Consider the following 136,414-nt stretch of genomic DNA (forward strand, 5'->3'; position numbering starts at 1 on the left):
GAGATAAACTAAGAAAAACGCTTTAAATGAAAGGAAATTTAAATGTAAAGGAAATGCATTGGGGCACCTGGGTGGCTTGGTCGGGTAAGCATCTGACTCCGTTTCAGCTCAGCTCACGATCTCAGGGTTGCGAGATCGAGCCCCGCGTTGGGCTCCGTGCTTGGCGGAGATCTGCTTGAAGATTCTCTCCCTCTCCCCCTCCTCCCACTCGTGCTCTCTATCTCTCAAATGAATAAATAAATCTTTTTTTTTTTAAATAAAGGAAACTGCATTGTGCCTAATGAATATGTTGTTATATTACTAGAAGTGGCTCTTGGGTCGTGGTGAAGTTTGTATAGCCATGCGAGTGTACTTAATGCCACTGAACTGTACACTTAAAAATGGTTAGAAGGGGGCGCCTGGGTGGCTCAGTTGGTTAAGCGTCTGCCTTCGGCTCAGGTCATGATCCTGGGGTCCTGGGATCAAGCCCCGCATGGGGCTCCCTGCTCCTCGGGAAGCCTGCTTCTCCCTCTCCCACTCCTCCTGCTTGTGTTCCTGCTCTCGCTAACTCTCTCTCTCTGTCAAATAAATACATAAAATCTTGGGGCGCCTGGGTGGCTCAGTTGGTTAAGCGACTGCCTTCGGCTCAGGTCATGATCCTGGAGTCCCGGGATCGAGTCCCGCATTGGGCTCCCTGCTTGGCAGGGAGTCTGCTTCTCCCTCTGACCCTCTTCCCTCTCGTGCTCTCTGTCTCTCATTCTCTCTCTCTCAAATAAATAAATAAAATCTTTAAAAAAAATGGTTAGAAGGGTAAATTTTATGATATGCGTATTTTACTATAGTAAAACAATTTTTTAAATGACTCTTGACACTTGTCTGCAGGGTCTGAGGTGCCCCATTTCTTGGGTATGTGGGCATATAGTGAAGCAAGAACATGGAGGCCCCTCACCTTGTTTATGCTCAGGCCTCCAAGAAAATATGGAAAAAATTAGGTTGGTGACATGGATATTGTCATCACAGCCCAACGATTACCTCAGTTTCCTCCTTCCTAGATCAGTGGTGTGTGTTCTTGTCTGCAGTAGTTTCTTTTCAAAAAGTTGAGGAGGCAGGGATTGGCAACCAGCAAGTCAGAATATATAAATTGAAATCAGTGACTCTCAACTCTTCTGTCCATGACTGTCTGTCTAATCATCTCGATATCGAAGCAAAAATCAAAAGACTTAAAATTTCAACTGTTAACAAATTTTGGATAACTAATTGAGTCCCTACAAGGCCCAGGAGGGAATGAACTAGACTGATTGGAATGCAATCGCTTTTCTTTTCTCTTCCCACTCCCTAAAAAGAGTCTAGGGCCAGAGCCAAGGCTGGCTGCCAGGGTCAAAGAAGGGCGGAGAGGGGTCCAATCGAATCCCCAATCCAGACCACCTGGCCTGTGGGTCAGGTATAACCACTTAATAAAGAAGCAACAAAAGCAACAAACAAAAGAATATGCGTGTTCTGGGGATTTTTGTTTCGTGGATAGTATTTGTCTTGGACTAATGTCCTCTGGTGCAAGTCTAGATCAATGGGAAGGGTATGCCACAGTTGGCTGGAAGGAGCTCTAATCCTAGGCTTTCTTAGAGGTATTTACAGGGTCAAACTTGCTTAGCAGATTAGTAGACACAGGTCTGTGGAATAGGCCTTCAGGTGGGAGCTGAGATTCAGGAAGGTAGAAAGCATTTGGCAAACAAGGCTGTCCTTACCCTGTGGTGGGTGAGGACTGGCTCCCCCAAGTCCTGTTGCAGGGGAGGGCCACCTCCCCTGGCACAGAGGACTGTGGACATCATTCATTTTGATACAAATCCTCACACACATATCTCAAGATGGAAGCAAGAAACTGGTTAAAGCAAGTGAATTAATAATGATCCTTGCAGATTGCAAGAAGAGTTTAACAAGCTTGAGGTTCACATTTCCCTTGTTAATTATTCATCTCCCCCCCTTTTTTTTTAAGATTTTATTTATTTATTTGACAGACAGAGACACAGCAAGAGAGGGAACACAAGCAGGGGGAGTGGGAGAGGAAGAAGCAGGCCTCCCACGGAGCAGGGAGCCCCATGCAGGGCTTGATCCCAGGACCCCGGGATCATGACCTGAGCCGAAGGCAGACGCTTAATGACTGAGCCACGCAGGCATCTCCCTTTTTAGAAAGAGCTAAGACTGCGGGAGCCTAGGATCGATACTTTACAAATGATACAAGCTGAAGCCCTTGAGACCCCTCTGTTCATTCTCAGCACAGCCCCCTGGATGCCTCCAGCAACTCATCCATTTATGCCAGGCCGGGCCTGGGTGCAGACGGGAGAACGAGCCTCTCAAGCGAGACCTTCCTGGGTTTGTGTGCTGACTTTGCCATTTATCAGCTCTTTGACACTGAACTGTTTGCTTCCCTGTACAATATGTCTAATAATTTATAGCCATCATACAGATGTTGTAAACTTGGGTAGCAATGGCAGTAAATACTTACTGACAACTGTTGAAGGCCCAGGCACTACTCTTAAGTGCTCCATCTGTTCTCTCTCTTATAATTCTGCTCAGGTTGGAATTCCAAAGCTGGGTGGGGTCTGAAGATTGGTATTTTTTTCAACATTCCCAGTTAGTTCTCAGATCAGTCATATTGAGAACCGTGGTTGTGTATTCATGTGTAGACATTGACTAACAGCTTAGTTTAAATTTATTGCTCTTCCATCCACATTGTTCATTTCAAATTCCCTAGGGAAGGGAGACTAGTGTGTTTCAGCAGAAAAATCCTTGTGTTTGGTCCAACAGGATTGAGTTTGAATCTGCGTATGTGTTTGAGCCTCAGTTTCCTCATCCATAACACGGGAGACTAATCCCCCGCACTGTGAGGTGAATTAGAGATAATCCAGTTAAGGGTACAGCATACAGGAATTGTATTATTGCCAGTGTTTTGGTTCTAAAATGTGCAAGATGTGAAAGCAAAAGGACAGAAAGCCCTTAAAAACATTCAAACAGGAAACAGGGGCAGAGGGTGGGGAGGAGTTAGAGGTTGAGGAAAAGCTGGGGAGGGCCTGGGAGACAAATCTGCATGTTACCACGACTCCAGGCTCAGTGATGGAGGAAGCACTGGTTACTACTAAACCTAAGAGCACAGCCTAAGGCAAACAGTGTTGTTACCCCTACTTAGGACTGGGCCAGACCCACCTGTTTTCTTGTGCAGGATCTCCCATTTCAGCTAGAGGCCCATTTGGACCCTAGAAGAGCCCCTGCCATATGAACCCATGGGTGGTGTGTGTGTGTGTGTAGGGGCGGGTGGTGGTGCATGTCATCAGTGCTGAGGTTTGAGAACAGAGGACAATTCCTCTCCCCAGACCCCTTTCAAAGGAGAATGGCATTTTACTAGCCACAGGCAGTCTTTAAGTTACAGGGGTTTGAAAATTACAGGGGTTATTAATATTAAGTGTAGTCAGTATAAATGCTTTCTGATAAAGCATGTCCAGCTTCCAGGTGTGGGGGGGGGGCGGGGGCGGGGAGCTTTTCTCTTCCCTCCTAGGTTCTTTGGCCGGTTTAATAATTAAATTGACAAAAGACAGAGTAACAAGAGAATAATAAAGTTAATTTCATATGTATAAGAGCTCATAGAAATATCAGACTCAAAGAAATGACTGAAGCAGTCAGCTTTTTTTTTTTTAAAGATTTATTTATTTATTAGGGGGGAGGCAGTGCGGGCACATGCGCACACGCATGTGCGAGCAAATGGGGGGAGGGGCAGAGGGAGCTGGAGAGAATCTCAAGCAGACTCCCCACTGAGCCCGATGCGGGGCTCCGTCCGATGACCCTGAGATAGAGCCCCACGAGGCGCTCCCTGCTCAGCAGAGAGCCTGCTTCTCCCTCTCCTCCCTATCATGCTCTCGGTCACTATCTCTGACTCTCTCTCTCAAATAAATAAATAAAATCTTAAAAAAAAAAGAGAGAGAGAGAGAGACTTACCCGACTAAACCAACCAGGCACCCCCAAGCAGGCAGCTTTTGTATCTTTTAGACAAATAATAAATTTGTGAAAAGTTGACAAGAGAAAAAGTTTGGGCTTGGGGTAGTAAATTAGTGAGGAAGCAACAAGGTTTGCTTACACAGTCTTCTCAGCTCTAACTTCCCATCTCTGGTTGTAAGGATGTCTCTCTACCTCCTGCTAAGGGAGGGTAGCTTTCACATCAGAGATTTATTTTCTGCTTTCAGGAGGAAAAGGAGGTTCCAACTGTCCTTCTTGCACTGGTTATTTCTCAAGAAACTCTAATTAAAAATAATTCATATGCAAAGTGGTATATTTTGGGGTGGCATACTCTGCCCCCCCTCACTAACCAGTTAGTTTACATGTTGACAAATTGCCAAAGTCCCTCTTCTGAATGGTTGGAAATTGGACACCTGTTCCTTTAAGAAACATTTCTTGTTCGAGTGAGTCATCTCTGTCCTCTCACTTTAGGAATCAAATTTATTTTCTAGATCTTTCTGTTGAGGAATTTTCTTCCTTGCTTGCTGAAGACCAGATTCTGCTCTTGTCTCTTGGGATTTTTTTTTTTTAAAGCCCTGCTGAATTCGCTACTAAATTCTGAATGTGGAGAACAAGAAGTGAATCCGCTGAGGGAGGCAGAAAGTGGAGTTATCGAAAGTAAAAGAAAACTTCTTCCTGGAGGTGTTTCTATCCCCACCCTCCTTCAAGGGACTTCTCTCTGGTTGGGTGGACAGGATTTAAGAGTCTGGGTGAAATTGGGCAGTTCAGGGGTCTTGGCCCCGGGCACTCTGTGATGTCACTGGGACAGGGTGGAGCAGGTGAGTGCCTGGTGCAGAATGGCTTCTGAATACCATGTTTCCGGGACTCACTCAGTGGGCAGAGTGGGGACACCTCAGGATCCTGCCAGGGCCCCACATCTCTGAGTGGGCTTTCTCTCTGCACCACAGCAGAGGGCCTTGCTACATTTTAACTCTGAGGGATCTCCAATACTCTGCTACATTTCTCTTCTTAGTGTCTCCCCTGCTGCTTCAAATACAGACACAGTGTCTCTCTCCCACCCAATCAGTTTGGAGATTCCAGCAGACATCCTTTACCTACTTCATTGGTTTTCTTTCCCATTTGGGCAGAGGGTTGAGTTAATCTCTCAGATGCCGCCCACCGCCTCATTGGCACTTTCTTCCATCTCCTCCCCCCCCACTTCCTACCCCCCCCCCGCCCCCCCCCCCCCCCCCCGCTGCCTCCCAAAAGACAGCTCTCTAAATCTTTTGATAACTATCCCTGAATTGATCTGTATCTTTGCAAAATGTATCGTTGTTTTGTGTGAACACACTATTTTTTTAACTATGAGCTGGAACAAGTAAGTAATTTCTCTGTGCTTCTGTTTCCTCAGCATCATATGGAATTCGTACTACCTCATGAGGTGGTCCTGAGGATTTAATGAGATAATATACGTTAACCTCTTGCAACAGTGACTGGCGCTACGAAATTCTCAGTAAGTACTTGCAATTATTACTATTTATTAGTATTATTTAGATTGTATTTTGCTCATTCTGCTTCTTTTTTTTTTAAGGGAGCACTCTGGCACTTGAAGTTCTATGTTTTGCCAGGTCCCACTTTCTAAGCCCTATGGGGTATTACATGCTGGACAGTCTTCACAATCCTCTATAAGGACGACATAAGAACTTGCCCACCAATCCTTGGTCTGATCCCACTTGCAAACCTTCACCAATCTGTTGGGTAGAAAGTGGGTATCATGTTGCTTTATTTTGCATTTCTCAGATTATTAAAGTGTCTGAGCATCACCTCGTACACTTTGGCTTTGTAAGCAAGTCCCTGTCAATGAACTCCATGTTCAGACCCATTGTCTCTTTACAGGCTTTCTTCTTCTCGTCGATTTGTAGGAACTGTTTGGAGGTCATAGATATTGCTCCTCCCGTGGTAGGTTCTGGGAACACAGACATGAAAGATGTGCTCCTGCCCTTGTGAAGCTCCAGCCCAGCACAGGAACTGGTCACAAAACAGTGGAATGAATGCTTGGGGCGATGCTCAGGAAGAACATCAGGGAATCCCTCCTGGGTTAGGATTTAACTCCTTGTGTTGCTGTGTTCTCACTCAGACTTGATGGGCAGAATGAAGTGGGAGTGAAGGGCATCGATAGTACTTTACTTGGCCCTCTACAGGTGAAGAGGCACTTCCAGACACCTTTAATGCTCTCAGCTCTAAGGTGGGTCTCAGCCTTCTGAGAGCTTATATTCTATTTGGGGAAAGAAAAAAGACAATTTCAAAGAAGAGCAGTGTTTGATTTTTTTTCTTTCTACTTTGAACATCAGAAAACATTTCAGTTGATTCACAGCAAAAAGGCTGGGCTAAGTGTGTTTTGTGCAGTTATGTCTCCAGGGCCCAGACCATGCTGAGGACCCTAGGATTTGTTTGTCTCTTTGGTAAGGTCATCTGGGCCTTTCAGGAGAAAGGGCTTTGATTCTAGAGTTTTCCAGGCTGCTGAGGGTAGGATATGGTGGGCTCAGGGCCACCATATTCTAGTGTAGATGGGAAACCATGAGAGTTAGCTTAGCAGACCCTCTGAGAGCCATGATGAGGACCCCACAGTTTTCAGATCTCTCAGAAGTGCTCAATCAATATTACTGAATGAAAACATTCAAGTCTTCATAATGAACCCAGAAAAATCTGTAAATTTCTGAAATACGGAACGAAGAGGCTATTACCATCCAGTCCAACTTCCTCATTTTGGAATGTGGTAAAAGAGGCCCCAAAGGCAAAATGACCCATCCAAAGTCACACAGCCAGAGCCAAAGCTCAGGTGGCCCAGTCCCCCCGCCCCGCCCCCTGCCCCAAACACCCTGTCCCCTGTTCCTCTGGATTCTTGCATTCTGGGAAGAGGTGGCTGCTCAGGCGCAAGCCGGCCTTACTCAGCCTAAATGAGTCAGTCGTTTCGTAAACAGGAAGTAGAGCGAGCGGTGCCTATTCTTCCTCAGCCCTTCACTCTTGTTTCAGTCGTGGCCCTTCTCTCTTGTTTTAGTCGCTTTGGGAGAAAACAGGCCTGTGAAGAAGCTGCTGCCACTGTGAGGGTCCCAGGATTGGCTTCTTTGGTAAGGTTGGTTGGGCCTCCTGGGAGAAAGACCTTTGATTCTAGAATTTTCTAGGCTGCTGAGGGTGGAAAAACCGTAAGAATTAGTAGTCCCTCTGAGAGCCATGGCGAGAGCCCCATAGATTCCAGAGCTTAAGGCCCTCTCCAGCTTAGGTGAGGTTTTTCTGGAATGCTCCAAGTATGACTGTTTGTACAGAGACCTTATCCTTAATTGAATCGTGGCCTAAGCAGGGGTAGAGTTGGGACTCTGGAAGGCGGTGACACTATCTAAATCTGGGCTCCGGCACATACCACTCTGATTCGTCAGGTTCTGTGGGGTCACTCTCTCTGCCGTAGTGGATTTATTAAGAATTCCTGGTTTTGTGTTTTGGGAGTATTTTTGTCTTTCAAAAATTTTTTTATATTTTAATCTTTGAAAATATTATGATTACATGTCCTTTTTTTTTGGTTAAATTCCTTCGCTGGCTTCCAGCTGCAAGCAGAATAAAATCTAAATCTTTGCAGGGCCTGTCGTTGAAACCCTCTAGGGAGATGCTCAAATCCGAGCCTGACACCTCTCCTGCGAGCTTATTTCTAAACTGATTTTTCACAATGGTAACATGAAGACGATAATACCAATTTCTTCAGAGACTGGTAGTAAAATAAGTCAAAAAGATATTTTTACATTTACATAGATATAAACACCTGTATATCATAATACAAACATTTATTTACATCAAATACTTTGGGGCATAAATTTATTATTAAAAATATTAAAGATACTTATTGTATAGTACAAATCTATTTATATAGAGTTATGATTTAACAGATATCATATAACTGAAAGTAAAAGAAAACTTCCTGGTGGTATCGCATCCCCATCTCTTTCTTCTGCCTTGTATGCATTATATATGAAAATATTCAAATTTATATCTTTTATGTATGTATATGAACACATTATATATATGTATTTACACACACACACACACACGAATATAAGTGGAAGGAAACCACTAAGTGTAACAAAAGAGTTACTTCTAAATGATGAGTTTCTAAGTGATTTTTCTTTTTTTTTATACTTTTCTGTACTTTCTCTAAGGAATAAGTGTGACTTTTACTATTTTAGGATCAGAAAAATACAACCATAAATGCTCTTTTATTTATTTTTTAAGATTTTATTTATTTATTTGAGAGAGAGACACAGTAAGAGAGGGAACACAAGCAGGGGGAGTGGGAGAGGGAGAAGCAGGCTTCCCGCGGAGCAGGGAGCCTGATGCGGGGCTTGATCCCAGGACCCTGGGATCATGATCTGAGCCGAAGGCAGACGCTTAACGACTGAGCCACCCAGGCGCCCCAATAAATGCTCTTTTAAAAATATTACTGTAACAAAGTTTCTAGCCCATGATCTTATGCAGTAAACCTCGGTGCCATAAAACAAGAACCATCCTACGGTCCGTGTACCCATGGATCTCAGTGCCCAGAGGTGGCCCTTTGTCAAAGGTATAAAATTCTGTTGCAGCTAATTGCTTTCCAGGCACTATGACTAGAGAGGTGTGTGACGTAAACAAACCAAGACTGAATATTATGTCATAGTGTGTCCTGTAAAACCTGGACCAGAAAGAGGCCTTGCCAACATTTTCCCTACTAACTCTCCATTTTCATGTGATGCAGAAGTCATTTAGAAAGCATTTTCTAATTACTGCAAAGATAATAAAATGAATGAGATGAGGCAGCTACAGAGGACAGGAGCCAAGTGCCAATCATGTTATAACCAAACTCATATCATCCTGGCCTTGGATTGTATTATTATTGTTGTTGTTATTATTATTATTATTATATACTGTCAGAAAATGCTATTAAATATGTAACAAAAGACTTAAAGAAGGTTTATTCCTTTGGGCTCAGTAATTACTACTTCTAGGAAATTATTCTAAGAAAATAATCAGAGGTGTACATGGAGATTTACATCTTAAGATCTTATTCTAAATATAAGCAGAAAACTGGTTACATACATTATGGTCCAATCCTATGATTTCATACTTTACAAATTTTAAAATCTGTGCTGTAGAAGAAAAAAGTGATGGTATCAAGATGTACTTACAATATTACCGGTGAAAATTCCACTTATACCTCAGAAATGTGGTATGATAAAATATGAGGGAAAAAAAATATATAAAATGCTTGGTAGGAAAGATAGTAAAATATTATTAGGTGATTATCTTTGGATGGTAGAATTACAGGTATTTTTATTTTCCTTTTTATCTTGTCTGTACTTTCTAAAATGAATACAATAAGCGTTGTTATCAGAAAAAAATATCGAGGGAAAAAGATTCCGCTTTCGTTTGACAATCATTTAATTCTGTAAAAGGAGATTTTAACAGAGGTTAGAACTGATTTAAAATTTTAAGGACGTTGGAGCTAATGGTGCTAAACAGGGCTGGGCCTAGTTTAGATCCTTTCCTCCTTATGAATGAAAATGGGTCTTTAAGTAATGATTTTTGGGGCGCCTGTGTGGCTCAGTTGGTTAAGCATCTGCCTTCGGCTCAGGTCACGGTCCCAGGCTCCTGGGATCGAGCCCGGGATCGAGCCCCGCATCGGGCCCCCTGCTAGGTGGGGAGCCTGCTTCTCCCTCTGCCTCTCCCACTGCTTGTGCTCTCCTGCTCTCTGTCTTTGTCAAATAAATGAATGGAATTTTTGAAAAAAAAAAAAAAAGTAGTGATTTTCATCTACATATAAGTCCGCATAGAATAAGTAATACATGCACCTCCTAAAAATTTAAGCGGCAAGCCTGACTTTTCTGCCGCCCCGGCGTCCACTCCATCACCGGGCTTTTAGTTCCTCTCCTCCCACGCAATCACTGAAACAGCTTCCTGTGTGTTGGTTCTGTTCAAAGATCTTCTGTAAATACACAAATCCACGCACCACTTCATAAGACCTTGTATAGATCACACAAATCCAATCATGGTGGTCTTCCTATTCTTTTTAAATATCTGAGTAAGGTTTCATTGAACTTCTGATACCGATAAGGAGTGGTTTCTGCCCCTTTGTTCTGCCGAGCAACACTGCCATGAGCAGCCCTGTACCTGTTTTTAAGTACAGCGCGTTTAAGCTAATGTTGGAGAAACTCGTGGAAGTTAAATTGTGGGGTCATTTTATATTTTGACCAATAGGGGCCAAATTACCCACCTACCTATTTTTTTTCCCACCATCTCAAAACACTGGGTATTGCAAGTTTTGTGCTTCACCAATTTGGTAGTTGAAAAATGGTCTTTTGTAATTTCAGTTTGCCTTTTTTTTTTTTTTTTTGGTGAATGAAGTTGAACATCTTTTCAAATGTTTAAAACCATTGGTTTTAAAAAATAAAGCCACTGGTACTTACTTTTCTCTGAACTGTGTACTTACGATGTTTACCTGTTTATGCATTGGATCGTTGGTCTTTATCCTTTTTTTAAAAAAATGACTTTAAGAAAATCAGTCCTTTTTCCCCCAAGTGCAAGATTTATTTATTTTTAAATTTTGTCTGGCTTATTTTGACAGATTATTTTAGTTATTATTTAAGGACATTTATCAACCTTTCTGTAATGGCTTCCAGGTTTTCTGTTGTACTTAGAAAGGTTCTTTACCACTGCATGATTATTTTAAACAATTCTCCAATGTTTCTTTCCTTAGTATTTTAATTTTCAGGTTTGAGGCTTTGATCCATCTGCAGCTTATTTTAATGTGAAGAGTTCAGTTATGATCCATTTCAGTTTGTTCTAGAAGTCTGCCCAATTGTTCTAACAGCACGTGTGGAAAAAGCCACCTCAATGTCGATAGCCCTTTTTGTAGGTGTGTTCAGTTTGGTTATTTTTCATTGTTAACTTCTAATTAACATGTTAATTTCTAATTTCATCGTTAACTTCTAAAAGAGAATATGGACTGTACTATTTGTGCTCTTTGGAAATCTCGTATTAAGATTTTCTTTGTGGACAATTTTTGTGACTATTTGGTATGTGTTTGAAAGGACGTGTATTTGCTACTGGGAGGAAACGCAGAGTTTTCACTTGGGCCACTTCAATCTTCCAGTCTCTTCTACTAGATTTCTATTTTCGAGAATGGTGTGTGGAAGTTTCCTGCTATTTTGGGGGCAAATAGGTTCTCTGAGTTCTCTTAAGTTCTTTTTTAAAGTTTAAGTTCATCTAATACTTTCTTTTCTTTTAAGAACACAAGTGTAAGGGCACCTGGGGAGCTCAGTCGGTTAAGCGACCGACTCTTGATACCTGCTCAGGTCTCGATCTCAGGGTCGTGAGTTTAAGGTCCCCGTTGGGCTACATGCTGGGTGCTGGGTGTGGAGCCTACTTAAAAAACAAAATGAAACAGGGGCGCCTGGGTGGCTCAGTCCTTAAGCGTCTGCCTTTGGCTCAGGTCATGATCCCGGGATCCTGGGATCAAGCCCCACATCGAGCTCCCTGCTCGGCGGGAAGCCTGCTTCTCCCTCTCCCACTCTCCCTGCTTGTATTCCTGCTCTCGCTATCTCTGTCTCTGTCAAATAAATAAAATCTTTAATAAATAAATAAATAAATAAATAAATAAATAAATAAATAAATAAAATTAAAAAAAACCGAAACAAAACAAAACACAAATGTGGTTGTGTTGCTTGCTCCTCTGATCTGGTCTCCTTTCCTGGTTAATGTGCCCATGGTATGTCATTTCCTGTTCCAAAGATTGTCATTTCTTGCCTCCTCCTTCATTCACTCTCTTACACAACCTTAAGCCCAAGAACACACTCAAGTATTTTAACAGTAGTTCCATTTACCTGAGAATATGTGCATACATTCTTCTTATCATATTACAGGGAAAGAGCAATTCTCTTTCCTCACTCCTTCACCCCCAAATTCTAGTTTTCTCCTTCATTCCCCAGAAGAAACTTTTGAATTTGTTAAGTCTCTTCCCAGAACCCTGTTACCTTTTTATTTTCTGCTTTTGCATATGTATCTGTAACCACTGAAAATCTCATTGTATTGCTTTGAGTATTTTTTAAAAAGTAGATGTATTTTTTTATATTGCAACTGCTTTTTCTATGTTTTTTTTACTGTCATAATAACATGACTTGGATAGCTATCGTTTTTATTTCAGAAGATGGAGGGCATTTTCTTAACTGCTGCACAATATTCTGTAGTGTGACTATACCTTAGTTTATTTAGCCATTTCTATGTTGATGGACATTAGGGATGTTTCCAGTTGTTCAGGGTTACACATTGTGTTGTGGTGACAGTCCGTGCACATATCCTGTTGAGTACACGTGTTTTTTTTTTTTCTTTTCTTTCTATGGAACACTACATCAAAAACTAAACACGTGTGTTTCTAGGGAGTGTGATTTAGGGAATGAACTTGCTAGTTTGTCCCCTTATAGGTCCAGTAGGTTTTGTTTGCTACATTTTGAACATATGCTGTTAGGTGCTAGCCACATATTTAAGATGTCTTTTCTAAATAAAAGTATTTTCGTGATAATTGATTGCTTTGTGAAAGATTTAGGCTCTGCAGGCTTTGGGAATCCAGTGCAAAGTGTATCTGTCCAAAACACTTTCTTCTAGTTTTCAGAGTCAAGAAAGCTTGTCTAAATAATGATGTAAATTCTAGATTAAAAGGGAGAAAAAGGGTTTTGCCCCATAATTCCAATTCTAAGAGAGAAATAATCAGAGATATGCACAGGATATGTGAAAAAGCTTTGCAATACAATATTATTTTTAAGAGTAAAGAAATTGAAAATTCCTTAAACTAAATTTTGCTATATCTGCATGCTGGAGATCAAGAAACATTAAAAATATGCCAAAGAAGAATATTTAATGGTGGGGTGAATATTCATTCTAAATATTAAGTGGGGAAAAAAAATAGGTGTATACACTTGGATAAGCAGCCTGATTCTGATTTTTATATAAATGTATCTTTTTTTTTTAAAGATTTTATTTATTTATTTGAGACAGAGAGAATGAGAGAGACAGAGAGCACATGAGAGGGGGGAGGGTCAGAGGGAGAAGCAGGCTCCCCACCAAGCAGGGGAGCCCGATGCGGGACTCGATCCCGGGACTCCAGGATCATGACCTGAGCCGAAGGCAGTCGCTCAACCAACTGAGCCACCCAGGCGCCCTTTATATAAATGTATCTTTGCGTGTATGTCTGATGTATGATATCTTGTGTGCATGTGTGTGTGTGTGTGTGTGTATGATAATGATAATTGTGACCATTTTATAATTTACTATATTCTCAATTTTCACTCACACAAAAATACTGCTTGTACAATCAGAGTGGGTGCGGGGAGAGGGAAGGTGTTTTTAAAGGAAAAACTAAAAATTTCCTAGTCTTTCACGGTACTTTATAAAAAGATTAAAACTTGGGGCGCCTGGGGGGCTCAGTCGTTAAGCGTCTGCCTTCGGCTCAGGTCGTGATCCCAGGGTCCTGGGATCGAGCCCCGCATCGGGCTCCCCGCTCGGCCAGGAGCCTGCTTCTCCCTCTCCCACTCCCCCTGCTTGTGTTCCCTCTCTAGCTGTCTCTCTCTCTCTGTCAAATAAATAAAATAAAATCTTAAAAAAAAAAAAAGATTAAAACTTAACCTTATTGTGCAAATAAAAAATATTTCTATTTTATTTAATTAATTAATTAATTTTTAGAGAGAGAGTGGTAGTTGGGAGGAGCAGAGGGAGAGGGAAAGAGAGAAGCTTAAGCAGGCTCCATGCCCAGTGCAGAGTCCTATGCAGGGCTCGATCTCATGACCCTGAGATCATGACCTGAGCTGAAATCAAGAGTCAAATGCTTAACCCACTGAGCCACCCAGGAGCCCCCCAAATACTTCTATTTTAACATCAGATATAGGAAATACATGGGTCCTGGTTCACTTAATCATTATTTCAAGTGATAGAATCAGGATTTGTGTTTTCATCCAAGAATGTTAGTGCAGGGAGCTTAAGGACCCAGGAACTCATCCACTTTGCTTCCGGGAGGAAAGAGGTACAAACAGGTTAAGGTCATTTGAGGTTAAGGAAAGTGCCCAGGAGCACAGAGTCTGTGGGATCAAGGAAATGGTGGAGGTGGACAGGAAGTTAAAGGTTTTCTAGTTCAAGTTTCTCAAACTGCAGCCCTCCGGGACCACCTCCTAAGGTATGGGAACATCTGAGTAAGGAGTCAACCAAGAGTTCTTCAACTTTACAGAGTTTGAAAAACACTACTTCCCAACGAGTTTTCCACTGGGGAAACGGGAAACCAGGAGGGTGAGGAAAGTACTCAAGTGCCCAGTTCCTGTTGGGTCCCCACAGCCAGGATCTGTTTCCTTCTTTTGGGTTAACCCTCATTTGTTCATTAATTGCTGACCATCACTGCACATGCCTTACAGGACTTAGTCAAACACTTTAGGGGGTGGGTGTTCTGATCCCCATGTTACAGAGGGAGCACCTAACTCTCAGAGGACCTGAGCTGCCTAGGCCTGGGGCCAGTGCCCCAGACAGCTTCTATCTAAGTTTTGTCAGACCCTAACGCCGCTTACTCTGAACCACTGCACTTTCCCCCTCCCCGACAGTCAGCTGCAGGTGGCTTCCTGTCACTTCCTGCCGTTTATGATGATACTGCGGCTGTCTTATGAGCTGGGTCCCACACCTGCTCCTCTGAAGAATCCAGTACAAACCCTGCTCTGAGGGCTTGTTTTATCACCAACATGGGCCTATCAGAGCAGGGAGGAGGAGGGGTGACTCAGGGGCTCACGGGAGGAGGACCCCCAGATTCTGGGCTGTTTGCGTGAAGGTTGTCCGGGGTTTCCACAAACACTGCCCTCTCCTTTTCTATCTGCTCAAACATGTGTGTGAGAAAATATCACGTCATCTGATTTGGAGACTGTTTGAAATGGAAGGCTGACAAAGTTGACCTGGTTTCATTTCTGCATTGGAAGGCTGACAAAGTTGACTTGGTTTCATTTCCAGCTGTGGGTCCTTGGTCGGTTGTGGGGGCTGATCCCGAGGCCTTTGGGGGACAGCACTGCATCATGTTTTCCTAGCACCATTGTTTCAGTCAGACGCCATCACTTCTCCAGCCTCCAGCCCTTCCAGTCTATCCTCCACACTTTTTTTTTTTTTGATTTGATTTATTTGAGAAAGAGAGAGCGTGAGAGAGTGCATGAGTAGGGAGAGGGGCAGAAGGAGAAGCAGACTCCCCGAAGAGCAGGAAGCCCGACCAGGACCCTGAGATCGTGACTTGAGCCAATGGCAGATGCTTAACCCACTGAGCCACCCAGGCGCCCCTACCTGCCACACTTGAAATGTTAATCCCAAACTGGATGACATTACAGTCCTTTCTTAGTTCCCCATCACCTCTGGGACAAAACCTGAGCCCTTTCCCCCACAGTACGAGGCGCTTTGTAATGGTTCCAGGCCATGGCTTCATCCCTTTTCCCACCATTCCTCTTCCCAGACACTTCGTGGTTACTTGTTTGAGCTCCTTGTGGTTGCTTGAATTGACTTGAACATTATCGCCTCCATCTTTTGCATAAATTATTTCCTGCAAGAATTGTCCTTTCCCACCTCCTTCCCAAAGATGCCTTCCCTCCAGGAAGCCCTTCTCCCTGGTTGACTTAGGGTTCCTTCCTCTATATTCCTACGGTGCCCTGGTCACAACTCTCTGACTATTGGCTAATTTGTGTATCTACCTTCCAAAATAGTGAGCTAGTTGAGAGCAGAAACGTGTCCTGTTTGTTTTTTTCTTCCCTGTGTCCTCAGTAAAATGTCTATAGTAGATAACAGCACTTAATGACGGAACTGGTAAATGGTACTTCTCTTCCTCATCTGAACATAATATTGTATTTTGACCTAGGCTACGACGACACTCTCCTGATACTTGACCAACATGAATTTCAGCAAATGCCTCTATAATATTGGAGAGCAGCTGGACAGTGATGAGCTGGCCTCCCTCAAATTCCTTAGCATGGACTACATCCCACAGAAAAAGCAGGAACCCATCAAGGATCCCTTGATGTTATTCCAGAGACTCCAGGAAAAGAGAATGTTGGAGGAAAGCAACCTGTCCTTCTTGAAGGAGCTGCTTTTCCGAATTAATAGACTGGATCTGCTGGTCACCTACCTGGACACCAGCAAAGAGGAGATGGAGCAGGAACTTCAGATACCAGGCAGAGCCCAGATCTCTGCCTACAGGTAGGGACAGCCTCCACAGTGCAGGCACTGGGAGCTGCGGGTGCAATGGACACATCTTCGTGGGTAGGGCTGATTGCGGGTGTCTGTGTCGTATGACTTTGGAAGTTCCTCGAAGATGTCCCACCAGGGCCAGATTAAGGAATTTAGAGATCTTATATATAATTCAGAAAAAAAGTTAAACCATAAAATAAAAAATTTGTTTCCAAAGTGAAATAGGACCTGTAGGTATGCTGATATTAAAACAGCCATCTTCTGAATTGTCTCTCTCCCCGTTCTGTCTCCTCTTCTGTTTGCCTCTGCTCTGTTGATGTCCACGTCCTGTGCTTACTTTGCCCATTACTGGATAAAGCATCCCTGCTGCTTGTCCGAAATCCCCCTCCCACCTGCATGTGGTTGACTGTGGACGTTCTCAGTGGGGTTCTAGGCTTTTACTCCACCCTGAAAGACTTGCTTCATAAGGTTCTCCAATGGGGGCTGTCTGCTGCCCATCATGCTGGGCCGGCCAGGCTGGGCCCCACAAAGACTGCCGAGCCCCTGTGTGGACAGTGGCGACCTCAGTCGTCTGTCCAGCCTCTGCCTTGCAGCTGGGCCTCTCCCTGCCTGTGGGGGAGCGGGACCCAGGGCTGATAACAAGCCATGTTCTCTTACGTCTTCACGAGTCGGTAACAGACTTGTGTGTGAGTGTGTGTGTGCAAAATGGTGATTTTATTAAAACACGGGCAGAAAGAGCAGCACTGGGGTTGTGAGGGATGACTGATTATATAGGTAACAGACTTTAAAAACAGGCACACATTACCAACTTCTGTCTTTCAACATGCCCTATTACCAGATGCTCCTCAGCGTTATTTTTAGCTTCCCTTCTGAAAACTTCTACTCCAGCCTTAGCTGTGATGCATTTCACGGCCTCTTCTCTCTTGTTAGTAATGATGGCGAGTGTGATGGTACGTTCTCACTATCCCCTACTAGCCTGGCCTATTTATGAATGCCCTGGTCCTCAGTCTCAGAGACCTGAGATTCTGGCATGTTCCCTACCATATCTTTCTCTGCTCAAAGCTTGAGCATTTTGATAAGTGACAAAAGAGATATGCTGGGTGTATGAGTTTCCGAAGGCTGCTGTGGAAGTCCCACAAACTGGGTGGCTTACCACAGTAAAGACATTCATACTCTCACAGTTCTGGGGCCTAGAAGTTTGAAATGAAGGTGTCAACAGGGCTGGTTCCTTTGGAGCTCTGAGGGAGAGTCTGTTTCATGTTCCTTCCTCCCCTAGCTTCAGGTGTTTGCAGGCAATCCTTGGTCTTCCTCATCTTTTCGATGCATCACTCCAATCTCCTCTCTGTGCCTGTTTTTCTGAATTTCCTCTTCTTGGAAAGCCACCAGTTGTTGGACTAGGGCCAACCCTGATCTAGTGTGACCTGATTTTAACAAGATTATATCATCAAAGATCCTTTTCCCAAATAAAGTCACATTCATCCATCCAGGGTGGACATGAATTGGGGAGGAGAGTTGGGGAGGACATCATTCAATACTGGATAACTTTGTTTTAATGGGACTGTGACATCTTCCTAATGATTTTTTTTTTCATTAAGGCAGCAATTAATCTTAAAAAAACAACAACCCTAGAACTAGGAGGGTCTTATCTCGTGCCCACCATCTTGGTCTTCTGAAGGTTGCTCTCCTTCTGTCATGTAAGCAAGGCTAAGGCAAATTGTCAATGTCAGACAGTGACCTGTACTTCTCTGGTGGAAGGCTGAGTCCCAAACAAGGGAGGATCTGTCTGTCAAATCTTTTTTTTTTTTTTAAAGATTTTATTTATTTATTTGTCAGAGAGAGAGAGAGTGAGAACACAAGAAGGAGAAACAGCAGGGAGAGGGAGAAGCAGGCTCCCCGCTGAGCAGGGAGCCCGATGCGGGGCTCGATCCCAGGACCCCGAGATCATGACCTGAGCCAAAGGCAGCTGCCTAACCGACTGAGCCACCGAGGCGTCCCTGTCTGTTAAATCTTTAACATGTTAGCTTGGGAACAAAAGGGTCAGCACAAATACAATCTACTGTTCATCATTGTTGGATATTAGCCAGGAAATAAAAAGTATGCTAGAGTGGCCACTTTCCATTTACGAGAAAGCACTAGACATTTTTATTTTCAAATTATAATTGCTGCCTATAAAATCAGTATCTTATAAACTACCCAGGTTTATTTCTAGACAGTGACGGTACAAGAAAGCCAGTAGATTTTAGTAATGAGGAAAGTAAGAGGGCAAAACACCTTATAAGAAAGATAAAAGGGCCGGTAACTTTTGACTGGACCCAATCTTGGCCAAACTGAGAAAACTTTGGAGAAATACTTCTAGGGTAGAGATTCCAGGAGAGGAAGGATGAAATAGATGATAATCCTGAGAAACTTCTGTTTGTACACTATTTTTATTTTCAGAACTTTAATTTTCTAATTTAATTTGAAGTTAGCATGTTTTTGTGTTATTTTCCTTTACACCACAATGGTGAAAGGTTTGCTGACTTATTAAACATTCCTTTTTTCCTTCAACAGACATATCCCAAGAACCTCTCATGGATTAGGAAATAATAATGCCTGTTGTGTATCGAACACTCAATGTATTGCCAAAGATTGATTTAAGCACTTCAGATAAATTTATTCGTATTATTCTTAATATGTCCCTATGGTATATTGTATCATGTACAAGTTTGCAGATGAGGGGGAAAAGTGTACAACACGTCTACAGTCACACAGTTCTTAGATGATGGAACCAAAGTTCCAACGCCAGTAGCCCAGGTCCTCTGCACTTAACCTCTGCACCTCATGACCCACCGGGCTTATGGAAACAGAAAGGGCACAGACCTTGCTCTCAGGGGACTCAGAGGGCTTCATAAGCAGACAATTATAACATGTGTGTAAACTTTCTGGCGATACAAAGGCACAGTGTGGTGAATGCAGCCTTGAGGAGACTCAGGCAGTACTTGAGCTGTTAGTGGGTGAGTGTGTCTGCAGATGGGACAAGGGAATGGGGGTGTGAGCAGCACAGCATACAGGGGTGGGGGCAGGGCAGCTGCGTGTGTTTGGAGAGGAGATGGGGGCAGGTGCTGAGGAGTGGCTAGAGAAGCTGAAGAGGTAGGCTGGGCTCAGTGCACAAAGGTTTGTATTCCAGAACCAAGTGTGGGGCCTTCCTACTGACGTTGATGGCCAGGAGAGCACTAACGAGTTTTAATTTAGGAAGTGATGATCCAGGGCACCTGGGTGGCTCAGTCAGTTAAGCATCTGCCTTCGGCTCAGGTCATGATCCTGGCGATCTGGGATCAGCCCCGCGTTGGGCTCCTTGCTCAGTGGGGAGCCTGCTTCTCCCTCTCCCTCTGCCTGCAGCTCCCCCTGCTTGTGCACACACTCTCTCTCAAATAAATAAATAAATCTTTTAAAAAGACCAGGAGGTGATGATCCAGTTTGCATTTTGAAAAGCATAATTTCCACAATAAAAACTTTTTTTTTTTCCTACTGCAACAAGCTCCTGATTTTATAGTGAAGGACCAAGGAAAAACACAATTCATTTAACTGAAACTAACTGAACAGCATAGTTAGTGGACCTTAACTCTGTTAAGGGTGGAGTAGCTGGGCATGAGTCAGTAGTCTGTCATGTCACTGCAGCAGCCTCTCTGCAAGGATTCAACTCATAAATTATGTCGTTAGCTGTCTTTCATTTAAGGGGAGGTGACCGGAATCAAGTTTCCACTGCCACTCCTTTTATCAAATGGGAAATTATTTGAGAAACCATTTCTAAAGTGTCTCCATTTCCCACCACAGGGTCATGCTTTTTCAGATTTCAGAAGATGTAAGCAAATTGGAATTGAGGTCCTTTAAGTTTCTTTTGAGCCAGGAGATCTCCAGATGTAAACTGCATGATGATTTGGTAAGACCTGGTGTTTCACCAAGATTTGGTCCTGAGGTTGAGTTAGCCGGTGGGGATTGCTGCGACTGGAGAGAGGTCTGGTCCAGTAAAAGCAACCTGGACTCTCACTTTTCAACCAGGGGAGAAGAAAAGAGTGGTTGGACAGACAGCAGCGTTGCAGATACGATTCCTTCGTATACTGAGAAGTGCTGCTCACATTGTCAGGAGCATGGCAGGGTCAGTAGTGAGGGGAAGAAGACTGGTTGTGGAGGCACAGCCCGTTGCGGGGCCCTGCAGAGCCAGGCAAGACAGGGGTGAGCTGGAAACATCTCCAGCTTCTGCAGCTTCTGCAACCACCTGGGACCCGGAACTCTGTGCGTGTGCGTGTGCGTGCATGCGTGTGCGTGCGTGCGTGCGGACTCTGTGCGTGCGTGCGTCCGGACTGGACGTGGATCACGTGCTGGAGGCAGTGTCAGGAGAGATGCAGTCCCCAGGGCTGTCACTCTGGGGACCAGGCTACAGTTGTCTCAACCATGCACCTGGGCTATTTCACAGACGTCCCCTAAAGGTGTTCCCCGGTGGTTGCAGCACAGGGCTTGGGGGCTGGGGCCTGGGTGACACCTGATGTCACTTTTCCTCTACCTTCTCATTTCTCTCTTCCTGGGCCAGAAAAGACAAAATTGCTTCTCCGGTGCTCTATTGGCTTTATAAGACCAGGATATCCTGTCAGGAGGGTCAGCTTGGGAAGCTAGGGTGGGCCCTCTTCTTGGACAAAGTGGACTTACAAAAAAAAAGAAAATCTCATCTAAAAGCCGGTATGCCTCAATCCAGTCTTCCAACTTTATTTCTCTTCCTTCTAGAACTTGCTTGATATTTTCATAGAGATGGAGAAGAGGGTCATCCTCGGGGAAAGAAATTTGGACACCCTGAAAAGAATCTGTGACCAAATTAACAAGAGCCTGCTGAAGAAAATCACGGATTATGAAGAATTAAGCGGAGGTAGAAATAACTTGACAGCTGTGAATTAGCAAAATGTATTCTTAAATTGACAAATCCCTCTACGTCGAGATTGTTTCTAATCAAATATGTGTTTGTTTTTTAATTCAGAGCAAACAATGAGCCCTCAAAGAAGTCTAGATGAAGTTTCAAATGGTAATATGCGAAATACGTATTTAAGACTTATTCAGTTAATTTACTATCAGATACCCCCATTGCCTCCTCTCCCCACAACCTTCTCACACATCCACATCTTAATGGTCTTGCTCTTGCTCTCCTAAAATCAAGAAGGCTCCGTGCCTACTTGTCACCTTCTTTACACATTGAAAGATACACACCTGCTGTCAAAAGACATAGACCTTGCAGCCCCAGGCTGACAAGTTTAAAATAGGTGAAGAGTCAGTCAGTAAAAAGATTTTTATTCTGTGGACTGCAAGGATATTATGTTCAAGGCAGTCTGTGAGTTTTCATTTTAAAGGGGACCTTATGATATCCTGGGTGCTCTGTGTTTCTTTACCAAAATCCCTTCTCTGCTATGTTTCATTCCAGATATGTCTCAGTTGCTTGTAGGGGAGGAATCCCTGAGGGTACTGCCAATGTCGGACTCTCCAGGAGAACAGGACTATGAATCAGAGGTGTGTAGAAATTTGGACTCCTTTTTCTCTTTAGTTGCTCATTCTAGTTCTTGCATTCCTCAGCTTTTAAGCGGTCAGATAAACTAGTAAGGGGCAGATGCTTACTGGAAATTTGGAGAACTCTAGAAAATTTTCAGAAACAGACAAATTTAAAATGTGATTTTTTAAGTTTCAAAAGTAAAAAAAGGGTTAAAATTTTATTTTATTTTATTTTTTAGATTTATTTATTTGTTTTAGAGAGAGAGAGAGAGTGCATGTGAGCAGGGGAGGGGCAGAGGAAAAGGGAGAGAGAGAATCCTAAGCAGACTCCTCGCTGAGTGCAGAGGCTGATGTGGGGCTCCATGCGGGGCCCAATCCCATGACTTGAGCACAAATCAAGAGTCAGATGTGTAACCAACGGCACCACCCAGGCACCCCTAAAATTTTATTTTAAAACCAAAGACAAAGGCACTGGAATAGTTGGAGGGCCGAGAAAGCAAGAAGCCTCCTGGCAACCCTTTCAGCAGCTGCCTCAGCCGAAGTGGGAGAAGGCTTTGGGAGAAAACTCTAGCAGTCCTGGGAAAAGCAAAGCCTTTTCTTTTAGGCTGACATTTCAAAACTGTTTCTCCACGGTGATTTAGGGGTAAGCAGCAAAGGCTCGTGATCTAGCCATCTCTATGTTCTCATCTCAGTGAGCCAGTGCAAGAATTGCCTTTCTAGATAATCACTTTAGTTTATTAACCTTCAAAGATTCACCAGCCACATTCTGATTCATTAGCCTGTTCACTCCTCTCTGTGATGGGAAGCAGAGGAAACCCTGAATGCTATCAGTCCAGTGGGAGACTTGAAATTAAGCTGAGAGAGACCAGTTACAAGTGGGCTCCTGAGCAAATTACCAGACCTCTCTAGGTCTGAAAACCAAGGATTTGCCAAAGTCATGTGGCACTTTGCAAATAGCAAAGCACTCTACTGAGTGTTGTCCCTACTGAACAGCTAACTGTACTGAGTGCCAGAGAGATTAGGTAACTTGCACAGAGTCTTAAGGTTATTACGTAGTAGAGCCAGGAATTTGAGCCCTTAGCGCAGAGCACTTTTCTCTACCTTGAGGAGCTGCATGGATTTCCCAACAAATGCTGAGTATCTTGGCACTGAAACAGCCCCGGGAAAGTCAGGATGCAGGGCTGTCTCTGACTGATACTGTCAGGTACGAGAGTCTGGATACTGTAACCTGCAACATAGCCAAGAACCTGCCTGACTAGTCCGTCTCTCTCCTCCAGGTCCTGTGGTCCTGAGAGCCAAATTAAGTCGTCGGCTTTCAAAGTCCTGGGACCGTGCTATGTCCTGTGTGAAGGGCCGGCCCTCAGCTGTTAGCCCAGAAAAATAGATGAGTTGACTAGATGGCCAACAGAATAACAAGGTGACAGACAGGCAGCCCAAAGACAGCATGAAGACATTCATTCATTCAGCAACTCCTGATTGAGCTGTCACAAATTAATAAATTCTAGTTCCTGCTGCAAATGTTAGCTGCCTTGAGCAGAAACAAGAACATATGAAAATATGTTATGATGACGACAGTATTAATAGATGTGCAAAGTGCTCAAGAGGCCCAAGTACTGGGACCCTGATTTTACATACTAACTGTGGGGCAGAAGTCTGGGGATCCTGCGTCAAGGGAACGGGTGGAAACTGGTTCACCAGAGAAATGACGTCAAGTTGAGGGAGGGCTGGTGAAAGGACCCTTGCATCCCAGTTTGGCTAAGGGGACAGCCCAACTTCTTACTAGGGAGTTGTTTGTTCACATCTCAAGTGTTTGACCCTCAGAGTCAGCTCCTGGGTTGGATTTTTGTCTTCCAGGCATCAGAGAAAGTTTACCGAATGGAAAGCAAACCTCGAGGATATTGTGTGATCTTTAACAATTATGACTTTAGCATAGCACGGAAGGAAGTACCCAAACTTCAGAACATTAAGGATAGGAATGGAACAGACTTGGATGCAGGTACAGTAGAACCCTGAAAAGAAGTGAAATATTTCTAATACCTAAGTTTTTTTATCAAAAGGGGAGAACAAAAATTGTACCAATAGGGCCTCATGTTTCAGGAAAAAAAATGGATAAAACCATATTTCCTTGTGGAAATGAAGAACATTTTTATATATTTGCTAATTTTCTGCTTTTGTTTTTTTAAATTAATTTTTTAATCAAAGTAATGTATATAAGATAAAATACCAAATCTTACTAAAAGGCTTATAGTAAAAAGCAACAACAATAAGCTTTGCTTTTAATTCAACTTAATGAATAGTGCTTCTGTAGAATGTATTAAGTATTAGGTGAAAACATTGCCTTGGGATCAAGACCACATATTGTAATTATAAAAGTTGGGCAGATGAAATTGTGAGTCTTTAATAGAAATACCATTGTCAAATATTAAACTAGCCAGAAATTCTTTTGCTCAGCCTCTTTAGGAGGAGCAACTTAAAAGAGAACTTATAAGAACTTACAAGTTAAATGAAAACTTGTGAGAACTTATAATTTAAATGAAAAAATAATTTTCAGTGTGTGAACATAGAAATGGCTACTACTAAAAGTGACAGAAATGATCCAACTCATCCAATATATTTTTGAAAATGGTGTTTATGAGTCATAACATCAGGTAATGCCTTATTTTTTTAACTGAATAAAGTTTAGAAAATTAATGTAGGTTGATTTTAATCATCAAGACTCTGCTAATGGTCTCTTAATACATATTCAAGCAAATCTATTCTAAGATTTCAAAAGCCACAGAGCTTTAAGTCCATTGGCTATATCACTCAACATCATATACCTTGGTCTTGAAGAAGAGAATTCAGGCCTTTGATTTCCATTCATTTACTATCAAAACATTTTTTTTTGTAGAGAGAGAGAGAGCACAAGCATGGGGAGGGGCAGAGGGAGAGGAACAGAGAGAATCTTAAGCAGGCTCCACACCCAGTGCGGAGCCCATTGCGGGGCTCCATGTCGTGACCCTGGCATCATGACCTGAGCTGAAATCAAGAGTTGGACATTTATGGGGGTGCCTGGGTGGCTCAGTCATTAAGTGTTTGCCTTCAGCTCAGGTCATGATCCCAGGGTCCTGGGTTCGAGCCCTGCATCGGGCTCCCTGCTCAGCGGGAAGCCTGCCTCTCCCTCTCCTACTCCCCCTGCTTGTGTTCCCTCTCTCGCTGTGTCTCCGTCAAATAAATAAATAAAATCTTAAAAAAAAAAAGAGTTGAACATTTAACTGACCGAACCACCCAAGTGCCCCACTATCAAAACATTTTTATTAAAATAATATTTGATTGAATTTCTGTCCTTTGGTCAAAGGGTAGGTACAAAGTTGCAGATATGTAACTTATTTAGAGATCTAATGAATGACATAATGACTATAGTTAATAATACTGTATTGAATACTAGAAATATGCTAAGAGAGTGTATTGCAGGTGCTCTCATCACACATACACACACACAAAAGGAATTAAGTATGTGAGGAGATATGTTATTAGCTTGACTGTGATAATTACTTCACTGTGTATATAATCAGTTTTATGCCTTAAGTATATACAATTTTTAGTTAAAAAAAAATCAGGCACCCTGAAAATGTTGAAAGACTTTGACTAGATCTTAGAGAACTTGGACAAAAAATAAGGTTATGCATATGGAAAACAAAGCAATGAAAAAATAATGCAGTTACTAATTCCAGGAAAGACAAAAAATTTAATAAAAAAGGAAACATAATTAAAGAATATTGTTTACATAGTACTATTGATTTGATTAAAAGTTGTAAATAACTGTATAAGAGCATCAAATGCTCATCCTCCATAATAAGAGCTCAGTACAAAGTCTAAAATTTATAAGTAAATAAATAGCAAAGAGGTCAAATTCATTACAAAATGGAGGTGAATACCAAAAAATAGTTGTAAAAAGTTGAAAGTGGTTGCCTTCATGGAACATGACTGGGTAATAGGGAGAGTTAGAGAAGGGATAGCTTTTTGTAATAGACCTTTTAGTTCTCCTTGATTTTTTAAACATTCATATCTTGTATTTTTCTTAAAAGATTTATTTATTTGAGAGAGCAAGTGCGAGTGGGGGGTGGGAGGAGAAGAGGGAAAGGGACAAGCAGACTCCATGCTGAGCGTGGAGCCTGACATGGGGCTCAGTCTTCACGACCCTGAGATCATGACCTGAGCCAAAATCAAGAGTCAGACACTCAACCAACCGAGCCACCCAGGCGCCCCTCATATTTTGTATTTTGATAAACAAATTTGAGTGTTCAAGATAAAATAAGTATGAAGCTTCTATTAAATTTTTTTTTTTTGCTTTTTATTTTGATTATGTAAGTAATACAATCATTATTTAGATTGGTTTGGTAGTAAGCCTAAATAATAGCTTACCCATCTTATAGACTAGTTGAGAAGAGACAGAAGGCCAACAATAGCACTCTCCCCTTTCTCATTTGCCTCAGGACTGGAAGTGTTTTCAGCTGGGGGTAATAAATATTAGAAAACTATGTAATTCGGCCAGTGATATAAAGGGTCTTGTTCTTCAGTTCTGGTTCAGATTCTTTGTACTCTAGCATCTCTCTCTCTCTCTCTCTCTGTCATCTAACTATTTGACAGAGAGAGAGAGAGACAGTGAGAGAGGGAACACAAGCAGGGGGAGTGGGAGAGAGGGAAGCAGGCTTCCCGCTGAGCAGGGAGCCCGATGCGGGGCTCGATCCCAGGAACCCGGGATCATGACCTGAGCAGAAGGCAGACACTTAGTGACGGAGCCACCCAGGCGCCCTCTGGTTCAGATTCTTAATCTGATCAGTGTTCTCTCTAGCTCTGGACTGTGGTTTGGGGCTTATTCTGGTGTAATATGACTTTTCTTGTTTCACTTTTCAGATGCTTTGTGTCAGACCTTTAGTGAGCTTCATTTTGAGATCGTGCCTTTCAGAGACTCTACAGCCATGAAAATCTGTGAGGTTCTGAAATCCTACCAAAGCATGGACCACACTAGCAGGGATTGCTTTATCTGCTGTGTCCTCTCCCATGGAGACAAGGGCATCATCTATGGCTCTGATGGGCGGGAAGTCCCCATCTATGAGCTGACCTCTTACTTCACTGGCTCAAAGTGCCCTTCCCTTGCAGGCAAGCCCAAAATCTTTTTTATTCAGGCTTGTCAAGGGGATAACTACCAGAAAGGTATAGCTGTTGAGACTGACTCCGAACAGAAGGAAGCCTATTTAGAAATGGACTCGTCACGGCAGAAGAGATATATCCCAGAAGATGCTGACTTTCTGCTGGGGATGGCCACTGTGAACAATTGTGTTTCCTACCGAAACCCCATGGAGGGGACCTGGTATATCCAGTCACTTTGCCAGAGCCTAAGAGAAAGATGTCCTAGGTAATTTTTGCCTACTCTGCCCTTCATTCGTTTCTAAATTTCTAGTTATGGATGACATAGCTGTACTTCCCAGGTCAGCTGCAAAGTGGGAGAGGGGGGCAAGCGTTAACATCGTTAGTTCATAGAGACACTTACAGCAGAGTTTCTTTTATTTAGTGCCTGAAAGGACAGTCGGGGTATCATAAAGCAGGGAGTGATGGTAAAGTCAGTTCAGCTCTGTTTTTAGGCAGAAACATGACTCAGCCAACTCAACTAGTTTTGGAAGTCTTCCAACAAGGTAATAACCCATTTCAATGGTTAACATCCTCCAGCTCTGTTAAAGTTCTATCATAGCTAATCAACCCTCTTGGTGTGTTGTGGGAGAGAAGTACCAAAGAGTAGAAACCCTTTATATTCCCACTAATTTGGCCTGATGTGAAGCTACAAAATGTGGGAAAATATCCCTCCCTCATTTATTATACCCTATGCCTCCTTTAGTTAAATGATGGTTTTGTAGTCATAGTTCACCCAAATGCACACATAACTGACAGGTGAATAGCGAGAAATCTTCTAGCTCTATATCTCATCATACTTTAAGTGTATGAAGAGTAAGAATTTCCCATGGCAGATCAAGGAGTGAAACATAACATCAACACCATGTTTTCCTTTTGTAACTTAGACCACGAGTCCTACAGAGGCTGGTGAGAAAGGGGTGGAGTGGTTGCAGGAGACATTGGGTTTTCCCTTGCCCAAAGTGATTGTAGATGATCACAGAAGCAGAGGATGTTTTTTTGGGGGGGGGCATTGAGGTGATTATGGGGGCAAGAGGCATAGTACGTGGAAGAGTAAGGTACAAACAGATCAGGAGGGAAGGAACCCAAATCTGATGTTGACTCTCAGGTTTCTGATGATCAGTAGAGATCTTGAGTAAACCAAAGGTAAGTTATTAAGCTCTGAAACTACTCCTTTTCCTAGAAAGCTTTGACACATCTTAGTTTATCAGCTTATGATTTCAAATGCCTGGCATTTTGAAGGAAGGAACTGTCACTAACTAAGAGCGGATGAAAGGGTTTGCTGGTATTGTTTCCCCACAGATGGTCACAGTGTTGTTGTTTTTCAGGGGTGAAGATATTCTCACCATCCTTACCGAGGTGAACTTTGAAGTGAGCAATAAGGATGACAGAAAAAACATGGGGAAGCAAATGCCACAACCTACTTTCACACTGAGGAAAAAACTCTTCTTTCCTCCTAATTGATGCTACTGTTTAGCTGTATAACACTATGCTTAATTTATTTGTTAGTAAAATGCTGCTATTTGCCTTTTTTTTTTTTTTTTCTTTTGGATGGCAGGAAGGGGAGAGAATCGGAGTCAGGACAAACTAATTCCTGTGCAAATTTAAGCCTAAATCTCTGGCTTTGCAGTAATAGCTAGAGATTTATAGCCCTAGGTAGGATTTTAATTTTATTTTTGATTCAATGAAAAAGTTTTTAAAACACTGAGAGTAGATAAGAAAATATAGAAAGTTTAAAAGAAATGTAACATCATAAATTTAGGTTCAAAAACGGTGTCAGAATGAATGTTCTTTGCACACATCTCTCATCTGCTTCCAGCCTGGAATAATTTGATTCCCTTCAAATTGTTAAGTATTTAAAAAAAAGTTAAGGATATCATGCGAAGGCTTTAACCTGGAACACAGAGTTAATGGTAGTGCAGAGATTTTTTTTTTTTTTAAAGATTTTATTTATTTATTTGAGACAGAGAGAATGAGAGAGAGAGAGCACATGAGAGGGGGGAGGGTCAGAGGGAGAAGCAGGCTCCCTGCCGAGCAGGGAGCCCGATGCGGGACTCGATCCAGGGACTCGATCCAGGGACTCGATCCAGGGACTCCAGGATCATGACCTGAGCCAAAAGCAGTCGCTTAACCAACTGAGCCACCCAGGCACCCCCGGTAGTGCAGAGATTTTATAAGGCATAAGGAGATGGGGAATGAGGAAAGCAGTTTCCCACTTGAGGCCTCAGAATAAGTGAATGTTGTTCAAGTACTGGGAGACAAAGTCAAGAAAACCATAATCCTTCTCCTTTCTGTGAAAGGGCTGATTCCTCATTCCTGGTTCTTATGAGAATTTGTCATATTTACATTCCAGCTAACTGAATGTGCTTCTGTGGAGCAGAATGTGAGGTAAAATTGTTAAAAGGTACTGTTGGGACTTTTTTTTTTCTTAAGTAAGCTCTATCCACTACCTCCCCCCCGCCCCCCGCTGACCCCCACCACAGGACATGGGGCTTGAACTCACAACACCAGTGTCAAGAGTCACACGCTCTATGAACTGAGTCAGCCAGGCACCCCTAAAAGGTATTGTTAAAAAGGAGAGAGGGGCACCTGGGTGGCTCAGTCGTTAAGCATCTGCCTTCGGCTCAGGTCATGATCCCAGGGTCCTGGAATTGAGCCCCGCATCGGGCTCCCTGCTCCGCGGGAAGCCTGCTTCTCCCTCTCCCACTCCCCCTGCTTGTGTTCCCTCTCTCACTGTATCTCTCTCTGTCAAATAAGTAAAATCTTAAAAAAAAAAAAAAAGACAGCAGCGGCACCTGGGTGGCTCAGTCGTTAAGTGTCTGCCTTTGGCTCCAGTGTCTGTCATGATCTCAGGGTCCTGGGCTCGAGCCCTGCATCAGGCATCCTGCTCAGCCGGGAGGCTGCTTCTCCCTCTGCCCTTCACCCCACTTGTGTTCTCTCTCTCTCTCTCTGCCAAAATCTTTAAAAAAAAAGAGAGAGAGAGAGAGACAGCAGCCCCAAATAGAGTCACTTGTGCTAAATCCCATGTCAGCAAACCAAGACTTAATACCTAACCAAAATGCAGTTTTAATTCCCCGGGAATGTAATCTTTAAGCAGGCAACATGGAATTACCTGGTCAGCACTGGTGAAATAATCTGCCTGATAAACTCCTTCCATTCCCCTTAGGAAAGTGACCTAATGCAATTTGATCCAATCTGATCTTTAAATTTACTCAGTTGAATTTCTGTTGTTTAACAGTTTGCAGGGGGATGCCAGTGACCCTCTCTCAAAGGTCACTGAGGGAGATCTTTGTGATCTGACCTAGCTAAAAAAAAACCTCATGTGTAATGCTCCTACATCCAACCTGATCTCTTCTGATGTGTGTGACAGGCAATCCCAGAAACACCTGAGCCTCCTCTCCTGAGCTACGAGGAGACCTTGTTTCAGTGGTAAAAGACACCCTAACTCTGTTTAGATTTAGATTTCACAAAACCCAGGAATTAGTTTCCTTGTTCTTATTATTTATAAGTACCATTAAATCCATATTTGAAAAGACTGATGTTAATAACACATTAACATCTTTTTGTAGTTCCAGTCTCTCCCTTTCCAAGCCATCCTCTACACTAATTTGTAAGTTTTTTAAAAAAAATATAAGTTTATCTCCAAACTTATTTCTTATGTTAAAAGCTTTTAACAGCCTTTTCTCTTATTATTTGCTTCTATATAATCAATACCTGATTTGCTTTTTTGCTAGTGATACTGTACTCCATTCATGCAGTTGCATTTTGTTTCTTTATGTATTTAGTTCATTCTAAATCTGCATGAATGTCTTTTTTAAAGCTTTTTTTAAAAGAATATTTTTTCAATAATATATATTTTTAATAATATTTTTAATAGAAAATAGAATTTTAACTTATGTTGTTTGGAGATTGTTTTTATTAGTTTTGTTTTTGTTTTTTTACCATTAGCATCTCCCAATGTTGGCTCACGCAGTTAATTTTTAAGAAAATTTTTTGCCCATATTTAAAGATTGGGACAGAGGTAGGATTTTAATTTTATTTTTGATTCGATGAAAAAGTTTTTAAAAAACTTAGAGTAGATAAGAAAATATAGAAAGTTTAAAAGAAATGTAACATCATAAATTTAGTACTGGGGTACCTGGGTGGCTCAGTCATTAAGGGTCTGCCTTCGGCTCAGGTCATGGTCCCAGGGTCCTGGGATCCAGCCCTGCGTCACATCTCTGCTCCGCGGGAATCCTGCTTCTCCCTCTCCCACTCCCCCCTGCTTGTGTTCCCTCTCTCGCTGTGTCTCTCTCTGTCAAATAAAGAAAATCTTTTTAAAAAAACCCCACAATACTTTCTTTTGAAAAATCAGAATATCTGACCACATTGATCCCATGCTCTTGTGTGGAATGGGTCCACCCCACTCAATCCCCTACATTTAGGCTGATGCCAATGACCATTTATCACCGTGCTTGTTTGTGTGGTTATTTTTCCTTATGTCCAGGCCACTTCACTTACTTATATTGCCTGCACTGTGGGGATTTGAATTCTGGTGATTATTTAGAGAAGGTGGCAAGAATCATCAGAAACTTTCCCCAAATCATAGTTACAGGGAAGATGATTGAGAAGTGGAGCAGTGGGGACACACATAAGAGAAAAGGTTTTTGGAATTGAATCAATAAATTATCATTCTTGCTAGCTAAATGCCCCTGGGGGACAAAAGCTAAACTTCAAAGTACAGTCAACATTTAATAGGGAGAAGTTCTTCAGATTAGTGTTTTCATAATGAAATACATAAATGTGGAAGAGAAAATAGTACAATGCCCAGAGAAAGCTCAGATCCAGATACAGAGAACATCACCTTTCATTGAAGAGTCTTGAAAATCTGTATAATTGAGATGAGAATTCAAACATTCCCAACCACTTAGAAGAAAGCAAATTGTGAAAAGACAAAAGTAGAACCAAGGCAACCCAGGAACTAAACTCGTAATACACACTTCTCAAGTAAACCTCACCAGAGTTCTCAAAGCCTACAGAGATGGTGTTCCTACCATCTTTTGTACTGGAGAACAACTTTTCTGCTCACAATTCTTGTTTTTCATTGCTGTCATCTTCTAAAGTGTCAGAATCATCCTCATAAATAGAGGTTGACTTCCCAGATCGTTCTTCATAAATTTCTTCATTCTTGGCAATTATTTTTTGCCTATAAAGAAAGAGAAGATGTATCACTATAGACTCAACGGGTAGAAGGGCCTCTATGATATCTGGGGGGAGAGAAACATGGTTTCATTCCTTCACTGGGGGAAGTCACACACATTACTTGCAGTGGTTTTGAATTTAGTGAGATATGATATTTATGTTACCAAATTCCCAGATGAGGAATATTCTTCTGAGGGGAAACAGAGTATGCCATCCCAAAATACGCTACCTTGCATATTGATTAGTTTGAATTAAAGTTACTTAAGCCAACAGTCAGTACAAGAAAGATACTCTGACCCTCCTTTGTCCCCCTGAAAGCAGGAAATAAAATTACCCGCCCTACACAAGAAGGTAAAGAGACATGCTTCTCACCAGAAACAGGGAATTTAGGGCCAAGGAGGCTGTATAAACAGACCTTGTTACTTCCTCACTCATTTACCACCCCGAGCCCAAACTCCTTTGTCTTGTCAATTCTTTACAGATTGTCTTTTTGTCTAAAAGGTATAAAAGCTGCCCACTTTTGGTCACTTCTTTGAGTCTCATATTTTTATGTGCTCCTGTACATTCAAAATTTAATTTGTTTTTCTCCTGTTAATCTGTCTCATGTCAATTTAACTATTAGACCAAACAACCCACAAGGGAAGAAGGGAAAAGCTTTACTCTCCTATACCACCAAATCAATGCAATGAATCACTTGCCTTTATTAAAATATTGACCAAAATTTATCTCAGTGATTTAAAATGCATCTTCAGGTAACAGTATAATTTCTGACCTAAAGTTGATTTCCACAGGAAATAAATGCAGCTGTATCTAAGTGTAAAGCACTGACACCTAAACCCCTAAACTCTCAGGGGACACGGTAAAAACTCGGAGCTCACATGTGTTGTCATGACAGTTTCCAATCATTCATTCAACAAGTATTTATTATATATCTACTATGGATTCCAAGCATATGACATTCTGGAAAAGGCAAGACTACAGAGACACTGAAAAGATCAGTAATTGCCGGGAGTTGGGAGGGGAAGCCAAGCATGAATAGGTGAAGGGCAGAGGACTTTAGGGATTTAAAATATATACACAGAACTGAATAAACTCAGAGACCCTCAGATAAATTTCATGTGCCGTTTTACGTTAAAACTAAGACGTAGGTAAGAGAGAAGAGTCTAGACACATTTCCGACACCACTTCAGATGAATTGTCTGACCTTCGCAGGTGATTTCTGTGGCCTGGCTCTGAGTGAGTATCTCCCTCCTGAAAGTCCCTGTGCCTTGACCTTATCAGGGAATACCTGGGTTCATCTTCATCTATTCCTCACCCAAACTCCCTCCCACTTTCTAAGGATAACTCAGCCATATCTTTTTGAGCAGTGTCCTTCATACCTTAGATGAATGTTTTCTTCTGTCAGAAGCTGTATGGTATATTTAAACTTTTCTTCAGCTTCAGCAAGCTTGATCTGGAACATTTTCTCCAGATTTCCCACAGTAGCTTTCTGAAGGACATATAAATTTTAATACCCATCTTTCCCAAACCAGAGTCACCCAGAGCAGAGCTATATGGTAGAGCTGCCCAGAGACCTGGATTCCTCTGCACAACTCCCATCCCCACTCCAGCCAGGACTTGCCTCTCTCTGAAGTTCCATCTGGGTTTGGTAGAGGGTTGTGTTAAGTGTTTCTAGGATAACAGCTTGTGTATTCAACTCTTCCTCCATGACCTGTGTAAGAAGAAACTGTTTCAGGACAACATGACAATATCTACCCATTTATTCTCTTCTGCAGGGCACCTGGACTAGAAGGTGAAGCATCAACTTTAGCAACTCTTTACACTGTTCAGTCACTTCACCCTGTTAATTCTACCTCTTGTATGTCTTGCCCATCTATACTCCCCTCTGCAGACTCACTATCACTGTCTCCGATCCAGCCCTCACCGGGGCTTGCATGGGTTGTCACAATAGCTACCAATCACTCATTCATTAAACAGATACTTATTATTGGAAAAGGCAAAACTACAGAGACAGTAAAAAGAGGAGTGATTGCCAGGGGCTGGGAGGGGAAGCAAGGGATAAAGAGGTGGAGGACAGAGAACATTTAGGCAAAGAAACTACTCTGTATGATATTGCAATGGTACATGGCATGCTCATTTGATGCATTCGACAAACCTATAGAATGTATAACACAAAGAGTGAACCCTAAGGTAAACTATGGACTTTAGTTAAAAGGGATGTATCCATAATGGTTCATCAACTGTAACAAAAGTACCACACTAATGTAAGACGTTAATAATAGAGAAAATTGTCTGTTTGCGTTGGGGGAGGATATGAGGAATCCCTGCACTTTCTGCTTAATTTTTCAGTAAACCTAACATTGCTCTAAAAAAAAAACCAGTCTTTTAATTAGGAAAAAAAACCCCTCCTGTTGTAGGCACCAGGAGTATTATGATGAACAAGAAAAATATAATTCCTACTCTTATGGATGTACATTCTAGTGAGGGGGATGGAAAAAATTAAATAAAAGTTAATAAAATAATTACAATAATAAATTTAAAACAAACCAAGGATAAGATAGAAGATGCAGTGTAAGTGCAGGGAAGGGACAAATGTGGAATTTACATTAGATAGATGCTGAAGAGACTATAAGAATGAACCAGATGGGTCTCTGCTTTCAGGTGTCAGCTCCGTTTAACTCCTACATGTCCTCAGAGCTCTTCCCATGGGATAAGCATCCTCCCAAGATGTATAGACTAGAGAGGTACCATCACTTACTGCAACCACATTGTACAAAGCACTGTACCAACTCACTTAGCATTCTTTTATTCACTTATTCACTCAAAAAATCAATTGGTAGTCACTGAATGTCTTGATGTGCCAGGCATGTTCTAGAAACTGGAGATTAGTGGTAGAGAAAACAGACAAAAATCTCTGCCTTCATTGAGTTTATCAGGTTAGACAATTATAAATCTGTATAGAAAAATAAAACAGGGAAAAGGAAGTGTTGGGTGGGTTGTTAAGCCTTTAAATAGAGTGGCCCCTCAGAAGTGGCATCTAAGCAAAGACCAGAAAGAGGTAAGGAAGTTAGTCATGTGGATATCTGGGAAACAACTTCCTAGGAAGACAGAATGTCAACTGCAAAAACCTCAAAGTAGAGGATCCTGGTGTGTTAAAGAAACAGCAAGGGGTCCAGTGCCACTGGGGTAGCATGATGGAGGAGGGGAAGATGTAGAAGGAGATGAGGATGGGGGGAAGAACCATGAGCATGGAGCAGGTAGAACAATCCTCAGGGTCAACACAGGACTGGGAATAGTTATATTCCCACAAGCCAGAGTACACAGAGTATTGGGTAGACTACTCAAAAGGGTATTATCTCTGTGTGGGGGGGGGATTAGCCTTAGACCAAAGACTGCTTTAATTCTGCCTAACAAAGCTTAAAGGTAAGGCTTGAAAATATCAAACTGTTTCTAAGTAACTTAACGGCATCCCAGAACAAAGTACAACTATATTTAAAGGAATACAAAGATATTCAGCACCCAAAAAGTTGAACTTCACAATGGTGGTTGTCCAATAAAAAATTACCAGGCATGCAAATAAGTGGGAAAATATGGCCACAAATGAGGAGCAAAGTCAATTAATAGAAACAGATCCAGAAAGGAATGGTAGAATTAGAAGACAAGCTCAATAAAGCAGTTATTATAATACACTGGGTCTTCCTTGTTCCTTGTTTTGACCTATCCCTCTACCATGCAGGACACTGAGGTCTGTTTACCGAACAACGATGAAGCCTTGCCTAATCTCTAAGATATCATTCCACGATTTTATAACGGCTAGTCTTTTCCCAAACATGTCCATTCTGGATCCAAGTTAAATTCTCTGTGAAAGAAAACCATGGGTTTGAACAGTTTCCCTTCAGGTGTCTCCCACATGGAAGTGCCATAATTTGTCCCAGAAGAACAGAATTCTTTGAAGAAACTGTTGGACATGAGGCACACTCAGAATCTTAAGGAGAGGCTTGGAGTGAGAGTTCCCAGGGGCAGTATTGTAATTTTTAGAGCTTAAAGGAAGAATTTGGTATTTCAGAAGTCAAGACTCTTGTGGTTTGAGACTTACTAGAAATGGAAGGCATTTGACACTGAAGATCACAAGCATGTTGCTTATATATTTCTTCAAATCGCTCTAAAAAGATGCTAAGGGCTTTGTTTTACAGATGACTTTGTATTATAGTTCTAAAGTTCTTTTTGACCTGTTGAATCCAGCAAACTCAGCTTTAGGGCCTCCCCCACCCTTTTTTTTTGGTTTTGGAAAATTATCATAGATTCCATTTTTTGGGAGTACATAATTTTATTGATGCATTTGTAAGATGCTAATTCCACAGGAAAAATGAAAAAACTTACCTGTTTGGTCTTTCTTAGCTCCTCTAATTGTAAGGTATCCTTTTCATGTTGTTTCAGTAGCTCCTAAAAATAATTTTATTTGGAAAGGGTCAGCACTGGGGTTTCTAGTACTTCTTTCAGAGAATTAAAAAAGCCAGAATAGGATTCTGGAATATCATATTCACCAAAGTTTAGATATTGGTATAATGAAGCACACATTATAAACTAATGACATGACATGTTGAAGTTAAATTTTGAAAATCTTACTTATGTGCAACCTTGGTAGGGTTACTATTGTTGAATATTGTTAACATTGTTGAATATTCTGTTCTGCCACAGATTGATCTTTATATTCAGTACAATCCCAGTCAGAATACTTTCTTGACAAACTAATTCTGAAATTTATATAGAAATGTAAGTGATATAGAAGAGCCAAAATAACCTTGAAAAACAAGAGCAAAACTGGATTTTTACTCCCTGATTTCAAACTATAGTAACTGAGACAATGGTTGTCTTGACCTAGGTATGGACAAAGAGTTCAATGGACTAGAATGGAACAACTAGATATCTATACAGAAAAAAATGGCCTATGACCTCTACCTCACTCCATACATAAAAATTATTCAAAATGGATCATAGAAGGGCGCCTGGGTGGCTCAGTCGGTTAAGCGTCTGCCTTCGGCTCAGGTCATGATCCCAGGGTCTTGGGATCGAGCTCTGTGTTGGGCTCCTTGCTCAGCAGAGAGTCTGCTTCTCCTCCTGCCTCTACCCCTCCCTCTACTCATGGACACTCTCTCTCTCTCTCTCAAATAAATAAATAAATAAATAAATAAAATCTTTAAAAACAAAACAAAATGGATCATAGAATCATAAAAACTAAAATTATAAAGCTTTTTTTTTAGAATAGAAGATCTTCAAAAAATAAAAAAATAAATAAAATAGAAGATCTTTGTATTCCTGGACTAGGCAACAATTTCATAGAAAGGACACAAAAAGCTGTAACTTTCCTGTAAAAGGGAAAAAATTAATAATTTGGCTTTCATCAAAATAAAAAACTTCTGCACATCAAAAGATAACATGAGCAAAATGAAGAGGCGAGCTACAGGCTAGGAGACTGTGTTCGTGACACATGTACCTAACAAGGAACTTGTATCCACGTTACATAAAGTACTCCTACGTATCTATAATAAAGATAAACAATCTAATTTTTTCAAATGGCAAAAGACTTGAACCAGCATTTCACAAAAGAAGACATATAAATTGTCTGATAAGCATATAAAAAAATTGCCCAACATAATTAGTCACCAGGGAAACTAAAACTATAATGGAATATCACTTTATACCCATTGGAAGGGTCAAAATAAAAAGGATGCCACTAAAAAAAAAAAAAAAGGGCGCCTGGGTGGCTCAGTTGGTTAAGCGACTGCCTTCGGCTCAGGTCATGATCCTGGAGTCCCTGGATCGAGTCCCGCATCGGGCTCCCTGCTCGGCAGGGAGTTTGCTTCTCCCTCTAACCCTCCCCCCTCTCATGTGCTCTCTCTCTCAAATAAATAAATAAAATCTTAAAAAAAAAAAAAAAAGGATGCCAATACTAGTTGCTGATGATGTGGAGCAACTGAATTCTCATGTTTAAGACGCAAGAGTAAAATGGCACAGCTACTGTGGAAAGTGCCTTGGCAATTTCTTTCTTTTTTTTTTTTTAAAGATTTTATTTATTCATTTGAGACAGATATAGAGAAAGAGAGCATGAGCAGGGGGAGAGGCAGAGGGAGAGGGAGAAGCAGACTCTTTGCTAAGCAGGGAGCTGGACGCGGGGCTTGAACGCGGCACCCTGGGATGGAGCCCCGCATCGGGCTCCTGCTTGTCTGGGAAGCCTGCTTCTCCCTCTGCCACTCCCCCTGCTCGTGTTCCCTCTCTCGCTGTCTCTCTCTCTCTGTCAAATAAATAAATAAAATCTTAAAAAAAACACAAAACTAATCTATGGTGGTAGGAATCAAAATAGTGGCTGTCTTGGGGCAAGTTTTGAGGGAGAGAGGGCTTAACTGGGAAGGAATACAGGAGTGATTTCTGGGTTGATAAAATGCTCTTGATCTTTACTTGGGTGTTAGTTACATGGATACGTACATTTGTCAAAACTCATCAAACTGTATACTTACGATCTGTGCATTTTGTTAATTGTAAACTATGCTTTCATGAGAAAGAGAGTGAGACACAGAGCAGCATTTACAGATTTATAGTCAGCGTCGCCGGAGAGAAAATAGGAGAGAGGAAAGGATGCATGAGGATGATCAAATCTCTCCCCATTAGGGGAATTGCTCCTTCTTATTCAGATGTCTGAGCCCTCCAGACCCCAGAAGCGCTAGCCACACTGCATACATGCCCCATATCCTCATTACTGTCTTGCTCACTTATAGTGAATGCCAGAAATGGGATTTGATTGGTGAAATTAGTGGTTTTTTAATTAGCATGATGATTGGAAATGGGCTCTTAAAAATGGAATATTCAAGGTAGATAGTATTTTAGAGGCACAGTCCACTTTGCAGGAAAAGAGTACAGGAATCTAACAAAACCTGTAGGCTGTGCACTCAGGAATGGTGTCTAAGACTTGACTCTTAGATAGTCCTATGCTGCTTAGGAGGTGCCCTGGTTGCCTGAGGCTGACTCCAGGAGTTGCAGAATCCTATCCCTGTCAGGCCTTTGTAGATACCTCTGATGAATCTTTCATGGACTTAAAAGCTCAGAGAGCTGGTGGTATAACCACCTGGGGCCTGCTTGCTAATGCAGGTTTGTTTAGTAAATGCCCATATGTCTGAGACCTGTTTCATGATGACCTGGTAGCAGTATCAAGGTGGTGGGGGAGTGATGAACAGGAGTAGCTCACCCTCACCCCCTCTAACTTTGAGGTAGCTCCTCTTACTTAGAGCTATACATGACCAAACTTGCTTAGTTTAGTTTGCTCCACTGCCCTTTCTCTTCTGCTCCAGTCAAGGATGAGGAGGAACATTCAGAGACTGGGGTTTTGGCAAAATAGGGAATTTCGGGTTCTGTATGTGTTTAGCGTTCTATTATTCCCCGTTAATTCAAATTTTCATTCCACCATAACCCTGTGGTAAGACCGTCTAGATAAAGACAGCAAGACTGCCAGTCCACTTGGATACATTTCCAGGGAAGCTGGAAAAGGAGGAATATGCCCACAAAGACAAAAAGCTCGCCTAATTACAGAGACACCCCTGGGACCCAGATGTCTCAGCAAGGCTGCACCTTCAACCCCTCACGTGCATGGGGCCTAAGTTACCTCCTTCTCTCGAATGAAGTTCTCAAAGACGGCACTGTAGGAATCATTTATTTTCTTCTTTTCTTCTATTGACTCTAACTCAAACTTTTTTGTCATTTTATGTTCTGTGGAGGTGAGAAGAAATTACACGTATGAGGAAATGTGGGGAAAGCAGATGCGAAGGAAACTCCAAATGTTTGAAGATAATAGAAATTCCAGACTGGGTCAAACTCAATCCTTTCAGCCTGGCGTTCGGCTTCTGACGTTTACCTGGACTGTGAGAGTCAGGTGAACATGGCGGTGGTTTTCAGGGATGTCAGTCATATGGGACTTATGCCAATGTCTCTGATTTTTCTGTGTATGTGTAATTTATTTTAGATCTCTTGCTTATTATTTTGTCCATTCTCACCGCCAAAGTAGCCAGTATGCTTTCTTCGATATCCTTACCTTAAAATACAGCTCTTGGCTAATGTGATGCCTCCAGCATAAATATTTATTCTGTACTTAGCCCTGGGGTAGAGATAGGCTTAAACTGTTTCTGGCGCAGGGGAGCCTGCCAACAGAGGCCCAATACCAAACAGGGGTTAGTAGGGGGTAGAAGGAAGGGGTAAGGGGCTGACACAAATTTCTTCTGCAGCCTCATGGTGCTGGGGATGGATAGGGAGACAACCTTTAGGCTCACAGGATGGGTCTGGGCTGAGCTACGCTGTGCACAGCTAAAATCTGCTTTTTCAAAACTGAGTGAACATCTTAACTTAGATTTTGACAACATGGAATGAGTATAGTGTGGGTAGCTAGAAGTCTGGAAGAAGACAGGGTCATGCTACACCAGGGTCCTAGCTAAAGCCTCAAATAGGTGCAGCTCCGCATTCCTTCCCTCAGCTTAATGCCAGGGTCTTCCCGCTGCCTCTGGCAGTCAGAGTCCCCAGTGGGGTGGGAATGGCCTTGAGGATCAACTTCCCCAGGGGGTTTCTGCATTTAAATGAGTAATTTGTTGAAATCAAACAAATCTGATACGAATTGGGTTGAGGCAGGATGCGGTACAGGTTTGTAGAGGCCCTACTCCTACCTCAACCCGTCCTCTAGGTCAGGGAGCAGAGTCTCCGTCAATTCGTCTCTCCTTTTTCCATTTATGAAGATGCTCAGTGTGGGTAGAAGGCTCATCTATAAATCACTTTCTATGATCCAAACTCTGTGCTAGGTGTTGGAAATATTAAAAATATAAAGTAATATATAAATGGATCAAATCAACATGTTGTACATTTTAAACATATGCAATGTTATATGTCAATTGTATCTCAAAGATTGAGATCTTTTTGGGGTGGAGGATGTGGGAATCCAGAGGCTCTCAGTATAATCGATTGTGCTGTCCCTCCCCCCACAAGTGAATATTTGAAACTCTAATTCAAGAACATCTTTTCTGGAACTTTGGGGTCACTTGTATCCATGTAACAAGTCAGCACTCCTACAGATGTCCTAGAGCTTGCTCCAGCCCGTGATGGCCAAACTTGGAGAGTGAGCTTTGGAAGGTACAGGCTTAGACCCTCAAGTGGCTGAACTTTATAAAGACTCCATCCTGGTTGTCACCTTCTTGAAAACTCCATGCACCTCTGATTCAGGAGTCCAGCCATGTGGCCGTCACCCTTAGTGGATCCAAGGCTGCCTTTCTAGTTGAGACCAAACTTAATGGCAGGTTTTTTCGGTGCACGTGCCATCAAAAAGACAGAAATTTCTGTACTCACTTTGCTGTAGCAGGATCTTTTCCCGCTCCAACTTCTCCTCCTTTTCCCATTCTGCCTTCTTCTTCGACCACTTGTCCTCCATTTCATCATAAATGCTGTCCTGTGGAGGCACAAAGGCACCATGAAGAAAAGGGTCCTGAAAAAGGCTGCACACCAGCTCCAGGCACAGCATGGGGCCCTTTGCAGCTTCCCTCACCTGGAATGCTTGCTAGGAGTCCCTCTGTGGGTGGCTGGTGGCAGCAAATTCTAGCCCAGCCCACCTGCGAGCCTGCAGAACCCTCAAAGTCAAGGGCAAGCTCTGCCTGGTGTTTGTCCCACTGGAACTGGGTTTCCTTTGAGGACAGGTAGGATTCTCCTGTTGAAGATTCACATGTCAGGTCCCTGAATCATCAATCACTCATCACTAGCCCATGGAGAAACAGGGAAATGCCTAGTAGTTAATTTGAACACTTAGAAAACAATGGCATGTTTTTCAGAGTGTGTTTATTTTTCCTCAGCAAATCTAGCTTCCTTTGTGGTTGAGGTTAAATAAGCCTAACCCGATGCCAGTCCTTTTGGTTGGCTCAGACTTCGTGGGAGTGAGACGTCAGGAGGAAGAAGGCCTAGAACCTGGATGCTGCCAGTAAGGTCTCAGGACCCTGACCCCCTTTTTTCCAGGTTAGCAGTACAATTCACACTGGGGCCAGGCATCAGAGCTCATTTGTAATTGCTTGTGGCCATTTAGATAAAGGTTCTCTCTCATCATTTGCAAGACTGGTGGGCAGATAGAGGTCAAACTCTCTGGAGAGGTCCAGACTGAAGCAAACGTTAAGGCCTACCTAGGAAATTGGGGCATCCACCTGATGCTTCTCTTAGGCTTTGCTCTATGATGTCTTCCCTGACTGTATCAAGATACATCTTGAAAAACAAGTTTTAGATAGAAGCTCAAAAGTGAAATTGTGGTAAACAGAATTTCAGAGGTGGTGCTGGTACTTAACTTGGTTTTCTCCTTTTATATGGTGGTTAACTGTCCTTGTTTGTTTGAAACTAACTTGTGTCCTGGGTCTCTGAACATTCAATGCTAAAATCTGGAAAGTCCCAGGCAAACCATGACCGGCTGGTCACAATAGGATGGGGGTTTGCTGCCTCAGCCTGTCCTGTCCATTCCTCTCCTCTCCACTCTCTCACCCTCCTAGGAAGAAATCATGGCCTGTTTCCCTGCAGCTCCATCAGATTAACCAATTTAAATGAAGGAGTTATATTCTGAGATGGCCAGAGCACCCCATGCTCTGCTTGTGGGGGGTGCAGTGATAGAGTTTTTTGGATGGTAATTTGGCCAAATGTATCAAAAGCCTTTAAAATGTTTATCCCGTTTGACTCAGCACTCCACTAAAATCAAAGCTGTTACCAAGTACAAACACTAAGAGTGGTTGTCTTGGGGTGGTGATTATTCTTTCTTTTTTGTTGTTGTTGTTGTAGTTGGTTTTTGTATTTCCATTTTCTAAAAAACAATGAGCAGGTATGACTTTTGTAATCACGAACATATTTTTCAATGGGCTTCTTTGGCGTCTGAGAGACTGACTTGTCACACATGGAAACCACCACAGTCCACAGTTCACTCTTCTCCCTGGGTGTACTCAGTGTTACCTAGCTCCAAGGATGCTGGGAATCTCAGGACATGATTTTCTGGGCAAGAGTTCTAGACTTAGCCCACTGTTACCAGCCAGGAATGAGCCTTGCCTCTTACTTTCATAATCCACCAAGGAGCTCTGAATCTCACCTGATACATATGAAACATATTCTTCAAATACTTATATTCCTTTCCCATCTCATCTGGACAAAAGGAAAACAACAGGGTCATCATTATTCCTCTGAAATGCATGTTTTCAAAGTCAAGTATGAGCTCTCATGTATACCTTTTCCACCTCAAACTCATCCTCTACGTGTTAAAACCATCTTGTACCTACGAATCACTCTGGAAGCTTATTAGAAATCCAAATGCCTGTGCTGCCCACCCCCGACCCCGGCCAAACCTACTGAATTTTGGTCTCAGAGAAGAGGCCCAATATCTGTGGATAATATGCTTTTTAGGTGATACTGATGCACACCAAATGTGAGAACTAATCCCTGGGGGGAAAAGAGGCGCAAAACTTTGTAGTATGCATCTGCTTCTCTCTTTTTAAAATAATGTTTCCTAGTGTACATTGATTTTGAAAATGATAAATGTTCTCTTTAGAAAATTGGAAAATCAGCAAGCTATAAATACCATCTTTTAAAAATGTAAGGCAAAGGAAAGAGAGAAGATTATAGAATTTCTCCTTCTCCCTGTAGAGATTAGTCTATAACCTCAGAATTCTGAAGGATATACACTTTGCCCTTCCTGAGGGTAGCATAAATAATGGGATAAATGGCCAACACAACCCTAATGTATTATAAGGCCATACAAATCATAGTGTGTCCATTAAAATATAATGAAACACCATCATTTTACAGGTGAGGTAACTTGCTGAATTATAATAGTATATTTATAGAATTAAAAAATATATTTTAAAAAGTGCTTTCACAATCTTATCTCTCTGATGGAGGCAGGTATTATTGTTTTCAATTCTTAGATGGGCTAAATGAGATTAAGGGACTTGCTCAGATCCCAACACTTGGTCACAGGCCAATCTATCTCCTGGGTGTAGGAAGGACATTGGTGACGTGGTTTTCCTGTTTGCAGTTTCAGTCTCAGTCACTCCCCTTCCCTGAGCTTTAGGAGGACATCTGGAAAGCTTAGCCACAGCTCATCCACCACTATGGTCAGCCTCTCGCCCTTCACCAAGGTCATTCTCCCCAGTCCAGACCGTACCTAGTTTTTCTTGGGCAGCCAGCTTCTCTGCCTTCAATGATGCTTTGTAGTTGTTCTCCAACTGACTGAGCTCTGCTGCGTGAGCCTCTTTGAGCTCCCTGTGTGACCCGGGGAAAAGGCTACAATCATCAATCAGTGAAAAGAAGTCCAGAGCTGAGCTGAGCTGTTACACTCAGCGGATCCTACTCTCACACAGGAAGCTGTGGGCAGCCTGCAGGGCCCTTGCTTCCTGATGTGTTTCTCTTGGCATTCACCCAGAAGAAGGTGAGAAGACTCGTTTTTACCAACCATTATTTGAATGGAGCCAGTGGGGGCCATGACTCCCTGCTAAGAGCACAGTCTTTGCTGATGGCTGTCTTGGGAAACTGTGGGCTGTATTAGCATCCAGGATAATTTTAGAGGCCAAGGTCTCTCTCTCATTTTAAAGATTTATTTATTTATTTGGGGGGGCGTAGCAGTGGGAGAGGGAGAGAGAGAATCCCAAGCAGACTCCCCATTGAGCACAGAGCTCGGTGCAGGGCTCGATCCCACCACCCCAAGAACATGACCCCAGCTGAAAGCAAGTCAGTCGCTTAACTGACAGAGCCACCCCGGTGCCCCGAGCCCAAGGTCTCTTTAACCTCCATTCCAGGAGGCAGAAGCTGGCAGTGTTCAAGTTGAGGGAAGTGAGAGGCTATCCGAGCGGCCAAGCCAAGAGAAGACATGGAGGAACATGAGATGCATATTAGTAAGTGGCCAAAGCCAGTCCACAAAGCCTACATACTGTACAACCCCAGCTGTATGACATTCTGGGTAAAGCACAGCTATGGAGACAGTAAAAAGTCAGTGGTGGCCAGGGGCTACTGGGGAGGGAGGGATGAATGCACAGAGCACAGAGGATCTTTAGGGCAGTGAAACTACTCTGTATGATCCAATAACGGTGGACACTGTCAATTTACATTTGTCAAAACCCATAGAATATACAACACCAAGAGTGAACCCTAATGTAAACTATGAACTTTGGGTGATAATAATGTATCCATGTAGGTTCATCAGCTGTAACAAAGGCAGGCACCACAGGGCTGCAGGAAGATTACTCAGCTTGTGGGAGTGTGTGGGCTCAGGCTGTCTACGGGAATTCTTGTACTTTATGTTCTATTTTACTATGAGCCTTAAATTGCTCTGCAAAAATAATGAAATCTATTATAAAACAAATAAGTTACTCATTATTTTTTGAAAGCAAGGCTATGACTCAACCATGTGTACTTCTTTCCACCAGGACTCCTGAGGCGGCTCCGGTGCCCAGCACGTGGGGGCTTTGTAGGTTTCCTCACCCACAAGACAATACACCTCCTTTTACTTCCCCTCGCCTTGTCTTTGTGACTCTGCTGCCCCTCCCATACCTTCTTCCCATTCTGCCCACATCCTGGGAGCAGCCAAGGAAAATAGAAACGATAGAACAAAAAAAAAAAAGAGGGGGGGGGCGGAGGAAGTAGAGAGGCAGGGGAAATGCGAGGAGGCGCCTGGGCTGAGAACAACAGTTGTTTACCACAGAACTCTCATAAAGAACAAAAAATGGCTCTCCTCAGCAATCACCAAAAAAAAAAAAAAAAAAAAGATTATAATTGAAGGGAAATGATGGGATGAGAAAGTGCAACGCCAGGAACAACCTTCTCTGAGCTACATTTGGGTGGCTTCACATCAAACCGTCCTGCCCATTTCCCCCACCTGTGCCCACCCAGCTCCATCTGGCACCGTCTGAAATCCCAGTGAACTGACATCCCTCCCACAGGGAAGCAGGAGCCTTAGGGCTTGTCCGGGAAGCAGGAGCCTTAGGGCTTGTCCAGAAAGCATACCTGTTCTTGTTTTCGAAGTTCTCCTGCATCTCAGCACAGTGGAGAGCCATTTCCTCGGAGAGCTGGAAACAAGGCAGGCATTAACAATATAGGATGGAGGACCCCACTCCCACGCAAGCTGCAATTTCTGAGAAGCCTTCCCATTCACGGGGTATGCCGTACCCCTCCGCCTCCCCTGTTTGTGTTCGGCAGTCCCAGAGAGCACGTCGCTACTGAAGAGCAGCCCTGCTGGAAAGTGACCTTCACAAGTGGGTTTCAATAAGCACAGGCAAGTGGGGCGTGGGGGAGGCTGTTTTTGAGCATTGCTCAGGTTTATCACTCCAGACCAGGCCAGCAGGCACCCCTGCTTGAGGTGGGGAAGAAGAGACTGTGATTAAACAGATGGTAAAATCTAAAGGAAGTGTCACCCAAATCCCCAGGGAGCACAGAGTGCACAAGCTGACATCAGCAGATTCCAAAGTAGGCTTTGGCAATTTTAACAGCGACAGGAAGTGGGTACTGAAGGCTTCTGGGCAGATTTTGGACCACGGTGGATGCATTAACCACACTGTTGCCATGGGGAAGAGCCTTAGCACTCTCTGAAGTTTAACTAGCCACAGCAAGCCCAAGCGGAAATGGCCGGCACCCCCTGATGTGGTGAGTTTGTGGCAATGAACACACTGGAAGCCCCTGAAGAGCTCCTGGCAATTGAGTTAGCTCCCACGAGTAAAGGGCTTGGTGTCTTGCCTGGAACCTAGCAGCTGATCTGAAAACGCTGGTCTTTCCCCCACCCACAGAGATGTTAGCTAACTCAAGGGTCACTCACCAATTTCTGGGCAGACTGATGGTCTCTGTTCATTTGCTCAATGATCACGGTCAGCTCTGAGATCTGCTCTTCGAGGTCAGTAATGATATCAGTCCTACAGGACAAATCATCCTTCCATCACCCACAGAGCTCCCGTCCCGGGCCAGTCAGGCAGCTCCCGGTCTGTGACTGTCCCTGGCAGGGAGCCAGGTGAGGGCCAGGCCATGTTCTGCACTGGCTGCATCATCATGGGGCTGGGGGCCAGGGTGGAAGGGTAGTCTGGGAGAGGGAGTGGGGCAGCAGGGTGGTTGAGCCTCAGACCCAGCCCTTTTGGGTAAGCTAGCCTGAAGTGGGGGGAGGGGTAGGGGGTGGAGGAGTGGATTGGTTACCTGTTGAATAGAAAGGAAAATGTCAGAAATCTGTGAGGGTTTGACTTTGATTCAGTAATGACAGTCGAAATGGAGGAGGAAGAATTCAGAGGATTGGGAAATGGGAAGGTGGGGGATGGGATCGAGGCTGACAGTGAATCATAGACGAGGAATTGTTCAGACACAGGACGAAGAGGGGATTTCAGAGCATGGCTTTCAGAATAGATAACGATTGTTCTGCGTTTCCAGGTCTGAAGCCTCCATGATGTCTGGAAGTTATTTAGCTCTATTTGGTTGAGCTGGAGTAGACAGGGCAGCGGGTGGTGCTGTGTGTGGGGCAGCAGAGATGAGGTCCTCCATTCAAGAGGGCGAGGGAACGAGAGAGAGGATGTAGGAGGAGATAGGGAGGGAGAGACATAAATGAGAGATCTAGGAGTTAGAATGGAAAAAGACGCGAGAACTGACTTTCTACGGCATTGGAGCATCGAGTGGGTAGGGCCTGAATGACAGAGAGGATGGCACTGGGGGGGACTCAGCCAGAGTCTTCCACACTGTGCCTCCCAGAAGCATGAACTGAGTGCTCTTTGGGCATAACGAGAAAGAGATGCATCTCAGCCCCCAGAAACCCTGACTTTACTCTTACTTTTCACCTTCCAAATTCAGACTATACTATTTTATGCATATTTCATCTGTTCATCACTCTAGGAAAAATTGCTTTCCTTTAGTACAAACTATACTACACCCAGTCATTTTCCAGATCAGCTTCCTGATTTGACCTTCATCCTGTCTCGAATGGGATCAGGTAGAGAGGTGGGCGTGGAGAGGAGCCCACGGGGATGAGGAGTGAAGTGGCCTTGTACTACCTTCAGAACAGGGCCTCGGTGGACTGGGCATGGAAGTTAGGGGCTTCTCCTTGAGGCCAGGCCAAGCCCAGTGGGGATAGCTCGGAGGAGCTGGATATATAGGTCCAAGGATATTACCTGGAAATTTTGATTCTGTCCACGATCTCTGATTTCGACTGCTTTTTCTTATCAAACATTTCATCTCCCAAGGTGACGTAAATCTGCTCCCTATTTCGAATGAGGCGATAGCCAGGTGACACATTTATCACTTCCTGGGCATCAAGGTGGAAGGTGAGATAATCTTGCAGACTTGGAGTGCTGAGATTCCTCTAAATCTTTCACTAGAGTGCTACTCACATCTTAAACAAAAGATGGGTAGGATTCCAGAGCCCACGTCTCTCCTGCGCCCTTCCCCAGATACCACTCACCCTCATACCTCCAGCTCAGATGTCTCTCCTGAGATCCAGTTGCAAGACTCAAGTGGTTCATGGATGTCCCCAAAGATCCCTCAAGCTCAACATGTGCAAAACTTAACTGCTGACGCCCCATTAGGCACTCTGCCCCAAGCCCTGTACCTCATCTGCGTTCTCCACATGGCCAGAGGCCAGGAGGAAGTCAGGTGCCATGGAAATTGCTCAGTTTTTGGAACTAGACAGGCCTGTGTTCAAATCCTGGCTCTGCCCCCAACCACAGTTATTCAACATCTGTGTGCCTCAGTTTCCGCATCAAAAAAGGAGGATAATAACTCTTCCTCTAAGGACTTTTGTGAGGAAAACCAAAATAACATGAGAAAATGTCTAGCACAGTCATGAAAACAAACAAACATACCTATTTTAGTCAGTTCTTCCTCTGTTCCCCACTAGATCAAAGTCAGGAATCTGGCAGGGTTCCCAGCTGGCGGGGACCAGGATGAGACTGTACCTTCTCAAGCTGTGCAGGACAGCCCTAGGCCCCACCAGCCCTGTCACTGTTATCTCCTAAATGTATCCCAACTTCCTCTTCTCCTCTCCTCTCTCCTCTCTCCTCTCTCCATACTCCTGTCCCTGGCAAAGCCTGAGGCCACCTTCACCTTTCTCTTTGGCTTTGGCCATACCTTCCCAGCTGGCCTCTCTGCCTTCGTTCTGGCTTCCCAAAAGTTCATCATCCTCTCCATCTGGAGGGCAATTACATTTTTGTTTGTTTATTATTTTTTCCTGACTATTAAGGAACTGCATGATTTTTGTTTAAGGGGGAAAAAAAAAGAAAATAGATAAAAGCAGAAAGTAGTGAAAAGCATCAATAATATCCCATCAAATAATGTTTGTTTCTAGAAGGTAAATCTTACCTGGTGCTGGGCCCGTGTCAGACCTGTGAAGGCTCCCAGACACCAGAAGGATTAGGCCCAAACTCTTTGGCAGCTATCGAGGTCCTTCTGGGTTTAGTCCCCATCTCTTTCTCCAGCAGGGTCCTGGCCCTGCTCCCCTTGAGCGCCCTGATGCCCCTCCCCCCCCCATGTGTGGGCTCCCAAGTGTGGCAGCAGGATTCTGACATGTGGGCATGAGCTGGACCCTCGCCTGGACCGGTTGTCAGTGCCTGGTTTCTGGCACACTCTCCTTGCCCTACACAAGGCCGTAGAGTGTGGTAATTAGACGCCCTCTCTCGGGTCTGGCTGAGCTGAGTTCCAGCTTTTCTGCCACTTACCAGCTACGTTATATGCAGTAATTATAGCCCCTCCTCAGAGGACCATTGCAAAGATTCAATGAGGTAGGTACGTGTAAAAGGCCTATGCCTGCACACAGCAGGCACTCAATAAATGTTAGTCCCCCGGCCCTCTTGCTGTTTTTACTCACATTAGGTAATGTGTTGCTCTCTTGTTTTCCTAAATCGACTGTCACTCTGCAAGAGAAAGGCGTGCTCAGAAAGCACCCAGGGAGCAAGGAAACGGTCGAAGCTTAGAAGCTACACCCTGATCCCACCCATCTGTAAAAAGTGACATTACCAGAATGATCTCTGAGGCCCCTTTCAGCTCTCAAAGTGTTCTACTCAGGGACTAGGGAATGTTCAACGGTCCAGGGATCGTTGGCATACAGATTGTGATCAAAAGGCAGGTAGTAAAAAAGTGGGGAATTGACTAATCACGCCTATTAGAACCACTCCTAAAATAAGAGCCAGCAGACTTGGCAGGAGAATCCAAAGGGCTCCCATGGTGCATAATCTCAAATGCACACATGAGGGACATTTACATTGTCTTCACAAAAGCCTTTCTTATTTGCACCAGAAATTGGTGATATGGGACCTGAAACAGTCAGTGAAGTGAATTCAGGTTAAGCAAATGGTTACTATTCTGAGATCCGGTGTTAATCCTGGTCATAATTAGTTGTTGTTTTCAGGTGCAGAAACATGAACATATCAGGTGTCCACATATCAAGAGTAGCTGTAAGGGAACTCACCTGGAAGGTTGAAAGATTGGAATAAGAGTAACAAGCTTCCGATACGCTGACAAGAATAGTTAGGCTTAGGTATATGAAGCCAGGGCCTCTTCCCTCTGCCTCAACACACACACACACACACACACACACACACCCCACCCCACCCCACCCCGCCCCCACCCTCCACCCCTCCTTCAGGCAACTGCTGTGAAGAGAGACAACTGAAGCCTGCTTTAGGAGTTCCATTTTCCCCATGATCAAACACAGTATCTTTAAGGGTCGTGGAGTGGTTCCCAGGATGAGATTCTTCCCAAGTCTGCTGGGTGTGGCGTGTGGGGTTGGGAGGATTTTTCCTGGTGGAGGTAGTTCCACCTGGGTTAATAAAGTCTGGTTTTGATCCTGTATCTCCCACTCCGAAAAGGGGCCTCCAGAGAAGCATTGAAAACTCTCTTGAGAAAACCAGCCCAAGGATTTGCCTACTCCAGATACGACCACCAACCTTTTATTTTAACTGGCAAATACATTACTCTTTGTGATAAAAAATGGGCATGAATGCACAAAATACACTATAATACAATGGGGCTGGATGCCTGGGTGGCTCAGTCGGGTAAGTGTCTGCCTGCGTCTCAGGTCATGATCCCAGGGTCCTGGGATGGAGTCCTGCAGTGGGCTCCCTGCTCAGCGGGAAGTCTGCTTCTCCCTCTCCCTCTGCTGCTCCCCCTGCTTTTGCTCTCTCTCTCTCACTGACAAAAAAAAAAAAAAAAAATCTAAATTAAAAAAAGATAATACAATGGGACTTACATGTATTTAAAAGATTTAAATTTAAAGAATTTAAAAGAATTAAATTTAAAAGAATTAAAACCACTGGGGCACCTGGGTGGCTCAGTTGGTTAAGCATCTGACTCTTGGTTTCAGCTCAGCCATGATCTTAGGGTCGTGAGATCGAACCCTGAGTCAGGCTCCGTGCTCAGTGGGGAGTCGGCTTGGGATTCTCTCTCTCTCTCTGCCCCCACCCCCTGTCTCTCTCTAAAATAAATAAATCTTTTTTAAAAATTAAGTTTCAAGGGACACCTGGGTGGTTCAGTTGGTTAAGTGTCTGCCTTGGGCTCAGGTCATGATCTCGGGGTCCTGGGATTGAGTCCCATGTTGGGATCCCGGCTCAGTGGGGAGTCTGCTTCTCCTTCTCCCTCTGCCCCTCCCCCTGGCTTGTGTGCTCTCTCTCTCAAATAAATAAATCTTTTAAAAAAAGATTTAAAGCCACTTAAAATACAACTCAACTATCAACCATATGCTCCCATCCATAAACCGGAAACTCTTTACAATGCAAATTTTTTTGCTTACTCTGAATTTAGGAAAGCCTTGGGGTGATGGTGGTGGGGGAATCACTGAGTAGCCTGGGTCTTTAAAAAGCTGACCATGGATTGAGTTTGTCTTTTTTTGTTGTTGGTAGATCTCCTTGAGCGCAAACAGAGACCTTCCTCAACATTACACTCATTTCAGAACCGCTCCAAGGGTCCGAGTGTGGCTTATGCGCACTTATTTTGTTGGGATTGTATTTCACGGTCTGAAAAGTAAAAGGTGTGGTCGATCCAGAATGACTCTTCCTTGACTCCTGTTTTTCCTTGTCAACCTACTCAGATTACTCCGATTACACTAACCAAATTTTGAGACTTTATTGATGCCAGTCAAAGGGCTTCACGTTTTCTCATTCAATGAATTCAATGAGTAGTTAATGTATGCAAACCACAGTGCTCCATACCAAGAGAAATGGAATGTGATTCTTTTTATTTTAGAAGAGAAAAAAAAAGGGGGGGGGCACATAAATACTGAAAATAGAAGAAGAAAAAGTTAAGTGCTATAAAAATTGCGGATAAAGCATTTTCCAACAGCGCCGCTCTTCCGATCTTTTACACTCGTTACGATGGTCATTTCAAGGCGACTGATATATTAAAAAAAAAAAAATTGCCGAAACAAGGTTACGACAATTGTGTTACAGTTCACATGTAAGAATTAAAACTTTTGAAATACAAAAAGTACATTGTATGTTTGCAAGAAAATTATAGGAGTGGCAAAAAGGATGTAATTCATAGAGATGTGTGTTTGAGGCTGGAGGCCCAAGTTAAAAGTTGATCGGTGAACAGATTCTTCATGTTTCCATTTGTAGGTCATGTCAATGTCTACCTGAGCCCCTTCCTGAGAGCGAGGCCCTCCTGGTCCCCCCCTGCTCCATTTCCCAGCCTCACTCAGTGCTGACTCAGCAGGACTTGGAGACTGGCTGATGTGGAGCCCCAGCAGGGTCTCACTGGAAAGTTATAAATACAGTGACCAGGTCTTTGAATTTTAAAAGTACCCACAAAGTGTCCCTCACTATATTGCAAAGCAGGACTAGGACAGTGTTAGCAGGGGCTAATTGGTGGGCAGGGTGGATATGAGTGAGGTCGCTCCCAACAAGAGGCACTGGGAGACTGAGGCCTTGAGCTTGACTATGAATAGGGGTCAGATAAGGCCGTCAGGTGCGATCATGCCAGGAGTGCTAGCTAGCACACAGAAGACAGGCACTAGGAACCAGCTCACCTACACGGCCATTCAGTTGATCCCTTGCTATGAATGGGTCCCCCTCTAATCAGACTTTATCACCTCCACCATTGAAACAATCCTCTTCACTGTCGCCAGTGAACTTCAGGCCATTCAATCCAATAGTTCATCTCAGCCTTCATCTTAATTACTTATCAGCAGTATCTGACACAGATGATTAGACCCTCCTTCTTGGAACATTTTTGTCATTTTGCTTCCAGGACACCAGGTAGATGATTCTTCATCTACCTCACTGACCACTCCTTGTCAGTCTTCTTTCTGGGGTCTCTCCAACCTCTCAACACTGGAGTGCTCTGGGTCTCTGTTCTCCCACCTCTTCCTACTTCTGGCTCCACTCCCTGCCTTGGAGATCTCATCTGGGCCCAGGGTTCTAGATATCCCGTATATGCTGATGACTGTCAAATGTGTATCTGCAGCCCAGACCTCTCTCCCAGACCCACATATCCAACTGCTTACTTGACATTGCCACTTGGATAGTACGAGGCATCTGGAACTTGCTATGCTCAAACCCCTACAAATGTGCACCTCCCGCAGTCTTCCCCAGTTGCAGAAAATGGCAACTCCATCCTTCCTGTTGCTCAGCTCCAAATCTTGAAGTCATCCTTGACTCCTCCTTTTGCCTTTTTCTCGTACTTAACACCCATCCCATTAGGAGATCCTACTGGTTTCTACCTTCAGAATATATCTCAAAGGCAACCACTTCTCCCCACCTGTGCTGTTCCCCACCAGGTCTAAGCACCATCTTCTCTTGCTTGGGTCCCTAGAATTACATCTAGATAAGATGTAATTGGCCTCCCTGCTTCTACCCTTGGTCACTGTAGTCCATTCTCGACATAGTAGCCAGAACAGTCCTTTCAAAATGCAAGTTGGATCATGTCACTCTTCTCAGAATCCTCTGATGTTTTCCCATCTATGATGGGCTGAAAATTTGTGTCCACCAAAATTTCATATGTTGCAACCCTAACCCCCAATACCTTTGAATGTGACAGTATTGAAAACAAGGCCTTTAGAAGGGGATTAAGTTAAATGAGGCCCTTAGGGTGGGCACTAATACAACCTTACTGGTGTCCTTGTAAGAGAGTCAGGACACACAGAGAGACACCAGGGATGTGCACCCGCAAAGAAAAGACCATATGAAGAGGTAGCAAGTAGGTGGCCATCTACAAGCCAAGGAGAGAGTCCCGAGAGGAAACCAACCCTGTGGGCACATTGGTCTTTGACTTCCAGCCTCTAGAACTGTGAGAAAATAAATTTCTGTTGCGTAAGCCACACAGTCTGTGTTTTTTGTTTGCTTGCTTGTTTGTTTGTTTTGGTATGGCAGGCCTAGCAGCGAATACACTGTCCCTTTGGAAGTAAAAGCCAGAGTCCTTACACTGTCCAGCAAACTTTACTGTATGAGTTTCCTATTGCTGCTGCAAAAAATTACTACAAGCTCAGTGGCTTAAAACAAAACCAACTCATTACGTTACAGTTCTAGAGGCCAAAGTCTGAAATGGGTCTCACTGGGCTAAAAATCAAGGTGTTGACAAGCTTATAATCCTCCCAGAGCCTCCACAGGAAAATTTGTTTCCTTGCCTTTTCCAGCTCCTAGAAGCTTCCTGTGTTCCTAGTGGCCTTTTTTTTCTCCATCAAAGCCAATGACCACATCACATCTCCTCTTTCAGGCATAAGGACCTTTGTGATGACATTGGGCCCACCCGGATAATCCAGGGTGATCTGTCCATCTCAAAGTCAGCTGATTAGCGAACATCATTCCATCTGCAACCTTAATTCCCCCTTGATGAGTAACAGAACATAATCGCAGTTTCCGGGGATTAAGATGTGGATGTCTTTGGGGGGCCATTATTCTGCCATCCACGTTCATCCTTTCCGTTGCTTCTCTGACCTCATTCCCCACCACTGTCTCCTTATGCCCTCCACTCCTGCCACATGGGAGGCCACATGGGCCTCTATGCTTTCCTGGAAAAGACCAAATGTGCCAAATGGGTTCCCACTCAGGGCCTTTGTACCTGCTGTTCCCTCTGCCAGGAGTGCTAGCCCCAGATATCAGCAGGCTTCTGCTGTCCCTTTTACACAAGGGTTGCCCTGAACTCCCTATATAAAATCACAACCCCACCCTCAGCATCCCCACCTCCCTTTGCCTGTGTTATTTTCTACCTAGCCCTAGGTAGGGTGTATGCATTGGGTGTATGAACTTGTGTAAATCTATTCTCCCCACTAGAATGTAAGCTCTAGGAGCAGAGACTCTGCTGTGTTCACTGTTGTTTCCTTGCACCTGAAATAATGCCCAGAAAATAATAAGGCTCAATAAATATTTTCTAAATAAATAAAGACATTGAATACAAAGATTCATGCAAAGGCCTAAAACTAAGTTATACTTCTAAGTTTACAAAATATGGATAAAAATTTAATTTTTGAGTAAAAACAGATCTGCAATCTACAGAAAACCGTAGACATAGAAAAGTAACCAGTAAAAGTGAGTCACCACCATAAATGCCAGGGAGGCTCCCCAAGGCTCTTTGCCTATGATGTGCATCACATATTGTTTCCTTTTAGGGCAGGAAATAGCGGCTCTCAGGGGCATCCTAACTGAGAGCTCATTTCTTGTGATTTTGAAAGCTGTGGGTGCAGAGGGTCACACAATTTACATGTAGGATCTGAGGTGTGGGGGAAATCACAGCGGATTCTGGTAATTCCTGCCCCCATGGATGTAAAAATACTCACTTTGGGGCAACAACAGGTTTTGTTGTTGGTTGAACACAACTTTGTTTTTTTGCAGCTGGAGGAAGAGGAGTTAGCCTGAAAGTGAAAAATAAATAATGGAAGAGAGAAAATTAGAAATTCAGAAACCCCTTTTAGCACTCCCAGATTAGGTACATGGCCATGATGACCCAAAATTGGACTACATGCTCCAACTGCTGAAATCTTTAAAGTCAGGAAGGTCTTGGGGAGTCTCTAGCAGAAGGAGGTTTACTTGAGGAGGTTCACTTCCCAGGGGACCCGGGGTTGGCAGCATAGCTTGTCCCCCAGCTCCCAAAGCTCTTCGTCCCCCATGGGGGGCTCTGGGGCCCTTTGGTTGGAAGTCGCCCTTTCCCTGCTGCACTCACTCTGAGATTTCCTCATTTAAAATGACACCGAAAAAAAAATGACACTGAGCCTAAGGAGGACTGGCAAGAGTGATGTGCTGCCAACAGGTTGGCTGGAAAAGCTGTGGAAAGCTAGGCTTTCTGATCTTCTTGGGATTTTGTTGCCCAGTTGACTGGAAATATTGTAAGAGAAAAGAGCCTACAAATGGAAACCTAGTCCCCAGGTCGAACTCCATCGTTACTATCCTTACTTGGGCTTCCCTATGGAGGTCTTGGTTGGTGGCCGAGGGGTCTTGATTAGCTTCCGTGGTCCCAAGTTCCAGGGGTCCCAGCAGGTGCAGTAGATGAGAGGGTTGGGGTACATGGCAGGAGGTCAGAGGCGGTCTTGGCCACTAGATCAGGAGGCTCTTGCTGAAGTTGGAAAGTAACAGCAGAGGGTTACACCATTCATAGTCAAAGCAAAAACATTTAGAAACAAATTAGGAAGGACCCAGCAAAGGCCCAAATCACAGATGGTAGATTCTGGAAGCTGTTGATCTGGTGTAAGGTCTTGATTATAGAATAACATCTCACCCTTTGGTACCCCGTAGACTTGACTCTAAAGCAATTTAAATTTTGCCTCCATTGAGTGCTTACTGTGAGCCAGTTGCACAACAAATGATCGATTATTGTTATCCCAATTTTACAGGTGAAGATCCTGAGGCTCAGAATGATCACAGAGGTAGCAAGTTGCAGGGCTGGAAATAAGCACAAGTCTACTGGACTCCCAAGCCCTTGTTCCATCAGGCTACACTAGCTCTCACCGAAATGAGAAGTTCCTACAGTAGGTCTTGCACAGAATTTCCTAGAAAATTAACTCTGTTACTCAAATTACAGTGCAAGTGAATGTCCTAGTTTCTCATTCCTATTCACCCGCCCGAATTTAGATCAAAACTCTTCCTTCTTGGCTCCATGAAAACAAAACCAAAAAATCCCTATTATAAATGTCCGCACGGAAGACAACTATCAGATAAACAGGGAGGCTTGACCACACTTGTTTATCTTCTTTATTTTCCAGAACGCCACTAAAATGATAGTATAGGATTGTGAGATACTAGAAAAAAATATATATTGGTCTCTGCCCCCAGTTCCCGACACAGGAAACCCTTGTGAATCCCAAGTAATAAGAACACTAGGAGCATCGTTGTTCTAATGAGGCAACTCTGGGTGGGCTCCAGGATGGGGGCTGGTCACCAGAAAAACCAAGACATGATTAAAAAGTTAAGAGTTTTCAGCCTCAGTCCCTGCCCCCTGCAAGGAGGGGAGAGGGCCTGGAAATGGAGTTAATAACTGATCATACCATGAGGAAGTCTCCATAAAACTCCCAGAAGTATGGGGTTCGGTGAGCTTCAGGGTTGACAAACACATTCACATTGGGAGGGTGATGCACCCAGACTCCATTGAGGACAGATGCTCCCGCGCTTGGGAGCCTCCTAGACCTCACTGCTTGTACTGATTCATCTGGCTGTTCATCTGTATCCTTTATCATATCCTTTAATAAACGGGTAAATGCAAGTAACTTTTTTTCCTGAGCTCTGTGAGCTGTTCTAGGCAAATTAACTGCACTTAAGGAAGGGGTCATGGGAACCTCTGATTTATAACTGATGGGTCAGAAGCACAGATGACAACATGGATTTGCAATTGGTATCTCTGGCGGACGGGACAGGGCATGGTGCGCAGTCTTGCGGGACTGAGGCCTTACCTGTGGGATCTGGAGCTACCTACAGGTAGAGTGTCAGAATTGAGGTAAATTATAGGACTCCCAGCTGATGTTGTAGAGAATTGCTTGGTGGGGGAAGACCCACATACATCTGGTGTCATAAGTGTTGTGAGTGTGATAGTTGTGTGAGAGCAAAAGAGACACATAGGAGGAAGGACTGGCTTTTTTCCTAATTCAAGGATTAAAAGAGGTTTAATTTGACAAGAACAGGGAGAGTGGGAGAGGAGACAGAACTGTACAAGGGTTGTCCATGCAAGTTTGACACAATAAGTCCCCCACTCAGCACGCCATTGGAAGCTGAAGCCTACACGCCTGCAAAGTGGGTACAAACCAGAAGGGACGAATTCACGCATCAAAGGCCCCCAAGACTCGGGACTTGGACCTGGTGGATTGTTGGATAATATGGACAGGCCTCTGGCAGATCTGTTAGAGCACGTAGTAGGCCAGATGATGAGCCCTCCCTGCCAACATGTCCATGTGTCCATCCCTGGAACCTGTGCAAAAAGAGGACTTGCAGCTATGATTGAGTTGAGGATCTTGAGAAGGGAGATGATCCCACATTATCTGTGTGGGCCTAAGGTAATCTTAAACCTCCTTATAAGAGGGAGAGTCAGAATCAGAGAAGAAAATGTGATGATGGAAGAGGAGGTAAGAGTGATCAAGGAAGGGCCACAAGCCAAGGAATGTGGGCATCTTTAGAAGCTGGAAAAGGCAAGGAAATGATTCTCTGCTAAAGCCTCCAGAAGGAACCAAGTCCTGCCAACACCTTGATTTTAGCCCAGTGAGACCCATTTCAGACATGTGACCTCAGAACTGCAGGGGAATAAATTGGTGTTGTTTTAAGCCACTAAATTTGTGGTCATTTGTTACAGAGCAGTTGTAATAGGAAATAGAGCAATCGAGGTGAAATTATCAATAGAAACATAGAAACCTAAGAAAATAAAAATTGCATAATGACTCCAGGTTACAAAATATTATGGAAGAAAGTAAACATGGTTATAGTAAGGTATGCACTCATATATATTAATGTAAACACTTAATAGTGATTTAACCAAAAAGTGAATTGGGACTACATTGGCAGAGAAGGGGAGGGGAATGGAGGGAGGGCATATAAGGGCCAAATCCTCATCTACCACACCAGGAAGTCAATAGACAATGGCTCAAACTGAAAAATTAACAAATGGAGTGGGGGCACATTATTGAGAAGTATGAAGTTAAATTCCAAAAGAAATAGTTTCAAGAGCTGAAAATAGTTGCCCCTAAGGAGCATGCTGAGGAATAGAACTGAGAAGTGAGGGGCAGGGGGCAGAAACGCTAACTTTTCATTAATAAACTCATAACACAATTTACTTTTTAAATGATATCAGTGGATTATTTGATAGAAAATAAAAACCAATGCCCCAAAATGTTAGGAGAACCAACAGACCCACAGAGGGATTACAACGACAGCAGATTTAACTCAAATTTCTAAGTCAGTGGCTGGTTTCTAATAGTACATTGGAATAAATTTGTTTAAGAATCAACTGAAAAATGAAACAAACCTTTTTGTGTAACGTGACCAATGCTTGAGAAACCCAGTTTTATGTTTTAATGACTTTTAGAGCGAAAGGTAACCATAACATTGAGTCCATTTTACAGATGAAGAAACAGATTCAAAATGAAGTGACTCCTGGGCTGCCTGTAAATGCTCATTTAACAACAAAAACACTGGGGTGCCTGGGTGGCTCAGATGGTGAAGCATCTGCCTTCGGCTCAGGTCATGATCTCCAGGTCTTGGGATTGAGTGCCATGTCGGGCTCCCTGCTCAGTGGGGAGTCTGTTTCTTCCTCTCCCTGTGCCTCTCCCCCTGCTTGTGCTCTGTCTCTGTCTCAAATGAATGAATAGAATCTTTAAAAAAAAAAAAAAAACAGCAAAAATACTTACAGGCTCTTGCCGTGAGGACTGTTCTAGTTGCTGCGGGATACTGCACGCTTGCACCCTGCCCTTGGGGAGCTTGTGGTCAGGAGGGTAACCATCAGAAAGGGAGCTGAGTGGGCTGTGGAGCCAGGGCAGGAGACCTGGCCTTGGGAGAAAGGCAGGATGTGCAGGTGGAGGTAGGCCTGCCGGATGGGCTGGGCCAGAGGTCTGGGCCCAGGGTGCCCCCCGGCCAAGAGACTGGGTAAACAGCACGCGCCTAAAGACCGGGTGACAGGGCCCCCCACATCTAGCTGTGTTCTGTGTGCTTGGGGGCCTAGTCAGGAGATCTGAGGGAGACAGGGTCAGGGAGGCAGTTGGGGTGGGGCACCCAGGCCGAGAAGGCGATGCCACAGGGGCTAGAATTCGGGTGAGAGTCTGCAAGGCGGACGTAGCAGCGGCAAGAAGGAAGCTCTGCTGCTGCTTCAGACCTGGCATCTGCTTCCTGCGAGGACAGGAGCTGATCCTGAGCTTGGGCGACTTGGCAGGAGTCCCTGGTGCAGGCGGTGAGAGACCAAGGCCAGCTCCCAGCAACTCCCTTCTTTATTCTATTTCTTTTTTTTTTTTTTTTTAAGGTTTTATTTATTTGACAGAGAGAAAGACAGCCAGAGAGGGATCACAGGCAGGGGGAGTGGGAGAGGGAGAAGCAGGCTTCCCGCGGAGCAGGGAGCCCAATGCAGGGCTGGACCCCAGGACCCTGGGATCATGACCTGAGCCGAAGGCAGACACTTAACGACTGAGCCACCCAGGCGCCCCCTTTATTCTATTTCTTGCCTGACCAACTGCACTGTGTGGTTCTTGAAGGGCGGGACTCCACCAGGTCATTCTTCTGTGTCCCCATGGAGCCTGGCCCAGCGACTTGTCCACAATGGGTCCTGGATAAATATTTGTGGCCTGACTGATAAACTGAGTGGCTCTCACCACAGGGACGGACTCGACAAGGAGGAAGGAGATCCACAGAGGAATTGCAAAAATGTCATCATTGTTACAATGGTATAGATAATATGAAAAATTAGAGTTAAAAAACCCAAAATGATTGGTAAATTATTGTACAGTCACTCAATGGGAGTTTTACATAGATTTTAACGGATTATTTGAAAGCCTGTGGGAACATGAAGAAATGGTTAGGAACAAAGATATAAAATGGTATATATACAATGGATACAATTATGTAAAAGTATGTACCTATATGCACAAAAGTTAGAAAAGAATATGGTAAAAAAGGAAAATTGGGCCCAAATACCAGGATTATGGGTTTTTTTTCTTCTACAACATTCTTTACTAAGATTTTCCTTGGGTTTTGGAGTCAGGTGGGCCTGACTTTGCATAATTACTACTCTACTTAATAGCTGCAGGACCTCAAGACATTTACTTTTACTTTTCTGGGTCTTGGTTTCTTCATCTGCAAAATAGGGACATGGAAGTTCTGCCTCATTGGGAGGTCATGCACACGAGATGAGACCATGTCAGAAAAGCTCTCGGCCCACTGCCTCGTACACATTAGGTTCTCAAAAACTGGTAACTGAGTTTAGGAACATTACAAACCCTAGTGATATTTTTGTATACAGAAGCTTTTATTTCTAATATTTGGAAAGAATAGGTTTATTTGTGTGTGCGTGTGTGTGTGAAACTGAAATAGTCTCACTGTAAAGAAAATCATAATACAGGAAAGCCTAAGGAAGTAAAAATTATCCGAAATACTAACATGATGACCACTGGAAATATTTTGGTTAATAACTTCTAGAATTCTCTCTAGACTCAAGAAACAGATTCATATAATTTTCCATAAATGGGAAGAAAACTATACATACATTCTACATATACTTTTTATCAACAATGTCATGAGCTTCTTTTAATGTTGGTAACTATAGACATATCATCATTTTTTAAACTTAAGTTTACTGTGGATAAATTTTTTAAATGTACAAAAGTAGGGAAAACAGTATAATGAACTCACTTGTCACCCAGCTTGGACAATTAGCAATTTGTGGCTAATCTCATTCATCTATACCCAGCCCACTCCTCTAATACCAGATTGTCTGTTTAAACAAATATTTTAAAACAAATTTAAAGCAAATCCATAATTTTAATTATATTAAAGACAAATCTATAAAACAAGTCTAAGATTTGTTTCTTTATCATAACTGTATAAATTTCTGTGCTACAACCGTACCCATTATATTTTTAGCCAGTTGTGTATTCATGAACATTTGGTTGTTTCCTTTTTTTTTTCTATTGTAAACAATGCCTTGGTGTATAATCTTTTGCTTTTAAAAAGTGAAGGCCTCTCCTGCTGAACACCGATGGGGATAAATACTCAAGATATTTAACAACTAGTAAGACAAGGCTGTTGAACAATCAGAATAGACATGGGCTGTAGGGCTGGAACGGGGCCTTGCAGGACTCCACTCCTTTGTGCCGGGCATTAAACCCTTAGTTGCTTAATCATAGGAGGTCTGGGGGACAGAGGAGGACCTGGGGCAACCAAGGTGGCAGGGAGGACATTTGACGGGCTTGGATAATCTCCCTCTCCTTCTGCCCCGCCTCCCCAACGCTCATGCGCTCTCTCTCTCTCAAATAAACAAATAAATCTTTTAGAAAGAATATGTGTTAATTGACTGTATGTTATGGATAAGGCTTCTGGTCAACAGAAGGCCAGCAGGTCAACATTTTTGAGGAGTCTAAAGTTATACTAGGATTTTTGACTGCACAGGGGTCAATGCCCCAACCCCTGGCGTTGTTCAAGATTGTTATTCAAGGGTCAAATCTATATACAACCAGTATGGCAATATTTCAATATTTCAATGAATACATACCAGCTAAACATCAGCCCTCTACTTCCAGTACTCTCCCATGAGGGAACCACTGTTAACAGGCCTTTATTGAGGGTATACTTCCAGAAATGTTCTATGAATATGACTATATATAATATATATAAAATCCCTAGAAATTTTTACATAAATGAGAGTATACTTTACACACTATGCCATGTCTTGCACTTGTTATATAACAGGATATATAGTAGATATTTCCATATCAGCATAGATAGATCTATTGCATTCACAGTGGCTTGATGTTGCATTGTATGGCTTTAAGAATATAGAGGGGTGTGTGTGTGTGTGTGTGTGTGTGTGTATGCATGCACACCCATGTGTGATTTAGGATTCTTTCTCCCTACTCTTTTCCTTTCCTGTATTTCTCTCTGATGATTTTACCTGAGGCTCAGTGGTAAACGTGTCACTGAATGTGTCCAGTGGTGACGCTGTAGTTACCAGTGAGCCAGTTGAGCCTTCAGAAAGGTCACAGGTTTGGACTAATAACCAGACAAAAAAAAATTACATAAAACATCTTTTCCAAAGAGCTTACCTTGGACTGCTCAAAGATTTGTTTCTCTCCTGTAGTTCTTTTCCAAGTCAAGAGTCTTAAAGACACCACAATTTTATAGAGAAACTGTTTCTCATCAACATAAAATCAGCATTCATTTTAGATCAAATCCAGAGGTTCCAGAACCCAAGACGTTAGCGGTCATTCCAAGTAATTGAAATGCCAAAGCAGAAAATCCACAGTATGTGTAGGGCGAGGAGACAGACTTTCAGTGAATCCAATCAAAGGCTTTTACAAAGGCTGAACTGGCGTGAGTACAAATGTCCCATCTAAGAACAGTCCAGTTTGAGTCTTTCAATACTGCAATGAAAGTCAAACTGAGGAGAAAGCCAGCCTACCATTCAGACTCTCTTGACTTGGGCCTTGAGTTGTGAGGTTTGTCCTTGGGAGGTGGTAGGCAAAGGTTTGTTTCTTTTATTGCTATGGAAACAGAACGGCAGCACCTCATTGGCTCAGGCCCTCTGCTCTCAAAGAGAGAAGGCCGAGAGAAGCAGCCAGTTAACAAATTCTCCAAGACACAAGACAAAATATGCTTAAGCTATACTTTCAGAGGAAATAGAATTAAACAGCACTCCTAAGCTTAATTGGCCTGTGACCATAGTTGCAAGGCAGGATCTGTGGAGGATTTTAAGTTCTTTTGTCATTTGCTTACAGAAACCTAAAACTCTAAAGGAGGCAATTTCTTCCTTGAATTTCAGGCTTTGAAATCTGTAAAAGTACAAATCCCCTAGGGCAAGAATCCTTTTCAGTCACCAGGGAGTTCGACAATTTTTTTTCCCTAAGTTTTCCTAAGCAGAAAAGCTGCTTTTTCTCATTACAGAAAAAAAATGCTTGCTTATGATAGACCAGTGGCTTTCATTTTTATTCTACTGCAACTCACTATAAGAAATATATTTTACACATTTATAACAAAAAGTTGCATGAAATAATATCTTTATTACATACTATTCTCATCTATTATTTTTTCTTCTATTTAAAATGAAAGCTCATTATAAATCCACTTGGTTGATTTCATGATCCACTGATGGATCACGACCCATAGTTTACAAAACAATGTTATAAATTCATCCATTCATTTGACTTCACATTTATTATCTACTGTGTACCAAACACTGTTGTGAGGTGGGGGGGATATACCTCAGTTCCTGTGCTCCATAGAGCTTAGAGACTGGTGCGGAAGCAGACAATAAATTCAATAAAAGCACAAAGAAGCTTACATTACGGGCATCACCAGATGCAGTGGGAATGGACAGCAGAGACTTCTTATGAGTAAAAGAGAAGGGATTTGACTAGTTTTGAACAGAAAGATCATTTTTTTAAAAGATTTTATTTATTTGACAGAGAGAGACAGCAAGAGAGGGAACACAAGCAGGGGGAGGGGGAGAGGGAGAAGCAGGCTTCCCGCTGAGCGGGAAGCCCGACGCGGGGCTCGATCTCAGGACTCTGGGATCATGACCTGAGCCGAAGGAAGACGCTTAATGACTGAGCCACCCAGGCGCCCCCAGAAAGATCATTTTGACTGCAATGTAGAGAAACAACTGGAGAGGCCAAGTCAGGAGGCAGGGAAACCAGTTAGGAATCCGTGGCAGTGGTCAAATGAGACACAGTGGTGGCCTTGGCTGAGGGAACAGCAGTAAGGATGGAGAGGAGAGGACACAATAAGACTTGGAGATTGATCAGATGTCGCAATGAAGAAAAGGAGGAGGTAACAACGATTCATGGGTTTTTAGCTCAAGCAATTGAATAGACGGCAGTGTCATTTTATTGAGATGATAAAGTCTGGAGGATAAACAGGCTCAAAGGAGCAGATCATGACTTCAACTTGGACATGTTGAGTTTGAGGTGCCAGGGAGACACCCAAGTGGTGATGTCCATTACAGAGTTTGTTCCATGATTTGGGTTTCAAAGGAAGAGTCTGGGCCAGAAATACTTCAGGAGTCTTCAGGGTAAATAATATTTTAAGGCAAGGGAGTGGATGAGATCACACAGGGGAAGGGTGTAAGAAGAGAATAGGGTCTAGAACAGAGCCCTGAGGAACGCCACCAATATTTACAACAGTATTTCTTAAAGGTGGACCATGTTATAGCTCAAATATGTACAGCCATCACTTGAATGAAAATGGCTTAAATAAAAAAGGTTCATTAGTTTCATGAAATACAGTCTGGAAGTAGTGCTACCAGATTGATGCAGACTCAGCAATGTCATTGGAGAATTGGGTTTTTTCCATATTTCTCTCATGCCCATCTCAGGGTGTCAACTGAGGGGAGCCTTGTGGTTACACTCTGGCTGCCCCAACTCCAAGCACCACGGGCAGACTAGATGAAGACCAACTTCAAAAACTAAAGGGGAGGCAAAAAAGTCACAAAGAGAACAATGAATAGATTTGACTAATCCAGTTAAATCCATCTCTATCTAGAGATTGGATATTACTTGGAGTCTGTGTGAAATTTTATATCTAAATGCTTTCTCATGATTTATAAAAAGCAGGATTTGGGTCTTATGGGGAGAGTGGCTAACAGCAAAGATACAAAGGAAGCAGGCACAGAAGGAGGTCACTTGACTTGGCCAAGGCTTGGCACTAATTACCACTACTTTAGGATTTTTCTTTCCTCCTTTCCTCTATTTAGACATGAGTACAACTTTGTCAGATCCAAAACGGCAGAGGGGAAGGAAAGGAAGGCTTTTAGGGGCTAAGTGTCAACTGCTCTTTGATTGAATTTAGGGAAACTTTGGATTGTGCAAAAGGCTCTTTCCAAAGACCCAGAAAGGAGACTGATGCTACTCACATTGTCAGTAACGTTCCCCAAAGCAATGTGCCTTAGTATTTGGAATGGAGGTGGGAGAGGCCAGAATACCAACAGTATAAGAGAGTAGAGGTTGAGTAAGTAAATGAGAGAAACTGTGACTTAATCCAATTATATCAACAAAATTAGCTTGCACATTGGATTGGGAAATGGGCACCACCTTGTGGGATGCTGTGGCCCTCAGGAAGTGACAAGTGTGATCAGCCAGTTGAGTATTCAGAAGCTTTCCATTTGGGCAAGCCTTCTGTGGCTCTCTGAGAATACTTCCGGTGTGGAAAAGACAGTGTTCTTTCAGGGAGCTTATCATTATCTCCAAGTTGCTCGGTTTCCTTTGATTGCTTCTTGTCTTTGAAGATCTCACTTTAGGGTGCTCTGCTAAGTGACTGATTCAGCTGTTCCCAAATGGTCCCTCTCCAGGAAGCCACAGGAGTCATACAAATGCCTACGGGCACTTGATCTGGGGCTCAGCACTGGAACGGTAGGACCCATTACCCTAAACATCTGTTGTTCTCATCAGTAACCCCATTCAGGATCCAGGGGAATGCCTCTCCTCACCTCTTACCCTTTATCTTCAAAACAAAAGATGACTATGTCAAAATGCTATGAAGGTATTTGTCTTTCTCTGTCTGCCTTATTTCACTTAGCATAATACCCTCGAGGTCCATCCATATTGTCCCAGATGGCAAGATTTCATTCTTTTTTTTTTATTGCTGAGTAATTTTTCATTGCACATACCCACATCTTCTTTCTCCTTTCATCTGTGGATGGACACTTGGGTTGCTTCCATATCTTGGCTCTTGTAAGCAAAGCTGCAGTAAACATAGGGGTGCATGTATCTTTCCAAATTAGTGTTTTCATTTTTGGGGGGTAAATACCCAGTAGTAGAATTACTGGATCATACGGCATTTCTATTTTTAATTTGTTGAGGAACCTCTATACTGTTTTCCACAGTGGTTGCACCAATTTACATTCCAACCCACAGGACATGAGGGTTCCTTTTACACCCCATCCTTGCCAACACTGATTTCTTGTCTTTTTGATAATAGCCATTCTGACAAGTGGGAGGTGATATTTCATTGTGATTTTGATTTGCATTTCCCTAATGATTAGTGATGCTGAGAATCTTTTCAGAGAAAGACAAATACAATATGATTTCACTTAAATGTGGGATCCAAAAAATGAAACTTACAAAAACAGAAACAGACTCATAAATACAGAGAACAAACTCGTGGTTGCCAGAGGGGTGGAGATGGGGTATGGGCGAAATAGAGGAGGGGGATCAAGAGGTACAAACTTCCATTAATAAAAGAAATAAGTCACAGGGATATAAAGTACAGCATAGGAAAGATAGCCAATAATATTGTGATAACCTTGTATGGTGACCACACTTCTGGTGAGCGCTGTGTAATGTATAGAATTGTTGAATCACTGTGTTGTAGACCTGAGACTACCATAGCATTGTGGGTCAGCTATAGTTCAAGAATACAATTTTTTTCTTAAATGCTGGGAAGGTTTCTGGGTTGTGCTGCTAAGGTCAGAGACAGACACTGCTCTGGAATTCAGGAGGAATGAGGGCAGCAGCAGCGAGGAGAGAGGAAAGGTAACTTGTCAAAAGTTCTCAGTATGGATGCATCAATTCACGCATAATGAAATACTGTTTTCCAGTGGTGCCGAGCATCCATTTTTCGCTTCTTTTAACATTTTAATTTTTTTATTTAAAGACTTTCATTTATTTAGCGGAGAGAGAGGGAGCTTGCGTGCGTGCGCCCGCGAGGGGGAGGAGGGGCAGAGGGAATGTCAAGTGGCATCTCAAGCAGACTCTCAGCTGGGCTTGATCTCACCACTCTGAGATCACGACCTGAGTGGAAATCGTGAGTCAGACACTTAATCTACTGAGCTACCCAGGCGCCTCCTAATGTTTTAATTTGTAATTCCACAGGTACTTATATAATGGAGTGGTACTTGCAAGACCTGCATTTTGTGGCTGAAGAATATTTTGCAATATGAATTCTGATTACCTTAAAATTTATATATATGTATGTATAGGCCTAGATGGAACATGTATGAAGCAATGCGCTACTTCTTCACATTATTGTATGGAACTGTGTGTATCTAGAGAGTCCCTTGAAAGATGGTGAAATAGCTTTTTAAGTGGTAGTGGATTACACAAAATTAAAATATTTTGTAAAGTTTTCTGGCCCTTTGTTGTAATGTTTAAATATAATGTGAAAATCTTGCCTTTAACTAACTTGGTGATTTTGCTAGAAGGCAAGAAAAATAAATGTTATGGAACACTTTTTAAATTATTTGACTTTTCTGTATTTTTCGCTAATATCTCACATCTTTGGTGTGTTTTACTCTCATTTTCTTAGAATAAAACTCTTCATGCCTGCCAGCCAGCAGCTGTATTTTGTCATCTTTACCAAACCTGCACAGCAACATTTGTTCATTTGAAAATTCTATGGCATTTAGGTACTTATTTTATAAACACAAATGAAAAACAAAACTTGATACTAGCATAAATCAAACTTAATATAGTAAAAACAGAGATGTAAGTCAACAGAATGCCCTCAAATATTGCCCTCATCAGAAGGTTTTGGGACTTAAACACATTTACTGCTGTTCTTCATTTGTGAAAGAAAACACAATTAAAGATGCTGGGAATATCACTAAATCACTAAATTTTGTATCCAAATTAAGACTAATTCATTTGAAAAACAAGTCCAATTTTAACAAATTTGGCCTAATTATTTACATAAGTTCAACAAGAATAGTGATTGACCATAGAGATCCTTTAAAATTTGCTTTACTGGAACTTTTCACAAGGAATCTGCAGGCTGAACTTTTAATAGACTCTTGAGGCGAGAAGCCAAACCAAATGTTTGCCATCAGACATGCCTGCAATACCTGTAGATTTGGGCAAATTGCTCTTCTTGAGGTTCCCCCCACCCCAAATCCTGAGGTTCCTGCACCTCCCAGGAAGTGATATTCTTTACTCACCTGGTAAGGCTGCTGGGAATTCTGTAAGCAAGGTACCAGACCAACATTTCCAAGGGGCTCTATTGGCTCCATAAAGTGAACCTTAATTCCTTACAGATGTCTGGTTATATCTGAGTCTATGCATGTCTCTCTCAAATATGACATTCCAGTCAAAACCTTGGTAATATAACCAATGTTTCCAATGGTGTCTTGTTACAAGAAGAATAGATTCTCACTGGACTTATGCAAATAATTATAATTGCCATTGAACAAAGAATACTCATTGAGAGTTTCTGAATTTCAGAGGGTTCAGGTACTATTTGTTTCAATCTTAGTTCATCCTGACCACACATAAAATTCTTTTCTAGAGCTTTCCCTTCACAGACCTACAACTTTCTTTTGTATTCAGATTTTGTCCTAAGTCTTTTCTCTCCACAGAAGTAGTCTCATTTTGGGACAAAATTACCTTCTTTTTCCCTCAACAAAAATGTATTCTCATTCCTGACACCTTTTTACATGTCTCCTACTTTCTTACATACGGAGTTGCTTTCCTTATCATTTCCATCAGTCTTAATTACATATAGCAAAATTTTAACTCTTAGAACCTTAAGTCTCCAGTGAAAACTAAGTAGTAACCAATTGTGAACTATTACACCAAAATTCTTTAGATTGGCAAATTTATGAATTCATTTCATAATTTTTGGGGACATGCAGTTTTCAAAGTATAATCTTTCAATAAGGCACAAAGCATGTTTTCCAACAGACCCAAGTATTTTTAGTTTCTCTGCAGTAAGAAGTCAAAAGCAGAGAGACCTACATCATTAACCAATGCTTTAGGAGTTTATCTTATTTGGAAATGACTTAGCTATCCAATGAATTCAATCCAACTTATCATTTAACTTAGCAAAACCTCAAAGTTTCAGGTTTGATAGCTATCTGCAGGATCAGATGGCCATGAAACCTAGCAAAACACATTTTACAGTTTTTGCAGAGGTCAGGATTTGGGGACAATGACATGAAGGCTCGCACATGTGGGACTCCCAACCATTTGGAGGAATTCTGGCAAAAGAGGTCAAGCTGGAAAATAATAAGAAACGGTTCCGTGGAGGGGCCATACCTCTTGATCTGGGAGTTTGTACTAAGGCCAGGAAACATTACATAAAAAAAATGAGACATTTTTCACAGGCCTTGGGCATCACATTTGTTTCATTTTTTAAGAATACAGCCCAAGGGTGAGTCCAAAGGAAAAGAGGGAATTTGTCCCATAGTGGGAAAGACTAGCTGCTGATTCCCAAAGGGGCATCCCACCAAAGGCAATGGAGCTCCTGACTCGTGGTTGCAATTTCAGTCAGGGCATCCCACTGACCTGAAAAAGGACTGAACCTTATATGGAATGACTGACTCTACTGGGGCATCCTACCAAGGGGAGGGTTGCAGCAAATGGCAATAGAAATCCCTGCTGGGACATCCTCTGCAACAGGGAAAGCTGGACACCAGGTGGCTAGACCGGGTTGGAAAAAGGAGCGGAAAGGATGCGCCACTCAGATGCATAGGAATGTGTTTCGCCTATAGATGAAGATGGCAGCTGGATCCATGGGAACAAAGGAAAAGGGGAGGGAGGGAGTTCCAAAAGAAGCACAATGGGAATGGAGACCTTAAAGGAGATAGAGTGGGAGAGGAAGGGAAAAGGATCCTTTGCCGTCACAGGCACCAGCAGTCCAACCTGTTCACCTTCAGACCTTTAGACCACATCAGGGAGTTGCCCTGGCCAGAGATCTTCAGTTGTTTGAGGAGTACTAGGGTTAGGGCGCCAAGGGGCTGAAAAGAGAAAGGAGAGGGAGGGAAGAGTCCCTCTGAAGGGCAAGAGGGAAAAATCCCTCACCTTTCGGGCAAGGGCGGTCTGGTGGGTTCCCCCTGGGGCTTTGGATCCTCAGTTTCCCAAGGACTACTAGAGTAGGTCCACTGAGGGAAAGTTCCAAGAAATTCCTGGAGAATCTGGGAAGAGTCCCAGGCCAGCAGAGTTCCCCATACGGGACACCAAGTACGGGGTGCTCCAGTTGGGTAGGGGCCAGCGGTGTGGGTGGTAAAAGAATTCACCCAAGGCAGAACAAAAGAGATAGAAGTTTATTGACTACACCACAAGGGAGTAGCAGGCAGGACACCAAAGGGGAGACTGTCTGCCGAAAACAGTTTCTAAATAGCTAAGAGCATCAACAGTAAATTGTGGAGTTTAGGAAAAAAATTGCTTCACGTTTTCTCAGTCTTCCCAAATTAAAGATCTGCAATGACTTTTTGCGGCTGTTATTTTGCTAAGGAAACAATATGGCAAATATAGACACTCCATCCCCTCTGTTTTGAAAAATATATCTCAGAAAATACAGTAAGATCTGTTTAATACTTATGACTACTGTTGGTTTGTTTTGTATTCGTTTGGCAAAGAGAGGTTGTTTTCTCTACCAAAACCAACATAATGGAAAGGAAAGACTCAATGCAGGATAATCTGTGAGAAGAAGTGGGACAAAAACACAGAAAGACAAATAAAAATTTAAGAAGATACTCATGTTTATTAACTGATTTACATTTGACAAAGCAAAGGTAGGTGCACAAAGAGCTGTTTGACAAAGTCAAGCCCTAGATATCCAACAACAGTATTTCCCTGGTGGCCCCAGAGGGCACTGAACCACTACCCCTCGGCAGCTGTGTTCTGCAATGCAGCCACCTGGGTGTAGACACTGTGGTGTTACACTTGGGAGTACAGGCCTGTGGGCATCTGACATCAAACGAGTGGACCATTAAACACTTGAGAGCTCTCGTTCCAGATGTCTAAAGTCAATGTGAGTAACCAACAAGTACTAATTATGTACTAGAATGGTCAGAACAAAAGAACAGACTTTGAATACTGTATAAAATACACCTTTTCTAGAGAATAAGCTCTAGTCATGAGCTGTCTCTTTATTTCCTCCCTTTGCCAAAGTCTGTTCATTCATGTCAAGAACATAAAGTATAAAATCTTTTAAAAAACTACTCTAACGATGGTCATTAAGTTCTCCCTAAGACCCAAGCCTAAGGCTATTTACATAAGATTTGGGATCATCATAATTCAGGAAAACTTTTCATTCTGAGCTCACAAAGGTATCCCTCCTATAGATCGTAGGATACTCAGAAATACCTGAGGTATAATCACTGAGAACCTTCCTGAAGGAGAAAAAAAAGATTAGAGTTTCCTATAGTGGCATAAAAGTACATACACAGTTGATACTGAAAAACTAAAATGTGACAGGACTAAAGTATAACAGATAAGCTGAAGAGAAACTTCCTACAAGGCTCCAGGTCTTCTTACTATACTTTGCACAGCTTTGTTATAATAGAGATTCTCAGGCTGTACCAAAAATGATTTTAGGTGGAATCTTAAAAACAGCAAACCCCAATTTCAAACAGATTCATTTCTAGAGACAAGCATGTGCCAATATACAATCATCATGTTTCCGGCAGAACAGTAACATCAGTCCAATTTTCAAAAACTTAAGTCTGGGTCTCTTTTAATTAGATGTGCTTATTTGGCTGTGAATATGCATGCCCTCACCCTGCCTCCAGAATGATCATTTTAGCATCAGTTATAAAAAAAAAGTATGCTAATTATACAGAATACTCCAAAATCTAGCTTAGTTTACAGCTATATAAGATACACAAATCTGATAATTTAACACTTTGTACTACTCTCTGGCCCTATATTTTCCTACTTCCTGATGTTTCTTGGACACTGGCAACAGGAAGACTACTTTCTTAGAGAATAAATAAAAAGCTTTAAGAATTGGCTAAAATAAGCACCCCAGAGTCACTTTAGGAAGTAGAAACTCAAATACTATTTTTTTAAAAAAGCGAATTGGAATATTCCGGAAATTTAAACATCTTTAAACAAGGAATTCTTCCGGTTAGTGCCTACCACATTCAGGGACACTTACATTCACTTATGGACCCGCTGGAATCCTTTCTGAACATGATATGACCTCAGCATGACTGACAGAAGGGGAGAGGACACTTTCACTTTTTGTTTTTAAGAAATTTAGAAAAGTTTTATTAAGCTTCTAAAAAGCATGGTAAACTCACACATTCTTACTACTGCATGCAAGTTGGTTCTTCTACCCTTTTGAGCACATAGCTTCTTCAGGTAGGAGAGGCACCTCAAGAGGGGAAAGGAAGGACCCTCTTCAGGCATGAGAATAGGTGCATCAATGGGAACCAAAGGAGCAAAACTCTCATCAAGAATTCTTCAGAAAACTGCCTTTCAGTTAAGTCAGAAGAAATGAGCAAAACATTTGCAAATTAAGCTCCAAAAAGATCAATCAATATGCCTTCCATTTTCAAAAACAAAGTAATTAGCCCCCTCCCTCATTTCTTCTCCATCATGCCTTTCATATAATGGTATTTTTTTCTGAACTGTACTGTGTAGAGAAAGCCATGTCATCTGATGAACAGACCTTGATCAGCAACACTCAGCGAAACAGATCCGTTTCTTCCCAATTCACAGCCTTGCGTCACACTGCTGAATGCTGAAACCTAATCCATGAGTAAACTTTGCCATTTCACAGAATTTGTAAAGAAAAAAAAAAAAAGGAATCCCAGGAAAAAAAGCAAAAGCTTTGACTTTCCCATTAAAAATGTTCATTCTCGAATTCTACAGATATCAAGAAAAAGACAGATGTGTTTTAATTTTACATTTAAAAAAACCACAATCTCAAAGCAAGTACCTGGGTTTTACTTTAGCTTATAATAATTTAATATGCCTGAGAATTTTTGTGCAAATACATCTCATCTTCACTGAAAAATATGCATAGCACTTTGGAAAAAGTTTAGTTGCAAGTAACTTTCCTTACAAAAAACATACAGACATAAATACATAACATTCCCTAATTCCTATTGATTGCACTTCTGGTTTAACCCCTTCCAGCCTCCAAGGAAATTTGAAAGACATGTAATTGTGTTCATATGCCTTGGCCACTGTCCTTATCTAAAGGAAATATTCTGAAAACAAGTTTCCTTGGTTCCAACTTACCCATATTTTCCTTCTTAAGTAAATCCTTCCTACCCCCCAATTCATATTGGTTTTTTGGAGGTATTGTATAAAGATACAAATTTAAAAATGAACTTTTATTAATCACAAATACAAAAGGAATGTGGGTGGTGTTTGGGCTGCCAGTGGCTCAAAGGCTTGAAAACAGAAAGCAAAAGGGAGTTTCCACTACTCTGATTTTATGAAAAAGATAAAATTCCTTGTTTGCTACTGCTGTGTACATACCATTTGATGGATATGTAATTTAAGCAGACCGTAACAGGGTAAAACATAAAAGCCTCAGTAACAGATGGGGCTTAGCCCGGCAACCCTGCAGTTCAGCTTTTCATAGGCAATGATCAAAGCTGCTCCCTTTCTCTTCCCATCTCCTAAGCTGGGTTCTTGCTGCTTTTGCTTACTAGAAGTAAATGTGCTAGCAAGTTCAGTATAACTGGTATATTTTGATATTACTGAATTTATTGTCCAGTCACTTTTTATTCTCAAGATAGGAACATCCAACTGAAGTATATTAAACTTTTCTTCCTTTTCTGCTCCAAACACTCATGACCCATTCATTTATACTTTCAATTTATTAGACCTCATTCATTAGGACCTCGTCCCAATTCTGTTTCCATTGTTCCATTTTCCCCTTTCCACATTCACAACCCATCTGCAACATTCCTTGTCTCTCAGTCAGACCAGACTACATGTATCAGTGCAAATCTATCCTTCATGTGCTAATTTGTTTAAGAGGTCAGTTAACTGCTGAACTTCAGTCTTCCTTCAGGATATCCATTTTCGGTGAAGTTGTGCAAACTGGGGTGCCCAAGCTACCCATCATGACTGGAAGACTCTGATTCCTCCTCAATCCACTCAATAAATTGCTACCTGAATTTAAATAAACAGCAGAGTCTGGTCTTTGAAGACCAATTTCTGCCTCTTGGCTTCTTCCATTTTCCTGTGCATCAGGGGTCTTGATCACTCTGGCTATCCCCAGTCTCTTCAGCCTGTCCACTAAGTTCATCTTCAACTGGCCAACATCAGGAGGATTCCGGGTAGGTCTCAAACCATACATCTCCTGGAGGAATGTTTCAGTTGGTCGGGAGGCCAAAAAATTTTCGGAGAGATGAACTCGAGGCTCAAAGGGCAAAGGAGAAGGGCAAGGTGAGTGAGATGGTGAATTTGGTGGTGTAGAAGGAATAGCCAGGGCTTTAGGGATAGGCTGGAGGAGGGGGCTCTCTGAAACTGGGCTGTGATACACTTTAGCAGAAATGCCCCGCTCCTGCAGAAGTTTGGCCAAGCTCATGGTGCTACTGAAGGTTATAGTGGAATCTCGTCGGTTGGTAACAGATTCACCAATGCTGAGTCTATAGGACATAGCAGGAGAATTCACCGCTGTGTTTGATGAACTGTTACCACTACTTCCACAGGATAACGAAGGGAACCCAGAGCTTTGGGGGGGGAAAAAAAAAGAAAGAAAGAAAGAAAGAAAGAGCAGGAGAGAGTGTTTAAAAATAAAAAGTAATTTCCAAGTCAGCATTTACATTAGTTATCCGTAGTAAATATAGAACAACAGGCTATACATCAGTAACTGTACTCTTTGGAAAGATTTGAGCAATAAGAATTTTGATGTTACTTCAGTGACTGGTTAATTATTTGTAATTTATAACTAAGTCACTAACTCATTGAAACATACTTCTTCTCAAAGGATATGAGAAAGTTTACTCTCAGATAATTTTATTCTTAAATTATAACTCAAAATATGTGTCTTTGGGAATATGAATAAGTTTTATGATAGAAATCAAAGAAAATAAAATATTACAGAAAGTAACCAGAAATTTTTATTTTTATATATTCATTCCATAAAGTGAAATACACCAGAAACAATAATCCATGAGTAAATAATTCTCCAACTTTTTTAGACCATACAATCTTTTATATTAAACCTAAGATGTTCTTCTAAGGAGAAACTGTTTTCTTTTTAATCTTTCAATTTTATATTACTAAAAACTCATAAAAGTTGAAATTGTTAAAATTTCTATTTTCAAAAATGTTAATTCCAAACAATAGTAGTATAAGGATACCCATGAAACAAATTTTTCTTAACCTTGACTTCAAACATGTGTTTCTGGGAAAATAAAAATAATTAAAAGGGGCGCCTAAGTGGCTCAGTTGTTAAGCGTCTGCCTTCAGCTCAGGTCATGATCTCAGGGTCCTGGGATCGAGCCCCGCATCGGGTTCCCTGCTCAGCGGAAAGCCTGCTTCTTCCTCTCCCACTCTCCCTACTTATGTGCCCTCTCTCGCTGTCTCTCTATGTCAAATAAATAAAATCTTAAAAAAAAAATAATTAAAAGCTTTGACAACTATTATTCTATGTTTTGTTAGAAACAAACAAACAAACACACAAAAAAACGCTAAGAAATCATGTACTTAGGGAAATGGTGATAGAGCAGAGAAGGGACATCTTTAGCCAATTTCCCTCCCTTGAGCAAATGTTACCAGTATTTAATAGATAAACTTTCACTTTAACACAAAATACTCAGTATATCAAGATAACAAAATTTTTAATGATTATGAACAAAGCTATTATTAGAACTAATAATTCAATAATAAATAAACTTTCTAAAGCACCAACTGGTATGAAAAAAACAAACAAGTTTGACTCTGTGGTTAAACAAATCCAACTATGAACCTCTAATTTGATGTGGTCTATAGACTATACTCCCAGTTTCCCACCTCCCTGTTCCTACTTTACTGTAGAACTGACTGTCCTTTCCCAAACTGTATACTTCATATGGTATCAACTTGTATTGAGAGTCCTCTCAAGGACCAATTTTATAAAACTTATTGTCTTGTTGACATAAGAACAATGTGGAAAAATTGCAGCTATGCCTGTTCATTACAGACTTTACTAAGATCTTTATTGGGTGAAACCCAATGCTTCCCTAAATAAATGATTTGCTCTTACACATACGTTGTGAATCATAATCTTATTTCCTTCCACACTGGCAGCTAGAAAGTTAAGACTCAAATACATGGTTCACAGTAGCAAGTATATAAGACTTTATGTTATAATTTGTATACTAGTTTTATTCTTCTATCCATTTTATATCCTTACTCTTCATTCCTCTACGCTTCATTTTTCTTCACTACTCCTAGTTAACATTATCACAATGTTGTACATACCTTTGAAAACCACCTTAGATTCTTTTGGGAATCGGTAGGACAGAAATAGCAGCAATATGGCTTAATAAGATCCCTCAACTAGGTGTTAGAATATGCATGTTGTAGCCTGTATAGTAAATAATTTGGCTTTGCCCAGAGGGTTCTGGCCTTTGCCCTCAGCTTCTGGGAGGTAATCTATGCCGTGTCTGATACATGTGTCTTTGTTTGGGATGAAGGCTGGCCATACTAGATCATGGGGTGAGCTGGCCACACCCAATAGTTTTAGGGTGGGAGTTAGCCATGCCAGAGAGAACAACCATGTGATTTAGGGTGGGGGCTTTCGGTCAGTGGACCTGGAGGTGAGCTCAACTATGTGGGCAATCGATCAATCAATTAATCATGACTATGCACTGAAACCTCAATAAAAAATCTGGATACTGAGGCTTGCATGAGCTTTCCTAGTTGGTAATACTCTGCATGTACTATCACACATTGATGTTAGGAAAGCAATGAATCCTAAGGACAAGGAAAACTTTTCACATGGAACTCTCCCAGACTTTGACCTATGTTTCTTTCTTTGACTAATTTTAACCTGTATCCATTCCCTGTAATAAACAGCAACCATGAGCCTAATGGCTTTCAGTGAGTTCTGTGAATCTTTCTAGCAAATTATCACACCAGAGAGTGGTTTTGGGAACATCCTGAACTTGCAGAACTTGCAAGTGGGACACCTGGGTGGTTCTGCTGGTTAAGCACCTGCTTTTGGCTTAGGTCATGATCTCAGGGTCCTGGGATCGAGCCCCGCATTGGGCTCCTTGCTCAGCGGGGAGCCTGCTGCTCCCCCTGCCTGTGCGTTCTCTCTTTCTCTCTGACAAATAAATAAATAAGATCTTAAAAAAAAAAACCCACAAAAAAACAAGTGAGGACAGTCTTGTATTGAGGACTGATCCCTCAAATCTTGCAGTTTAGCTTACTCTGGGTATAGCTGCAGCTGGGTCATTTGCTACCTCTCTGCCTTTGGACCAGTTACCTAAACTGTCTATGCCTCAGTTTTTCACTTACACAATACATACTCACTTGCCCTGCCAACTTCAAAGAGTTATAATGATCAAAGGAGAAGATACAATGTGAAAATATCCTAAAGACAAACAATCACAGAACATTAATTAAAATTCTGGGAGTTAAAATGAAAGTAATTTTTAAAATAAATTCATGAAAACATAGTTAAGGAAATAAGTTTTAGGCCTCACATTGCCCAGACCCCTTACCTGGGGGTAACCTGAGTGATATCAGAAGGATGCAATATCCTACAGGTGGTGAAGGTGAATGTCGAGTTTGTGCATGACAGACACTTGCCTGGGTTTGAGGTTGCAACTGAAGTAGAGATTTTAATGGAATCAAACAAAATTGAGAGATTAGGTTAATAATGTAAAACATTCATCACTATTAATTAAGCATTAGTAAAGGGCCTTTTGTACAAAAATCACCAAATTTGGAAATGAAATATACATAAATATTGTGTTAGTATCAACTGGCTGGTATATAGCTGAATCCTTCAATACTTTAAAACTGTAATCCAAAAGGATTAAAAATAGGTTAGAAGTAAGAGAAAAACATATTCTGAAAATCTCCCCTCCCCCCCGGCCTGCCCCCAACAAGATCTAGTCATTCAGTCTTTCTAGCCAAACTATCTACTTCAACAGTTCTCAAAGTGTGGTTTGCAGACCTTGTGGGAATCCACAGGTCACAGGTCAAAACTACGTTCATAGCAATGCTAAGATGTTATCTGCCTTTCTGACTGGGTTGGCGTTTGCACTATCGGAGCAAAAGCAATGCTGAGCAAAACTGCTGACTCCTTAGCACAAATCAAGGCAACAGCACCAAGCTATACAAGCTATGCTAATATTCTTCACTGCTGCCCACCTGCAATAGTAAAAAAAAAAACCCAGATTCCTGACCACAAAAAAAAACCCCACAAAAAAACAAGTGAGGACAGTCTTGTTAATTTTAGCCTCTGTTTCAAGATTGAATATTTGTGGGAAATTTAAAACGTGCCTTATGGGGTTTTGTTTTGTTTTGTTCTTGGTCTTTCACATTCAGGATCACAAACTTTGCACCACTGGCAGCAGCTTAATATTATAATGTGTGACTACCTTAATATTCTGTGTGACTAAGTGGGAAGTGGGCATTAAGCACTCCGCTGCATACCAAGATACAATGGTTATCTAAAGGAAAAGCATATGGGCAGCTGAGTTGAAATTTTTTCAAGGAACACCATTTTTTACTTGAAAGAACAACTAACTTCATTTATTCAGACTTGGCTATCTGGCAGAAATTTTCTTGGAAATGAAGGTAGTGAGCCTATTTCTTCAACAAAAACAGCTTACAGAATTGCTGTCAGTGACAAAATTTTACCTTCAAGTGAAAATGAGAGTTTTGGAGAACTCATATCCACCTTTGCGAGCTTTAATGCTTCCTAATACTAAAAAGATTTATCTGATGAGATACGTGGTGATATTAATGTAATTTTAATATATTATATAATGAAATATGTTAACATTTGGAAGATCTGCATAACTCAGTGAACCAATATTTTCCAAATGACCAGTGCATGATGGGTAAAAGATGCATTCAAAGTGTAGGAAAGATCAACAGATTTTGTAACTAAGTATGAAAAGTTCACTGATAGGTTTTTGGATTCCATATTGCTTTTATAAAGCTTAAAGAAACTACCACTCACCAAGTTTTGGTGTAATATCAAAGAATTATCCACAAATACCTGAAGAGGCTATTAAAATACTCTCTCCTTTTACAACTATATCTCTGTGTGAGCCTGCATTTTCTTCATACTCTTTAAACAAAGCAACATACTATAACAGACCGAATGTAGAAGCTGTATGAAAATCCAGCCATCTTCTTTTAAGCCATAAATTAGACTTGTAAAATTGTAAAACAAAACTATTCTTCTCACTACTTAAAGAAAATAGCTATTTTTCATAAAACATTATTTGTGTTAACATGTAATTATTATTTTTAAATGAGTTAATAAATATTTTGATTATTTCTCAGTTTTGATTTCTAATATGGTAAATATCAATAGATACAACCCACAAAGACAAGCTGTCTGGAATTCTCAATGATTTTTAAGGGTATAAAGAAATCCTGAGCCCAAAAGGCTTATGAACCACTGACTGAATTGATCTTTCTCTTACACAGGCTGGCTAAGAGGTGGGAAGAATGAGAAAGGCCACTGTCATTATAGATCTTTCTTTTCTTCAAGACTGAGTGCATTCGAGTTAGATTTAAGTGGAGGTGGTCAAGTGGCCATCCTGTAAGTCAGAATGCAGAATTACTGGACCACACCCCACCAAGCACTGTGCTTACCTGTAACTGGACCACTAGCTGAAGTAATGGCTGGAAGGAAGATTCCTGTTACTGGCTTGGATACTGAAGGTTTCTGTTCCACTTGAAAAGTGATACCTTCCTCTTCATCCTCTTCTAAATCTGAGAGGTGATAGATGGCATCCTTGGGCAACTGGGTAAAACCTTTAGTGATGACACCTGGTCGTGGGTCAAGAATGGTTCCTAAATTTGGTTGAGCAAGCTGCTGCCAGTGGTGCAAAGTTTGTGATCCTGAATGTGAAAGACCAAAAACAAAACAAAACAAAACCCCATAAGGCACGTTTTAAGTTTCCCACAAATATTCAATCTTGAAACAGAGGCTAAAATTATATGTGTAAAAAAGTAAGGATAATAATAAAACTACTTATTTAGTCTTAATATTTTGGTAAAATTTATATAAAGTTTTCTGGAAGACTGACAAGATGCTAAAGGTATGAGCAATAATCTTTCTGTTTCAAAGTAAAGTTTAAAAAGATATCTAAAGCAGCAGTGAAAAAGCCAAGACAACACCCTTAATGGGAACTAGGATGCTGAGGCAGTGAGAAGGAAGACATGCACCCTGGAGGTGGGGTTGTATTTCCCCAGGTGACAAAAATCAAAACTTCCTTACTTACGAACTTCGAAGTGAAAAGCCAGGCTTCTAGATCGAAAGACACCTGAATTTCAGTGTTTTGTTTTGTTTTTTTGTGTTCTTCCCCACCCTGCTCATGACTCTCCGTTCCCCAGGCTCTCCAGGGAGAGTTACAAAAGTGAAGGAGATGCTAAAAGGAGGATATATCCCCGTGGTTCCGGCCTAAGAACCCTGGTGAATGACCATCCAAGCACCTGCTCCTGCAATGTCTAATTATGTCACTATAGACATTTCACCCTAGAGTGGGCAACTCTGACAAATAACTGCACTGATCATTAATGAATGAAACTAACTTATAGCATCCCTGAGTTTGAAGGGTCCTTATAGATTACCTACTCAAAATTTTGTCTAATGCAGATTCCTTTATGATAATAATAGAATCATTTGAAGGTAATCAATATTCCCTAAAACAAATTTATTTTGAATTCAAGTTCTATCCTCAGAGGGAACAGAAACTGAAAGGAAATTATCAAAACAGGAAAAAAAAAAAACAAAAAACCACCAACCCAGACACACATATCTCTAAGTAAATGACACTTCCTGGGTAAAGGACTCTTTTTTGAAAAGGAAGGTAGAGATGACGTATTACATCTATATTATTTTTATTTATTTATCATATCCCATTTATTTTACCATAAAAACTGCTGTCAATGATATATCTTAGCTAAGGACAAGAAAGGACGTTCCTCCTCCCTCACATTTAGATGAAAAAAATTCTGATGGCTGATGACTTGGAGAAAGCAGATCTCTTCATTCTTTTTCCACAAAGTAAGTACCATAATGGACTGTCCCACAAATGTGGTTTAGGGGTAATAAAGGTATCTCCTGCACATAGTCCTCTTATAATTACAATACAAAGTTCAATTCCAGGAAAGGAAAGGCTAATAAGCAACGTGGCTTAAGAATGGCCCTTACTCATTTATTACCTTCAAGGGGCTTGACAATCTGTAATTTTTCAGGCATAAAACCTCGAAGGCAACTGGCACTGCTGAGGTCTGTGATCTCCGACTGGTCAGTGCAGAGAGAGGCAAGGCTCTCCGTGGGGGTGCCACAGCCACTAACCCCTTCTTTCTGGTCAGCCAGAACCTGGATCTTCCGCTCCCATTCTTCAGCAAAGAATTGCTTCTCACTTAAGTAGTTCTGTCGCCGCAGACTAAGGCGATGCAGTGCTGTAGCCAAATCACTATCTCCAGAGGGTCCTGGTTGACCCACCTTCTGAATGTTCCTGTGGGAAAATCACTCACTGACTAGATCTGTAAAGGTGATAAGCACAATCTAGACTTCTCTTTTCTACAATGGTGAATGTTCAAGAGACTGATCTTAAAATCATAGTGTTTTTTTTCCTTAGATATCAAGAATACAGAAATAATAATAAACCAAAATCACTAATACATCATTTTTTACAGATCATTTCAAGCAACTTCAGACAAGCAAAAATATACTTATTTTATGTTTACTAACTTTTCTATTTCATTTAATTTTTATATTGAAGTATAATTAACATACAATGTTATATTAGTTTCAGGTATATAATATACTGATTTCACAATTGTAAATATTACTCAATGCTCACCATGATAAGTGTAGTCACTTAATTTATGAAACTACAGATATGACTATCTATAAAGTTAGTTTAGGTAGCCAGAAAAGTAAACTTTATCATATTGCATTGAACTATAATACCACTGATTACAAGAGGTACTATTATTTTATTTTATGCACTACTCAGAAAAAAATGCTACCCATTAAACTATGATAGGCCATTAATAATTTCAAAAATATTAAAATGTGAAAAAATTTGCTTTGGGCCATTGAATCCTCTTTGAATATTGTAGAACATTTAAAAAAATCCCAAGATTTGTAAATACTACATCCTCATAGTTCTGTGAACACATTTGTTCAGTTTTGAGTATTTCTGAAATTAGAGGTTTCTTAAAATTGATATCAAAAGAAAGAGTAGCAAGCCAAGCTGTAGTTGCTCCTGGCTACTAGATGTGAATTCACAAAGATGTTTGTTGATCTTCTCCTAAGTTAATTGTGTACAATGACATAGTATTGACACATAAAGCTACTGTAGGTACAAACTGAAAGACAAAAGAAAACCCAGGGTGATGGATCTTTTTCTTTCTTGGTTTCTTCCTTTTTTTTGGCAACACAAATATTTTTATTTTTGAACCAAACAAATTGCATCCATGGACCAAACCTGTAGTTTACAGAAATGTGACCAATACCCTCCTATGAAGTGACATGGGCAAGTTACAAAACGATTTAAGCCTCACTTCCCTCAACTATAAATTGAAAAGATATAGTACCTACCCTATAGGGTTGTTGTTGACAGGATTAACGAAGACTTAAGCTCCTAGTCCACAATTAGCGTTCACTAATGGTAAGAATACTACCCCATCTACTACTGATAACAGCTAATGCTTACTGGGTATTTGGTATGTTCTAGGATAGATTTCTGCATTAGGAAAGATTTCTCTCAGATGCCAAACATCTACCTTTCAAAAGTCTTCTGCCAACTTTCCAGGGATTCTATTTAACTCTAGTTATATATATGTAATTCAGTAAGATGAATTAATGAAAACTGGAAAAAAATCTAAGTTTAAACAAATAGGAAGTTAAGAGCAAGCTACTTTTCCTCCATAGGTATTCAAGCTTATCATTTATCCTAAAGGCACCAAAACAGTTGAGATTATGAGCATGGGTTATAAGAAAGTGTCATCTGATGCTATGCACAACTGCCAATGACCGAACAGAGTCAAACAAATCTGACTTAGAACATGAAGATTTAGACTCAAACTTTGCCATACCAAAGAAGAAAGCAGTAAAGAATTTTATAGTTCAATGCAAGTTCCACTTTGAATATACTTAATTAAATGTAGCCTTCTCACTCTAAAAACTTTTATGAAGTCAATGATCTGTCTTACAAATAATGCTATAGGGCATTGTTACTGAATGAAAACTGACAGTTCCAGAACCTCCTTGGAATAGCACAGAACAATGCTGGAATATAGGTATGTGAATCTGGTATGTCAATGCCATAAAAATTATAGAATCAGTGCCATGATCTATGTTTCTTACTCTGAAACCTCTTCTGAGTTGCTCTGCTGACTCAGGAGTGTTTTGTCCTCTGTTTGTTGTAAACCAGACTCAAAAGGTTTTGCTGTCATGATGACACTTGAACGGTTGGACCCTGGAATGGGTAGCAGAGCTGGGAATGGGTTGGAGCGGCCCCGCGTGTCATTGGCAACTTTGACAGTATCAAATACCCGTTTTTGTTGGGCTCTGTCAAAAGAGAAGCATTCATTATTGCCACTGCCTACACTGGAGTGCTTTAGAAGAGACATGTATATGCAATTCATTAAAAATAAAGCCACCTTGACTAGCCTCTAAACTTTAGGAGAAATTATTAGAAAATAAACTTCAGAACAAGAGAGTACTCTTACAAATGTGAGCACTATGAAAAAAAAACACTGAATACTAAGCAGATTTGCAACTGAATCTCAAAATACCTATCACTTAGGACTGTGGCTTCCTTTTAATTCCATCCTAATGCTTGGGTAATAACACATGTGATCTGTACTTACTTTTGCTTAAAGAGAGAAGATTCCTCATCCAAACTCAACTTTTTACGCATGGTCCCCTCAATCTCAGCTGCCAGAGATTCCTAAGAAAAAGAGTTTGAGATTCCTATAATGATTATGTAAGAAGCCTGTTAGGAGAAATGAATTATCCTTAAATTAATTAACAGAGTCTCCAGAATCCAATACTTTTGGTGTTGGAATAAAACACAAGAAAATAGTCACAGGCCAAAACGCAAGGAAAAAAGAGACATTTTGGAAATATAACTTCTAACAAGAACCAACTTCTTTTTCATGATGTATTTTTACAGGAGAACAGTGGAAAAAACCAACATGATAAATAGAAAATATTACATATGGAGACACAAAAAACAAAAGGTCTGAAAGGCTATAAACCAAGATGCCAATAATGATTCTCTGGAGGTCAGGATTTGATGGTGTTTCACAATTTTTTTGTTTTGTTTAATTTCTAACTTTTCTATAATAAACATGTATAGCTTTTATAATGTAGAAAAATCATTAAAGGAAAAATAAGCAAGTTTCCCCTTTCCCTGGTCAGAGATGAGGATTCAACTAGCATGGCTGCCATGCTCAGTGAAGCTGAGCTGACAATGACTAGAACTGGAGATACTGGTGTGAACTCATGTTTTTTATATATATATATATATATACACACATACATAAACACATGTACGTATATACATATATAAATACATATATATGTATATATATGAACACAAATATGGATGGAAACACAGATATTGATGTGTTTGAGTGGGTGTCTGGATGAACACACATGTATTTCCTAGCTCTATCTGCTGAGAGGGCCTCGACGTAATTACGCTCTAGTGGCAGTGGATATACAGGACTCAGATCTTGAATTCTAAGTATCATTCCTCATTAAAACTAACCAGACCTCCCTGGAGAAATGGCTGATTCCAGGACTGGGACAGGAAAAGGCAAGATGAGTTTTAAGGAGATCCCACTGGCCATATCTGGAACAATTTAAGTATCATAATCAAAAATAGTAATAATAGATTATAATCCACTCACTAAAATGGGAGTCTAAGAGTCCATACGAACATAACTAAATGAACAAATGAATAAATAAATGAGGCAGAAATGGGGCACCTTGGTGGCTCAGTTGGTTGAGCGTCTGACTCTTGATTTCGGCTCAGGTCATGATCTCAGGGTTGTGAGATTGAGCCCTGTGTCGGGCTCCATGCTGGGTGTGTAGTCTGCTTAAGATTCTATGCCTCCCCGACCCAATAAATGAATGAATGAATGAATGAATGAATGAATGAATGAATGACTGACACAGAAAGGCTCTGACAAAAGAATGTCAATTAATAAATGTCAAAAAAAAATGATGGAATTAGAAAATCACCATTTGACAATCATCATAGTAATGACTGAGTCAGATATGAACCATCACTGCATGTTAAAACTAGTGGATAAATATTTGCTGAGAAAAACAGGATAATTAAGTAGTCTCAAAGTATAGTATTTTCCCACAAAGAGTAACTTTGACCACTAGGTTAACGTAGTATCTGCCAACTTTTCCCACTCTAAAGTTAATCAATGCTAATTGATAGTTAATCAAATTAATGTTACAAATTAACTTTACAATGATGAAAATTGGTAGATGCTACCTTAGCCAAGTGGTCAAAATTAATTAACATCATCAGTAATGAGATAAATAGACAATGTGAGCCTCCTATTACAGTGTACCGAGAAGAACATGGCATTATTTCTGCCAAAAATACATTGCCTGAATTTAATCATGAGGAAATATCAGATAAACCCAAACTGAGGACATTCTACAAAGGTCATGAAAGGCAAGCAGAGATAGAAGAACTATTCCAGTTGAAACAAGCAAATACAACATATCTTTCAAAGGACATTGTTGGGATCACTGGCAAAATTTAAATGGGCTCTGTGGATGAGATGGTAGTATTGTATATCAATGACAATTTCCTGACTTTGATGGTTGTAGTGTGGTTACATAGGAGAGTGTCCTTATTTTTAGTAGATACACAGTTAATCGAGTGTATCTGTAACTTACTGTGAAATGGTCCAGAAAAAAAAAATAAGAGAACGATACGGCAAATGTAGTAAAATGTTAAAAACTGAGGAATCTAGATGAAGGATATATGAGAGTTTTTGTACTTTTGTTGCAATGTTAGTCTCAGTTTAAAATTATTTCAAAATAAAAAGTTAAAAAACAAAAATCCTGCTCCCGTATTCTTCAAAAAAATCTATTATAATTTATAGTTCGTTTTTTAAAAAACTTCACAGTATTGCTTATAACTATTTATGAACTAGATTGTTAAAATAATTCTTTGAACCAATATTACAAATTTTGGCATAAACTCACAAGTTTTCATTAATTTAATACTATATATTGATGAATTAAACAAACATGAATCCTGCCCTCATGGCACTTACACTCTAACTGAAATTAAATATACCAAGGGGGCGCCTGGGTGGCTCAGTCGGTTAAGCGACTGCCTTCGGCTCGGGTCATGATCCTGGAGTCCCGGGATCGAGTCCCGCATTGGGCTCCCTGCTCGGCAGGGAGTCTGCTTCTCCCTCTGATCCTCTTCCCTCTCATGCTCTCTGTCTCTCATTCTCTCTCTCAAATAAATAAATAAAATCTTTAAAAAAAAAATAAAATAAATATACCAAGAAACTCAAGATCTGTTGAAACGAAGTTTTAGGTGTTCAGAGTTCTATTTGAATAAGTAGCATGTAGCCTAGGGTAAGGATGACACAAATTTAAGTAGCTCTATGGTACACAGACCTAAACCTAATTTCCTTAGGGTTCATCTCATATATTGCAATAAACCTGGAAGGTTGTCTGTTAGAAGAAAGGCTGTAATAAATAAGAGTATTAAGATAGATGTAAATATGTAAATCAATATATGAATTTCAGAAACAAGGACAAACCACATTATCTCTTCTCAAGATACTTTATACCACCAGAAACCATATCACTCTCAGAACAATCTAATCTTAAGCAAGTTTTCTTAAACAAGTAACATATTTCCCAGGAAAAACTCACCCCAGAAAAAGCTCCATATGACTGTGAGAAGTAAAGATGAGCAGCAGGGCCAGACCTACTTCGAAGTTCCTTTATTTCTTCTTGGGATTCATGTAACATTCCCAGACACTCCATATTCCTGTCTTGTAACTCATGCAGCTGAAAAAAAGGATGACAATTAGTGTACTTCATCACATTCTCAACATGACAATGGGGAAAATAAACCTCATTTGGATAAGTATTAATTTTTTCCAGAGGGCTAGAGAGCTTTATGAATATAATTTCAATAGAAAAGCTCTAAAACAAACTAAGCAAGGAGAGTATATGTGTGTGTGTGTGTATATATTTCAAGTCACCAGAATTAGGGATGTTTTGGCTATCATAAACATGATTTCCTAAAAATATGAAATGTAGCTGAAATAACCATAACCGTTAATTCAATATTTAATGTTTCATATCCTTAAAATAAACTTATAGAGGGGGCCACCTGGGTGGCTCAGTCAGTTAAGCGTCTGCTTTTGACTCAGGTCAGGATCTGGGGGTCCTGGGATTGAGCCCCACGTTGGGCTCCCTGCTCAGCAGGGAGTCTGCTTCTCCCACTCCCCCTGCCCCCTGCCCCTCCCCCTGCTCGTGCTCCCTCTCTCTCTCAAATAAATAAAATCTTAACAAAAAACTTATAGAGGAAGAATAATAGCTATGGGTCAAGTTAGGTTTAGCATAATGTTAGATGTGCATATTTTTAAATGTCACTCTGAAGTCTGTAAATGACAAGATCAAGTCTACAAAGTACTATATATGTTGCCAGGGTCCTCAATCATCCCAAACAAGTAGTTTCTCCACCCTTGTTTCAGAATCTTCTTTATAGTTAGGTACGCAAGCATGGTAAAAGAGTATATAATTTTCAGAGTACATTTTTTTTTTAAAGATTTTATTTTATTTATTTATTTGAGAGAGAGAGGGAGCACAAGCATTGGGGAGGGTCAGAGGCAGAGGGAGAAGCAGACTCCCCGCCGAGCAGGTAGCCTTATGTGGGGCTGGATCCCAGAACCCTGGAATCATGACCTGAGCCAAAGGCAGACGCTCAACCGACTGAACCACCCAGGCACCCTTTTCAGAGTACATTTTAACTTCAAAAATTTCTTCAAGTGCGGTATGTGGACTGGATCATGCAGATTCTAAACCCTTACTGTAGAACTACTCTATCGGAAACTTTTGGGGATGGTGCTTGGGAATTTCATTTATAACTCATTTTGCCAGGTGATTCTTAGTGTATGCTAGGGGACCACTAAATTATATCTAATACATAGAATTTTTATAGATAAAAAGATTTTTGGTGTTTCTCCTGACATATCTGCAAAAACACTTATTATAAGAAATTATTTTAAAAACTGTTGGGTTAAGGTAGACTGGTAAAAGGGTCACATATTCCTAAAGAATCTTACAAAAGACAAGGTTTTCTCTATTAATCAAGAAAGATGTTTTCATGTTATTAATTTTAGGGACAGAATCTTTAAATTGCTTTACTTCTTAGATCTCATAATTTAATCTTACTCTTTTGTTGTTATTTAAAATCTGGCAATCACCTTTAATCATTCTTAGTCATGAAAATGAAAGAAACTATTAATTCCCCCCCCCCCCTTATTACACAAGATAAAGGAAGATTTGATTACCTCCATTGTCAGCTGTCTTTGGGCATCTTTGGAAGCTTGTAGGTGAAGTCTCAGTTCCTCCTTCTCAATTACATGCTAACAACATATTAAAAGAGAAAAATGAGCCTTCCCAAATAAAATATGGGCTACTCTCCCTTTTTTAAAGACATCTTAAGAGTGTCTCTCAGGGGTAAGGTCCAGAGGCCTATAAAAAGCTAACCTTTCAAAAGCCAAATAAGAGCAATAAAATGCGCAGAATACAAAATCTTAATTAAGGTGTTCAGAGGTCAATGAGTATGAGTCACTAATCCACATCACAGTTTTCTAAGGAAAATCTAACCCCACTTGAAAGAGAGAAATAGTAACTTGAAAGAAGTTATTCATATATTTCGTGACAGAGAAGGGCTATACCAGCCGTCAGACTAAAGCACTGTAAAGGGGTAGGGAGCATGTTTATTTTGCTTAATGTATCTAGCATCTAGCAGAGTGCATGTACTAGGCCAGGGCTTAACAAACATCTGTTGAATGAATGAATGAACCTACTTCTTTAACTTTGTGCTGAAGATCTACAATTTGAGACAAGAGAGAGGAGATCTCTTCTTGGTACCGAATCAGTTCATCACTCTTCCCAGATAATTCTTCAGTCATTCTGGACATCTGAGCATTTGTTTCACCTGGGAAACAAAAGAGAAATTTAAAAATTAATATAAATGTAGGGTAGGGGTTGGCAAACTATGTCCTGTAGGCTAAATCCTATTTTGTAACAAACACTGGACTATATCACAAATAGATTTGTAACATAACTTTAAAAAATAAACCCAGATAATTGAGTAGAAGAAAATAAAGGTTCTTCTGAAATAAGCTAATGCTGAGAATTGAATAGGAGGCAATGAAACGAAAAGAGGTGACTCGTAAAGGCAAGCAAGCTAAAAGTTTTGCCTCAATCTTTTTCTTTATGAAGGACAAGAAGGCTGGAAAGAGATAGGTGAATTATGTATGCTTCCAAGTACCAAGACATCATTTCATTTATGTCTTTGAGAACTCTTCAGGGACATCAATAATTTCCCACAAGCAACGAAAATTAAACTTAACAAATCTAACAAAGGAACATTTCCAAATGAAACAGTCACAATCTGTTAAAGCTATGAGATGCTTTTGTACAAGAGACTTTCCAGGATCCCTAGCAAACTGAGCAAGGCCTCAGAAGCATTCCCTAGAGCCTAGCATTCTTACATGCACATAAAATAGAACCTTTAGAATTCCACGGAGAAAGGAAATCTTGCATATAAAAACTCTGACATCAAACACAAGTGGCAAAACTATTTCTCAGTGTTATATAAAACTATTTTAAAATTCACAGAAGGTCTATAATATTTCAAAGGATGGCAATAAGGAGGCAGGAGGCTGGGATCTAAGCTCTTGGGCAAGTCATTTCCTCTTTTGTTTTTTAAGGCATAAGAGGTGCATGATGGAGTTCTGATGGAGAAGATTCAACTGACATTCTTTCTGGTTCTCTAACATTGTTATTCTAAGCTATCACATTCTGAGGCCCACAGCCCACATGAACTGGCATGATGTTTCATATCTTCTCTTTCAACATAAAAGGTTATATATTTATAGAGAAATTAGGTATCTTTCTCTAGTAAAGCCTTTTTCTAGCTGATTTAAAAATATTTTTAATTAACAATATCATACCAAAATACGTCCTGTTATAGACACATAGTTGGCACTTAATAAATACTCATTGAATGTAAAGTTTTATGCCATTATTTAAGCCCTGGCTCTGCCACTTATCAGTTTTCTAACTTTGGCAAATCATATTCTCTATATTGTCTACAGGACTATTTCCTTATTGACAAAACGAAAGCTTCAGTTCCTTTCACTCTAACATGCTATAACTGATAGAAGTCTAGGACTTTCTTTAATGATGATGGCAATTTGAAATAAAGATATTTATTAAAAGTACATATGATGTTTTGTCTAGAGTTGTGGGCTCAATGTGATATTCCAAGATTTTCAGTAACTATTTAAGATTTTTTTTTTTTTAAAGATTTTATTTATTTATTTGACAGAAACAGAGATAGCGAGAGCAGGAACACAAGCAGGGGCAGTGGGAGAGGGAGAAGCAGGCTTCCCACTGAGCAGGGAGCCCGATGCGGGACTCGATCCCAGAGTCCTCGGATTGAGCCCCACATTGGGCTTCCTGCTCCTCAGGGAGTCTGCTTCTCCCTCTGCCTGCCTCTTCCCCTTGCTTGTGTTTCCTATCTCGCTGTCTCTCTCTCTGTCAAATAAATAAATAAAATCTTTAAAATAAATAAATAAATAAAATTGTTTCTTGAGATGCCTCTACTGAAACCATTGATTTAATTTGAGTTGGTGACAGACCACCAAAGAATTGCCCAAGAACTATAAAATAAAATGTGTTAATACATACGAAGTTCTTTAACACAGTCATTGACAAGCTGTTGTTCCTTCTCTTCATAGGTAATAGTTTCTGTCTTTATGTGACAAGCCTTTGAGGAAAAAAAAAGTTTAGTTTTACTGATTTTTTTTTTCTAGGAATTGGAATATCTTCCAATGACTTTACAGTATTAACTTAAAAAACCTTTGATTCTCATTTGAAGGTGAAAGTTCACCAGTTGAAAAGGAAAAATAAAATCCAAAAAGCTTTATCTAAAATAAAGATATGGGACAGGATATGACAAACATCTCCCCCTCATTCCTCTCTGGGCCTTTGCACAAGCCTACTCATCCCCCTGGTGCCTCCCCTCCCACATACTTTTCTGCCTCGCTAATCCCTAGCCTCAGGTAAAATGTCACTTACTTAAGTAGGACTTTGATCCCCCGCCCCCCACCCCCCATTATACAAGTTCAGGAAACCCTGTAATTTTCCAACATAGTTCTTATCACAGTTGTAATTATTTAGTTGTTTGTGTAAACTCCCTAAGATATATATTCCATGCTGTGGTTTTCTCTATTTCATCTATCAGCTTGCTATTATCTACTTGTCAATGAATGGGATCTAAGTGACAATGAAAGGCAAATACACATGCCTTGGCTGTCACCCCCTAATTGGAATGTCAATAGCAAATCCTTACTTATGTCTTATTTTACCTCAATGCTACATGGACCTGAATCTATCACCTTTAAGGTAAAGGAAAGTGGGAATTAGTGGGAAAGTGGGAATGTACCTTGGATCGAAGAGCCATATTCTCCTCTTCCAGTTCCTTGAGTTTTTCTTGCAGCATGTCCAACTGCAGCAGACCTTGAGATAAGCTAAAGGACTCATTGAACCGGAGAGGTGTAGAACAACTGGAGTCAGTTTCACTCTCTTCAGAAGCAATAGAGACAATTCGAAGTAATTCATCTTTCTTGGACAACTCATGCTGCAGTTGATTAACCTGCACATCAAAGGGCTTGATTTATAAGATGGTCTTTCTTTTGCATTATTTCCATGTAATACTGCTTTTAATTCATGGAGCAATTGTTTCTTACCATAAAATAAAATCATAAAATCAGTTGCTAGATTTTACTGACTAAAGTTTTAAAAAGAGAATAACAAACTTCAGATATTTCCTAAGATATAATGTTAGAGCGTTAACTCAACCAACATAGCTTTTTCTGTACTAGGTGAAAAGCCAATTCTTATATTCTATATAATAGGAATGTAGGAAGAAAATTTAACATAAGATAATGATACATTCACACTTAAAAACAAAACAAAACTGAAGAACCTTCAAAGTGTCAGAATAGACCCCTCCTTCAAAGTCTCATCCTAAATAAAGGCTTATACTTTTAAGCTTTTAAGTATAACTCTGCATGACTTCCTAACTTTAGTTTTAGAAAATAAATATTTCCAACGCAAAGGTTCAAATGTTATTAAACATAATGCATTTATAAAATATAAATGAAACCAGATAATAACAAATTACAGGAAGTTTTAAATGCAACCATTCAAGTTAATAATAAATCAGTTCTCACTAAAAAATATTTATTGCATGAAATAAATTTCTTTACCTTTTCCTTCTGTTTGGGTTTTTGAATAAAGATACCTCATTTGGGTATCTATAATTTAGGGTTATTTTTTCAAAATAAATTTAAGATAAGATCACACAGAAAGTCTACATAAAGGGATGAAGAAAAAGCGTTAGAATCTAAGCAGGGTGCCTTATGTTTGGTAGATCCTGAACATAGGCTTTTATACCGACTAAGGTGGAGTCCCATGAGCACTCCTCTGTACAATAACATTTCATTTCTCTACTGGTTAGTTCAATGGCTGCCAACAAAGTCAACATGTGCTGGTGTTATTTACCTACCTATTGTTAACACTTCAGGGGCACCCAGAAAAATAAATTTCTTCATTGCCCAAGAAGTAATTATTTCATGCTACAAACACTTGATCAAAGACTTACTTGATCAAAGGCTTGTCCCAGTTGCTCCTCCAGGGCTTCATTCTGCTCAGACAAGACATGGTTCCGTTTTAAGAGAGCTTGTCCAATTCGAGCAGCTAGCTCCAGATCACGATCTCTCTGTTAAAATAGCAAACACATCTTTTGAGAACAAACAACATTAAATGGTAGTTTAGAAATTCTTCAGTTTCCCTAAATTCAAAAGCAATGTCCTAGAAAGCATCAAGATTCATTTTAATATTCAGATATCACAAATAAACACAGGGCCTGACACACGGGTGGTGTTTAATATATGTTGGTCAAATGGATGGCCACCATAGTTATAAAGGGGGTATTTCTTTTCAAGTGAGATTTTTTGATCACCCTATTAATTGAATCAAACAACCCAACCTTTAAACTTATGATTTGGGGGAATTAAAAAATCAACAGGGTCTTTAACGAAGATAGGGCCTGGCACACAGTGAAAGCCCAACAAATATTTGTTGCATGCATTTGCCTATTATGCATGGTAATGATACAGTAAGTGTGTTGAAAACAGTTCCAATTAAGGCAAAGTTTCTATGTATTCAGAGCCAGAGGCTTAAAGGAAAGCATAATCAAGAGCCCTACTGTCAATTGCTGCAAAAATGATAATGTGAGATAAAAGAGGAGATAGAAGACTAGAAGTTTTGAGGCTACAGGTTCTGCTAAAGCATAAAGGAGTCTAAAGAAGTCAGTGGTAATGATGCAGGGAGGCCTACAGAAAAGCCAAGCAAAGCAAGAGTTACTCCTACGTAGATGGTGATACTTAGCAAGCATGTAGGAATCCCACCTATGTGGTGGTGGTGAGGATTGTATTCTGTAGGATGAAAACTGTCAATATACATCTAGCTGCCTTATATACAAGCATGGATTCCACTTATATTAATCACTGTAAATAAAATAAAGCTTCTATCCTTACATATAAAAACAGGTAGATGAATTATCTCCAAATTTTCAAGGCCCACTCTCCTCATTTTCAATATAGGCTAAGTGGCATATACAACATCATTCTAGGGAGCTGTGGGGAGAGGGGAGAAGGCTACTTCAAAGAGAAAGACAGTTTCTATAACATCAACTGAAGTTGACGTATAAGGAGACACCTCTAAGAATGCCAACTGGAAGAGATACACTGCACATATTAAAAATGTCATGGACAAACTGAGCTGAAATAATAGTCCAAACCGAAAGTAAAGAAAGGAAGATGCTGCAAACTGCTGGTATTGATTTGCAATGGAGCTGCTTCTTGAATGGGTAAGTCTGCTCCAGGGTAACAGCAAGGATTTATTAAACAAAACAAAACAACACTTTTCTTTTTTTAACATAGCTTTTCTAGGATAGGGAAGCTAGCACCATTATAACAACAACAACAAAAATTAAACCCTCTGCAACTTCCTAACAATAAACTTCAGGAGCCATTCTATTTTGGAATGCCAGTTGGTATGCCGGTCCGCTTATAACAACCTTATACAAAATAACCCAGAACAAAGACATCACTGTTTTTCATTTGATCTGCAAACTTGATAAATTTTAAATGACTGTCAAGTTTTAGTCCTGGAGAAAGAAAAGATATATTCTTACCTCTGCCAGGAGGTGTGTAACCATGTCGATATCATTGTAAGTTTTGGTCATCTGCTCCACCCTGTCTGTGCCTAGAACTAAGACAGTTAAAAACAACTGTTTATAGTATTTAAAGTTTTAAATATTCATAAGAGTTGAAAGATAACAACAACAAACTCAGGCTTTTACGAAATGCCATTCAGGAGAATAAAAATAAATGTGAAAGAAGAAAAGAAATGTTTATATATTAGACACCCGAGAAATGGACCAATTATTACAAACAAAATGTACATCATACAATGAATTAAGAAAGTTATCAAATGATCATAAGGCAGCCACTTCCTGACTATCTCCTCCTCCCTCAGTAAGATCAGAATTTTAGTCCACTCACACTAGAGACTGTGGGCCTGAAGAATGGATTAAATCACCGATTGTTTTATGCCCTAATCTCAATTAAAATTCCTGAGGGGCAAGTTAGTGAGGGGAAATATATTTAATTAGAATTCTGTTGTGATTATCTTCAATATCTGTGATCACCTATCATGTGAGCTAATACCAATAAACAAGGAATAGGACTTGTAGGACCTTCTGTAACTCTGTTATGAAGCATAATTAAAAACTCTTTATGAAAATCTCTACCATATCTAGGCCTCTGCTATAAGATAAACTGTATATTATACTATTATTTGCATAATTTAAGTCCAGGATTTCTGCATTAAATTTAGGAACTGTCAGGGCATTGAATAATATAGCTCCAAAGAGAAAGACAGGTATGACCCCAGTGATTCCACAGTCACAATAAGCAATACCCTTTTAAGCTAATGATGCATCCTAACAGAGGGATCTTTTGACTTTGGAGTGCATTACATGAAACAGATCTGTGTTTGACTGAGACTGATTTTATAATTAGTTTGCTGTGAAGTGTGGAAAAATAAGAGGCTTTAGAAGCAGAAAAGCTGAATTCACGCTATCTGAGTGAACTTAACACTTCTGAAATTCACCTTCCTTCTTTACAATATGTAGGTGATAACACTCATCTCACAGGGTCATTAGGAGGATGAAACAGGATCATTTAATGAGCGGTATTAATCTACTGCTAAGTGTCATACAAGTGTGTATAATTACTACTCTTTAAACACAGCTGGTATGTATGAAATAGCACTGATTTAAAATTCTCTGTAAATAATGCACTGTGTTGGCAGCAGATACTATGATTTAAGTCACTTGTAGTTCCTTAGTCCCATCTTCTCCTTGAGGTTGCCCAAAAGACACCATGGGACATGTTTACTTTATTTTTTTTTTAAAGATTTTATTTATTTATTAGAGAGCAAGCGAGAGAGAGCACAAGCAGGGGGAGCGGGAGAGGGAGAAGCATGCTCCCAGCTGAGCAGGGAGCCTGATGCGGGGCTCGATTCCAGGACCCTGGGGTCATGACCCAAGCCAAAGGCAGATGCTTAACCGACTGAGTCACCCAGGCACCCCAGGACATGTTTTACTTTTATTTGAGCTTTTTATTTTCCTTTCTGGTAAAACTGCTTAAAATGAATCTGGGAATTACCTAGAACTTAATAATTAATGACATCTTATTCCTAGCTAAAAGTAAAACAAAGTGCTGGATTAATAGTAATAGGAGATAGAAAACTAAAAAGATCTGAATAGAAACAATTTTACCCCAAAAGGATCTATATTTATAAGTAGAAAAACTGGCTCCATAATTTAACCACAGGGATAAGAGAAACAGGCTTTTGGGCCAAAGGAATCTTCATAATTTACTTCCAGTGTGAGGTCTCCACTATTTCTGGCCTCAATAATGAGACAAAAAATCAAATCATATCTATGTTCTAAATTAATTACAGGAAACCAGCCAATGGTTACAAACCTAAATGCAACCTAGGGTGGTGGGTCTCATCTCTAGAGTCTAGTTTAATTGATTTGAAGAAGCCCCAGGGCACACGCAGTAAGTAAAAGATGCCTAGGTGTTCGGACATGGAGCTAGCAATGAAACCTGCCAATTCAGAAGTAACACTTGAAGCAAGAACCAGGAATCCTAGAGACTCCGTTAAAAACAGTTTTTATAAAACTAACTGAAACAATATATGATATAGTTTATATTACATGATTGACCAGAGTTGAAGGTGAAGTGGTAAATTTATTTTGAAGTAAAACCAGTAAGTTAGGGGCGCCTGGGTGGCTCAGCCGTTAAGCGTCTGCCTTCAGCTCAGGTCATGATCCCAGGGTCCTGGGATCGAGCCCCGCATCGGGCTCCCAGCTCAGTGCGAAGCCTGCTTCTCCCTCTCCCACTCCCCCTGCTTGTGTTCCCTCTCTCGCTGTGTCTCTCTCTGTCACATAAATAAATAAAAACTTTAAAACAAACAAACAAACAAACAAACCAGTAAGTTAAGGCTATAATAAAGAGCTTAGCTACAAGTCACGCATGAAGAAAGGGGAAGAGAAAATAAAGGACACAGTAAGACAGAAAAGAGATGTTTAGAATAAAACATGTTTTAGGGAGGAGAAACTAATAATAGGATAATAATGAGGTGATAACAACTTCCATCTCACAAGGTCATAAAAAAACCTTGGGTCCGCTCATTCTCAGTAATGGGCTCTTTGCACCATGCTGCTGTTCCTGTCACAGTGCCACCAAGATCAGAAGGCCTTCATCTGATGAAATAACCAGTATCCATCTGTGAATGCAGGTTATCAAAACACAGATCCCAATTTTGTTTTAAAATTGTGAGCATATCTTCTACATATGGATACAGAAGAGAGGCTGGAAGGATACACATTAAAATGTTATAGTGGTTATCTCTGGGTAGGGATTAGGCTGATCTCTTGTTTTCTTTTTAATCTTTTACTAATTTTCCAGGAAGAATAAATGTCTTTGCAATCAACAAACAGCAACTCTCGTTCAGAGAGCAAAAATGAATTTTCAAATGCTTAAACATTTTTACAGAACAATTTTGCAAGTTGGTTTTCAAAGGTTGTTAATTAATGTTCAACATTTTTGGTGTAAGATTTGGAGAATCTTATGTTCCTGAAAAAATATGGGGGGAGGGATATACTTAAGTACTTTACCAATTCTTACTTTAAGTTCTAATTCTGCATAATTTCACATCGACCACTCAACCTCACATTTTTTGAGGATAGGAAGGGCCAATGTTAACCCATTTTGACATCTCTGTAATTTATATGAGACGGTGCTTGATAGTTCTCTCATTTAAAAAAAATTTTTTTTATTATGTTATGTTAATCACCATACATTACATCATTAGTTTTTGATGTAGTGTTCCATGATTCATTGTTGGCATATAACACCCAGTGCTCCATTCAATACGTGCCCTCTTTAATACCCATCCCCCAGCTAACCCATCCCCCCACCCCCTCCCCTCTAGAACCCTCAGTTTGTTTCTCAGAGTCCATAGTCTCTCATGGTTCGTCTCCCCCTCTGATTCCCCCCTTCATTTTTCCCTTCCTACTATCTTCTTCTTTTTTTTTAACATATAATGTATTATTTGTCTCAGAGGTACAGGTCTGTGATTCAACAGTCCTACACAATTCACAGCGCTCACCATAGCACATACCCTCCCCAGTGTCTATCACCCAGCCACCCCATCCCTCCCAGCCCCCACCACTCCAGCAACCCTCAGTTTGTTTCCTGAGATTGAGAATTCCTCCTATCAGTGAGATCTAGAGTTTTTACCACAATTACTGAAATTTAAGAAGACTTCTAATCTCTCCAACCCTCTCGTAGCAAAAAATCAAAAACAAGCAACAAAAAACAGAAATGAAAGACAAACCACCCATGTGGCATAGTCAAAGCCGCAAGAGCTCCTGGTAACTACAGACAGGTCTTCCAGTTTTAATCCCAAAGAAGTGACCGCTGCTCTTGCTGCTAGAATATGGAGAACGTTTCTGCAATACAAAAAACTGCCTTCAAAAGCACTGAGAACAAAAAGAAGGTGTTTGATGATATATACCATCTAGGACAGCCTTTCTCAACAGGGTTGCAGGGGAGAATTAAGCCCTACATATAATGATTTGAGTGAGACAACTTTCTCAATTCTCCCACAGATAATACTCAATAGGTGTCTTGGGGCATATGACTTAATTATTTTGTGGAATTGGTTGAGAGGAAATATAAATATGCTAACCTCCATGATCTGACTTACGGTTACTGCTTCCTGAACATTACCAGTTACATTTCTTTTCCTGCCAGGATAGATTAATAATTTTGGAGGGCAGACCTTGAGGAAAAGTCTAAGCAGAAGTAATTATTTCTGGGGCGCCTGGGTGGCTCAGTTGGTTAAGCGACTGCTTTCGGCTCAGGTCATGATCCTGGAGTCCCGGGATCGAGTCCCGCATCGGGCTCCCTGCTCGGCAGGGAGTCTGCTTCTCCCTCTGACCCTCCCCCCCTCTCATGCGCTCTGTCTCTCATTCTCTCTCTCTCAAATAAATAAATAAAATCTTAAAAAAAAAAAAAGAAGTAATTATTTCTACAACTGTATTTCTTTACAAAATTGTACACCCTCCCTAATTCCTTAAACTCTCCAATGAACATCACTATGAAATGGCCATATAGCTTTGGTTGACAATGCTTTGTACTGGTGGTTCTCAGATCTTAGTGTGCATCAGTACACTCAGGAGGACTTATTAAAACACAAACTGCTATGCTCCACTTCCAGAATTTCTGATTCTGTAGATCTGGGGTAGGGGCCCAAGAATTTGCATTTCTAACAAGTTCCCAAGTGATGTTGAGCTCCTAACTAAAACTTATAAGACTAATCATTTCCCCCTAACCCTTTTTTCTTATGCATTCTTATGCAAGGTGATCCCTTATGCCCAAATAAAAAATACCCTGAAAGGCAGATGAGGTTTCTTTCTATTTTTAGCCTTTCCACGAACAAATGGTACTTTCTGTTATGATGTGCTATGACTGCACTGCCCACCCACAGCTCACTCTGGGTCTCTCTCTTAGTAAAATTAAGGAAAGCCCGAAATGACTTGTTCTGCATGCAAAATATTCTTTGATTTTTAGATTTAGATTTAAGATTGAGTATCTTAAATTTTATATGTGGCAGGGACTAGGATGGAATTATTTTTTGGGACCCACCCATTGCTTTCAAGTGTTCTATTTTAAAAGTAAACAATCTCTTTCTGGTTTGGTGGGGCCTTCTGAGAACATCCAGTCTCCTTTCATCCACTTGAGGTAGGCTCCCAACCCAAAACTCTGCCCATGCTTCCTTCCAAATTTATTTTTCTTCTCACAACTCTTCCAACTTCTTTGTGTTACAAAAGAGAGAAAGTGCCTCTGCCTGCGCCACCTCTTTTCATTAGTTGTTAAAATTCATTTTAAGGAGCAGGAGTATCTACTGGTATGTGAGGGAAGTAGGGATAAGAAGAGGCTGAAGTTGTACCAGGGAGCTAAACCCTAGGATGGCCTGAGGGTACATAATAATTATTCACAACCACAGATCTTGACATCTCAAAGGGACAGAAAACTGTTGGAAAGGCTCAGAGAATGTTTTGTATCTTGGCTTTTTAAAACATTGATCAATTTGCTAAATAAAGTAAATCACTTATCTTTTACACTCATAAGATGCAAATTCAAAATGAAGTTTATTTATATTTGAGTGAACTGTTAACCCAAAGAATTGATATCTTTAAAATAACAGTGAAATTGAGGTATAATACAGAGATAAAGTATTAGTGGACCAATGATAATCCTAGCTTATTTGCTTCATGATCTTAAGTATATCATATATAGTTCAATTTTCAAATTGTTGAAATGAAAATAGTACCTTTAGACTAAAGGACTAGGATAGTTTTCTGGACCCTGGAAGTATGGATCTATAACATCCTATTAATCTTAAGTTTTAAGTTGCTCTCTTGAACATTATGATTTACTTTGTATGGGGTCCTGAAAACCAAGTATTTTAGAATTTGATTATCATTTATTTTCCAAAGAAGTTTATTTTTATTTAAATTCTCCCTAAAAGTAACTCCATGAAATTATGATCTAAGACAGATTTCTAGCTACAGTTCCATCCTCTAGTGGCATATATGACAAAGAAGAAGTAAACTAAGGGGCACTTTCTGTGCTACTTTATCAAAATAATGACAGAAACTAAACTTATCCTGATGAAATTTCAATGTGAAGTTTCTTCTCACAAATCTAAAAATGCATGGGACAAAGACGGATGGAAATAAAAAACAAGCACTTCTCAGAAAATCTCAAGCAAGCAACTTTTTTTTTTTTTTTTTGCAAGCAACTTCTCAAACGTGGAAGTTAAGAAAACCTTAAGAGCTTTAATTTAATATTCAGCTACTTACAAGAATTATTGAGGAAGAAATAGTTTTATTTAAGTCCCTTGATATTCTAATTCAAGTTTAAACAACGTTTACAATTTTTTTTTCCTGAGCAGTAAGTAACCTAGTTCTAGGAAAACTACCATTAGAAGTTAATGATTACTATGAAAATTAGTATTTCACAACAATCACTAAAGACACTGAAGCGCTCACTGGGAAAATGTCTAGGAACTGATGCAATGTCATGTCTAACTCAAATGAGAAGAATTTTACAAACATATCAATGTTGAACTTACAGACTTTTTATATCCTAATAGCTACTATGCACACAACATTTTTATAGTGGATGAATAAAAAAAAGTCAGCTCAGCCTGAAGCAGATGTTTGGAATGAGGTCAAAAGCGAAAAGGTCTCCATAGTTTAATTATTAAAACTACTTATGTATCCCAAAACCATGCTTCTTAATGACTGACCTTGTTCCTGTGACAGTGTTTAACAGAAAGTATAAAGTAAGATAGCTGATGGCTCAGGATATCAAACTACTGGGATAATAAATGTTTTGAGATATAAAGGATATTAAAATTTTAAATTAAAATTTCAACTACTTTTTTTTAAGTTCCTTTTTCTACTCAGTTTGAGGAAAGTATCAAATAAAAGAAAGGAGAAATGGAAACATCTGAGTATTGCTTGTAACCCCAGACACTCAGAGTCATAAGAATGACAAACTTGCTGCATTCAGACATAACACAGAATCATCTCTTTCTGTTGTGAAATCAGTTTGAGTTAAAGTAGGTACACAATTAACAATGCCTAGGGATGCCAAATGTTTTAAAAGTCAACACCAAGATACTTATGATCTTTATTTCAATGGACAAACTCTAAAAGGGTAAAAAAATACTCACTCATATAATGGAAAGTCTCTTCAGCAAGGACTGGAGAGAGGGCATCAGACGCATGCTGCTGCTGGTGTGGGGACTGAGTCCAGTCTTGATTTTCATATAGAAAGAGAGAGTCTACTCTTAGCTTATACTGGGGTAGCTGTTCTTCCAGCAGACTCACCAGCTCAACTTCAGGGAGATCCTCATTGGAGCAGACATCTAAAAAGGAGATTCCATGTAAATGAAGCCAATATATTCCAATTTACTAGGCTACAGAGAAAACATCAGTGAAATTAGTTTGCAAAGTAGGATAACCAAAGAAACACTAGCCAGGATAATTTCTCCAGTGATTTTTATTAATATATGTTGGTACTATAATTGGTCTTTCTCTAGGTTTCTTTAATATGAAAACTTCTATGTAAAAATAATACCATGAATTTTAATTACACCCTATTTAAAAATATATTGCTTGGTGAATATAACTATGTTTTTAAAAACTAAAATGAATTTGAACAAATTTCTTATTTCCTCCTTATCAGTTTCTTCAGTGTTGCTTAAAAGAGAGCTGATCTCAAATAACATATATGCTTGGGGGAAAAAGGCAACACAAAACAATGAGCAGAAAATAGCTAGTTCAAAAGGAATAAAATGACATGTTCTTTAATAACAAAATTTGAACGCTGTGGGAGGATTCTTCAAAATTTGGAAAAATTACATTTCAGTATATTCTTACAGTAGCTAGATATCAAAAAATTAACATTTATTGGTTAAATGTTAACTAGTAATGTTAACATTTCAGCACCGTGTTCCAGCACGAGTACTGGAATAAGTACTTTATCATTTTTATTTTGAAAGATGTGGTACATATGAAGTCCTGAATACCTTTCACATCATACTCTCACCTACACACCTCTAGCTACCTTCTGCATACATCTCTGAACACACTTGGCTTCTCTGCCTTTATGTGTTTGCTCTTGGCTTCCTGTTCCAAATACTGCCCCCCATTTAACACTTCCCAAATTTAGCAGTTTACAGAAAAAGTAAATTTATCCCTTTTAACATGCTTAAAATAAAGAAAATACAGGATGTCATATCAACCCTCACACTTTATAAAGAGATCTGGTATTTCCTTTGTGGGTGGTATAAAGAAACATATGCTTACCCTGGCAAAGAACAACAAAGTTCATTTTAAGAAAGCGTATTTTAAAAGAGTAAATTTCTACTACTTGACCTTAACAGTGACATTTTAATAAATCAAACACGAGTAAACTGACAAGATCACATACCCCTCTTTACCTAGGACAAGCAGTGACTTCATAATCACAAAGATGAGTTACATAATCACAGAGATAAGGTACATTAAAAATTTTAAATACAGTTCTAAAGAAGCTCTCAACCCTTAGCAGGTCTTTTTAAAAGCCCTAAAAATACAACCAAATTTTATTACTACAAATTCCATGTGATCATCCAAATTTGTCCTGCCATAAATATATCACATACAGATTGTCAGTTTAATACCTGAAAGAAAAGAAGTTGACTATAAACACATGCCGAGCTATAAACAGGCTTGTGGGCAATTCAGGAACTGAAGAACAAAATTTAACATTCATTAAAAGAGCTTTTATGCCCTATAAACTGTCTTTTACTTTATTTTATTTTATTTTATTTTAGAGGACAGCTCTTTCATTTTAATTGCTTAGCAAATCTTTAGTGTAAATGACATTTTAAAATCTTTACTGCAATTCCTTCTCTGTCACCTCCTCTTCACCCCACAACATATTTAACAAAATCGCTAACCATCTAAATTTTAATACGCATTAATGAAATTCTGTGAAAATTCAAGGTTACCAATTCCCTACTTCCAAAAGGTACTTTTAAAAAGGCGTATACAATCAAGGTTTAGTAGATTAAATATCCTGACTCGCTCCCTCTATTTGCTTCTGTATTTCTTTCTTTTTTTTTTTTTTTAAAGATTTTATGTATTTATTTGACAGAGAGAGACAGCAGTAGAGGGAACACAAGCAGGGGGAGTGGGAGAGGGAGAAGCAGGCCTCCTGCCCAGGAGGGACGCTTAAGGCAGACGCTTAACGACTGAGCCACCCAGGAATCCCTCCTTCTGTATTTCTGATAATGTACTATTTACTACTCTCCTGATTATCCAGTCTTAACAACCCTCTTGCTAACATTTTATCTTCCAAATGTCCCCTCCATATGCCCACTTTTTTTTAGCCACGTTGTGGCCATTTAGATTCAAGGACTCCTTTTGTTTCTCTTGAAGAGCCTCAAAACTGGTCTGCCCTCTTACACTCAAATTTTCCTCCATATCTTCATGTCCACATTATGTCACTCTCCTACACAGGCTAAAAGAGGTCTGAATCTCATCTAGCCATTGGAGAAAAACCCTACGAACAGTTGGGATAATCAGTAAAGATCTTAGAAAGGCCATGCTTACTCTTAGTAGGATTAAATTAATGCTAGAATAAAGCATACTACAGTATGATCTAAAGTGTGATCTAGAGGCTCACCAAACAAAAATTAAAAACAAGCCTCAAAAGGATGGACCTTATTAGAAAGTAACTTAAGGACCCATCAGAACAAATTTTAACAGTCTTCCAAGGAAGACAACAAAATCTAAACATCTAACAATGTAACATTCAAAATAGCATTTGATAAAAGATTATCAGATATGCAAAGAATAAGCAAATTGTAATCCATTACCACTTGAAAAATGAGTCAATAGAAACAGGCCCAGTAATGACAAAGGTGATAAAATTCGTAAACAATTTAAAAACAGCTATTATTAATACACTCAAAGATTTAAAAGGAAAATACAAACTTGATGAAAAGAGAAACAGAAGCTATATCAATCTTTATAAAACCCAAGTAGAACTAAAGTATAATATCTAAATTGAAAAACTCACTGGATAACATTAACAGATTAGACATATTCCAGAAGAAAAAAAACAGTAATAGACTTGAAGGCATAGTAATGGAAACTACCTAAAATGAAGCATAAAGAAAAAAAAAACTGGGGAAAAAATGAACAGATCATTAGTGATTTCTGTCATAGTATCAAACCGTCTAACATACATGCAATTGGAATCACAGAAGAGGAGAAAGGCAGAGCAGAAAGAATATTTGAAGAAATAATGGCTGAAATCTTGCAAATTTAATTAAAACTATAAATCCGTAGTTCAAAGAAGCTCAACTCTAAGCAGAATAACACAAAGAAAATCCAAAGAGAAAATCTTAAAAGCAGAGAGAGAGAAAAAAGGACACATTACATTTGAGGGGACAAAGACAAGAATAATCTCATCAGAAGCAAGGCAAAGTAAATGGCAAGAGATGCCACTGAAGTGCACAGTCAACTCAGAATTCTGTACCAGTGAAAACACCTTTCATAAAAGGTGTAACAAAGACTTTCTTCAGACAAGCATAAAAGTGCAACTATTCATTGCCAGCTGACCTATATTACAAGAAATGTTAAACTTCCGGAAAGAAGATACAAAATGCAAAGTTCAATCTACAAAAAGAAGTAAAAACTGACAAAACTGGCAAATCTGTATGTAACTATATAAAACTTTTATTTTCATTTAATTTATAATTGACTGTTTAAAGTAAAAATAACAATTAATTATGTATATAACATGTAGATGTAAAAGACACAGCAACAATAATACATAGGATGATGAGGGAAACAGAAGAATACTGTTGTAAGGATGTCACTTTATGAAATAGTATAATGTGATTTGAGGATGTACTGCAATAAGTTAAAAATGCATATTGCAAACACAGAGCAACCACCTAGAAAAATGAGAGGTATACCTATGAAGTCAATAGTGGAATTAAAATGGAATCCTAAACAAAACAAAACAACAAAAATCCAAACTCAGTTCAAAAGATTGAAGGAATGGGGGAAAAACAAAGAACCACTACGTGGAACAAAGAGAAAACAAATGATAGTACAGGGTCTACTGACTCAACCAAACTGATAATTATATTAAATGCAAATCGTCTAAATACCCCAATTATAAAGTAGAGATCGTCAAACTGAATTAAAAAAAAACAACGATCTAACCATAAGCTCTCTATAGGAGATGTTCTTTAAATATTCAGGTAAGTTAAAAGTAAAAGGATGAAAAATGCTATCATACTAATTCTACACCAACTCTTTTGAAAAATAGAGGCAGGAATATTTTACAACTCATTTTATGAGGCCAGCATTACCGCAATACAAAAATCAAACAGACTTGCAAAAAAAAAAAAAGTACAAACCAATAGTTTTCATGAATGGGACACACACACATACACACAAAACATTAATAAATCAAATCCACAATCTATCAGAAGGATAATATATCAAGACCAAGTGTGGGTTTTCCCCACAAGGTTGGCTTCAAAAATAGAAAAAATTCAAAAATAGAAAAAATTAAAAATCAACAGAATTCACATTTAACAGATTAAGAAAGAAAAACCATCTCAGTAATGGAGAACAGGCATTTGACAAAATTCAGCACCCATTCATGACAAAAACCTCTTATCCAACTGGGAGAAGAAAAACAATTCTCCAATTTGAAAAAGGCCATTCTAAAGAAAATTAATGGTGAGACTGTAACTTTTCTCCAATATTGGAAATATGGCAAGGATGTTTATTCTCATCACTTTTATTAAAAAATATACTGAGATCCTGTACTATTCAAGGAGGCAAGGAAAAGAAATAAAACACATCCAGAATGAAAAGGAACATGCAAAACTGTCTCCATTTGTACACAACATTATGGTTTACGTAGGGAATTCTAAGGAATCTATAAGAAAGTTAATAAAACTAAGCTGGGCTACCCAGGTGGCTCAGTCAGTTAAGCAACTGACTCTTGATTTCGGCTCAGGTCATGATCTCAGGGTCATGAGATCGAGCCCCACACTGGGCTCTGTGCTAAACATGGAGACTTCTTAAGATTCTCTCTCTCTCGGGTGCCTGGGTGGCTCAGTTGGTTAAGCTACTGCCTTGGGCTCAGGTCATGATCCTGGAGTCCCGGGATCGAGTCCCACATCGGGCTCCCTGCTCAGCAGGGAGTCTGCTTCTCCCTCTGACCTTACCGCCTCTCATGTTCTCATTCTCTCTCTCTCTCGCTCTCAAATAAATAAAATCTTTAAAAAAAAAAAAAAAGATTCTCTCTCTCTCTCTCTCCCTCTGCCCCTCCCCTAACTCCCCCCATTGGCGTGTTCTCTCTCTCTAAAAAAAAATTTTTTTTAAATAAAAAAATAAAACTAAGTAAAGCAAAGCTGCAGAATACAAGGACAATATATAATCAATTTCATTTTTATACACCAGCAGTAAACACCTGGAGAATGAAATGAAATAAAAAATGCCATTTACAGTAGCAGAAATAAATACAATTTTTAAGATTAAATTAAATAAAATGTGTAACACCTGTAAAATAAAAACTATAAAATACTGTTAAAAGAAATTAAATAAGACCTAAATAAATGGAGAAATATATCGTGTTCATGGACTGGAAGACTAAATTGTCTTAAGATGTCAATTCTCTGGAGTCTATGTAATTTACCATTCAATTGGAAATTGACAAGCTGACTCTAAAATTTATGTAAAGATGTGAAAGATCTTGAATGGCCAAAATAATTTTTGGAAAAAGAAACAAGAGCAAAGAGAGTTTATACTACCTGATTTCAAGACTTACTGGAGTTACAGAAATCAAAACAATGTGGTATTTATGTAAAGACAGACTTAAGGATTAAAGGAACACAGTGAAGCATCCAGAAATAGAACCACACATGCATATGCAAGTGATTTTTCAATGAAATTACCAAGATAGGGTAAAAGACAGTGTTTTCAATAAGTGGTGTACAAACAACAGAACATTCAACTGAGAAAAAAAATTTGGACCCTAACCTCATTTCATATGCAAAATTAAGTATAAAATGGACCACTCACCTAAATGTTAAAACAAAAACTATAAAACTTTTAAAGAAAACAAAGGAGGGTGCCTGGGTGGCTCAGTCGGTTGAGCGTCTGCCTTCAGCTCAGGTCATGTACTCAGGGTCCTGGGATCGAGCCCTGTGTGGGGCTCCCTGCTCAGCGGCGAGCCTCCTTAGATTTCTCTCTCCATTCCGTCTGCCCTCCCCCTGCTCATGCTCTCTCTCTCTTACTCTCTCTCTCAAATAAATAAATAAAATCTCAGGGTCCTGGGATCAAGCCCCGCCATCTGTCGGGCTCCCTCCTCAGCAGGGGGTCTGCTTCTCCTTCTCCCTCTGTGCCCTCTCACTCTTTCAAGAAATAAATAAAAAATCTTTATTAAAAAAATAAATAAAAGAGAATAAAGGAGAATATCTTTGTGATCTTGAAGTATGTGAAGATTTTTTAGAAACAACACAAAAAACTTTAAACTATTATGAAAGCAAAAATTGAAAACTAGACTCCACCAAAATGTAAAACTTTTGCTCTTCAAAAGGCATTATTAAGAAGATGAAAAGGCAGGAGCCCCTGGCTGGCTCAGTCGGTAGAGCATAGGACTCAGGGTTGTGAGTTGGAGCTCTACACTGGGTGTGGAGATTACTTAAAAACAACAACAACCAAGATGAAAAGGCAAGCAGATATGGGAGAAAATATCTGCAACCCATTTATCTAACAAAGGATTTACATCTAGGATATATAATAAAGACATTTACAATTCAATGTAAGAAAAACTTTACAATAAGCAAATGATTTTTTTTTTAAGTTTTTTTTTTTTTTTAAAGACTTTATTTATTTGAGAGAGAGAATGAGAGAGAGAAAGCACATGAGAGGGGGGAGGGTCAGAGGGAGAAGCAGACCCCCCGCCAAGCAGGGAGCCCGATGTGGGACTCGATCCCGGGACTCCAGGATCATGACCTGAGCCGAAGGCAGTCTCTTAACCAACTGAGCCACCCAGGCGCCCCAATAAGCAAATGATTTGAATAGACAACTCAAAATAAGATCTTGAAATGGCCAAATAAGCACATGAATAGATGCTCAACATCATTAGTCATCAGGGAAAAATAAACCCACAAAGAGATATCAGGATGTACCTACTAGAATGGCTTCAATCAAAAACACTGACATTACCAAGTGTTGGTGCTGTAGAACAGAGGTCAGCAGAGCAGGCTCTAGTCTGCTGCCTCTGCCTGATTTTGTAAATCAAGTTTTACTGGACCACAATCACATTTGTTCTTTTATATATTGTCTATGGCTGTTTTTCTGCTACAACAGCAGAGTTGAGTAGTTGGCACTTCAGCAATAAAAATGACTGAACTACTGATACATACCATAATGTGAATAAATCTCAAAAACATTTTGCTGTACAAAAAAGCCAGACATGAAAGACACATATTAATTTATATGAAATTCTAGAACAAGCAAATTTTATCTATGGTGACAGAGAGTGGATCAATGGTTGCCAGGGGCCAGTGGTTGAGAGAGGGGGGCTCTGGGTACAAGGGAACTTTTGGGGGCACAATAAAAATGTTCTACAACTTGACTGTACTAGTGGTTACATGAGTGTATTATGTATTTGTGAAAACCAAACTGTGCACTTAAAATGGACACATTTTATTGTATCTTAATAAAGAGGTTACAATAAAGCTGAATAAAAAATGGAAAAAACTTTGGGTTTGGATGGATTTCAGAATTTTTTGGAGTTTTAGAAAAGTAATGCTATGTGTGTACTGTATGATACATAACAACTCCAACTGGTTTTGTAGCAGCACCCCATATTTAAATACATTAATACCTTGTCAGCAAACAAATATTCACACTAAGTGAAATAAGTCTAGAAATAGCTACAAAGGTCAGGTTTTGTGCACCAATGAATTTTAGAACCAAAGTTTAGAAATAACTTTGGGTGTTCAGAGTTTTTTTGACTTGGTCTTACAGATGAGGGCTTACGGGCTATAGCTGTGTTTGAATAACCTATATGTCCTGAGAGCTTCTTAAGTGTCACAAACTGTTGTCAGGTGTTTGCAGGGTATACAAAAAAGCAACTCTGTCCTTGTGGAAGATACAAATAGAAAGAGAAGAAGGGAAGGTAAGTATGAAGCAGGTCCAGCTGACCAGGGCTCACACGGTACAGAAGAATCCAACATAGACAACATATAACACACAACGCAGATTTTGATAATTCAGTAGGAGACCAGGAGAAGGAAAGATTAATTCGGTTGGTCTTTCAGGAGATCAGGCTGGAAAGTGAGGCCAGGATTTCATCATGGCAGATTTTACATGCTAGGAATAGCTTTTCAATATTTATTAAACTGGACTTACCAGTGATACTCTCTGAGTCTCTGTGATTGATATTCATGAGGTTTTCTTCACCTATTGGTGATGTAAAAATGGCATTCTGTGATTGATTCATGCAGGATCCTTTCTTGCTTTGGTTGACAAGGACAGCTTTGGTATGAATCAGAGTAAAGGAAATCCATTAAGCCATTCAATAACAAAATGGATCTGGTTGTACAGATATTTTCTTTTAAACAGCTTTTTTCTGATGAGTCAAATGACATCTGCAGCAATGAGTGCTCTCATGTGATTATCATACCCTGGAGAGTCATGACCTAAAACAAAGAACACATCAAGTGACTTTAGAATTCAGCATACTTTTTAATAACTGCAGTCCAATTACCTGGAATCTCTGTCATTAAGAATGTTTTCCTAGTGATACATACAACATGGATAAATCTCAAAATAATTATGTTGGATGAAGGAAGTCAGACAAGAAGAAAATATATATGATTCCATCTACCTAAAATTCTAAAAATGTACATCTACCTACAGTAACAGAAAGCTGATCAGTGGCTTCCTGGGGCTGGAGAAGGGATTACAAAGGGGCAGGAGAAAAGTTTTGGGGATGATGAATATATTCATTATTGTGGTGTATGGTGAGGTTTCACAATTATATACACATGTCAAAACGTATCAAATTGTTCATTTGAAATACATGCAATCTAATAATAAATTATATTAATGTTTAAAAAAATTTAAAGATAATCAACTGTTTAAAGTAAAATAATAATAATAATAATAAATGTATTATGGGGTCTGCAACATATGCAGAAGTAAAATGTATTACAATAATAGCACAAAGACCAGGAAGAGAAAAATGGAAATATACGGTTAAAAGGCTTTTATATTATACATGAAATAGTAAAATATCTCTTGAAGGTAAACTGTGATAAGTTAAAGCTGTATACTATAAACCCTAAAGTAACCAATAAAATAACTCAAGATTTACAGATAATAAAACCAACAAGGGAGATGATATAGAATAATATATAGAGTTTCTCAACTCTGGCACTACTGATATTTGGGGATAATACTTGGTCATGTGCATTGCAGGATGTTTAGCAGTATGCCAGCAAAATACTCTCCCCAGACCCTCTCCCAGTTGTAAAACCAAAAACGTCTCCAGACATTGCCAAATCTCCCCTGGTAGGCAAAATCACTCCCAGTTGAAAACTACTGATATAAAAGATGCTCAGCTTCACAACTAAATCAAAATGTAAAGAAACTATTTTTCACCTATTAGATTAGCAAACATTGTTTTATTATATTCATTGTTGGAGAGGGTGGAAAAGCAGCACTCATAATGTTGATAAAAGTGCAAACTAGTACAAGCTTTCTGAAAGGCCATTTGGCAATGTCTACCAAACTTTTAAATGCACATACACCATAATTCAACAATTCTACCACTAGGAATTTATAATATGGATATACTCATTAAGTATGACAAAATATAGGCACAAGAATGCCCATATGGTATTTTTTTAAAGTATAAACACACAACTGGAATGAAAATATCCATAAAGAAATGGTTTAATAATGGTACACAAACGAATGTAATGCATTAAATATGTGTGTGTACTTGTTATCAGTTAGGAAAACGGTTCAATACTAATTATAAGCCTGGCTTTAAATCAAAAGACAGTCTCTACCAAATAGTCTCTACTTAGCAACTTGCAGCTTCTATTTGTGGCTAATTCATTCTCATGCATACTATTTTTAGGCATTGTAAACATTCAGTGTTTTACAAGCGTTACCCCCCAAAATGGAAAGGAACAAAATAAAGGCATTAAAAGGACTGAAAAATGGTCACTGAGGTAGAACAGAAAAGCATTCTTAGTAAATACTAAGAACGAGAGTTTCAGAGATGAAATGAGCAACAGAATTAAACATTACAGGGCGCCTGGGTGGCTCAGTTGGTTAAGCGACTGCCTTCGGCTCAGGTCATGATCCTGGAGTCCCGGGATCGAGTCCCGCATCGGGCTCCCTGCTCGGCAGGGAGTCTGCTTCTCCCTCTGACCCTCCCCCCTCTCATGTGCTCTCTGTCTCTCTCATTCTATCTGTCTCAGATAAATAAATAAAATCTTTAAAAAAAAAAAAAAAAAAAAAAGAATTAAACATTACAGAAAAGGCAAAGGAGAGATTTCGTTTAAAAAAGGGGGTAATAGGACCATAAAATCAATATTAACCTTCTAGAAACCAATTTAGCCAAGAAGTTGGGCCCAAAGCTAGGCTGCAAGGAGTAAGGAAGTGAGATGGTAAGAATGGAATTTACTGAGTACAGACCAGGATTTCCATTACCAACTTTCAGGTTTACATGGACCAGTAAAATTTCAAAAACTTCTGTGGTTATTGGCATAGGGTTGCCTTTTTGAAAAATACATTTTGTAAGGAAAAAATATAAAATGGAATAAACAACAGTTCTTCCCAAAAAAGGAGTTTATAATTTTACATTGACATAACAAAAATTTAATTTTTCTATATTTGAATTCAGAGAATTTTAATAAAAAAATTTAAATTCTATACTAAAAGGCAACTTAAGGAATAGGAGAAGATATGTGCAAATGACATAACTGATAAAGGGTTAATAGCCAAAATATATAAAGAACTTATAAAACTCAATACTCAAAAAACCCAAATAATCCAATTAAAAAGTGGGCAGAAGACATAAACAGACATTTTTCCAAAGAAGACATACAGATGACCAGTAGACAAATGAACGGATGCTCAACATCACTCATCATCAGGTAAATGCAAACCAAAATTATAATGAGGTATCACCTCACACCTATCAAAATGGCTAAAATCAACAACACAAGAAACAACAGGTGTTAGCATGGATGTGGAGAGAAAGGAACTTTCTTGCACTGTTGGTGGGAATACAAACTGGTCTGGCCACTGTGGAAAACAGTATGGAGGTTCCTTGAAAAGTTAAAAATCTTACGATCCAGCAATCGCCTTACTATTTACCCAAAGAATACAAAAGTATTAGTTCAAAGGGATACATGCACCCCGATGTTTATAGCAGCATTATCTACAATAGCCAAATTATGGAAACAGCCTAAGTGTCCATCGATGGATTGATGGTTGGATAAAGAAGATGTGGTATACACACACACACACACACACACACACACACACTGTAATATTACTCAGCCATAAAAAAGACTGAAATCTTGTCATTTGCAATGACATGGATGGATCTAGAGCATTATGCTAAGCAAAATACATCAGAGAAAGACAAATACCATGATTTCATTTATATGTGGAATTTAAGAAACAAAACAAATGAACAATGGGGAAAAGAGAGAGAGAGAGAGAGGGAGAGAGAGGCAAACCAAGAAACAGACTCTTAACTATAGAGAACAAACTGATGGTTACCAGAGGGAAGTGGGGTGGGGGAATGTGTGAAATAGGTGATGGGGATTAAGGAGTGCACTAGTAATGAACACGGGGCATTGTATGGAAGTGTTGAATCACTATATTGTACATCTGAAACTAATATAACACTGCATGTTAACTAACTAGAATATAAATAAAAACTTTCAAAAAATTCTATTCTACATGGAACTGTTTTCTTGAAATATGTCTGTCAATACAGCAATCTGCACTAGCCTGTGCAAAATGAAGTTAATACTCAAAAGTATTTTTTTTTAGGTACTTTAACTCCAGTTGTCAAAAATTCATTTTCATATCCAGGATCAGTCTACTGTATGCAACTGAATTCTTCCCCGTGTACCTTATTGTCCAAATTGCCATTCTTAAATCACTCACTGCAAGGGGAATGGAATTAAAATTGGATGAAACCAATAAAAATTTATCTGCCCACCCCCACACCCAGAAATTGGGAGGAGGAAGAAAACAACCTCCCCTGAAGTATATGACCACCAGGTATTTGAACAAAATCTCAACTAGGGGTTCCGCCACCAAAGAAGTGAGGGAGGAGATGATGATTCTTGAGTAGGCAACCAAAACCATCTACTACATAAGTCTTTATGTCACCTATGATCTTTACCAAAGTCTTTTAAATTATAATACTCCAGAGACCCCGATTTTAGATTATAAACCCAGCAGTATATTTTTAAAAATAGAATGGCAATACAAATATAAGAATAAACACGGTAGTGTATAAGAGGCCTAGTGCATGGTCAGCAAACTACTGTCTGAAAGCTGAATTTGGTCTGCCACCTGTTCCTGTATAACCTGTGAGCTAAGAATAGTTTCTATATCTTTAAATAGTTGAAAAAATCTCAGTTAAAATGTTTCATAATATGTGACAATTATATGAAATTCAAATTTCAGTGTCATAAATAAAGTTTTACTGAAACACAGCCAGACTCATTTGTTGATCCACTGTCAACTTGGTTGTTTTCATGCTACAATGGCTGAGCTTAGTAATTGTAATAGAGAACTTACAGTCAGGCAAAGCCTAACATATTTACTATTTGACCCTTTATAGAATAAGTTTGCCAACTGATCTAGTAGTAAAATAATTCAAGCATCAAATAATCATCTGTCTAAATCAATGATTTCCTTGATCAACTTCTTAAGCAGGGAATTCCCCCTACATTTAGATACTTATAATTAGATCACTACCTCTAGAAGAATTTCAGTAATGAACAGACTTCTTCTTTCTACACTTACAAGTGTATTTAAAGTTATTTCAATTTCTAAGAAAGCATTTTTTAAAACATAGTAAGTTACAAATTTGCTTGTGAAGAAAGAAGTAGAGAGAGGAAGATAAGGAAGAAAGAAGAGAGGGAGGAGGAAGGGGATGAAAAGGGAGAGAACAGAAGCAAGTGCTTCTCATACTGGTCCAAACTGGTTTTTAAACAGAACTATGGTTCTTAACCATATTTTAATCAAAGAACATTGTGAAAATCTAATGATAACCTTGGGACATTCTACCTGCCAGACACTTACCCACTAGCTGGTTTAATCTTTAATATTTACATTAGCATTCATATTTTTTCTTTTTTTTAAATATTTATATGTATTACATAGAAAACAGAAAATAAACTGTGTAAGTTTCAACTATGGACTCTAGATCTTTAGAGGATCGCTTTTTAATTAGTTTTGGAGGTAGTGTTAATTGTTTAGTGTTAACTCTAAATACAAAAATAAAGAAAACCAAGTTGAATATAGAACTAAGTCCATCTTCAGAGTCATGCAGGAAGAATCTAGACCTCCAGAGTAATCCAGGAACCTGCCTAACATGAACAGTGTGCACCAGGTCAGGGATGATCTGCAAATGATATGTTCTTCCCAATGACTCTTTAGAACTAAGTAAACCCTTTGGGTATGCCTTGGTCTAGATCCGAGCTCCTCAGTAGGATTAGCGTGGAGTAGCAATGCTGAGTATAAAACAATGTATGCACCTTGGCATTAGACAAGCCTGAATTTTCATCTTATTTACTGGTTTTCTGACTCTGGCACATTATTTAACAGTTCTTCATTGTAAAGGTGAGAGTGATAATTACTCTTTATAGGGAGGGTCAGGTATGAGAACTAAATAAAAAATAGAAATTCCTAGTTTGGTACTTGACATACAGTAGACACTAACATGCTCATTCCCTTCAGCTTCCCCCTTCTGTTTGGGCCTGAACAAAAGATGATGTCTTCTGCCTAATATTAAATTTCTGGCTCAACAGCCAACTCTAAGCTCAGAATAGCTACCCTGTTTATGTAACAGATGCAGTTTAAAGACTGAATAGTCTTCATATAGAAAGAGAAAAGGACTAAGCAATAAAGTGACAAGTGCCTTATAAAGCAAGAAAACTACTGAGGGAGATTACTACTGAAGCTCATTCCTTCAAGGATTCTGGGGAAGGGCTGTTATAATAAAAGCCTTAACTATAACTAGTACATTTACTCATAGCACAGTAGTTATATTAGTTTCGTATTGCTGCTGCAACAAACTACCACAAATTTAGTGGTTTAAACCAACACCAATTCATTATCTTACAGTTCTGGACATCCAAGGATGGAGTGATTTCAATGGACCAAAACCAAGGTATTGGCAGGACTGTGCTTCCTCTGAAGGCTCTAGGGAAGAATCCGTTTCCTTGTCTCTTCTAGCTTCTAGCTTCTGCATTCCTCGGCTCAGGGGCCCTGCCTGCACCTTCAAAGCCAGCAGCACAGCATCGTCAAATCTCTCTGCCTCCACTGCTACGTAACCTTCTTCGGACAAATCACCCTCTACCTCCTTCATATAAGGACACCTATGATTACATTTAAGGCCCAACTAGATAATCCAGGATAATCTCCCCATCTCAAAATCCCTTCTGCAAAATCCCTTATGCCATAGAAGGTAATATTCATAGGTTCCAGCGGATTAGGATCTGGGTGTCTTCAGCAGCCATTAGTTAGCCTACTACAGTGGTTAAGAACATGGATACTGGAGCTAGACTGCTTATAGTTGAGTCCCAATTCCACCACTTACTAGTTGTAGGATGGACAAATTACTTAATCTTGTTTTTTCATCTGCAAAACGGGTCTAATAACGAGGTCTACTTATTTGGTTGCTATGGGGATTAAGTGAGTTATGAGAGGATAATAGGAACACCTATTACAAGAGGGAATTACAAGAGTTAATACATGTAAAGCTCTTAGAACAATGCCTTAGATTACAGTAAATGCTATGCAAATATTAATTTTTATTTCTATCATCACCAAATAGTACTATTTTATTGTCTTTACTGTTATTGTGCCTTATACAAAGTTGGGAACAATGTAAACCCTACTCTTGGCCACTAAATGGCATCTTCTCTTAACGTAAGAAATCCCATTTACTTCCTGTCCTGTAACAAGTGATGTTAGTTTAGTGCCATTAATTTCTCTTTCTACCTCTCGATGCATGAATAAAACAGAAAGCTTGCAGAGCCAAAGTCCTAAATGTAGTAGAACTTCTGGCAAACTCTGGCAAGCACAAACAACACATTTTCAGTGCCCTTCCTAGTTTGTACAACATATTCTTAGTACTTCCTTGAGCACCAACCGTTTTCTATGCTTGATCTTTATTCATTCTTTTCAGGAACAACTTCACTGCTTTTCTTCAATCAACCAAGCATGCATTATTTAACAAGAAGCCAGCCTTTATAATTCATGCACACGTAGAAGAAAACAGAGTAAAACAGCCAAGTGACTTATTTAAACAAGATTAAGACTTAAAAAGAACAACCAAAACATGTCATTGATACAAATATTGCTGAAGAAAACAACATGGCTAATGATTTAGTTTAGCCTAGCCATGGAAACAAAATGGTCAACAGTGTATACCAAAATATAGGTCCTGTGCCTTAAAAAAAAAAATCTTAACTACTTCCTTAAAACAGCATATTATGGCCAAAACAGCCTTACAGAAAAGGCTAAAACAATTCAGAGAAACTTCATCTTAACAGAAGCACAGAGCCTAGAATTAAAGTAAACATAAAAGACTTTTTAAAAAGATTTTATTTATTTGTCAGAGAGAGAGAGAGAGCACAAACAGGGGGAGCGGCAGGCAGAGGGGGAAGTAGGCTCCCTACTGAGCAAGGAGCCCGATCTGGGACTTGATCCCAGGACCCTGGGATCATGACCTAAGCCGAAGGCAGATGCTTAACCGACTGAGCCACCGAGGCGTCCCTAAATAAAATCTTAAAAAAAAAAAGAGTTGGAAAAAAAAGCGGGGGGTGGTGTCACTACCAAAATCCAACCTGAGGAGTGAGCAGCAGAGCTCACAACGGCAGAGACCACATAGCAACACCAAGTCTAGCTGCACTAATGTGCCCCAGTATATTACATTGGCTATATTCAGCACAGCTGTTCTATCAGCAGTTATAAAGGTCACCCTTAGGAAAAAGGAATTGTGTCCAGCAAATACTTTGTCCCTCTTTTTTAGTGATCTTTTTTAGATTTAAAGATCAGTAGGGTTGGGGCATCTGGGTGGCACAGTCAGTTAAGCGTCCAACTTTTGGTTTCCGCTCAGGTCATGATCTCAGGGGCATGAGATCAACCCGCTGGCCTCTGTGATCAGCGCGGCATCTGCTTGAGGTTCTCTCTCCCTCTGTCCCTCCTCCTTGCTCTCTCTCTCTCAAACACATACATACATACATACACCTTAAAAAAAAAGATCAGTAGGGTTTCAGAATATGAAATATATGGGGACAACTCTACTTACAAACAAATTGGATTCCAAAAGGCTGTTAAATCCATGAGTTTCAAAGTCCAAAACCATGAGTGAGATTTAGGCTTACGGGCTCCGCATTGCCTCCTAACTATATAGTTTGGGCATTTTTAAAAACTGTCCTGTTTTGTTTACAATGAACATTTGCTGAGGAAGGCAACCCCTCCCTGCCACAATCTCTACCAACATGAGAAGGGAGTGAACCTCTGGCAGCTAAGGAATCCACACCAGAGCTTCACCTGCAGATTAGGAAAAACGGTGAACCCATGGTGCCATCTGTGGTTTTTGATAAGTTTCCACAACAGCACTTGCATTCACCATGCTTAGTCTTTAAATTCTTTTTTTTTTTTTTTTTAAAGATTTTATTTATTTATTTGAGACAGAGAGAATGAGATACAGAGAGCATGAGAGGGAGGAGGGTCAGAGGGAGAAGCAGACTCCCTGCCGAGCAGGGAGCCCGATGCGGGACTCGATCCCGGGACTCCAGGATCATGACCTGAGCCGAAGGCAGTCGCTTAACCAACTGAGCCACCCAGGCGCCCTTAGTCTTTAAATTCTTGAACTCCTAACTTTAACTGAATCTTTGACTAAATAGGCATCCCACTCTAACAATGATCCGCTGCCAAAACCATTTCAAAAATTCACATTTCTTCACCTTTGGCTGTCAATTGCACAGGTACGTTGTTTTTCATGGCCTTCATAATCATTCTTATTGTCTAATCATATATTTAACAGGTGTCATTTTCTCACTTTCAATTTTTTACACTATTTCTACTTTCGTGTCCATTAATCAATCACTAGCATTTCTTTTAGGGACAAAATGGGGTTTGTAATATTTATAAAATACCTCAAAACTATATATATATAAGACAAACATGCTACAAATAACAATAATGGCTGAACTGAAAATGACCATCTGATGATGATCAGCAGAGCTGAATCTGCTCTGGAGTGTACTCTGTCCCTAGCCAGAAAGTTCCTAAATTATACATTTTAAGCAGATGAGTTTGCATTTAAAAAGATTTATAAAGAAAGTAAACCTACCATGCAAGAACAGGGCTTTTTGTCCTATACATTTCGAGATAATAATTTTAGATGTCTTGTGCTTGACATTTCATTTCAAGCCAAATATTAAAGGTCTAAAGAAAATTTCAGCCTGATGTCTTGTTTGCAAAGGATAATGAATTTACATTCATCTAGCCCAAAGTAATCTAGCCCAAACTACTGAAGTGGAAAGGGACACTGTTTCTCTGTACTTTCCTCAACAAATAATGAGTAGCAAGAGAATGTGTGACAGCTAATAAGTATTTGTGATTCATCAGGGTCTTCAAATCACTAAGAACTAAAATCACCACAGCCAATACTGAAGAAGGTTTTCTAGATAAGGAACCACTTGTGAGTCAATGATCAATTTTATAGAAGAGCAGCCACATTATACAACTGTGGCTGCACATTCCCTACTTTACCTTTTATAAAGTTAGGCAAATAATCCAAAAGCAAAAAAATATTAGGGGCGCCTGGGTGGCTCAGTTGGTTAAGCGACTGCCTTCGGCTCAGGTCATGATCCTGGAGTCCCTGGATCGAGTCCCGCATCGGGCTCCCTGCTCGGCAGGGAGTCTGCTTCTCCCTCTGACCCTCCCCACTCTCATGCTCTCTCTATCTCATTCTCTCTCTCTCAAATAAATAAATAAAATCTTTAAAAAAAAAAAAATATTAGACTTTTTCAAGAAAGCAAGGTCTAGTCATTATCAAAAGCCATTTTGTTTCATATTTCACATTTATATCCTCATCAAAGTACAATGACAGTTAACAAAATAGTACCCCAATTATGAGGAAAAGGTTAAATCATACTTCCATAACTACTCTTTAAGAAGTTATGAAAACAGGATTTAAAAGAAAATATCAAAAGATAAATTTTACCCATCTGGAAAATTCACACATCCAATGTGCTGGAGTACCAACTATGGCATCTAATAAAAGGTTATCATTATCACTGGATTTTATTTTCAAATCTTAGAAGTACAATATTAACAATATTAAACACGTTAGTAGATGTGTTTCCCTTTCCAATTTGACCTTACGATGAATTACATATATTGGTATTCAAAAGTTAAATAGCACCTTTGTATTTGTAATGGACACATATTATACAACTCATTTTTTACAGATTCTTATTTAGTTCTCCATATTCCCTAATTAGTAATATTAAAATTGAGAAACCTATGCTTAGATAACTTAATCCCTCTATGCCTCAGTTTCCTCATTTATAAAATAGGAACAATCATAGTATCTTTCTCCTAGGTTATGGGGATTAAATGAGTTAATATTTATAAAGCATATATAACAGTGTTTGAACAGTAAACATTATTTATGTGTTAAATATAATTTAAAAGTTAAATAAAGAGGTAGAATTATAAAATACAAACCATATCAGGGTGCCTGGGCAGCTCACTTGAGTGTCTTACTCTTGATTTCAGCTTAGGTCATGAACTCAGGGTCGTAAGATCATTTGGGCTCCGCGCTTAGTGGGGGGTCTGCTTGAGATTCTCGCTCTCCATCTCCCTCTGTCCCTGCCCCCTCCCTCTCTCTCAAATAAATAAATTAATTAAAAAAAATACAAACAATACCATTTCATGATACCTGGTTATCTGGACATAGAAGATTCAGGATTCAGACCAGTTCCTACCCTCCCACATTGTTAACAGCTCTACTCTCAAAAAGCACATGCTCTTATAAAAAGCATGGCTATATATCTCACCTGGCACTGCCACCTAGCACTAATTCAGGAGTTCTAACAATTATTCTTACCTAAGGTAATCGTTTCTTGTCACTAACTACTGGTGTTAGGGAAACTCTCACAAAAATTTCCCCAAATAAAAAGCCCATGGTGAGAATGCATGATGGGAGTATAGCCATTCAAAGGAACCAACAGAAACTATGTAGTCAAATTAAGTATATATGTCCCCTAAGATCCAGCAATTTTGCCCGTGGTAATTACCTATCTCAAAGAAATTCTCATATCACCCTATAAAGAGACATGTAGGAGACTGTCTCCTGTATTGCTATTAGTGATAGTAAGGTGAGGGCCTACTTGCTAGAGAGCAGATTGGTAGAATGCAGTGGATACATGCATGGAGCAACACAGCCCCAGAAATACAGCGCTGAGTGAATAAAGCAAGAAGCAAAATTAGAGAGCTACCATAATGATATTTACACAATAAATTAAATTTTTTTCTGCATTAAATTTATAAGGATATTAAAATGCTTGCCTTGTGGGCTGGAAAGTGGGGGAAATTTGAAGCAAGGTATAGGATAAAAGGGAAATTTAAAAAAAACCTATGGAAACCCTACTGTTCTTCTGGCAGACTGCTTCTCATATAATTATTCTTGTGTCTCTTCAATTCTTAAAATTTGAACATGTGCCTGAACAGGAAACATTTGCTTTATATATTACACCTACCTAACTAAAGCAGTGTAATTAGATTTCAACTAAAGAAATATTGAAAAAAAAAAAAGTGAGATTGGGCCTCAATAGTGGCATTTTCAAGTGCTTGGTTATCTAGTAAAACTTTGAAGGGAAAAACGTTTAAGTTCAAAGACGGTAAGAATTTAAAAGTAGTGAATAAGCTACATTTCTTAAACTTCTTTCTTATCTGATGAAAATCGGCCATAAGCCACCCTGGAAATTTCCATTCAGTTTCTCTCTCTTTAAAACACACAAACACAACACACAAAATATGCGTATGTACACCTTTGTTTCTCATTATAAAGTAATATATTAATTCAAAAAAATTCCAGGCAGTAGAGAAATGTGAAGAATCAAATGAAAGCTACTTGTAATCTTTTACCGTCTTTCATTAGGAGACATAATGTTAACATGCTGTTTAGCAACCTACTCATTCATCTTCCCATGTCAACATATTATCAATCTATGCCATTATTTTAATGTGAATTACACAGTACTCAAAATATACAATTATATAAGCACTGACAGTTTCCATCAGTGACTTCCTAACAATTAACAGGTCATTCATCCACTTTATTTATTTTTTAAGGATTTATTCATTTATTTTAGAGAGAATGTGCGTGAGTGTGGTGGGGGAGAGGCAGAGGGGGAGAGAGAGAGAAAGAGAGAGAATATCCTCAAGCAGACTCCCCACTGAGCATGGAGCCCCGACTTGGGGCTTGATCCCAGGACGCTGAGATCATGACTTGAGCTGAAATCAACAGTTGGATGCTTAACTGAGCCACCCAGGCGCCCCTATTCATCCACTTTAAAACTCAAGAATCCACAACATGGGTCAGCAAACTTTTTTGTAAAAAGCCAGGTAGTAAATATTTTAGGCTTTGCAGACATATAAGGCTTCTATCACCAATTATCTTTGTTTTTTTTTTCAACCCTTTAACAATGTAAAAACCATTTTTAGCTCGCATAACTGGCTGAATCCATAGGCTATAGTTGGTTGACCTCTGGTCTATACCTCAAATCATAGTATTTTGCACCACAGAATATAAAAAACTGCAATGACACCAAACTTTTACAGAAAATGCAATAAACAGCTGAATAAGTATTAACAACATTATCTTTTCAAAACTCTACTACTAGACAGGAATTCCATCTTTTACTTGACATTCCAGCATGACAGTAAGTATCGGAAGAAATAGTACAGATGTAAAATCCTTAAGATAGAATTGCCTACTAATTACACATCCCTAGTTTTATGCCTTTTTCCATCACCCATTTTTTTTCAAACTCGTTTCTATAAAAAATCATGATTGGCTTAGAAATATGAAAAACAAAGCAAATTATTATCTGGCAGTCAAAAATAATTTAGTGATATCATATGGTAGTTTAGTCAAAGAAAATGGGATAGAAAATACCTCAAAGATACTAAATAAACTCAAACCTCAAAAGGGTACACTTCAGTCTCACATTCACAAAATCATGTTGATTTATTTCTCCAAGAGAAAGAACAACTTGACACTTAATCTCTATCTGGAATCCTATATCCTTTTAAGAGAGCACTCTCTTCTCTGTATGATCTGGCAAAAGAGCTACATGATGTTGTATAGTATATTCAATTCTAATATTGCAAAAGCCTTTTTTTTTTTTTTAAGATTTTATTTATTTCTTTGACAGAGAGAGACACAGCAAGAGAGGGAACACAAGCAGGGGGAGTGGGAGAGGGAGAAGCAGGCTTCCCGGAGCAGGGAGCCCAATGCCGCGCTCGATCCCAGGACCCTGGGATCATGACCTGAGCCAAAGGCAGACGCTTAACGACTGAGCCACCCAGGTGCCCCAAAAGCCTTTTCAAGATAGGGTTTTCTTAGAATTTCTAAAGAGTGGAGACTGAGTTTAGTATGAGTTATTTAAATATTTGAAAGTTTGATAAATGGAAAAAATAAGATTTACTAAAAGGGTTATTATTATTACATTATACCTAATAAGGTACACATTTCATCATCTTAACATAGGACAGCAGAGCTCCTCTTAGGAGCTTTTTGTTTGGGAAAATACACAGAAAAGCCACTTGTGGAAGGTGAGGCCTTGCAGCATCAAAAGGAAGGCTAAACTGCTCTGCATAAGACTAGGGAAATAACTGCTTTTTCTTTCTCTGGAGAGGAAGAGAGAAGGCAAGGGAAAGGAGCCCCATCCAGATGGCAGGAGCTCAGAGGCCAGAAGAACATCAGCAATTTGCAGAAATCTTAGGGAGGGTTTTGGTTTCCCCATGACACGAAACTGAAGGTTCAAACCAATCATTTAGGTTTTAAAGGGTCTGTCTGGACACTCAGCTGACATCTGGGTTATAGACATATTAAAATATTTGTTCACAACAGCAGTTGGTGTCAAGAATTTATATTCTGGGATATTAATAAAATCACCATAGCTATTATATTTTAAAAATCTTTTTTTTTTAAACAGAAATTTATGTCCTTTTGATTAAAAAAAAAGGAAAAAACATTATAGGTCTTCAAAAGTGAGTAATGCAGAGTAAATGGCATTACAGAGTTTGGGATTTTCTGTTCTCTTAATCAAAAATGGGGGGAAACACCTTGAGCAAAGACATTTTATACAACAGATTCCACAAAAAAATATGTACTCTATTTCTAGAACCAAATAAATCCTTCCCCAACAAATCAGAAAGTATTTTCTTTCAATGTTGACTGGTAAAATTTAGGTATTAGATTAAATCAAGAGACATCATCACCTGAAAACCTATAAAGAGTTCACAAAAGATTAAGAAACTGAACAGATGTAATCATGCTGGCAGACTTAAGAGTATTACTGTATAATCTGCTCTTCAGAGCTTACTTTCAAGTAAAATAGCTAAGAAGACCCCTTGAAACACCACTTTAACACAGCAGTAGGATAGGTAAATACAAATTTTAAAAACAGAAATAATTAAATAAAAGGCAGAAAACCCATGTCTTCCTTTCTTTTTGTCCCCTCTAACAATCAAATGTAAACTTGCTTTTGGTGGCTTAAGATAATCCTAAATCCTTCAGTTATTTTAAACTTATAATACTTAAAAGCCTTCCAAAGTAGAAGTTTCCAAAAAATGCCAAAAGAAAAACTGTAAGCACTACAGCTCTTCAGATCAACAAAGTAATCAGTGGCAACAGGACGTGCAATCTTATATGACCAGGAACAGGGTGTAACTTAAAATGGGGTGAGTGGTCAGGACAGAATATTATAAACATATATACTTCTAGAATAATTTCTTTTTTAAAAAAAGATTTTATTTATTTACTTGAGAGAGAGAGAGAGTGCACACACAGAGGGAGAGTGAGGGAGAAGCTGAGCAGAGCCTGATGTGGGACTGGATCCCAGGACCCTGAGATTATGACCTGAGCCGAAGGCAGACACTTAATGGACTGAACCATCCAGGAGCCCTCTAGAATGATTTCTAGAATTCTGCATATCTAGACATATAACCATTTCAGTACTGTAATTCTACAAAGAGACGTTCAAACTACATTGAGGTTTAAATATTAGTCATTGTTTTCCAAACCAGTTGTCACAACTCCAGCACTTCAAGATAAAGGGGAGAACTGACATGAAATGGATGATTCTGGTTTGCCAATGAAATTCAGGAACCGAGTAAGAACAGATCAATTTTTTGAGCTATGGCTGTTATCTGCCACTCAGGAGACAATTAGAGTGAGCTCGTTGGGCACAGTAAGTAGGCCGCTGCGAACATTTAGGAACCCTCTTTCACCACCTGCCTTATTAATAGCTAGTAGCCCCAGTTCTTCAGGATTTTATCATGGGCCTTCTCCTTTCTCTCCTAAGGAATCTCATCTACTTCAAAGGCCTTAATTTCCAATTATATTATAATTACTTCCCAAGTCTCTACCTTTATCCCAAATTGGCATATGACTTTAAACTGGAACTCTCAGTATCAGCTTATAATCAATAGCATAAATTCATCACTTTCCAAACTGAAATTATCTTCCCATGAAATGTTTTTTCCTGCTTTACTAATTAGTTAATATTATCAAGTCACCTGATCAGCAGAGCCAAAAATCTAAGAGACATCTTTCTTCTCCTCAATACTTGCTTTCCATGTAGTCACCTATTCCTGTCCTCCAAGCTTATTGCTATGGCCTTAGTCCAAGCCCTTCTGTCTGGCTACCTGGTCCGCCAGCCTCAGCCCTTCTGTCTGGCTACCTGGTCCGCCAGCCTCAGCCCTTCTGTCTGGCTACGTGGTCCGCCAGCCTCAGCCCTCTTCTACTCTGAGCTAGTGAGTCTCTTGGAATGCCTATTGCTACTCAGCCACTCCTCCCCATTCCCTTAGGGTACTGCTCCTTATGCTTCAGATGTCCTCCAAGTCTAAATGTGAGCACGCATGGGTGCGTGTGCGCAAACACACACACACACAACTTTTGTTAACTTGGTTTCTCCTGAAGATTTTTCCATAAGGGAAAAATATAGTAACTATGGAAACCAAAACAGACAGTTTACTTGATTGTTCTATTGTATATTAAGAGCAGACATCCTGGCATATTGATTCTTCTTCAGTGAGTTTGCTTAGTGTGTCTTTTCCTCCAGACCTATCAACTCAGAGTATACTGAGAAAACTTCAGTTTCTAGATGTGAACAATTTAATAGGAGACCTCACTGTCCTGTGAAACTTTTCCCGAGCAGAAACTACTTCTTCTGACAATGAAAACAATCCAAAACTTCCTTGTTAAATTCATGACTTTACTGTAGAATATAACAAGTGAAACTAGCACTATAGAAGTTTTCTAAAATCAGTTTATGTTAAACAATTGATAATAAAGACACAAGAAGCTTCTGTGTTTCAAATGAAAAATGCATGACAGAGAAATATATTTTCAATTCTGTTCCAAATTCAGTCTTTTCTAATAATAATAGCTAACACTCACAGAGCACTTACTATGTGCTAGGTACTGGAATAAATGCTTTATGCACATGATCCTTTTTAATTCTCACAACAACCCCAAAATGTGATTATTATTGTCATCATTTTATAGATAAGAAAACTAAAGCTTAGAGGTTAATTAACTTGCCCAAGCTAGGAAGAGCCCAGAATCAAACCCACGACTATGTTTTTCCAAAGCTGGGACCTCCAACCTCTGGGCTCTACTAGCAAGAGACTAGGAGTGTGAAGGACAGTGAGTGTATGTGGTTTGAGAAATTCTACATCTCCACTCCACTTCGTAAAAACACATATTGATTAATGAATAAAGAAAAACAACAAGCCTCCAAATTTCTTTTTTAGTCTCCAATTTTTTCTTAAGTGCTTTATAATTTATTTTTAGAAATAAGTCATCTGATATCAAAGTTGGCTGTATTAACAATTAAGCAGAATGATCTGTGTTATGTATATCATATGCCATAAAACTCCAAATCTGAGTTTGATTTTGTCTTTTTTTAAAAAGATTTTATTTATTTATTTGAAAGAGAGAGCGCGCACACAGGAGCAGGGGGGAGGGGTGGAGGGAGAGGGAGAAGCAGACTCCCTGGTGAGCAGGGAGCTGGATGCAGGATTTGATCCCAGGATTCTAGGATCATTCTGCCTGAGCCACCCAGGCTTTTAAAAAAAAAAAAAAAAGGGCTGTTTTACAGTATCAAGAAAATAATGCAGATGTATTACCATAAATTGGGAATAATTCTGTTATGTGTTCTGAGCTGCTAAAATTAGTGGAATATAGACCAAAATAAATCCTTATTCCAATAAATTAAGTCCACCTGTATCTTAGTATCTTACAAATGCCAGGTATTCAACACTTATTGAATGAATGAATCAACCTCTAGTCAAGTTACATCCTTGTAATCTATAGTAGGAAGAAAAATGAAACTACATTAGAAACCTAAGACTGTCAGAGTATTTGAAAATTGATGGGTTTCTTAGCCCAATTTATAAAAATCTATATAGGCTTCTTAAGAGTTTCTATAAGAGATGTTAGTTATGGGCAGAGCAATATCAATTAAGCCCACCAGTTACAAGGAAGTTGCAAACATTCCCTAGAGATGGGTTTGACACACTGGCAAAACCCACAAAATATTTAATAGCAACCCCCCCCCCCACAAGGTTTCTTATTTTAAAAACGTTGGTAGTAAGATATTTTCCCCCTAAAGTTAAGACACAGAATGAGAAAAGTCCAACTGCATGGGAGGGGGAAAAAAAGTCCTTAGATAGGACAGACTGAAAAGAATCTAATGACTCAGGGTCATTACTATGACTAGCAATCACTGCATTATAACATAGTGACAACAGCTATAACCTCCAGGATTATAAATTCTTAAAGAGCACTTTCCTCCTACAATAAATGGTGTGAAATGTTAATTTTTTGGAGATTTTAAGTCTACTTCTCATTTTGTTCTCCCCCCTTACCAGGAGGCTATCAACCATTACACTTTGCTGTTGCAGTGTGCCTCTCTGCTTTCCAACCTGCTGTGGCTGAGAAACCAGATAACCAGGTTATCAGAGAACCCAGAAGATGTCTGCATGAGACTGAACCCTAGGACCTGCTTTTCTGCCCTTGACTGGTTCTTCAAGTACCTCTTTCTTTCATCTCTCCAGCACTAGGGATTTAGTTGGCTTGCTTCTCTTCCTTTAGCAATCTTGTCAAGTGCTTTTCTCACCTGTTCTTTTTTCTCTTCCGTAGGCTGGCTATGAGAATACACTCTGTCCCTTCTTTACTGTCTCCTAAGAAAAGTATAGGTTCTTCTCTCTTTTGTGAGAATTTTAATGTTAATTGCTATAGAGAAATACAGAGTGGATTACAAACATGGGAAAAGTGGTTTAGGAAATAGTAAAATTTTTCATTATGATTTACTCCTTAATCAGTATTTACTGACTCCTCATCTTGGGTGTTACCAGAAGACTATGTGCTCACTTTCTTTCTTGCTACAACACTATAAGCTCTTTAAATGAAGGTATTTTATTTTTGTATGCCCCAAAGCTAAAAGCAACGGGTACATAGTAGGCTCGCAATACATGCCTAACTATAAGCTTAAAGATGAAAAATGTCAATAAACTGAATTACAGAAGTAATTTAATGAACAAAACTGACTACTAAGACATTTCAGTCCAACATCAATTAAATGAATTGCCTTGAAAAATTAAGCAAAGATTGAACATTTGAAAGAAAACACTTATTTGCTTTATGAAAAACTATGAGTTGGCTGTTAAAAGGGTGCTTTATCATTTTTATAGCAATAACACAGTACCCACTTTTCTTGTAAAAACTAAAAAGAACTAGTTTTCAGTGTCATAGGAAGGCTAAATCGGAATTTTTGGCTTGTTGCTTAGTTTTACCATGTTTTCCACTAGCAGCATTTGTAGCTGTTTATGGATGCATTTAAAATAAGCCCCACATCCATTTAAGAAACAAAACAGATGAACATAGGGAAAGGGAAGGAAAAATAAAATAAGATAAAAAAAGGGAGAGGCAAACTTAAGAGACTTTTTTGTTTGTTTTCATTTATTTATTTGACAGAGAGAGAGCACAAGCTCGCTTATGAGTTCCTGAGGGGGCGTGGCAGGCAGAGGGAGTGGGAGAAGCAGGCTCCCCACAGAGCAGGGGGAGCCTGATGTGGGACTTGATCCCAGGACCCCGAGATCTTGGCCCAAACCGAAGGCAGTCGCTTAACCAACTGAGCCACCCAGGCGCCTCAAGAGACTCTTAACTATAGAGAACAAACTGAGGGTTGTTGGAGGGGAGGTGGGTGGGGGGATGGGCTAAATGGGTGATAGGCATTAAGGAGGGCACTTGTTGGGATGAGCACTGGGTGTTATATGTTAAGTGATGAATCACTAAATTCTACTCCTGCAACCAATACTACACTATATGTTAACTAACTTGAATTTAAACAAAAACTTGGAAAAAAAATTAAGTGACAAAATAAAGCTAATAAAAAATAGCCCCACATCAAATGAAAATGATCAAATATCTTCTTAAAAACCTCACAACTGGGGCGCCTGGGTGGCTCAGTCGTTAAGCGTCTGCCTTCGGCTCAGGTCATGATCTCAGGGTCCTGGGATCGAGCCCCGCATCGGGCTCCCTGCTCCGCGGGAAGCCTGCTTCTCCCTCTCCCACTCCCCCTGCTTGTGTTCCCTCTCTTGCTGTGTCTCTCTCTGTCAAATAAATAAATAAAATCTTTAAAAAAAAACAAAAAACAAAAAACCAAAAACCTCACAACTGCTAAGTCTCCTCTGTAGTCTTCTTAATTTGTGACTAAAAATAAAACAAAGGAAAAGAGAGTGATTTAGCTTAGTACTAGCTAAAGAGATACAAGTATTTGAAAAAAAATTTTAAGTTGTTAGATTATGTGCTTTAGGAACAGTAGTACCATCTCAGAGACATTTTAGTTGGTTTCTAGTCTCCTCTTCCTTTCTTCCTTCAGACAGAGAATGCTCTTTCTTAACCAACAAGTTTCCCTTTGTTTTGATTTATACCACTGGCCTGAATAACCTCAAAGTACCACACACAACATGCCTATGACTCAAAGCAGTAAGAATAGAAGCAGAGCTTTGGCACTTGGACCCCGAACATGTGTTTACTTTACTTAAGCGATGAATTTTTGAGAAGTTCATTTTCTAAGCTGACATGCATTTTAAATATAAAGAAGTAGTTAAGTTCTCCTGGAAAGGTCACAAAACCATGGGAAATGGGGCTGCTGTAAATTCAGTCATCACCTGTGGGCCTCACACCATAGGCATGCCCTCCATTACCCTCTTAAATGTTCTTTTCTGAGACGTCTTTTATACTCATCTCTGAACCCCCATCTGTTCTCCATCTCTCTTACTTTTATTCCTCACATCAATAAATCCACATAATCTATAGCTAGCTTTTTCTCCAAACTCTGAGAATTAAGTATAAGCATAACCTCAATCATGTACTTGCACACTTGTTAATGTGAACATAAATTAGCAATCCTCTTAGAAGAACTGGGTGGCTGGAAGACAGAAGGGGGAGAGAAACTTATTTTTCATCATATACCTTTCAATTTGTCTACCATATGTATATGTCCACCCAGTGAAAAAACAATGAAATATATGTTACTTAAGTCTCTACTCCTGACTTCTCTAAACTTTGCTCTACCAGTTATCCCTATCCACTAGCCACACCCTCCTCCTTGGCCTATTATAATGCTCAAAATCTTCCACTTGATTAAAAACAGATAAAATTAAAATTTAAAAATCTCCCTTCCTCAAAACTCTGGGTTCCCCTCTAGCTACTGCCTTCTGTCTTCAGTCAAGCTTCTTCAGAGTATTTACTTTCCCTTTTCCTCATCTTTTATTCATACCTCAATCCTACTACAATCTGAGTTTTCCTGAAACCGCCTTCCCTTCAGTCACCAATAGGCCCTGCTAACCAATCCAATGGTACTTTCTTAGTTGTTATTTTAAGTATCTCTGGTTCAATACTGTTGACTACTCCCTACTTCAATTTTCCTATGGCTCTCCTGAAGCCTACATCTTACAATGAACGCACTTTCTCAAATCCTTTCATTGGATCACCCAGCTCCATTCCCATGATCCTTAAATGTTGATACTTGCTAAAGTTCCAACCGTGACTGTGTTCTTTATTACTGCTGTTTTTCATTTACCTTTGTGTAAACCAACCACTACCACAGATTAAACTACCTCTTTATTGTTAATAACTCCCAATCTGGCTCTTCGGACCAGACTTCTTCTGATATCCAAATTTCTCACAGGCTGACTGTAATTCTTGAACTGATCCACTGAACAGTAGATACCTCCTTTCTTTCACCTTCCACATCCAATCCATTACCAATCCTGTATAGTCTCATACCTCAAATTTACCCATTTTTCTTCATCCCCTCTTCTATCATCCTAATTCTACCCATCATTGTCTCTTAGTCTACAAACCAACCTCTTAACAGGCCTCCATGCTCAATTTCTTGGTTTCTCTCTTCTCTGTAAGACAAGAAAAATGTTTTAAAAGCTAAACTCCTTAAAAAACAAAAACAAAAACCCTAGAATAAAATCCACACATCTGGTGTAGTCTAGCCCCTGACTACTTCTCTTTCTTCATCTTGCACCACTCTCCTTGCTCAGACTCAGCCAAAGAGACACAGCCTTGTGTCAGGCTTTTTTACTTCCTCATCACACTCTCTCCTATCTCTGGATCTTTGTAAGTGTTCACTGTACCTGGAATATTCTTTCCTCTTGTTCTTTATATGGTAACTACTTCTCACCCTTCTAATCTCAGCTGAAAAATTATCCTCAGGGAGAAGTTACCAGTCCACCTGATCCAAAGTAGCTTCCCCTGCCATCTTTATTTTCTAACTCAGCATCTAAATTGTTTCTTTCACAACATATATTACAACTTACTTCCAGGAAGGAAGGGGAAGTGCCTACCTTCTCCCTTTCTTCTTCCTTGCTGATCAGAATGAGAGTATAATGGCAGGAGCTTAAGCAACTCATTACATATTTGTTGTTAAATGAACTATTAACTGAACTGGTGGGTGAATTCTTTCACCATTAATGCATATATCAACTCTACTGTAACACAAAATAGTGTAACGCTCTTAAATTAGACCCTATTTTATTTGAGCTATTCCTTCTTTATTGTCAGAAAGCTTTCTAAAGAGAAAAAACTTGAACTTTGGCAAACACTGACAGAGGTATATGGATAAGCTTCAAAGACCTCAATGATCTTTACAACATGATTAGTTACACCTCTATACCACGAGTATGCTCATTTTCTAGCACAAATAAATCATAATATAGTGTGGTTAAACCGGATATCCCCAAGGTTATGTGAGTCAGTAGTATAGCTAGGAACATTACATATTAAGAAGCCTGTTACATAAGAAATGTCAATAAAATTACCTGAGCTAACAACTGGTCAATCAGCTGCTTATTGGACAGTTTTCAATAAATGCCTCTTGAATTAAACTGAAAGACGGAAAAGAGATTTAAAAAAAAAGTATACAACAGCATACAACAGTATACAATCTGCCCTAAGGGAGGTTAAAGATCTAAGAAATCTAAGATCTATTAGGGAGAGCTGTAATGAGTTCTATGATCTAGATTAAACCTAAGATCTAATGGTCTAGGATATCAAAGAGAAGATAACACCACCAGATAATAAATATTTAATGAGTATTAAATTATACAGTCAGGTGCAGGGAAAGCTCTTTTCTAGCTGAAGTGGTCTGGTTTCATATAGGAGTAAGATTTAAGTGGGTTCCTCAAGGATGGAAAGATTTGGATAGTGAGAAGAGGCATATCCAGTAGGTAAAGGACAAAGAAAAAAAAGCCCCAGAGCCAAGAGCAGACAGAGCCAGTCTGGCAGCAGTATACAGACCAATTTAAGTGGGAATTATTACTGGGAAAGTACTTGGAGCTTTGAATTTGACAAGTTCAGATTAAGAAGTCTGAACTTAATCCCACAGGAAACAAGTTTCTAAATGGAAAGTGACATCTGAGGGGCACCTGGCTAACTCAGTCGGGAGAGCATGCAACTCTTGATCTCAGGGTTGTAGTTCGAGTCCCACGTTAGGTGCTTCCACTCTAAGCAGCAGAGATTACTTAAAAATAAAATCTTTTTTTAAAAAGTGACATTTGAGAAGTAAAACTGGAGTCAGAATATAGGATGAATTTCAACAATGGAAAGATTAGAGACAAAAATAATTTAAAATTTTTATCACATTATGCCTGGATTATTGTAATAAAGGCATAAAAGAGTTGAATGGAAACAATAAGAGGGATCTGTGAGACAGTGAAGATAGGACTTGTTAACCTCCAAGTTGGGACTAGATGAGCTTTATCCTCTCCTAAAAGATAATTACATCTGGCATATACGTCAATCATTTGACTTCAAACTTCACAATTTTTGTTGCCCTTCAATCCCTAAGACCTCTCTTTCCCAGACATTTGTTTCCCTATGACCCCCAAACTAGATTCTCCAACCACACAATATATCCCAGCCAAAACAAAGGATTGTATTTACTAGCTCCTTAAAAACACCAGGAAATTCCCAATCCTTTAACTTTGTGCATGTGATTTCTTCTACCTTTAATCTCTCCCTCCTTCTACATATTCGAAGTGTAGCCATTCTTCACATCCCCGTTCAAATGCCACTTTTTCCCAATGCTAGATTTCCCAGAAGCCCCAACTTGAAGATTACTTCCCAATACTCTCCACTTTTCTCTAAGACATTTTTTAACCATATAATTATTCCTTATCTCCTCTGATAAACTATATACTCACTACAGCATACATACCCAATTTATTTTTGTATTACTTCCTCCTCCTTTCATAGGAAGTTGAAGATCTTGATAAATAATATATGGCAACATGTAGTATAATGGCTAGGAGCATAGACTCTGAAGACAGACTGCTTGAGTTTGAATCTAACACTGCCATTAGCTATGCGACCATGGGCAAGTTACTTAACCTCTCTGTGCTTCGATAACTTTATGTATAAAATGGAAATAGTAATAGTAGATATTTCATAAGGTTGTCAAAGGACTTGGCTTAGAACGGTGTAAGCACCATAAAAGTGTCTATTAGTGGGAAAATACTGACTATTCTGTGATAGTTGAGTAAAGCTTTATTTATTCATGCAAAGCAAAATGTCGAAAGTAAAGCCAGTTTCTAGGTACTAAGAGGTACATACAAATTCTTCCTAAATCCTCCATGTTTGCCCTAAGGGTTAGCTGTGCCCTTTAAAATCTCCCTTATGTTAACAATAGTTCTGTTTTAGTTTGACATTTCAATATTCTGAGAAAATATTTAGTACAGCTTCCACCTAATTGATCTTCTTGCTTCCCGTCTTATCCCCTTTAATCCATCCTCCACAAAGGTCAGAGTAGTCTTTCTAAAATCAATATTCAATGTTTTTCCTCTGTTAGAAACCCTCTCCATGCCATCCCCTTTAGGATAAAGTTCAGCTCCTTAGTGTTTCATACAAAATTGTCCTAATATGGCCCCAGCCTAATCTCCAGCTTCATCTCTCAACGCTTCTTACCATGAAACCTAATCACCTGGCACACCTCAAAGGCTTTTTTTGTATGTCATTCCTTTTGCTAGAACATCCCTGAATTAGTTTGCTAGGACTGCCATAACAAAATAGCATAGATGCCATAACAAAATACCACAGACTGGGTAGCTTAAATGAGAGAAATGTATTTCCTCACAGTTCTGGAGGCCAGAAATCAAATCTCAAAGTGTTGGCAGGCTTGGTTTCTCCTGAGGCTTGCAGATGCCCACCTTCTCAATGTGTTCTCACATATTTTTTTTCCTCTGTGCACACAACCTTGGTGTCTCTTTTTGTTTCTAAAGTTCTTTTTATAAGGACACAAGTCAGAATGAATTATGACCCACCCTAAATGCCCCATTTAAGTCGATCACCTCCTCAAAGGCCCCATCTCCAAATACAGTCACACTCTGAAGTTACAGGGGTTAGGACTTTAACACACAAATTCTGGTGGGGCAAAATTCAGCCCCAAACAATCCCTTTTCCTCTTCTTTGCCCAGGCTAATTCCCATATGTTTTTCTAAGACTGGACCAAGCCTTCTCACCCTACAGGCACAGTTCACTACCCTTTCTCTGTTTCTATAGAACCTCTGTATGCTGCATTCTGTATACTGCTATCCTATTAATACACTATAACAATTGTGTCTTTCCCTCTTCAGACTGTGTTTCTTA

General features: G+C 39.9%; 3 protein-coding genes across 3 annotated transcripts; 1 reads left to right on the plus strand and 2 right to left on the minus strand.

The window, feature by feature from the left end:
- The first annotated feature begins 7,001 nt into the window (after positions 1–7,001).
- Positions 7,002–28,410, plus strand: CASP8 (caspase 8). The gene is made up of 9 exons (XM_021703114.1): positions 7,002–7,088; positions 15,899–16,236; positions 20,041–20,146; positions 20,986–21,124; positions 21,233–21,277; positions 21,671–21,756; positions 23,590–23,731; positions 26,632–27,133; positions 28,233–28,410. The coding sequence occupies exons 2-9, from the start codon at positions 15,932–15,934 to the stop codon at positions 28,366–28,368; spliced, it is 1,461 nt and encodes a 486-aa protein (XP_021558789.1). The 5' UTR covers positions 7,002–7,088; positions 15,899–15,931; the 3' UTR covers positions 28,369–28,410.
- A 3,558-nt stretch (positions 28,411–31,968) lies between these two features.
- Positions 31,969–56,572, minus strand: FLACC1 (flagellum associated containing coiled-coil domains 1). The gene is made up of 14 exons (XM_044913620.1): positions 56,460–56,572; positions 55,847–55,921; positions 49,871–49,994; positions 48,258–48,391; positions 46,931–47,024; positions 46,126–46,187; positions 44,291–44,388; positions 43,220–43,272; positions 41,461–41,560; positions 39,740–39,843; positions 36,466–36,528; positions 33,707–33,796; positions 33,465–33,574; positions 31,969–32,089 (listed from the first exon to the last, which is right to left on the minus strand). Exons 1-14 carry the CDS (start codon positions 56,570–56,572, stop codon positions 31,969–31,971), a joined length of 1,341 nt encoding a protein of 446 aa, XP_044769555.1.
- A 17,226-nt stretch (positions 56,573–73,798) lies between these two features.
- Positions 73,799–119,315, minus strand: TRAK2 (trafficking kinesin protein 2). The gene is made up of 16 exons (XM_021703354.1): positions 119,252–119,315; positions 111,079–111,368; positions 102,810–103,004; positions 95,620–95,696; positions 94,024–94,140; positions 92,803–93,012; positions 92,046–92,124; positions 90,155–90,285; positions 89,633–89,707; positions 87,984–88,121; positions 84,926–85,005; positions 84,420–84,623; positions 82,262–82,560; positions 80,687–80,935; positions 78,571–78,676; positions 73,799–75,588 (listed from the first exon to the last, which is right to left on the minus strand). Exons 2-16 carry the CDS (start codon positions 111,167–111,169, stop codon positions 74,910–74,912), a joined length of 2,730 nt encoding a protein of 909 aa, XP_021559029.1. The 5' UTR covers positions 111,170–111,368; positions 119,252–119,315; the 3' UTR covers positions 73,799–74,909.
- Between the last annotated feature and the right edge of the window lie 17,099 nt (positions 119,316–136,414).

This window comes from Neomonachus schauinslandi, chromosome 3 (genome assembly GCF_002201575.2).
Source record: "Neomonachus schauinslandi chromosome 3, ASM220157v2, whole genome shotgun sequence".
In the NCBI taxonomy this organism is placed as follows: Eukaryota; Metazoa; Chordata; class Mammalia; order Carnivora; family Phocidae; genus Neomonachus; species Neomonachus schauinslandi.

What these genes read in the sequence shown, in the direction of transcription:
- FLACC1 (XM_044913620.1), bottom strand. Translation starts at nt 56,572, where the DNA reads ATGTACCCCAACCCTCTCATCTACTGCACCTGCTGGGACCCCTGGAAC. An exon ending in ACCTCCATAGGGAAGCCCAA is followed by an intron (nt 55,922 to 56,459) that starts GTAAGGATAGTA and finishes TTTCACTTTCAG; the next exon opens with GCTAACTCCTCTTCCTCCAG. An exon ending in CAGGCATAGGCCTTTTACAC is followed by an intron (nt 48,392 to 49,870) that starts GTACCTACCTCA and finishes CTTGATGCCCAG; the next exon opens with GAAGTGATAAATGTGTCACC.
- TRAK2 (XM_021703354.1), bottom strand. Translation starts at nt 111,169, where the DNA reads ATGAATCAATCACAGAATGCCATTTTTACATCACCAATAGGTGAAGAA. An exon ending in TTACACACCTCCTGGCAGAG is followed by an intron (nt 94,141 to 95,619) that starts GTAAGAATATAT and finishes CTATTTTAACAG; the next exon opens with AGAGATCGTGATCTGGAGCT. An exon ending in GATTGTCAAGCCCCTTGAAG is followed by an intron (nt 80,936 to 82,261) that starts GTAATAAATGAG and finishes TTTCACATTCAG; the next exon opens with GATCACAAACTTTGCACCAC.
- CASP8 (XM_021703114.1), top strand. Translation starts at nt 15,932, where the DNA reads ATGAATTTCAGCAAATGCCTCTATAATATTGGAGAGCAGCTGGACAGT. An exon ending in TCTAGATGAAGTTTCAAATG is followed by an intron (nt 21,278 to 21,670) that starts GTAATATGCGAA and finishes GTTTCATTCCAG; the next exon opens with ATATGTCTCAGTTGCTTGTA. An exon ending in AACAGGACTATGAATCAGAG is followed by an intron (nt 21,757 to 23,589) that starts GTGTGTAGAAAT and finishes TTTGTCTTCCAG; the next exon opens with GCATCAGAGAAAGTTTACCG.